We start from the raw sequence: 144,179 nt of genomic DNA, 5'->3' as shown, positions 1-144,179 counted from the left end.
TCTTGTGTAAAGTTTGCTGCTTACGTTAGACTTGGTGTCCCCAGGGGGTTTTCGTGTTACTGGTGGGTCAGAACATTAGCCGGCTCCTTCCTGTGAGACAAACTCATGACTTTCAGATTCTGTGGCTTTGTACTGAAACGGATCATCATCTGCCTCGCTTTGGGCTGTGGCTTTCTCAAAGCCCAAGAGAATCTGGCAAGGGGGAAAAAATCAATGGCTGTATTATTAAATTATAATTGTATTTATTTTCAAAGCTCAGTGTTTCTTTCAAACATCAGTCAGGTACGAAGAAGTTGAGGTATACTGCAGGCATTCAAAATAAAATGTAAAGTATCCACTATGAGATTAAGGCAAATAAAACTAAACAGCATGCAAAGCTCTCAAGACGGTCCATAATGCTAATCCACGTGGCTTTGAGGAGAATTGATTAAACATTTATGACAGAGATCTTCTGTTTTACTACTGCGCATTTGAAATGTCCTCCAATAGGCTTCGATCCAGTGAAGTGTTTACTTCAAATGTAAGAAAACTTGTACTAAGAATATTCATATGATAATGAATCTTTTGTTTCTTTGTTGACAATAAGTGCATTAAACTGCCCTCATTTTGTAACTGCCAACTAAATCCGCGCCATATGCAGTGATCCAGATAAACACTACAGGCCACTGGGGTTAAGCCATTTCAGGGAGTCCTGTAATCTTATTATCGAGAGTTTAAGTCATTAGACTGCATTCATTTGTATTGAATGACTACGCAGAGGGGTAAACGGTATAGACTAAATTGGTGCAGATTCTCATAATTTTCTTTCTCTCATTTAAGTTGCACTAAAAGAGATAGCTCTGTAATTAACAAAAGGGAATTAAACTATAGCACCTGATCTGACTAATTCCACAGTGGTCAAAGGAGAATAAATTGACTGGCACAAAGTAGGGTAGTTGGTTAAAATTCTATACACATTATGGAGGCTACATGGTTAGTTTCTCAGCCCTCCTCCTCAAAGCGGTGGCCAATGCCTGGTCTAATGCAACGCTGCCTGTGGGTTTTGGAAAGAGAACTTCCATCTAATTAGTCAAACAAAGCCATTAGATATTTTAACTAAGTGAGGTCGCATTGGAATACTGAGCCAACGAGGCACCTGGATAACACTAGATTGCTTGAAGACACATGGGTAGATCAGATGGAGGAAGCCTGTCTGGGTACCTTGGATTGAGTGAGGATGTTTGGGTAGATCATACCAAGTGAGGTTAACCTGGTAGATCAACTCAAGTGAATCTAAGTGGGTGGATCAGATTAAGTGAGAATACCCAAGTGGATTGGATAGATTGAGGCTGCCCAGATATATCAGATGGGTGTTATGGATGCCGCTCGTGTTGTTGGATCAACTTTGTTGCCCAGTGTAATTGGAGCAATTGTGCTGGGGTGTGTGAGATGGAGCAACACCACAGGGCTGTGGCTGATCAGACATTTCCCCATCAGCTACACCCGCCCATCAATGCCACACAGGTGTATTTTACTGCATACGGATGCTGGGGTACTGATGATAGACCAGTACTGCTTGGTTATAGCAGATAAAGCAATGCTGCCCAGTATCATATCATATCATATACATACAGCCGGAAACAGGCCTTTTCGGCCCTCCAAGTCCGTGCCGCCCAGTGATCCCCATACATTAACATTATCCTACACCCACTAGGGACAATTTTTACATTTACCCAGCCAATTAACCTACATACCTGTACGTCTTTGGAGTGTGGGAGGAAACCGAAGATCTCGGAGTAAACCCACGCAGGTCACGGGGAGAACGTACAACTCCTTACAGTACAGCACCCGTAGTCAGGATCGAACCTGAGTCTCCGGCGCTGCATTCGCTGTAAAGCAGCAACTCTACCGCTGTGCTACCGTGCTGGGGTGTGTGAGATGGAGCAACACCAAAGGCAGTGAATTTGACGATTGGGAAATTTTCAGCAGAGAAGCAAGGTCTTGATAAGGCAACGGAAAGTGGATACGATAGTGGCAAAGTAAGGGAACCTTGAATGACCAAAATAGTTGTAAATTTGGTCAAAAAGAAAAAGGAAATGCACGCAAGGTTTAAGAAGTTGAAATCAGAGAGGGGCTTTGAGGAATATAAAGGAAGGAGGAAAGAAGGTGATTCGAAGAGCCAAAAGAAGTCACAAAATGGCTTTGAGTGTCAGATTAAAGAAGATTTGAAGATTAAAGATTAAAGGCGAGGTATTAAACAAGTACTTTGTATTTGTTTTCGCCAAGGAGAAAGACATGGCGGACAGTGAGGCAGTATAGAGAATACTAATGTGCAAGCACAATTGAGATTAAGAAGGAGGAGGCGTTGAGGCTCTTGAAGAGAATTAAGGCGGATAAATCCCCAGGATTTGATGGGGTTTATCTCAGGTTATTGAGCGAGACAAGAGAGGAGATTGCGGGAAGCTTGATGAAGATCTTTGCCACTTCGCTAGCCAAAGGCGAAGTAACGAAGGACTGGAGAATAGCTGATGTTGTTCCTCTTTTTAACACGGGAAGTAGAGAGAATCCAGGAAATTATAGGCTGGTGAGTCTCACGTCAGTGGTATGGAAACTATCGGAAAGGATTCTTTGGGATTAACTCCCATTTTGAAGTGAATGGGCTAATTAGGGACAGTCAGCATGGTTTTGTACATGGCATGTCATGTCTTACTAACTTAATCGAGTTTTTTGACAAAGGTGATTGATGAGGGTAGGGTGGTGGATGTTGTCTATGTGGATTTTAGCAAGGCATTTGATAAAGTTCCCCATAGTGGGCTGATCCAGAAGATTAAAAATTATGGGATTAATAGTGACTTGGTTGCATGGATTCGGAACTGGCTTACTCATAGAAGACAGAAGGTTGTGGTGGAAGGACAATACTCAGGCTGGAGGTCCCTGACCAGTGGAGTTCTGCAGGGATTTGTGCTGGGACCCATGGTCTTTGTGTGATATATAAATAACTTGGATGTAAACGTAGATGGGTTAGTTAGTAAGTTTGCAGATGACACAAAGAGAGCTAGGGGTCGCAGACCGTGAAGTAGGCTTTCAAAGTATATAGTGGGATATAGATCAGCTTCAGAAATAGTATGGTATGGTACTTTATTTGTCACATGTACTGAAATACAGTGAAATTCATTTTTGTATAGGTTCTCCCCGGCTTACGATGTTTCGACTTGCGATAGTTTGACTTTGCGATGGTGCAAACGGCAGCGACCCGTAGCGAGCCGCAGCTCGCTTCCGGCCTCGTGATCGCGCGTATTAAATGCATTTCGACTTACAATATTTTTGGTTTCCAATGGGTTTCTCGGAACGGAACCCCATCGTAAGCTGAGGAGCACCTGTATACAGTTCAGAACAAGTATCAACATCTCAGATAAACATCTCAGATACAGTACAAGTGTATTAGTACTACAAGTGATACAGTACTACAGTACAGTAGTACACTGAGACAGTATACAGAGTTGCCAGTTTGGCACCATTTTTACGTCCCAGTTGTTGCAAGTGCAGGGTTCTTGATCTGACCATGAAGCACAGTTGTCCTGCCGACGATGCAGGATCGGCTTGGCCAAACGTAGCCTTGGTGTTCTCCGCCGCTGCTCCACCGCTGTAGGTCGTGTACGGTCCACGTGCTCGGCCTCTTGGAGTGGCACCTGGTCCAGCCGTGCCCCAGGCTGTTTAGTCAGGTGGAGAAGTGGCAGATGGAGTTTATTCCAAGCAAGTGTGAGGAGTTGTACTTAGGGCAGTCAAATGTAAGGGGAAAATAGACAATTAATGGAATGACCCTTAACAGCATTGATGTGCAGAGTGATCTTGGGGTCCAAGTCCATAACTGCCTGAAAGTGGCAAAACAAGTAGATAGAGTGGTAAAGGAGGCTCATGGCATGCTTGCTTTCAGTGGTCAGGGCATTGATTAGGCTGCATTTGGAGTATTGCATGCAGTTCTGGTCGCCCCATTTCAGGAAGGATGTGGAGGCTTTGGAAAGTATGCAGAGGAGGTTTACCAGAATGATGCCTGGATTAGGGGGTATTAGCTACAGGAAGAGGTTGGACAGACGTGGATTGTTTCTCTGAAATTCGGACGTTGCGGGAAATTACGCAATTATTGTATGTAATTGTATGGAAATTACGCAATTATTGCATGTAAAATTACGAGAGGCATAGACCTGGAAGACGGTCAAAATCAGTAATATTGGATAGAACAATGCCACCTGGATGCAGGTGAGTGAGCATTGTTGCTTAGGAATAAAATGCAGAGCAATGTCACCAAGAGGGTATTGAGCGTGCAATGTCACAAGACGAATCTTAATTGCCACTTAGGACCCTGTTTATCACTGGGTCTATGTCAGCTCTTAACTGACTAGTCCCATTAGATATATTCCCACCTCTGTAGTTTCCTGTAGCCCCACAACCTATTCTTTCTCAAATACCCATTCAGTCTCCCTCGATTTAGTTGTCACATATCCACACTAGGAGGCAACTTACAGAAGTCATTTAACCTACTAGTTCCTCTTTGAAATGTATTGGGAACTGGAGCACCCTAAGGCGGTGCATGCAGTCATAGGATGGCTTGCAAACTATTTGCTCACACCCCTTACAGTGAAGATTGAACAAAGGATCCTGGAGCTAACTGCTGTGCCACGGTGTTGCTATACTGGCTGTGGCATTAGTGCTTGTGTGTTCTTGGTTGATCACAGTTGCCTGGCCCTAGCTGGTTGAGCAATACCAGCTGAATGAATTGGGTAGAGCACTTCCCTCTGGCTGAGCAGATGGAGTCATTTGGTCTGAAACAGGTCCTTTGGCCTAACTTGCCCATGCTGACCAAGATGCCCCATCTACACTACATCCCCACACCATCTACCTGTATTTGGCCCATATCCCTCTAAACCTTTCCTATCCAAGTACCTGTCTGAATGTCTTTTGAATGTTCTTATAGTACTTGCCTCAACTACTTCCTCTGGTAGCTCGTTCCATACACCCACAACCCTCTGCATGAAAATAGATGCAACTCAGATTCCTATTAAATCTTTTCCCTTTGCCCTTAAATCTACGCCCTCTGATTTTTGTTCCCCTACACTGGGTAAAAGACTGTGCATCTACCCTATTTATCCCATCTGATCTTGTGCACCTCAAAAAGATCACCCCTTATCCTCCTACACTCACAGTCTTTGCCTGCCCAACCTCTACCTGTAGTTCAGGCCCTCAAGTCCAGGCAACATCCTCATAAATCTTCTCTGTACTCTTTCCAGCTTAACAAGATCTTTCCTATAACAGAGTGACCAAAACTGAACATGAAACTCCAAAAGTGTCCTCACTAATGTCTAGTATAAGTGTAACATAACATCCCAACTTCTATAATTAATACCCTGATTAAAGAAGGCCAATGTGCCAAACGCTTTCTTGACCACCATATCTACATGTGACGCCACTTTCAAGGAATTATGTACCTACACTCCTCGATCTCTCTGGTCTACAACACCTCCCAGAACCCTGCCATTCACTGTGAAGGTCCTGCCCTGGCTTGACCATTAACCGTTCCTCATCCCACCTGCCCAACTGATCAAGATACTGCTGTAATGTCTGATAACCATTGTGACCATCTACAATACCACCTGCTTTAGTGTCATCTGTAAACTTACAAATCATGCCTTGTACATTTTCATCCAAATTGTTGATATTAACCACAAACAGCAAAGGACCCAGCACCGTGTGCCACTACTGCCTGGGAATGTCACCCGTCTTCTGCTCTCGTCTTTCCCAATAGATTCAGCAAGGGTTCCGGATTACAAAAGCAAGGCCGTGAGAATGGGCATCCCTGTATGATTCCTGACCTGAAGGGGAAGTTATCCATTTTCCATCCATTGATTTGGACTGCACTACAGATATTGGTGTTGAGCAGTTGGGTCCATTTACTGATTCCCTTCCCAAAACCCATTTTGGAGACCTCATCTATGAAGTACTTGTGTGATATACTGTGAAAGGCCTTTCCCTGGCCCAATTTGACCAGGCAGGTGTCCACCCCTCTGTCCTGCATTTAAGTGATGGTATCCCTGAGCAGCGCCAGGCTGCATGTACTTCTTCTGCCAGGTACAGCACAGATTTTGTTCAGATGGATCACCTGTCCCAGAGTAGACTTGACCTGGTTGGCGATGGACGTGGATGGGATCTTATAGAACACATTTAGCAGTGAGGTGGGTTTGCAATTCCTGATGTTATCCTTCTCGCCCTTCTGCTTGTAAATGAGGGCTTTGATGCTCCCTCATGGAGTCTGGCATGCTGCCAGCCAGAAGCATTGCATTGTACACTTCCAGCAGAGCCGAGTACAACTCAGCCAGCAAGCCATCGCGTCCGGGAGTTTTATTTAAGTCAAAGGATGAATGAAGCCTGTCGTTCCTTCAGGGTAAGTGGTTGATCTAGATTCTCCCGCTTAGTGTCCTATAAGACCTCCATGCGGTCAGAAAACGCTGGGAGGCTGTGCTATATATGGCCTTTCTGTCATTCAGACTGGCCTAGAAGGATCTGCAGATCCTCACTGTGTCCATCTGCAAGGATGTCACCAAACCATTCTCTTCCTTAAGGCTGTGGATCACAGAGCTCCCCCGTGAAGATTTTGGAGGAAGAAGCGTGAGCTCATCTCATCCTGCTTCAGAGTGAATTCTGGATCAGAAGATGATCTTGGAAAATTCTGTGGCAAAAAGTGTGGCTTTCCAGTTCTTTACCTCTTGGAGTTCCTCCTTCACAGTCCACCCCCTTTGACTGCAGAGGGATGTTGCTGCAAGTCTGTCTGGAGTTGGCACAATTCCTCCTGACCCCGTCTTGTTTTCTGAACCTCTTTGAGAATGCAGAACCTCATGATGTTCTCCTTGGTTGCTTCCTACCAGTGTATCGGAGAGTGAAAGAGGGGCTTCATGGTTGCTCCTCTTTAGTTCCTCAATGTTCGCTAGAATTGCCTCATTGATGGCCTAACGTTTAGGTGAATTATGCAAAATGGAAATGGGGCAGGGTTAGCCCTGACATCTAAAGAATGGGAAAATAAAGGAAAAATATTATTGAAAATCACGAAAGAGATCCAGTTTAGATGAAGCTAAAAGCGAGTGGCAGTAAACATTGGTAGGAGTTGCAAACAATAATTCAAATAATAATGGTAATTCAAGGTGTGTGCAACAAAGGCAATAAAATATTCATGGGGTCTTTAATCTATATTTGGAAGGGCAAAACCAATTGGCAGTAATAGTGTGGAAGCCTAGAGATCAGTCTATGGATAAGTTTGTTCAGGAACAATGATGGAACTGGCTATGTTATTCAGGGGTGGGTTAATTGATGATGTGGCAGGTAAGGGGGCTCTGGGGAGCTGTTATCATGCAATGACAGATTTTTATATAATAATAGAAAGTGATTTAATTACATCTGAAAACAGGATTAAATCTAAACAAAGTAAATTGGGCCAGAAAGTAATAGATAGTAGATTGGGAAATGCATAGCTGGTCTAAAGAATTAATTTATGGTTTGCAATTCACTTGTGTCCCTCCAAGGCAAAAAAAGGGAAAAAATATCTGACCACAGCTATAATTTTTTCTCAGTCCTCATTACTGTGTATTTTCCTCTGAACAAAGGCAGTGAATTTGACGATTGGGAAATTTTCAGCAGAGAAGCAAGGTCTTGATAAGGCAACGGAAAGTGGATACGATAGTGGCAAAGTAAGGGAACCTTGAATGACCAAAATAGTTGTAAATTTGGTCAAAAAGAAAAAGGAAATGCACGCAAGGTTTAAGAAGTTGAAATCAGAGAGGGGCTTTGAGGAATATAAAGGAAGGAGGAAAGAAGGTGATTCGAAGAGCCAAAAGAAGTCACAAAATGGCTTTGAGTGTCAGATTAAAGAAGATTTGAAGATTAAAGATTAAAGGCGAGGTATTAAACAAGTACTTTGTATTTGTTTTCGCCAAGGAGAAAGACATGGCGGACAGTGAGGCAGTATAGAGAATACTAATGTGCAAGCACAATTGAGATTAAGAAGGAGGAGGCGTTGAGGCTCTTGAAGAGAATTAAGGCGGATAAATCCCCAGGATTTGATGGGGTTTATCTCAGGTTATTGAGCGAGACAAGAGAGGAGATTGCGGGAAGCTTGATGAAGATCTTTGCCACTTCGCTAGCCAAAGGCGAAGTAACGAAGGACTGGAGAATAGCTGATGTTGTTCCTCTTTTTAACACGGGAAGTAGAGAGAATCCAGGAAATTATAGGCTGGTGAGTCTCACGTCAGTGGTATGGAAACTATCGGAAAGGATTCTTTGGGATTAACTCCCATTTTGAAGTGAATGGGCTAATTAGGGACAGTCAGCATGGTTTTGTACATGGCATGTCATGTCTTACTAACTTAATCGAGTTTTTTGACAAAGGTGATTGATGAGGGTAGGGTGGTGGATGTTGTCTATGTGGATTTTAGCAAGGCATTTGATAAAGTTCCCCATAGTGGGCTGATCCAGAAGATTAAAAATTATGGGATTAATAGTGACTTGGTTGCATGGATTCGGAACTGGCTTACTCATAGAAGACAGAAGGTTGTGGTGGAAGGACAATACTCAGGCTGGAGGTCCCTGACCAGTGGAGTTCTGCAGGGATTTGTGCTGGGACCCATGGTCTTTGTGTGATATATAAATAACTTGGATGTAAACGTAGATGGGTTAGTTAGTAAGTTTGCAGATGACACAAAGAGAGCTAGGGGTCGCAGACCGTGAAGTAGGCTTTCAAAGTATATAGTGGGATATAGATCAGCTTCAGAAATAGTATGGTATGGTACTTTATTTGTCACATGTACTGAAATACAGTGAAATTCATTTTTGTATAGGTTCTCCCCGGCTTACGATGTTTCGACTTGCGATAGTTTGACTTTGCGATGGTGCAAACGGCAGCGACCCGTAGCGAGCCGCAGCTCGCTTCCGGCCTCGTGATCGCGCGTATTAAATGCATTTCGACTTACAATATTTTTGGTTTCCAATGGGTTTCTCGGAACGGAACCCCATCGTAAGCTGAGGAGCACCTGTATACAGTTCAGAACAAGTATCAACATCTCAGATAAACATCTCAGATACAGTACAAGTGTATTAGTACTACAAGTGATACAGTACTACAGTACAGTAGTACACTGAGACAGTATACAGAGTTGCCAGTTTGGCACCATTTTTACGTCCCAGTTGTTGCAAGTGCAGGGTTCTTGATCTGACCATGAAGCACAGTTGTCCTGCCGACGATGCAGGATCGGCTTGGCCAAACGTAGCCTTGGTGTTCTCCGCCGCTGCTCCACCGCTGTAGGTCGTGTACGGTCCACGTGCTCGGCCTCTTGGAGTGGCACCTGGTCCAGCCGTGCCCCAGGCTGTTTAGTCAGGTGGAGAAGTGGCAGATGGAGTTTATTCCAAGCAAGTGTGAGGAGTTGTACTTAGGGCAGTCAAATGTAAGGGGAAAATAGACAATTAATGGAATGACCCTTAACAGCATTGATGTGCAGAGTGATCTTGGGGTCCAAGTCCATAACTGCCTGAAAGTGGCAAAACAAGTAGATAGAGTGGTAAAGGAGGCTCATGGCATGCTTGCTTTCAGTGGTCAGGGCATTGATTAGGCTGCATTTGGAGTATTGCATGCAGTTCTGGTCGCCCCATTTCAGGAAGGATGTGGAGGCTTTGGAAAGTATGCAGAGGAGGTTTACCAGAATGATGCCTGGATTAGGGGGTATTAGCTACAGGAAGAGGTTGGACAGACGTGGATTGTTTCTCTGAAATTCGGACGTTGCGGGAAATTACGCAATTATTGTATGTAATTGTATGGAAATTACGCAATTATTGCATGTAAAATTACGAGAGGCATAGACCTGGAAGACGGTCAAAATCATTTTCCCAGAAAGGAAAGATCAAATACTAGATGGCATTGCATTAAGGTGAGAGGGGCAAAGTTTAAAGGAGATGTCCAGGGCAGGTTTTGGCATACAGAGGATGGTAAGTGCCTGGAATGTGCTGCTGGGGGTTGTGATTGAAGAAGATACGTGAGTGGCATTTAAAAGAGTTTTGGATAGGCATGTGGATAAGCAGGGAATAGAGGAATATGGGTTTTGTGCACGTAGATAAGTGATACTCATGGCATCATTTTTGACACAGACATTGTGAGCAAAGGGGTCTTTTCTTATGCTGTACAGTGCTATGTTCTGTAAAAGAATGACCATGAATATTCTGGGTGGAGTCCTGATCTTGGCCATTCTGCTCCTCGTTACAATCTGTAAAAAATCACCACATTACTAGCAAACAGTAAAACTCTGTTAATCCAGCAGACTGGACTATTGGATATGTGTAGGAAGGAATTGCAGATGCTGGTTTAAACCGAAGATAGACACAAAAAGCTGGAGTAACTCAGCGGGTGGCATGAAGGGCCTCGACCCAAAATGTCACCCATTCCTTCTCTCCAGAGATGCTGCCTGTCCCGCTGAGCTACTCCAGCTTTTTGTGTCTATCTTCGGACTATTGGATATTATATCTATTAAAATCTCAACACTTTAAATTCATTTTTTCTTTACATGTTAGATAGTTTGATAATAAATTTGATGTTAAAAAGAATTGTGGGGACCCAATCCCCCTTGAAGGGAGGCACAGAAATCAGTGTCTTAGTGAGTGTTACGCGAGTACAGGAAGTGGGGCCTCACCGATGGGCCAGCAACTGCAGTTCCTTGTTTTCTCAATGCAAAGGCTTCATGGAAAGGACTGCAGTCTAAGGTGCTACTGCCTGTGGACATTGATGGGCTGGGTCCTGCGAAACAGCTTCTCAAACACTCGACGGGTGTACTGTCCTAAGAGCATCATGACTGGCGTTGGTGCTTTGTACTAGAATGTAGCTATAAGTTTAGTTTTATTATTGTCACATATACCGAGGTACAGTGTAAATTGTTTTACATGCTATCCAGACAGGTCAAATATACCATACCTTGGAACAATTAGTTCAAACTCAAGTACAATAGAGCAAAGGGGAAGATGCAAAGTTCAGAATGTAGTTCTCAGCATTGCTCTGCACCAGTCCCTTAGACTAAATCCGATGGGATAGAGATAAATCAAACAGTATCCTAGCTTACGGAAGGACCATTCAGAAGCTTGATAACAGAGGGGGAGGAAACTGTTCCCGAATCTCGTAATGTGCACTTTCAAGCTTCCATACCTTCTGCGGGCGGGAGCAGGGAGAAAGAATGACCCGGGCGGGACAAGTCTTTGATTATGTTGGCTGCTTTTTCGAGGCAGCATGAACTGTAGATGGAGTCAGTGGTGGAAAGTCTGGTCTGCGTAATGGGTATTATACTGGACTGGACATTGTGAGGTCTGTGTATTAGCCTGATAAAAATACAAATGTATAGATTAAAACCAGATGACAATATTAATATTTAAAAAGCCATACAATGCTCTTGTATTTCATGTATATAATTGTTTGAATAAAGGAGAAGTGATCTTCTTGAAATGTATACATTTCTTTTAATGGATTGACAGGGCAGTTGATGTCTGTCCAGGATGAAATGTCCAGAACTGGGTATCAGGACAGTGTGAGTCTTTGGAATTTGTTCCATAAGAGGGATGTGGAGTCTCCTTCACCGGGGAGCAATGGCATCAGGTGCAATGGATAGAGCAATGGCACCAGGTGTAATGGATAGAGTAATGGCATCAGGTGTAATGGGTGAAGTAATGGCACCAGATGTAATGGGTGAAGTAATGGCACCAGGTGTATCCCACCGAGTAATGGCACCAGGTGTAATGGAGAGAGTAATGGCACCAGGTGTAAGGATAAAGTAATGGCACCAGGTGTAATGGATAGAGTAATGGCACCAGGTGTAATGGATAGAGTAATGGCACCAGGTGTAATGGATAGAGTAATGGCACCAGGTGTAATGGATAGAGTAATGGCACCAGGTGTAATGGATAAAGTAATGGCACCAGGTGTAATGGATAGAGTAATGGCACCAGGTTTAATGGGTGAAGTAATGGTGCCAAGTGTAATGGGTGGAGTAATGGCTCCAGGTGTATCCCATCGAGTAATGGAGCCAGCTGTAACTGTTTGAGTGCTGGCACCAGGTGTAATGGATTGAGCAATGACACCAGGTGTATCAGAGGAGACAATGTCAGCTGGTTTACGGCATTGAATAATTCCTCCTGGTAGCAGGTGGAGCAATGCTGACGGGGTGCACAGGATGGAGCTGCAGCACCTGTTTGCAGCTGAACGAGGAGCGCCACCCCGTTGTGGCTGATCAAGTGGTGTAATAGGGAATTACCCTGGTTTAATAAACCATACCTCAACAAAACATGGTCAGTTGATAACTTTACTATTTTCTATTTGGACATTGTTATTTGTGGATATTGCAGCAGGAACTGTGCTAATTTATGTGAATACAGTATCTTTGAAGGTAATTGAGATGGGTCAATGCGAAATATGTTTGTTTCAGCAGATCAACCAGCGCTATGAGGAGAATGAACTTGTTACATATATGGCAAATTCTCCTTATGTGAACCATTCACACTGTACATTCAAAATCATGTTACTTATGAAATTATTTTGGCAAAGTTGCTGACGAGACTGCAGATGCTAGAATCTGGAGAGAAAAAAAGATAGCCTCTGGAGAAACTCGTGGGTCGGGCAGCATCTCTGGAGGAAAACAGGAAGTCAATATTTTGGGTAAAGACCCTTCATCTGAACTGAAATCTACCCTGGTCTTCTCACATGCTTCCCTATTCCCTAAATACACCCCCCAGCTACCTATTACCCTTTTCCTTCCAGCTACCCCATCCCTATCACCCACACACTCCTCCCACTGGATCTCCTCCCCTCTCTTCCATGATTCCCATCTGCCACCACATTTCCTTATTTGGATCCACTCTTCACCTTCCTCTCCCGTCAGATTCAAAAATCTGTAGCCTTCTGTTCTCCACTTATTATCTCCTGGCCTTGTTCTCCCAGTTGAGTCTCAATCAACCCTCCTCACCTGTATCCACGTATCACTTGCCAGCTCTTGCTCCAGCCCTCTCCTCCGCCTTGTGACATTGAATATCTGCCTTCACTCTTTCAGCGAATTGATGTGCCTTGGACTGTCCATTTCCATCCACATATGCTGCCTGGCTCACTGAGTTCCTCCAGCAGTTCTCCTTGAATTATCCTGGTAATTTAGTCAATCTAAATAAATCAGGCAATGAAAATCTACATTGTATTATACTGAACATTTAATTAATAGGCCATTAGTTTAAACATCAAAATACACAGCTTTAAGTAGGGTTGGGCTAAATAATTCCAGATATGGGAAAAATAGACTTTTGTAGTGATTTGGATTTCAAAATAATACCAATGATAGTAATATTTTCCTGAACGGTAACCTGCTGAATTACTCCAGCACTTTGTAACTATCCCTTCTTTTACCTGAAGATAGACACAAAATGCTGGAGTAACTCAGCAGGACAGGCAGCATCTCTGGAGAGAAGGAATGGGTGACGTTTTGGATCGAGACCCTTCTTCAGCTACTTAACAGCCACATTTGGGTCATCTGGTTTCAAAGATATTCCCTTTGTTCTATCCATTTCGCTCTCACTCTCTTTGCTTCCTAAAATGAACTGGTTCTCTCTTTCCCAGTTCTAGTGAACTGTCCTGAACCTCAAACATTAATTAACAGGTTCCTTTTCCAAAATACTGTTGAGTATTTTTTGCATTTTCTGTTCTTAATTTGGATTTCGAGCACCTGGCAGCTTTTATTTGATTCCCCACAATTCTTTCTTGCTATTTTTAAGAGTAAGCTTGAGACACCAGTGCCTCTTCCTGCCCACAGACAATAAAGGACTGTGCCCACACACAGAGGCAAAGACAGCCACCAGGATAATCAAAAGACCGCCAGCGCCACATCTTTATACTCAAAGCTGAGCCATGAAGATAAACCTTAAACTGCCTGCGCCTCCACTCGAGGCAAAGGTGAACTGAAGGCAGAAACCTGAGATCGCCACGCTTCTTCGTTCGAAGACTAGGCCAAAGCTGCTGGGACAAGTCCGAGATCGCCAATGCCACCGCATGTGTACCCTGACGGTGAGGGACAGTGCCCCCATGTGGCCCTGGACTTTCTTACCATTGTAAACGTGAGTTCACTCTACTGCGAGTGGCAGTGTGGTCTTTCCTGGACCTGCCGTCATTCCCGACATCACAAGGGTAACGGTGGGAAAATAATTTCATTGGAGTCACACATTTATAATAAAATTACATGTCAGGTGGAGAATATAACTTTTAAAACTTTCTAGGACCTGCTCTCTATTCAAACTGAGCTAATCATATTTTGACATGAGAGAACCATATGTAAACAAAAATATTTTCCAAACCTCCTAAGGGCTCAATAATATTTTTGAAGAATAGCATTTCTAAAGGTCTATGTCTCCAAAGACGTACAGGTTTGTAGGTTAATTGACTGGGTAAATGTAAAAATTGTCCCTAGTGGGTGTAGGATAGTGTTAATGTACGGGGATCGCTGGGCGGCGCGGACTTGGTGGGCCGAAAAGGCCTGTTTCCGCGCTGTATATATATGATATGATATGATAGATCCTCTATTTTGTAACAATATTATGAATATTGTAGTTCTGCAGACAATCAAAAACCACAAGTTCCGAGAGATGAAAATAATAGTTAGACGAGCAAATCACCACCCATTCTCCTCTCCTTGTTCTCCAGCTTCCACAGTCACTGATGCTGGGACTTCTCACGTCAAGCTGGAAAAACAATTTTGATCAATTTCTGGGTTTGTAAGTCAACTAGCCAAATTCCTATAGGTGATTGCTTCAAAATTACCGGTTGTCTTCATATACAATATTTTTGTTAGTGTCCTACAAGGAAGAAACTGGAACTCCTACCCAGCCTGACTGACTCGTGTTCCAGTCTACATCTTGTGTCTTAATACTCTGAGGACAATTGTGGATGGACAATGAATGGCGCCTTGCAGCAGTTCTCTACATCCGAAGAATAAAAATGAAAACTAATGAGTGTGCTGACCGAATTTGGTATGGCCAATTATATGCAAATAATAGTACAAACAATCAAAACAAAATTAAATGATTTCAGATGATCTTGAAGATGTGCTTTTATTAATGGTTAAGTTGAAGTCTGCTAGAAACCTGGGCCAGAAACAAGGACTTTGAGGAAACCGTTTTACGTGAAATGGATGGCTAGGATCTGGAATAATATGTCAGGGGTAGTAATGGAGGCAGAATAACTCGAGGCATTCAAAAGGGATTTGGATAAGTATCTCAAAGGAAAGAATTTTGGGGGCAAGGGGAAGATGGCAGCAGAGTGGGAATAGCTAGATAACTCTTAGATTCAACTGACACAGACACTAGAGCAACAAATTCAGTTCTGCTACATATGGCTGGATGATCATGTGATCACTAATAAGGATTATGTTTCTAACTCCAGGCTTTAGCTCATCAGATTGTCCTTTCTTTTTGGCTCAGTTCACATGGAGTTCAGAATAACATTCTAATAAAAAAATTATATTCCTACTCCAAAGTATTATTATGCCTAAAAAATACACTTTGTTGAAAGCATAAGTGCGATAATCCAGTGACAAATGGAAAATAAACCGGAGAAGATATCCAATTATAACTAAGAAGAAGAGTGGAGGCCATGGAATGTAAATTAGAACAGTCACTCTTGTAGTACAGGAGAGAAGCTGGCTATTTGGTCCATTGAACCTGTGCTGGCTCATTGCCAGAATATTGCAAAATTAATGTTGCTGATCACACTGTCCACACATAGGCCTAAACCTTGCCCTGCTTCTAATATCTATTTCTCCCGAAAATATATATTTATCTTTGGCTCACCCATTCCCTGGATGGAACTTTCTGTGCTCCAGAAATCTTGGTGTAATTCGTCCTACTCTGTCCTTGCACTCAAAGTAATGATTTTAAGTTAATGACCACTGTGTTGTCCCCCTTACTGACTCCCAGCCAAATGAAATATATTTTCCTTGTTCAGCTTAGCAAAACCTCTTTAGATCTCTTTCCCCTCTCCAATGCTGAAGGGTCTAGCCTGAGCAGAGGTCTGTACCCCTATGCCCCACATCTCAATGTGTTCTAAGCCAGCCATGATGTTGCGATCTTCTTCCATCTCCTCCATCTCCAGGCCTATTTATCTGGCAAGGACTCCTCACCTCCCAGTGATGACCTCTTTGCCCGTCGCTAACATTCTTCCTCCTCCTGCAGTGTATACTGAATGGCACTGAATACCAGCCTCTGACTTGCTCTTGAACACACATATTGTGCAAAGCTGGCCCAGATAAGTTTGGTGGGCACCAGAACGTTGATAGTGAAGGACTTTATTATAATGTAGTTGAATGTCAAGGGAGGTGGTTGGGCTCCCTTTTGGTTAGGGATGGTGACATTCTAACATGGCACATTCTAACTATTAGTAGTCCCAGTGCCGACAAACGCTCATCATAGGTTAACCTACTCATTCCTGGGATTATTCTTGTAAACATCCTCTGGACCCTCTCCAGAGCCAACACATCCTTCCTTGCTATTGTTAGTATAGTAAAACCTGAGTAATCTCCTGGACAAGTTTCGATCGCCTAGCTTGGGGTCGGAGAGGAATTTCCCGGATTTTTTCCCCAAATTGGCCTGGGTTTTTATCCGGTTTTTCGCCTCTCCCAGGAGATCACACGGTTCTTTTGGGTGGGAAGAAGGGCGATAGTGGGAAGGGGGTTGGGGTGGGATCAGCCATGATCGTATTGAATGGCGGAGCGGGCTCGAGGGGCCAGTTGGCCTACTCCTGCTCCTATTTTCTTGTGTTCTTGTGTTCTCAGATATGGTGCCCAAAATTGCTCACAATATTCCAAATGCGGCCTTACCAATGCCTTATGGAGCCTGAGCTCTATAAATCTTTTATAAATAAGATCATCTCTTATTTTCCTAATCTCCAAAAAGGTACAGCACACTCAATCTTTCTTTATCCATCAATCCCCTCTTTGCAGATGGCGAGTCTCCACTTCACTGCTCCAATGCAAGTATATCATACCCCAACTGTGGAGATGAAAACTGTTGAGAATACTGCAGGTGCAGTTTCACCAGTGCTGTAAAGTAGCATCAAAACCTCTCCACTTTTATACTCCACTGCATTTGCAATAAAGACCTTCCTGATTGCTTGTAACTGCATATAAGCCCTTTGTGCTTTATGAACCTTTACCTGCAGAACACCTCGTACTGCACATTTTGTTGTCACACGCTCTTTCGATAATAATATGCTTTGGTTCCTCCTTCCAAAGTGGATAATCCCACATTTTCTCACATCATTTGCCAACGTCCTGCTTATGTATTTAACCCATCCATATCCTTTTGTGAGTTCTGAGTGTCCTCTTTATAACTTGCTAACACCTATCATTTGTATCATCAGCAAATTTGACTACAGTGTAGTTGGTCCTTTAGCTGTCGTTAATATTAATTATAAATAGTGGAAACCCCAGCTCTGATCCCTGTGGCCTCACAGGTTACTGACTGCCAATCCAAAAATGCCATTTACTCCCCCTCTGTTTTGTGCTAGTCAGCCACCATCCTATCCATGCCATGTACTACCAAGTGTGTTGTGGTCTTATCTTGTGCAGTAACTTTTAAAGTTAGAATTTATCAAATGACTTCTCGAAATCGGTGGTGAACCTGTGGAATTCATTGCCGCAGATGTCTGTGGAGGCCAAGTCTGTGGGTATATTAAAAGCAGAGTTTGACAGGTTTTTGATTATTAATGGTGTCAAACGTTACGGGAGAAGGCAGGCAAATGGAGTTGAGAGGGAAAGAGAGATCAGCCACGATTGAATGGTGGAGTAGTCTCGATGGGGTGAATGGGCAAATTCTACTTCAATGACTTATGAACTTATAAAATCTTATGAACATATGAAATCCAAATAAAATGCATTTACTTGTTCCCTTTTATTTATTCAATTTTTTATATACTCTAAGAACAATGGCAAATTTGTCAAACATATTTTTTCTTTCATCAAACCATGTTGACTCTGTTTGTTTATATTAGAATTTTCTAAATATTGTGCCATTTTATCCAGAATAATGGATTCCCAGTGACAGATGTTAACCAGGTAACTGGCTTACAGTTTCTGTCTTGCGGTATACAATAGATTGAGAGAAATAGTTTAGGTAGATAGATGGAAATCTTTTTATCCATAGCAGAAGGCATAGGTTTAGATTATGAGGTAAGAGATTTATAAATGATTTGGAAGAGGAATCTTTGCACTGAGGAGTGGTTGGATGATAAAGTATAGAACCAAGGCTTACAAGAAGGATGATCCTGCCCTGTACAAGAAGGCCAAGTAGGAGATGCTGCCTGCCCTGCGGAGTTACTCCAGCATTTTGTGTCTATCTCCACGTAATTTGCATGAAGTCAAAGTAGATCTACATAGCGTGCTGTCTCCCTTGCACTCATTTCAGTTCTGGATCACGTCGACAATAAGAACACCTATGGTAAAATGCTTATTCACAAAATGCTGGAGTAACTCAGCAGGTCAGGCAGCATCTCAGGAGAGAAGGTTTCGGGTCGAGACCCTTCTTCGGACTGAATGTTAAAATGTTATTCATTGACTACAGCTCAGCTTTCAACACCATAATACTCAATAAAGCTCACCCCTAAACTCATGGACCGTGTCCTTGTGGCCTCTAATTGCAACTGGCTTCTGGACTTCCTGACTAGCAGACCTCAGTTGGTTAGAATTGGTCACAACATTTCTTCCACCCTGACCCTCAGCTCCGGTGCTCCTCAGGAATATGTGCTCAGTCCCTTGCTCTACTCCCTGTACAACCAATGCTGTGTGGCCATGCACAATGTAAATTCAATCTTTAAATTCACAACATTATCGCTGTTGTCATCCAGATCTACAACAACGAAGGGACGGAGAACAGGAAAGAGATCGAGATCCTTGCATCATGGTGTCATGACAACAACCTAGTCCTTAATGTCAGCAAGATGAAATTGTTGGTTGTTGATCTAAACTGCTGGTGAGATGGTTGACAGTTCCTCAGCATTCATATCACTGGCAGTCGAACATGGTCCCTTCACACTGATGTGGTGATCAAATAAGAGTATCAACATTTACTATCTGAGGCTCTTGAGAATTCTCTCGGACCTCTAGAAATGTGCTATAGAAAGCATCCAGTGGGTGGATAATATTCTTTGACAATGAATAGTTACAATGTCACAGTTTATCAGTTGAGGCCTGTAGCCCACTCCAAGTTAGATTTTGGGCATGCTTATCGTTAAATTTTAACATAAGATTAAAAATGGGTCTGTTCACTAACAAATGCGATATTCAGCTCCTTTTATTCTTTTCTCAGTCTCATAATGGCTTCTTTGACTTTCATTGGCACAACTTTGGTCCTCATGTTGATAAACAGCAATAACAGTTTCCAAAGGTGATGGAAAGACTGGAGGAAAGACTGGGTTCTGAGAGCTCTCTAATACCTGCATTAAGGAGGCAATTAAACACACCTGAGTAAGCTCGATGGGCTGAATGGCCTAATTCTACTAAAATTTGTGAACTTGTGAACATGAGAACTACTTGAGGTTTGATTTATTCAGTTAACATTACCTTTACCTAAAGAGAGCTGCACCTTCCCATGACTCAGCATCCTAGGAATACACTAATTGTGCACATTAGAACAGATTATTCGATTTCATGTCAAATTCCTTCCAGTTTCCAACTTCAGGCAGTCAATTTTTAAAGGAAACAAAACCCGGCTATATCTAGAGGAAGGGGCCATATTTTATACAAAGTGATGGTGTGTCTTTCTTCTGTGGCAGTCAATAATAGATCGTTGCGAGTAAGATCCAGTGGCTGGAAATTAAATTACCAAATGATGCAAGTCTTTCACGAGAATTCAACTTTCATGAACAAAGCAAGTACTCTTTATTAAACTACAATGGAAAACCAATTAAAACTGCTTTTCAACATATGCAAATGTGTTCACAGTGAGGAAGATCAATTAAATGCAAGATTTGATTAAGACTGGGCTATTGTGACATCAATTCTCCCAGTAACGATTCAAGCTGATTAATTAGTCTGTAGGTATAATACTTGGCCTTTCAAAGATAATTCGTGCAAAAACTGGAGAAATGCAAATTGTCAACCCCTCCTCCCATCCCTCTCCCAACCCTCTTGCATCCCCATCCCCATCCCCAACCCTCTCCCATCCCTCTTGCATCCATTGAAAAATTGTCTTAAAATGTATTGAGAAGGTAGGGACAGTTTGGGACAAAGACTACTTTCATTTACATGACATTGCTGTGTCCCAAACATTATTCTGCCCTGAAATGGGGGGACTATGTATAAACACATCTGTAATTTCTACATGGGGAAACCAAAATGTATAAAAATGGCCTTTATTAAAATCTGACAATGTGCACTTTAACCACTATTACAAATCTCAAATTGTGGAGTAGAGAGGCAAATAAATAAATGATGGGTCTTTGTCCCAAACATTATGGAGGGCAGTGTAGCATCATCTGCAAACTTAGCCACAAAGCCTTCAATCCCCTTATCCAAGTTCTGTGCTGAGGGAGTATAGAGGCGGAGATAAAAGAGGAGGTGCTGTTTTGTTTCAGATTTCTAGCATTGTAAGTGCTAGGGGTGGGGGTGGTGGGGGTGGTGGTAGGGGTGGGGGTGGTGGGGGTGGGGGTGGGGGGTGGGGGGTGGGGGGTGGGGGGTGGGGGTGGGGAAGCACGGGGAAGGCTAGTTTGTGTGCTGGACTGGGCTACATCAGCAACATTTTGCAATTTCTCACCATTTTGTGCAAAGCTATTGCCATACAAAATTGTGATGAATCCTCATAGGAAGCTTTCTATGGTACATCCGTAATAGTTGGTAAGAGTAATTGGAATTATGCTGAACTTCCTTACTCTTTTGTGGAGTAGAGGCATTAGTGTGCTTTCTTGGCCATGGATTCAATGATATTTACACCCGGGAACTTGAAGCTCTCGATCATTTCCACTTCAGCACCATTGATGCTGATCGTGGTGTGTACAGCACCTCTTTTTCTTGGTCAATAACTAGCCCTTTTGTCTTACTGATATTGAGGGAGAGATGGTTGTCTTGACACCATGTTATTAAGCTCTCTATCTACTTCTTGTAGTCCATCCTGACAGTCTTGGAGATCCAGCCCACTGCGGTGTTGCCATCTGCAAACGTAAAAGGAGTTAGAGGTGAATTTGGTCAGCCGGTTGCTAGTGTATAGGGAGCATACGAAGGGACTGAGAATGAATCCTTGCAGAGCACCAGTTGTTGAAAATCCCTGGTAGTCCTTCGAAGATCATACTTGGCCTTCTTCTGCGTTATAAGGTTATCCTTCTTGAAATCCTTGGTTCTGGATATTAGCAGAGAGTGAATCTCCCTGTTAATCCAAGGTTTCTGGTGAGGATAGATTTTAATTGTCTTTGTTGTAATGAAGTTGTCAATGCATTTCTTTGGTGTTGTCTGAGGTATACTCATTCAGGCTGGATGAAGTGATCTTGAACATGTTCCAGTCGATCGACTCAAGGCTGTCCTGAAGTCAACCCATGGCTTCCTCAGATTACTGCTGCATTACTCTCTTCGGCTTGCACTTCAGTCTCTGTCGGTGAGTCGGTAGGAGCAACACTTAGGGATGGTCGACTCTCTTAGTCTATCTCTGAAGACCCAGATCTCCCTTTGAAACAGCGGTCTTGCTCTGAGCTCTGCTAGCTTGTTCTTGAGTGGTTAAATGTTCGCTAGCAGCACCCAGGGGAGGAGATCGGGATCACAGACTTTTCAGCTGCTACCTGCGGACCCCCTCCCTCCAAACACCACGCTTCCTCATTTAGTTCTCACAGCTGTGTCGCTAATGTGGGACTAAAAAAGATTGGTAGTTCCGAGAGTTTCTTTGGAATGTGATAATTACCAAAGCTGGAATTCTTTTTTTTAGCATTGGAATGGATGCATAGTCAGATGAAACATTCATAAAAAGGTTGTTTTAACTGTTTTAAGAGGAGCTCCATATATTAAAATGTCACCACTGTTCGACATATCTTTTGTTTCGCAGACGAAGTAGTAAACTCTGATATTTAATGCTTCACAAGTGCTTCATGAATTGTAAGAAACAACCATAGAAGCCACTGCTGCAACTCCATCGGTTTTAATTAAATGCTCCAGTTGGTGGACATTATATAGGAACTATCAACATAACAACGAGGTATTCAGATGTTCACAATCCATGAAACAAAAAAACACTTCCTAATTTGACTTCCTAAAGAGTGAAGGGAATTGACAAGGTGATGCTGAGAGGATGTTTGCTCGTGGTCGCATCTAGAACGAGAAGGCAGAGTTTCAAAAGAAAGGGAGGTCATTTCAAAGATGGACTCATTGAATAGATTGGGGGCAGAGTTGAACAAACACCTGAATTACAAGGGAGCCAGGAAACTTGAGGAAAGAGCAAGAAACTGGAGTTGAGGCCAAGATTGGATCAGCCATGTACTTACAGAAGGGAGAGCAAGCTCAAGGAGCAGATTGGCCTTTTTCTGTTCCTCTTCTTTATCTTTTTATGTTAAGTTTCTGTTTAGATTGGATATTTCCTTTCACTTTTGAAATGCTAATGAATCTCACTTTAATGCTATGCTCAGAATATAGGTTTGAAGCTCAGAAATTGGTGAACATGTGATGGAAACATTGGGAGTGATTTTTAAAATGTATCCATTCTTGTGGTGTAGACATTGCCTGCCTTTATTGTCTATCCACAATTGCCCCTGAACTGAGAAGTCAGTTGAGAGTTAATCATAAGTCAAATATAAACCTGAACAAGGAAGAGTATTTACAATTCAGAAGTTTTATGTTTATCATTATGGAGACTATCTGCTTTAAAAAAAAAATGGCAAGCATATTTAATTACTTTTATTTACTTGTATTTAATTTCCCAGTGGCCACAGTGGATTTGAACTCTTGGTTCTGGATCAATGGTCTAGAACTCTCGTCTATTGCTGGTCCTGTAACTTAACCATCATGGTACCATTCCTGTCAACGTTAATCTTAGAGGGTGAGACCTATCAATGACTCAATTTCTCACTTTCTGCCCTCTTGAGCCGAGCTTAACAATGCAAAATACCTGAGGTATGACCTTGCTTTGTCCCAAATACCTACATTTCTTAGGATGGCATTACTGATAAAAATTGGAAACATTCAAACTAATTTCTAGTTCTTAATGGAAACATCCTTGGCTCCAAACTGATTCCCAGTACAGAAGGCTGCTACTGCTCTCTTATTTATACCTCATTTAGTCCTTAAAACATCCACTTCATGCCAAGCACGAGGACTTAATTCTGAAGAATTGGAAGGCTGCCATCATGTGTTGAAAATAACGTGGCAAACTAGGATCCATTTGGCGTGAAATCCAACCCAAAAATCCAACACTATAGATAGTATTTTATGTATATCTGGTTATCTCTAATTAGTTCTGAATTGGGGGAATATAAATGTTGTTGGATGTCAATATTGGCGATGGTAAGAGTGGGAAAAAGAAAAATAATCTCACTGGGGTAGTTCTCCCCGAGAACCAAGTAATTGTGTTCAACAAGTAAAACATAGCATTTGCAGTAGAGGACACAAAGTGCTGGAGCAACTCAACAGGTCAGGCAGGCAGCATCTTCAGAGAACATGGATAGGTGACCTTTCGAGTCAGGGCCTTTCTTCAGTCAGAAAGAAAGCTGGCAGGACAAAGCCTGGCAGGTTGATATGGGAGACAGTTTTTTTTTGATAGTCAGATAGTTGGTCAAAGGCAGAGGAAAAGACAGAAGATGTGAATCAAAAGGATTGAAGAGTTGGAATTATAAAGGTAGAGGAAGGTATGTAGGTGGAAGGGAAAGGGGAGGGGAGAAATAGATGTGAATCCCTTTGGGGCACAGAAGAGGGGGGGAGAAAACAGGGGGGTTATTTGGGGGAAGAAAGGAGGATGGTTACGTAATCACCACAAATTGGAGAATTCAATGTTCATTTTGCTGAGTTGTAAGCTATCCAAGCAGAATATGAAGTGTTGTTCCTCCAGTTTGCGTGTGGCCTCACTTTGGCAATGGAGGAGGCCCAGGACAGAATGGTCAGTATGGGAATGGAAAGAGTTAAAATTGTTTAATTCAGAGATCCAGCAGGCCTTGGCCGATTAGGCGCAAATGGTTTAGGAAAATAACTGCAGATGCTGGTACAAATCGAAGGTATCACAAAATGCTGGAGTAACTCAGCAGGTCAGGCAGCATCTAGGAGAGAGGGAATGGGTGATGTTTCGGGTCGAGACCCTTCTTCAGGCTGATGTCAGGGGGGAGCGGGACAAAGAAAGGATATAGGTGGAGGCAGGAAGACAGTGGCAGAACTGGGAAGGGGGAGGGGGGAAAAAGAGAGAGACAGAGAAACTATCTAAAGTTGGAGAAGTCAATGTTCATATCATTGGGCTGCAAGCTGCCCAAGCGAAATATGAGGTGCTGTTCCTCCAATTTCCGGTGGGCCTCACTATGGCACTGGAGGAGGCCCATGACAGAAAGGTCAGACTGGGAGTGGGAGGGGAAGTTGAAGTGCTCAGCCACCGAGAGATCAGGTTGGTTAAGGCGGACTGAGCAAAGGTGTTGAGCGAAATAAGGCGGACTGAGCGAAATGGTTGGTGAAATGTTTGCTGAGTCTACGTTTGGTCTAACCGATGTACAGGAGGTCACATCGGGAATACCGGATGCAATAGAGGTTAGAGGAGGTGTATGGGGACCTCTGCCACACCTGGAAGGATTGCTGGGGTCTCTGAATGGAGGTGAGAGAGGATGTATAAGGACGGGTGTTACATCTCCTGAGGTGAAAGCACCTGGAGAGGGGGTAATTTGGTGAAAAGGGATGAGTGAACCAATGAGTTGTGGAGGGTGCAGTCTCTGCGAAAGATGGAAAGGGCTGTCGATGTCTCTCATTTTGGGATCACGTTGGAGGTGATGGAAATGTTGGAGGATGATATGTTGGATGTGGAAAGAGCCTATTGATGTTTTCCAGTGATGCTGTCTGACCCATTAAGTTATTCCAGCACTTGGTGTCTTCTTTTTTAAACCAGCATCTGTAGTTCCTTGTTTTTACAAAGCACTTGCTATGCTGGTTCTGCCCTGTTTATAATGAATGCAGATACTAAGATGATTATAAATAGTGGATTAAGACCGATATCATTCTTCTGCAGCTAAATGGAAGACCCAGAGGACAACATGGTTCAAGTTCGCAAATCCCATAAAGTGGAACAAATGGTATTAAAGTGGCTTCGCCGCACACGAGATAGTTCACAGAGGTGAGAGATTTGTTTTGTTAAAATCTGGCTGCTTGCTTGTTGGTCTATTTCTAGAATGGATGTAAATCTGCAGCCACATTTTATGCTTTAACTCATTATCCATTAAGTTAACATGTATGAACGTTGTTATTAGTGTGTTCTACATATGTGATGCAGTTTACTAAGTGGGTACCTTAATTATTCTTTGAAGGAATCTTTTTTTTTTGTTGCTTGTTCCCACTTATGGATGCATTCATTTACAGGGCCTGTCGATAAAGCTGTGTGATTGGTGGAACCTCATCTGAAGTTCATAAAACTCAAAAGATTTCTCGGTGTGCATTAATGTCCTTCCTCAATAGGATACCAGATGTTATTTTACCTCTGGGTTTAGGATCTCCAATGTATATTGGAGGCAAAATGGGCACCTACCTACCATCTGCATGAAATCAGATTCAGGTTCAGATGATTTAGTTTATTGTTATCCACACCTCGGCGCAATGAAATTCCAAGTTTACATGAAGCTCACAGAATACACAGTAGACATGCAGTAATGATAACTACAACAATAAATACAATGACACATGCAAAACAGTGGGTTGGTGCAAGATTGTAGTGTGGATCTGAGTAGTGCAAAAAAATACGAACAAACAATAGCGGAATAATCGAATGAGATTGGTTAAGAGTAAGAGTATGTGGAAGCACCACCGGCAATTGGGTGTGAAAGAGGTGATTGGCGCAGGCATCTGCTAGCAGTGGAGAAGCAGCTGCTCTTAAGTCTGGAAGTCTGGGCTTTCAAGCTCCTAAATCTTCTCCCAGAAGGAAGAAGAGAGAAAAGGGATTGGCCAAAGTGTCAGGCATCCATGAAGATACTTCCAGCCTTCCTGATGCAATGCACAATGAAGATGGATAGGATGGAAGGAAGTGATGAGCCTGTGATGAGTTGGCTGTGTTCACCATTCTCTATAGATTCACCTCCTCTCAGGAAGTCAAGAGCAGAGCGGTTGCCCTACTAGGCTGAGAGGTATGCTATCTGAATACTTTCTTTTGTACATCTGTGGAAGTTTGAAAGAATTGTTGTGGACTAGCTGAATCTTTTCTGATGCCTTAGAAAGTAAATATGCTGAAGGGCTTTCTTGATCATCGCATCAGTGTGAGGGCATCACGTTAGATTCTATTACTTATCCACTGTGCCACACTTCATTTCAACCAATCAATATTGCTCATATCTAATGTCACTCAAATAAACTGCTGGATTCTTGACCAAGTAGCTTTATGGGAATATCTCATGAGGCAGAATGTGGCTATTAAAAAACAAGATTCTGTCAGTTGTGACCAAGATTAGTAAGTTAAACAAAAGGATATGAACAAAGCATGATTGCGAATGTGACTGAAAAAGGAAACAGAAAATCAAAATGTATGACAAACACACAATGTTACTCTCAAGATTTCACATTTGTCTCATGGCTATAAAATGTAGCTGATAACTGGAAATTATTAGCCTCATTTGGGAAAGAAAGATCACTTTGAAAGGATTTAAGCAGTGGAATATTAGAAAAGATTATGCGAGTAGAACACAACTTTGGGAAAACAACAGTAACTGTGATTGGAAACAGCTGAGAATGCCTGAGAAGAGGCTTTAGAGATAAAGGTGGCTGACGCACTGATGTGATCAAATTCAAAACCTGAGTATTGTGTTGATGACATTAAGTAAGGGGGGGTGTGTGCAGGAATGTACACATTTTAAAGTCCATTTACTTTTTTTATTGATATACATGTTCCTTGATGTGATATCTATGGGGAGAAAGCAGGAACGGGGTACTGACTTTGGGTGATCAGTCATGATCATATTGAATAGCGGCGCTGGCTTGAAGGGCCGAATAGCCTACTCCTGCACCTATTTTCTATGTTTCTATATTGCTATCTTTCTTGCTACTAATGAAGATGGGAACATAGTGAATCAGATACACTTATTCTGAGTCCTGATGGTTCACACTGTCCAGAACCTGCTCAGCAACTTTGTTTTTTAAACACTGCATCTCATTACAACATGTTTTTAAAATTCTACTGCCCATTGTAGCTGTTACTGGCAAGGCAGGCATTGAAGAAAGCCAATGGAATGTTGGCCTTCATAACAAGAGGAGTTGAGTATAGGAGCAAAGAGGTCCTTCTACAGTTGTACCGGGCCCTGGTGAGACCGCACCTGGAGTACTGTGTGCAGTTTTGGTCTCCAAATTTGAGGAAGGATATTCTTGCTATTGAGGGCGTGCAGCGTAGGTTCACTAAGTTAATTCCCGGAATGGCGGGACTGTCGTATGTTGAAAGGCTGGAGCAATTAGGCTTGTATACACTGGAATTTAGAAGGATGAGGGGGGATCTTATTGAAACATATAAGATAATTAGGGGATTGGACACATTAGAGGTAGGAAACATGTTCCCAATGTTGGGGGAGTCCAGAACAAGGGGCCACAGTTTAAGAATAAGGGGTAGGCCATTTAGAACGGAGATGAGGAAGAACTTTTTCAGTCAGAGAGTTGTGAAGGTGTGGAATTCTCTGCCTCAGAAGGCAGTGGAGGCCAGTTTGTTGGATGCTTTCAAGAGAGAGCTGGATAGAGCTCTTAAGGATAGCGGAGTGAGGGGGTATGGGGAGAAGGCAGGAACGGGGTACTGATTGAGAGTGATCAGCCATGATCGCATTGAATGGCGGTGCTGGCTCGAAGGGCTGAATGGCCTACTCCTGCACCTATTGTCTATTGTCTATTGTCTATTGTCTATTGATTGCTCATCTCTAAGTGCTCACGAGAAGGTGGTGGTGAGGAACCACAACACAATTTATAAATGGTATATACTGGGGCAACTGTGTGCTAATGGTGAAGGGAATGAATGTTTTGAGTGGGTGATGGTATTCTAATCAAGTAACTGCTTTGACCTCGATGGTCTTGCCCCTTGATTACTCGACACTTTCTGTAATATTGTTCATGAAGACCACTGCCACTTTTTGTAACATAAGAAATAAAACCTTTTGTAAAGCACTGAGCACTTTCAGCTATTGCAGGTTTGATTCCCTCCTGTCTATAATAAAACAATAATGATGGTCCTTTGTGAAATCTGTAAAAGCATCTATGAATTATTTATCTGCAGAACGAGCCAATTTAGAACTCCTTGTCAAGACACAAAGCTCTCCTGACAGACTGATGTCAGATTAAATTTAACCTAACAAAACAATGACTCCTCCATTCGGATTCTTTGCTGCAATCCAGGCTCTTCTGTGGTAAATATTTGTGGAATTTCTGTAGCTTGATTGAAAATCTGCAGACACAGCAGGATCAGTGAACAGGGTCAGAAGATAAGCCTGCGAAACACCTCTGAGCAAGATTTGTTAGCCAGAAACATTAGTAGTGGTGAGGATATGTGTGGGGTCTCTATTAAGGTATATAAACCAAACATAGAAACATAGAAAATAGGTGCAGGAGTAGGCCATTCAGCCCTTCGAGCCAGCATCACCATTCAATATGATCATGGCTGATCGTCCAGAATCAGTAACCCGTTCCGGCTTTTTCCCCATATCCCCTGATTCCTTAAGCCCTCAGAGCTAAATCTAACTCGCTCTTGAAAACATCCAGTGAATTGGCCTCCATTGCCTTCTGTGGTACAGAATTCCGTAGATTCACAACTCTGTGCTGTGGGTAAAAAAGGTTTTCCTCATCTCAGTCCTAAATGGCCTACCCCTTATTCTTAAACTGTAACCCCTTGTTCTGGACTCCCCCAACATCGGGAACATTCTTCCTGCATCTAGCCTGTCCAATCCCTTAAGATTTTTATGTTTCTATGAGATCCCCTCTCATCCTTTCAAAATTCCAGTGAATATAAGCCCAGTCGATCCATTCTTTCATCATATGTCAGTACCACCATCCCAGGAATTAACCTGATCAACCTACTCCCTCAATAACAAGAATATCCTTCCTCAAATTCGGAGATCAAAACTGCACACAATACTCCAGGCGTGGTCTCACCAGGACCCTGTACAACTGCAGTAGGACCTCCGTGTTTCTATACACAAATCCTCTCGCAATGAAGGCCAACATGCCATTTGGTTTCTTCACTGCCTGCTGTACCTGCCTGCTTACTTTCAGTGACTGATGTACAAGCACACCCAGGTCTCGTTGCACCACCCCTTTTCCTAATCTGACACCATTCAGATAATAATCTGCCGTCTTGTTCTTACTACCAAAATGGATTTATCCACATTATACTGAATCGGCCATGCTTCTGCCCACTCACCCAACCTATCCAAGTCACCCTGCAGCCTCATAGCATCCTCCTCGCAGCTCACACTGCCACCCAGCTTTGTGGTCATCTACAAACTTCGAGATGTTACATTTAATTCCTTTGTCTAAATCATAAATACATATTGTAAATAACTGGGGTCCCAGCACTGAGCCTTGCGGCACTCCACTAGTCACTGCCTGCCATTCTGAAAAGGACCCGTTAATTCATACTCTTTGCTTCCTGTCTGCCAACCAGTTCTCTATCCATGTCAATACCCTACCCCCAATACCATGTGCTCTAATTTTGCACACTAATCTCTTGTGTAGTATTTTGTCAAAGGGCTTTATGATAGTCCAGATATACCACATCCACTAGCTCTCCCTTATCCACACTATGGAAGTGGCGGCGCCTAACGGCTGCGACTCGCTAGCAGTCTGTTCGTCTTTTTTCCTTTTTTTTTTTGTTGTGTGTCGGTGTTGGGATGGTTTTTGTATTTTTTTGGTTGTGTATGTGTGGGGGGTGGTGGTGTGGGTGGGGGGGGGTGGGGGAAACTTTTCTCTTCCTCACGGCGCGGGGTGCGGCTCGGCCGCGGGGTCTAACATCGCCCGGTGCGGCTCGGCCGCTGGACTTTACATCGCCCGGTGCGGCTTGGCCACTGGACTTAACAGTGCCCGGTGCGGCTCGGCCGCGGGATTTTTCATCGCCCGGTGCGGCTTGGCCGCGGGACTTTACAGCGCTGGTGCGGCTCGGCCGCTGGACTTAACAGTGCCCGGTGCAGCTCGGCTGCGGGGCCTAACATCGCCCGGTGCGGCTCGGCCGCGCGACTTTACATCGCCCGGTGCAGCTCGGCCGCGGGACTTTTCATCGCTGGTGCGGCTCGGCCACGGGACTTAACATCGCCCGGTGCGGCTCGGCCGCGGGGCTTTACATCGCTGGTGCGGCTCGGCCGCGGGACTTTTCATCGCTGGTGCGGCTTGGCCGCGGGACTTAACATCGCCCGGTGCGGCTCGGCCACGGGACTTAGCTGCGCAAGGCTCGGTCGCGGGGCCTTCCATCGCCCGGCTCGGCCGCGAGATGTTTCAACGCCCGGTGCGACTCGGCTGCGGGGACTTCCATCCCCTTGTGGGGACTGTGCGGGTCGGTCGGGGACGAGCTGTCTGTCCGTGGGCGTGGGGAAGAGAGTGGAAGTTTTGTTGCCTCCATCACAGTGAGGGGGTGTTTGGAGTCACTGTGATGGACGTTTGTGTTGGGGTTATGTGTCTTGTGTTCTTTTTTGTATGACTGCTATGTAGTTTCGTTCGGTACCTTGGTACCGAATGACAAATAAAGCTCTGTTATCTGTTATGCTGTTATCCTCAAAAGATTCCAGATCAGTCAAGCATTATTTTCCCCTCATAAATCCATGCTGACTTTGACCGATCCTGTCACTGCTTTCCAAATGCGCTGCTATAACATCTTTAATAATCAACTCAAGCATCTTCCCCACTACTGATGTCTGGCTAACTGGTCTATAATTCCCTGTTTTCTCTCTCCCTCCTTTCTTTAAAAAGTGGGGTTACATTAGCTAACCTCCAGTCCTCAGGAACTGATCCAGAGTCTATAGAACATTGCAAACTGATCACCAATGCATCCACAATTTCTAGGGCCACCTCCTTGATTACTCTGGGATGCAGACCATCAGGCCCTGGGGATTGATCTGCCTTCGGTCCCGACAGTTTACCCAACATCTTTTCCAGACTAATGTGGATTTCCGTCAGTTCCTCCCTCCCACTCGATCCTCGACCCCCTAGTATTTCTGGAAGATTGTTTGTGTCTTCCTTAGTGAAGACAGAACCAAAGTACTTGTTTAACTGGTTTGGCGTTTCCTTGTTTCCCATTCTAAATTCACCTGTTTCTAACTGTAAGGAACCTACATTTGTCTTCACCAATCTTTTCCTCTTCACATATCTATAGAATCTATAGTATATTAAATATAGAAACAAGGAACTACAGTTGCTGGTTTACAAAAAAGACACAAGTGCTTAAGTTGGTCCTGATGCATCTCTGGAGAACATGGGTAGGTGACGTTTCGGATCGGGGCCCTTCTTACGTTACGATACGATACAATACGATAGAAGTTTATTTATCCCAAGAAGGAAATTGGTCTGCCAACAGTCAAGAAACACGACAAGATACATGAAACATGAAATTAAAGTGATGAGTGGAAAGTCCAGGATTGAGGATGTGCAAAGATTAGGGGGTGGGGGGGGGGGGGGGGGGGGAGGGGGAGGGGGAAGGGGAAGGGGAAGGGGAGTCCACGACAAAAGGTGGGGGAGTTGTACAGTTTGATAGCCACAGGGAAAAAGGAAGAAAGGTGGAAGAGGGGGCAGGACAATGCCTGGCAGGTAATAGGTGAATACAGGTGAGGGGGTGGGGCATTTAAAGACAGGTGATTGGACAAAGGCCAGAGATTAAAAAACAGGAGGTGTGAGGGTGTGAATGTTACTATATTTGACTACATGCGCATTCCTCATGGTCATGCTTTCCAGCTCCTTTTTAAATGCAACATAGCAGTCTGATCCTACCTGAAGCAATTTCAGGTCCTTTATCTCTGATTCAAATTGCCAAGAGAAAACTGACAACAAGATTTCAGAGTGCTCACCATTATCCTAAAATCCCTCCATAATCAATTCCCTATTCCAATTCGCATTGGAGCGTGTCCATTTGCACTTACGGTTTTCATTAATAATTAACCCATCACTGTCCATCACTGAAATGAAAGGGAGTGTCAGGGCATCTTTCTGAATGGGAAGGCAGAGCAGAGCTGGCTATGGAAGCATTTAGTAAAAGCACTGTGAAAGTGCATAAACAAGAATCGCTGAGGTAACAGATTCCCTCTGTACTTTTATAAAATTCAAATGGAATTAAAGCGATTTTCAATTTTATTCAGTTTCTTTATTAAAAGATATTACTGGGTTAAGCCTGTCAACATGGAAGTACTTGCTATTTGTGGTAACAACCATACAGTGAAACAAGAAATATAATGTTAAAATTAGGGACAGGATTTTTGGAGGGAAACACATTTTTCATAAAGGGAAGAGGAAATCTGGAACTCATCCTCTCAAAAGAGTGTGGCAGCTCTGACAATTGAAACTATCAAGAGTGAAGTGCAGAGATTTATTTTGATTATGAATATCTAAAGGGGTAAATGGTAGAATGAAAAGGCAGGCGAAAGCCAAAGAGTTGAGTAGCCTCCTCCTCACCTTCCCATTCATTCCTGTTTCTGGAGATATTTTGAGGGGGATCTGGAAAATGGTGTGATGGCTGAAATGCAGTATTGTGGATGCAGCCTTATATTCTGCTAGTCTCACAAAACAGGCAGAGATTATTCTGGAGCCATTAGCATCTATTCTACTAACTCTCTGAGAGGTTCCTGTGTCTTTGACATTTCTCAGCAGTCCTTTTAGGAATTCTGCATCCACCAGCGGGTTCCCTCTCCCTCAGGTATAAAGGACCCATGCTAGACCTCCACTGAGGAATTTATTAATCCTACGGAAGAAAAAAATTGGGTATTTGTTTAAAATGTTATTCAAAATACTTGCTAAATGAGATCATGGTTTGTTTCTGATTTAAGGAATCGAGCTGCTGCTGATGAAGTGTCTGCTAATATAAATCAGCTAGATGCCTCGTTAACAGTGACAGTAAAGATTAACAAAGATCCACTGCTGGATTACGGATTTCTTCTATCAAAAGATACGCCAACATATGTGAAGTCTGTCAGTGCAGGTAATTATCTCGAAGAGCAGGAAAGAAGAGGATGGATCAAGAAAACAACTGCAGAAAGATTGGGATGAGGATTTACTTAGTTAATGTCTGATATGTCTCCAATGATCCCTATAATTTCCCATAGCCCTACATCGCTATTCCTCCAGTACCTACACAGATGTCCAACAACACTTTTCAATCTTTGCTGTTATGGCATCATTTTGTCTTGGTTAATAAAAACAAAATGGGCAATAAAAAAAACAACCTTTTTCATCCTATGCCTGATTTTTCTTTCTACTAGAGTCAAAGCAAAGACTCCAAGCAATGTTGCCCATTTTGTATTGAATTTCAAATTTATAACAATATCGAAGGGTACAATCACTCCCTTGTTTATGCTGGCTCACTGAACAACTCCAACAATCCCATTGTCCCACTTATTATCCTCCCAAATATCATCATGAACACCCTCCTGATTCTCAAACCACCCTCTTCCATTGGAGGCAATCTACAGCAGCCAATAATGGTACTAAATATGGCACCATTGGGATATGGGAAGAAACTGTAGCATTCAGGGGAAACTTGAAAGGAATGTGCAAACTCCAAATAGGCAGCACCGGCAAACAGAATCCAACCAGGGCTGGTGGAGCTGTGGCACAGCTGTGGCACAGCTGCACTACCTCCTGCTTCACAGAGCGTATTGAGCAGGGAGGAACGTAAATTGGTGTCCACTGTGCCCATTGAAGCAGTGTAAGCCCAAATCCTAGATAGACTTTTCAGGAGAGAGGTTAGGAAACACAGCTGCACTCAGGACAAAGAAACTTGGAACTCACCTGCAAATGGCAAGTGATGCTTGGTCAATTGCTGATTTGAAATCTGAAAACAATAGATTATTTTTAGACAAAGGCATTAGGGATATGGTGCAAAGACTGATATGAGGACAAACACATCAAACACATCAAACCTCTCCTTCGACAAACACATCAAACACATCACAAAAACAGCCTTCTTCCACCTCAAAAACATTGCCCGTCTCCGTCCATCCCTCTCCTCCACAGCTGCAGAAACCCTCATCCACGCCTTCATCACCTCCCGTCTGGACTACTGCAACAGCCTCCTCTATGGCGCACCCTCAAAAATCATCAATAAACTTCAATACATTCAAAACTCCGCTGCCCGTCTACTCACACACACCTCGATCCGTGACCATATCACCCCCGTCCTTTATAAACTCCACTGGCTCCCCATCCCCCAGAGAATCCAGTACAAAATCCTCCTCATAACCTACAAAGCCCTCCATAACCTGGCCCCATCCTACCTGACCGACCTCCTCCACAGGCACACTCCCACCTGCACCCTCCGCTCTGCCGCTGCCAATCTCCTATCCCCCCACATCCGGACTAAACTCAGATCCTGGGGGGACAGGGCTTTCTCCATCGCTGCTCCCACCCTATGGAACTCACTACCCCAAACCGTTAGAGACTCCCCCACACTCACCACATTCAAAACATCGCTGAAGTCTCACCTGTTCAGTACTGCCTTCAACCACTGAAGGTCACCTCACCTACTGTCTCCTTTCTCTGTTCATTTATTTATTTACTTATTTATCTATTTATTAATTTCCCTATGTTCTCAAAATCTCTGTAAAGCGTCTTTGAGTATATGAAAAGCGCTATATAAATAAAATGTATTATTATTATTATTATTATTAATTCCAAAATAGTCTAAATCAAGGTGAAGATGGAACAGCCTCAAGTGGCTTTGTGGCCTTCTCTTATTCTTCTATCCCATGCGGGGCAAAACTGCTGCAACACTCGCCCCTGCTGGTCTGACGCTTTCCCGGAGCGTATGGTCATGGGAATTGGATCGGTTTAAATGCAATAAGATGGGTTCCAAAGTAGCTGCTGAACCCATGAAAAATGGAGCACCTTGCAGACCATAGCTTGGGGAATCTTGCACACATCGGAAGATGTGATAGGGAGAATACTTTGTTATACACCCACTGTTAGGAGTAGGATCACATTTGCAGATCACTGCCACCTCCAGTCTGGGCTCCTCCAGCTCCCCAATCAGTTTTAACAAGGGTCAGTGCCAGAGACTAGTATCCTTGACTTCAATTGTCTGCAAACTCCTTGAACATATTATTCATGGCCGTGTTATGAGGCATTTTGAAATACACAATATACTAGCTGACCAGCAGCATGGATTCTGCAAAGGCAGGTCATGCGAGACCCAGCTCTCTGTCCCGGTTAATGATCTGCAAACAATCCTGGATAACAGGGCAGGCTGATCTTATTATAATGGACTTTAGCAAGGCCTTCGACACTGTTCCCCACCGTAGGTTTATGGCTAAGCTACGCCACGTTGGCATCCGAAACAACATCTACTCCTGGATTGATTCATTCCTCATCAAACGACATCAAAAGGTTGTAGTAGATGGTGAGTCATCACAACAATCTCCAGTTGAGTCCGGCGTGCCACAGGGAATGATGTTGGGGCCCTTGCTGTTCTTGATCTACATCAACGATCTGCCTGACAACCTGTCTTCGAGAGTGAGACTCTTCGCAGAGGACTGTATTGTGTATCGAGAGATCAAAGCTGCTGAAGGTTCTTCAAAATGACATAAACAATCTTTGTAATTGAGAAACCATTTGGCAAATGGGTTTCAATTACACCAAATGCTTTTCCATGAGAGTTACTCATAGTCAAGCCGATCATAAACCGGTACAAGATGGGAGACAAGCTGCTTAAAGAAGTTGATCACCATCCATACCTGGGAGTTGAGCTCACATCTGGCCTAGCCTGGAACAGACACATAAACCAGATTGCCACAAAAGCAAACAGAACTTTGGGCCTTCTCCAGAGAAATTTATCTGGTTGTGAAAAACCAACAAAGGAGCTAGCGTACAAAACACTTGTCTGCCCACTGATGGAATATTGCCAGACAATATGGGACCCTCACCAGAAAAATAACATTGACACCCTTGACAAGGTTCAGAGGCGTGCAGCATGGTTTGTTTGTGACGACTACTCAAGACAGTCAAGCATCTCCGATATGTTAAATCGCCTTGGCTGGGAGTCTCTGGAGTCAAGGTGCACCAAAGCCCGCTTATGTACTGTCTACAAAGAGGCTCATGGCATCATCCCCAGTAACATATCTCACTTTATTCAATCCAATACCCAGAAATTTACAAGACCGTCCTCAGGTCAATTCATTTATACTAGAATTAGAGCAAACAAAAATAGCTACCTACAGTCACTATATCCATGGATTATCCCAGAATGGAACATCCTTTCCGACATCACCAGATGTGCATCAACCTTGTCACTCTTCAAGTCACAGCTCGACAACTTGGACATGGATCATCTCACCAAACTTACCCACATAAAAAATCTAAATAACATTTTTGCAACCAGTACCCTCGCGAGCGAAACCTGCATGAGGTAGCCCAGCTGTTAGCAGTTGTGCAATAGAAAACAGAAACAGAAACAGTGAAGTACGTGGCCAAGATTCAGGTGCCAGTGCTGGATGAGCTGCCTCTGGGGTCATCATGTCATGTCTACCCTGGTCCCAAGACAGCGCTTATTGCACCAGAGACCCGGTTTTGATCCCGACTACGGGTGCTGTCTGTACGGAGTTTGTATGTTCTCCCTGTGACCTGTATGGGTTTCTCAGAGATCTTCGGTTTCCTCCCACACTCCAAGGACGTACAAGATTGTAGATTAATTGGCTTGGTATAAATGTTTTAAAAAATTGTCGCTCGTGTGTGTAGGATAGTGTTAATGTGCAAGGATCACTGGTCGGTGCAGACTTCAGTGGACCGAAGGGCCTGTTTCCATGCTGTATCTCTAAACTAAACTAGTGTGAACCTTTGTTTCCTTCTGCCTTTGGCTCTGACTGCACTTCTCCTCTCACACTCGGTGTCAGGAGTTAGTGTGCGGAGGGTTCCTTGGAACAACACTCCCTCATTACTTCAGCCAAATCCAAAAACAAAAGCTATTTGCGATTCACCAGCAGAAATGCGCAGTGTTTTACTGCTGCCTCTGTCTCAGGGCTCATATTAAGTATCATCAAATGGAATATTCATCTGCCAAGAGTTAACCAAATCCTTTTAGGAGCTCTATCATTTGTGGCTAATTTATTTCTGTACAAAAGCTGTTATTGTGTCTGATTCCCATAACACAAGACCCTAAAACAAACAAGCTTAGAATTGACTGATTTGGATGGGATCTGAACCAGTGAAAGAACTTGCCGATCCTATATCTTGAGAGAAGTCAGGAGTGTTTAATTGTCACTTAGACTAACAATGGAGCAATGAAATTCTTACTTGCAGCAGCTTAACAGTTCCGTAAGTGCAATATGCAAAGATAATATAATCATTGAAAAATAAAAAAATAATAACCATAACACTAGTGTGAAAAACCAAAGTCCATAGTGCAACCAATGACACAGTCCATAGAAGTTAATATTTACTGAGGTTAGTGTGTAATGTTCAAGATGGCTGATGGCTGCAGGGGACAAACTAGTCTTCAACCTGGTGGTCATGGTTTTCAGGGTCCTGTTTCTTCTTCCTGATGATATGAGCGAGATGACAGCATGACCTTGGTGGTGTGGGTCCGATGATATTGGCTGTGTTTATGAGACAGTATCACCAATAGATCTCTTGAATGGTGTGGATGTCAATACTTGTGATGGACCAGGTAGTGTCTACCACTCGCCGTAATCTCCTTCTAATTACCTGACTGTGGCCTGTGGCAAGGAGAGTATTTAATGGAGTATTTAACAGAAATTCCCTGTAACTTTATGTCTGTCAAAAGATGCTGAATGAACAATTGGCTAAATTCTTGATGGATGCTCTGGGCTTCTGGCACCGTTCCAAAGCAGTGATGACCACCCTTCAGGTTTCCTTTTTGATTCTCTTGTGATTGTACCATGTATCGATATTTTTCCAGACAGAACAAACACTTCAACTCAAAGTGAAAATCAAAAATTCAAAAGCAAAGCTGCAGATGTTGGAAATCTAAAACAAAAACAGAAAATGCTGGAAACAATCAGCAAGTAGAGCAGCATCTGTGGCAAGAAAAAAGGGACCTTGTGTCTTTGACCTGAAACATTTATTCTGATGCTCGAGTGGGCTTGTTGGGTGTTTCCAGCATTTTCAGTTTCTGCTGAATCCCATTGTATTTTATTTACACACATGGTTGTAGACAACGTAATAAAGGCTCTCCCGGGATTACAAAAGACTTGTTTTATGGAAGTATGTATTTACGCAAATTCTCCCATACATTTTTAAAGCATGTTTCCATTTAGTAATAGTAATGAAATGTTTCATAATTTTCATTAACGACTGGATGCAGCATATATTCCACTAGTTTAATTATGGGCAGAATTAGGGTGATTATTCCATCAAATAAAACATTTGTAGCAAGTCCATGTAAAACATCTCATCCTACCTTGACCTGCTGTGCATTTCCAGCACTTCCTTTTTATTTTTCTTCCATCACGTATAACTAATGTTACATCCAGCAATTTGAATGTCTTTTTTTTCTCTTTAGGTGGACCAGGAGAGGGAAAACTGTTCCCAGGAGATCAGGTTATAAAGATTAACAATATGCCTCTGGACTCTATTTCCCAAGAAGATATAGACAATATTATCAGGTGATGAACCTTTTCATATATTCAGTAAGTAGAAAGATTCTTAATTTACCAACGACTGAATCATTGGCAACCCCACCAGAGAAACGTGAAAGACCTTTAGCTTGACTCTGTTTAATAACTGTTCTTGTTAAACACCTTAGGACATTTTACTTTGGTCTATGCATATTTTATAGATGCGTGTATTGTTTTTGTTTGCTTTGAGCTCATAAATGGAACCATTTTGATTAAGGAATGCAAAGAACTGCCTATTTAAAGACGTTGTAATAGGAATTGTACAACCTCACTTTCTAGCCCCGCTTCCTAACCACTCTGGAATGGCTTGGTCAGCCATTACTGGAGTTAGTTATGGGTCATCCCCATTGTTTTAGGTGAGGAGCAACAAATAGACCAGAACAGGAAAGGACACGTCTCTTTTTTTAAGGATATTAGTGAACCAGACAGGCTTTCATACTAAATTGGTTGTCTCAAGGTCATCTTTATTGATATTGGAATTATCTATTTGAATTTAAATACTGCAGCTGCTGTGATGAGATTTGAACTTGTGTCCCCAGATCAATAGCACAGGCCTCTGGATAGTATCTAAACCACTAACATAAAACACTGGAAGTTCTCAGCTAGTCAGGAAAGGTGTTAACACTTCAGGGCATCACACTGGGAATAGTTGGAGATTAAACAAGATGAATAGAAATATGAGAGGGAGGAGAGAACAAAAGGGAAGGTCTGTGAGTGGATGGAAAGAGGAGAGACAAAAACTCAAAAAGGTTGATGGTGCACATAACTGAAGCCAAGAGAAGGTGTAAATTCAGAACGATTATCTGAAATTCTCAAAGGAATTTGGAAGGAATGGATGTGATCTAGAATTAAAAATTCTCCTTATCTGAAATGTTCAACTTAATATTGAGTCTTCAAGGCTGGACTGTACATGGCTTGAAGGTAAGGTTTTGCAACAGAATATGCTGAAAATACTTAGCAAATTAGGCCATGATTTTGGAGCTAGACTCAGATCATTTAACTTCAAGAAATCATTTCAGTAATTTACTCAGTCCCTAACAACAGTCTCTAGTATCAGTGAATTATATTTACAAACCACATCACAGATACACTATTATATAGCCTGAATTGTCTAAATACATGATAAATTGCTGCATTATATACACAATTAATTTCTCCACTATGCACATAGCTGACTCACCCAGTACGAGCCCATTGCATTTGCCATTATATGCATTGTATAAATATTGTGTGCACATTAGTCTAGAACTTGTTGAGAATTGCTCCCAGTTCAGTACTGAACTGCTGAATTGCCACCAAACACTTGGTCCTGAACTTATTGGCTGCAATCTCCTGCCATTTTGCTGATTGCACTTTGACATTGGACAGTTTGTGGACTCCAATGGGAAATGTACGGTCTGCATTTTGCCAGCATTTACCCTGAGAAACCCACTTGTAAAATCTGGTTAGACCAGTATGTCCATTCCTTTCAATGGGAGATAGGCTGTGATGAACAAAGGCAAGTGCAAGATACAGGTAATTTAGTATTTTTAATTGTTTGTTGAAATAAATACTTCAAATAGTTAAATGTGTTTTAATACATTTAACGTTAAAATAAATTAAAAAGTTTAAATATTAAAATTAATTAATTGTTTAATTGATTTTTAAAAAAAAGCCTGGTAATGAATGCCAGAGGCATTCAGAATATCCATAGAGTTTCACAAGTTTAACTGGTCACCTGGGCTTCAGTAAATGAAAAATCAAAAAAAGCACATGTTGGAAATCTAAAATAATAACAGAAGACGATGGAACTACTTAGCCGGTCAGGCTGCATCGGTGGGACAAAAGAGTTGATGTTTTAGGTGAGTTCTGAGAAAGGATCTTTGTCCTGAAACGTCACCTCTGTTTCTCTTGCCACAGATGTGACCTGACCTACAGACTAGTTCCAGCATTTTCTATTTTTATTTTAGGACCTGAGGTTACTCTGCTCTGTCAGAAATGGAATAAGATTTTACAACAATTTTATGGGTGGGGTTTATCTTCTTGTCAGCTGGTATTGTTGAAAGTTCAAACAAACTTTTAAACTTTTCCATTAAACACACATCCCTGTGCTGCACTGAATACACACTTTCATTATTCCATTGCACACCCACATATCCTCTATCACAATTTAGTGTGAATACTACTACATTGCAATTTAATTTCTCCATTTAATATACACTTAAATAAAGCAATGTGTTCATAACTCAGGGCATGTACAAGAGGGTGGGTGCCCTTTTAGAAGGTGGCAAACGGAAATTCTTGTTCATTCTGCTCAGCAAATAAATTATGTGTACTATGCTTTTCATACACAATGTTGAATAGCCAAATACACACACACACACAATGGAATATTTTATGTGGAATCAAGTACTTCGCATCATAAAAAGTGAAATGGTGTAGCTTTTCAGAGTGGAGTTATCTATTATTATACACAGTCTAAATATCTACTACTTAAACAGTTCCCAGTTTCATGTGAGGTTTTGTGCTTTATTACAAGTGCAATGCCCCATTGCAGGTACATACTAGAAATCTATTCCAGGCATTCCATTCTAGTCAAGCCCAGTACTTCACAGATATAGTCTAATATTCCATGACACCCATAGCCCAGTACCTTATTACAGATACAAACCAGTTTTACATTACAGGCACAGTTTAGTACTTATTTGGACAAGCAACTGAAGACACTATTAAATCCATGGCTGAATATACCCAAATCTCCACAGCCAAGTTCTCTGCCCTTTGCAGAGTACCCCACTTGATTACACGTACCACCAAATACGGTTGATCCCTGTATTGCAGTTGTTCAGATTACAGAAATTCACCTTAACAGAATTCACAAATTGCTACCCAAAAGATTGAAACACAGAATTAATCTCCTCACTCTCACAAAATTTATGTGAAAAAAGTAAGTAAATAAACTACATCTACTATAAACCCACTGACTCGCACAGTTATCTGGACTACACTTCTTCCCACCCTGTCTCCTGCAAAAAGTCTATCCCCTACTCCCAATTCCTCCGTCCACGCCGCATCTGCGCCCGGGATGAGGTGTTTCACACTAGGCCATCAGAGATGTCCTCATTCTTCAGGAAACGGGGCTTCCCCTCTTCCATTATAGATGAGGCTCTCACTAGGGTCTCTTCTACATCCCGCAGCTCCGCTCTTGCTCCCCCTCCCCCCATTCGTTACAAGGACAGAATCCCCCTCATTCTCACCTTCCACCCCACCAGCCAGCGTATCCAACAAATCATCCGCCAACATTTCCGTCACCTACAACGGGACCCCACCACTAGCCACATCTTCCCATCCCCTCCCCTTTCTGCGTTCCGCAGAGATCGTTCCCTCCGTAACTCCATGGTCCACTCTTCCCTTCCTACCCAAACCACTCCATCCCCGGGCACTTTCCCCTGCAACCGCAGGAGATGCAGCACCTGTCCCTTTACCTCCCCCCTCAACTCCATCCAAGGACCCAAACAGTCTTTCCAGGTGAGACAGCGGTTCACCTGCACCTCCTCCAACCTCATCTATTGCATCCGCTGCTCTAGATGTCAACTTCTTTACATCGGCGAAACCAAACGCAGGCTCGGCGATCGTTTCGCTCAACACCTTCGCTCAGTCCGCCTTAACCAACCTGATCTCCCGGTGGCTGAGCAACTCCCCCTCCCACTCCTAGTCTGACCTTTCTGTCATGGGCCTCCTCCAGTGCCATAGTGAAGCCCACCGGAAATTGGAGGAACAGCACCTCATATTTCGCTTGGACAGCCTGCAGCCCAGTGGTATGAACATTGACTTCTCCAACTTTAGATAGTTCCTCTGTCTTTCTCTTCCCCTCCCCCTTCCCAGTTCTCCCTCTATCTTCCTGTCTCCACCTATATCCTTCCTTTGTCCCGCCCCCCTGACATCAGTCTGAAGAAGGATGTCAACCCGAAACATCACCCATTCCTTCTCTCCTGAGATGCTGTCTGACCTGCTGAGTTACTCCAGCATTTTGAGAATAAGTAAATAAACACCTTCTTTTTCAACTTGAATTTCTTCCCACATGTGCAGATGATGTGGCTTCGTGTTATGAAAATTGAGATATGGATAGTTTACTAGGAACATAAACTGCACCCTCCCCCGCCCTTTAGGTGAGGGTTGCGTGTACGTGCATAGACACTGTCAAGGGTACGATTGAAGCGCACAAAGTCATACAAGGCTGACTGGGTAGATTCAGGGATGGCTGTGTTGTCTAGAACTGGGGGTGACAGTCTCCCAATAAGTGGACCTCATTTACAATTGAGTTGAGGAGGAATTTCTTCATCCAGAGGGTGGTGAGCTTTTGAATTCTCTACTCAAGAGGCAGTGGAGGTTCAATTGCAGAAGATGATTAAGACAGGGATTGATACCATTTTGAATATTTACAAAATCAAGGCTAATAGAATTAGTGCAGATATGTGGTATTAAAATAAAAGATAACCTTACTGAATGGCTTGTGACTGCTTCTATTTCTACATTCTTAAGTTCATTGCACAAATATTTTAATTTCTCCATTACAAAGATAGAGTTGCTTTACAAATTACCCATTGTAATTTCTCCATTACACAAAAACACACACATTGCACATACAGTGAAGTTCCTAATTACAAAATCTTTTTAATTTTTCCATGCCACGTAACATTCGAGTTCTCCATGAAACACAATGACGAATTCTCAATGATATATGATTTTCCTTACATCTGTCTGTCTGTCTGTCTGTCTGTCTGTCTGTCTGTCTGTCTGTCTGTCTGTCTGTCTGTCTGTCTGTCTGTCTGTCTGTCTGTCTGTCTGTCTGTGTCTGTCTGTGTCTGTGTCTGTCTGTCTGTCTGTCTGTCTGTCTGTCTGTCTGTCTGTCTGTCTGTCTGTCTGTCTGTCTGTCTGTCTGTCTGTCTATCTATCTATCTATCTATCTATCTCTGGAGTAACTCAGCAGGTCAGGCAGCATCTCGGGAGAGAAGGAATGGGTGACGTTTCGGGTCGAGACCCTTCTTCAGACTGATGTCGGGGGTGGGACAAAGGAAGGATATAGGTGGAGACAGGAAGATAGAGGGAGATCTGGGAAGGAGGAGGGGAAGGGAGGGACAGAGGAGCTATCTGAAGTTGGAGAAGTCGACGTTCATACCACCGGGCTGCAAACTGCCCAGGTGCTGCTCCTCCAATTTCCGGCGGGCCTCACTATGGCACTGGAGGAGGCCCATGACAGAGAGGTCAGACTGGGAATGGGAGGGGGAGTTAAAGTGCTGGGCCACCAGGAGATCAGTTGCGTTAATGCGGACCGAGCGCAGGTGTTCAGCGAAGCGATCGCCGAGCCTGCGCTTGGTTTCGCCGATATAAATAAGTTGACATCTAGAGCAGCGGATGCAATAGATGAGGTTGGAGGAGGTGCAGGTGAACCTCTGTCTCACCTGGAAAGACTGATTGGGTCCTTTGATGGAGTTGAGGGGGGAGGTAAAGGGACAGGTGTTGCATCTCGTGCGGTTGCAAGGGAAAGTGCCCGGGGTTGGGGTGGTTTGGGTAGGAAGGGATGAGTGGACCAGGGAGTTATGGAGGGAACGGTCTCTGCGGAACGCAGAGAGGGGAGGGGATGGAAAGATATGGCCAGTGGTGGGGTCCCGTTGTAGGTGACGGAAATGTTGGTGGATGATATGTTGGATCCGCTGGCTGGTGGGGTGGAAGGTGAGAACGAGGGGGATCCTGTCCTTGTTGCGAGTGGGGGGAGGGGGAGCAAGAGCGGAGCTGCGGGATGTAGAAGAGACCCTAGTGAGAGCCTCATCTATAATGGAGGAGGGGAAGCTCCGTTTTCTGAAGAACGAGGACATCTCGGAAGCCCTAGTCTGAAACACCTCATCCCGGGCGCAGATGAGATGAACAATCCCTGTTCCAGACGTACACTGGCCCCATCCCCGAACTCTACCTCCGCTACATCGACGACTGCATTGGTGCTACCTCTTGCACCCATGCAGAACTCACTGACTTCATACACTTCACCTCCAATTTCCATCCTGCCCTTAAATATACCTAGACTATCTCTGACATCTCCCTCCCGTTTCTGGACCTCACCATCTCCATCACAGGAGACAGACTAGTGACGGACATTTACTACAAGCCCACCGACTTAGACGAAGGGATTAAAAGTACCATTAGCAAATTTGCAGATGATACTAAGTTGGGGGGTAGTGTGAATTGTGAGGAAGATGCAATAAGGCTGCAGGGTGACCTGGACAGGTTGTGTGAGTGGGCGGATACATGGCAGATGCAGTTTAATGTAGATAAGTGTGAGGTTATTCACTTTGGAAGTAAGAATAGAAAGGCAGATTATTATCTGAATGGTGTCAAGTTAGGAGGAGGGGGGGTTCAACGAGATCTGGGTGTCCTAGTGCATCAGTCAATGAAAGGAAGCATGCAGGTTCAGCAGGCAGTGAAGAAAGCCAATGGAATGTTGGCCTTCGTAACAAGAGGAGTTGAGTATAGGAGCAAAGAGGTCCTTCTACAGTTGTACCGGGCCCTGGTGAGACCGCACCTGGAGTACTGTGTGCAGTTTTGGTCTCCAAATTTGAGGAAGGATATTCTTGCTATGGAGGGCGTGCAGCGTAGGTTCACTAGATTAATTCCCGGAATGGCGGGACTGTCGTATGTTGAAAGGCTGGAGCGATTGGGCTTGTATACACTGGAATTTAGAAGGATGAGGGGGGATCTTATTGAAACATATAAGATAATTAGGGGATTGGACACATTAGAGGCAGATAACATGTTCCCAATGTTGGGGGAGTCCAGAACAAGGGGCCACAGTTTGAGAATAAGGGGTAGGCCATTTAGAACGGAGATGAGGAAGAACTTTTTCAGTCAGAGGGTGGTGAAGGTGTGGAATTCTCTGCCTCAGAAGGCAGTGGAGGCCAGTTCGTTGGATGCTTTCAAGAGAGAGCTGGATAGAGCTCTTAAGGATAGCGGAGTGAGGGGGTATGGGGAGAAGGCAGGAACGGGGTACTGATTGATAGTGATCAGCCATGATCGCATTGAATGGCGGTGCTGGCTCGAAGGGCTGAATGGCCTACTCCTGCACCTATTGTCTATTGTCTATTGTCTATTGACTCGCACAGCTATCTGGACTACACTTCTTCCCACCCGGTCCCCTGCAAAAAGTCTATCCCCTATTCCCAATTCCTCCGTCTACGCCGCATCTGCGCCCGGGATGAGGTGTTTCAGACTAGGGCTTCCGAGATGTCCTCGTTCTTCAACACGTCGCTGCTGCTGCTGCTTCCGCCGCTGCTGCTGCTGCCGCTGCTGCTGCTGCTGCGTCCCCAGTCCCTGCCACCCTCAAAACGCTCCCTTCTCCTCACACACAGGTGTTCTTCTCTTCATCCATTACTTGCCCTCAGGTAGGCGTCTCTCCACCGTCCACGCCGAGGGGGAGGAGCCTCATCCCTCCTTCAATCCACAAAATAACACTCCCACACTCCCTCACCTTTTCTGACACCGCCCCCTTTTTTTTGTTGCCCATTAAACATCATCACTGTCTTTTTACAGGGGGGAGGGGAGTAACCCGCCAGCAGCTGCGGCACCCATGGCAACGGCGCTGTAGGCCGCAGGCTCCGGGTTAACACTGACTCACCCGAGGAGCTTTCCTCTCATCTCCCTTTCCCATCGCATCCCCTGAGGCCGTTCCGCCCCTCCCTCCATCCATCCCCTCCATCCCCTCCCCTCCCCTACCTGCGGAAGCTGGTGTACTTGTTGTACACGGCCGTGCATCCATAGGCTGCACAACTGGTCGGCATTATCTTTAAAAATACCAAATCCCCCCCCCAAAACCTCCTACACAAAATAAAGCCAAGTTTCCATCACGCATTTGTAACGCCTCTGGTGCCTTTTTCCTTCTCCCATTCGTTTCTCAATCTCTCTCTCTCTTGCTTTCCTTCCCCCCACTGGACCTCCTTTACTGATGGCGGGTTGGTGAGTAGAGACCTTGCTGTGGATGGGTGGGGAAAGTGGGACATTCACGTTTAAGTGCGTGGCGTGAGCAGGGACATCTTTCCCCTCTCCTCTCCATGGGCAAACGCCATATTCCAGCTCAAGGTAGGGTGACGTTTGTTTTACCTTGAATACAACACAAAAGTGCTGGGGCAACTCAGTGGGAAGTTGGGAAGGAATTCCCTCCAAAGATGCTGCCTAAACCACATAGTTCGTCCAGCACTTTTAAGCTCAACTCAAAATTTCCAACATCTGCAGTTCCCTGTGTTTGTCTCTCTCTGTTTTTCTTTTAACCTTGGCTGTACTTAGGCAGGAGAGTGCGAAGGATGTAAGATAAATTGCATCTTGTTCTCATTGGAGGCCCGAACACTTGTTTGTACAGAACAATTAAAAAATAATAATTTGGTATCTCCTGCCTACTCTACAATTCAATGATAGATCAGCCATGATATTATCTCTTTACAACTCGCTCTCACTAACCCTATATCGTTTCATTTGCTCCAAGTTAAATTTTGCAAGTGCTGAATTCTGTTCACGAACTTAAAATGTAGTGGCCAGTTGGAGTCACAAGAGACTGTGGGTAGTGTAATAACACTATTGTAGGAATTCAGCATCCGTGGCACCTCATCAGGACTGATTGGCTAGCTTTTTTTGTGCTACATGTGTTCTTTGCAGAAATTATGTATTTGCATTCTTGGGCACCTGTTCATCTATACATTTGTAACATTGGGCAGTTTTTCAAAATTATTTTTGTTGGGATTGAGAATGTTCTGAGATTTGGTTTGTTTAAAAAAGTACTGATGCAAACTGATGAAAATGCTCCCTTGAGACACCACCTGATAATTGCCACACTTTGGGAGGGTTTGGTGGTATTAGATTAAACCTTTATTACAATATTAAAAGTATAAACAATAATAAGTGTAATCTTATAAGAGTGGTATTCTTTAAAAAACCTTTTCAGTTATTCAAAGTTCAATAGTTAGCAAAAAATATAATTTAAATATATTTTTAAAAATCAAAATTAAACGCAAACCAAATTTTAACTTTTAGTATAAATGTCTATTCAAATGTTTCTGGTTTTATTTATTTCCTTTTTTTCATTCTACTCCTTCCCTTGTTATCACCTATCCTTGTGCTTTAACTCTTTTCTATATTTCTTAAATTCATTACTTTTAACAAAAATCTTAATTTCACTGACTAAACAACTGACAAAACCTCCGTTGTTCTCAAGGCAGACAACTGCACATTTCCACTGTCATAAAGAGAAATAAGTGCTTACTGACATCATCCACAGAGATAAAATGCTATCAAAAGATACGTCCAATATTCTTTGCTCTTCCATGACAGAGTAGATAGCTTCTCTTTGTTAGTTCTTCAATCAGTTTTAATGCTGAATATAGATAATATCTAAAGTTTCAGGAATACACCGAAACAACTACCTACTATAGTCCCAAATCATCGTTAGCATTTTATGCCACTCCAAGGTCATATTTCCTTCCTGGTTTATTTACCGGCACTGAACAGAATAATCTAGAAGAGAGTGCACGCATTAACTTTAGAGTTGTATCCTTGATGTTATGGCAAAAATCCATTTGACCTTTTTATATATTTTGCCTTTCCACAAAGGGTTCTTCAGTTAGATTCTTGCTCGTCCATAGTTCTTGTCTTCTTGGAAAAAAAAATCTGTGGTGTTTAATTAGAATCCAAAATGGATGACTCCACATTCAATGCTGAACTCCATTGTCATCGTTTTCATCACTCCCAATTTGTTAATCCGTTTCTCAATTTTCTGTTTCTATCTAAACTATTTACTGCATGAGGGTGTTGATCTGAAAAGTCACCTATCCATATTCTCTTGAGATGCTTGACTCACTGGGTTACTTCAGCATTTTTAAAAAATCTTTCTTTGGTAAATCAGCATCTGCAGTTACTTGTTATTACACTATTTACTGTTAGCAATGTCATTAAAAGATTTTACTGGTTTGGGAACTATCCAAGTCTGCAAGAAATTGCAGTGAGGTGGGGATATAGCCCAGTCCGACACGCAAACCAGGCTTTCCGCCTCTGACTCCATGTGCACTTCACGCAACCTCTGAAAAGCAGCCAACGTAATCAGAGACTTGTCTCACCCTGCTCATTCCTTCTTCTCCCTGCTCTTTTTGGGCAGATCCCCATCTGTTATCAGGATTCTGAATAGTCCTTCCATAAGCTAGGGCACTGTCCGATTCACCTCTACTACTTGAGATGTGACCTCTACTACTTGAGACTGCTTCTCCATCACGTAAAAGGGCCAGTATCCTTCGATTCATCGAGACCACATGATGGACACATTCTTCCTTCCTTCAAAGACATATATAACATATAACAACTACAGCATGGAAACAGGCCTGTCCGGCCCTACCAGTCCACGCCGACCATTCTCCCTGACCTAGTCTCATCTACCTGCACTCAGACCATAACCCTCCAATCCCCTCCTATCCATATACCTATCCAATTTACTCTTAAATAATAAAATCGAGCCAGCCTCCACCACTTCCACCGGAAGTCCATTCCATACAGCCACAACCCTCTGAGTAAAGAAGTTCCCCCTCATGTTACCCCTAAACCTTTGTCCCTCAATTCTGAAGCTATGTCCCCTTGTTGGAATCTTCCCCACTCTCAAAGGGAAAAGCCTACCCACGTCAACTCTGTCCGTCCCTCTCAAAATTTTAAAAACCTCTATCAAGTCCCCCCTCAACCTTCTACGCTCCAAAGAATAAAGACCCAACCTGTTCAACCTCTCTCTATAGCCTAAGTGCTGAAACCCAGGCAACATTCTAGTAAATCTCCTCTGTACCCTCTCCATTTTGTCGACATCCTTCCTATAATTTGGCGACCAGAACTGCACACCATACTCCAGATTCGGCCTCACCAATGCCCTGTACAATTTCAACATTACATCCCAACTTCTATACTCGATGCTCTGATTTATAAAGGCAAGCATACCAAACGCCTTCTTCACCACCCTATCCACATGAGATTCCACCTTCAGGGAACAATGCACAGTTATTCCCAGATCCCTCTGTTCCACTGCATTCCTCAATTCCCTACCATTTACCCTGTACGTCCTATTTTGATTTGTCCTACCAAAATGCAGCACCTCACACTTATCAGCATTAAACTCCATCTGCCATCTTTCAGCCCACCCTTCCAAAAGGCCCAAGTCTCTCTGTAGACTTTGAAAATCTACCTCACTATCAACTACTCCACCTATCTTAGTATCATCTGCATATTTACTAATCCAATTTGCCACACCATCATCCAGATCATTAATGTAAATGACAAACAACAGTGGACCCAACACAGATCCTTGGGGCACTCCACTAGACACTGGCCTCCAACCTGACATACAATTGTCAACCGTTACCCTCTGGTATCTCCCATTCAGCCATTGTTGAATCCATCTTGCAACCTCACTATTAATACCCAACGATTTAACCTTCTTAATCAAGACGTCTGCATAGAAAGAGGTTTGTTGCAAACTAACGACCATTGGCAACAGACGATGGAAGATGCTGAACGGACAAGACTCCCCGAAGCAATGAGAGATTTGTTTGTTTTGCTGACGATTGCTGAGATCAACACTTCTCGACAATTATGGGATCGCTTCAAGAATTCAATGTCTGAAGATTACCTTCAAAGAGAACGGAGAACAATCGATGATCCAAATATCATGATTGATGAGAGACATCATGATCAGGCTCTGTTGTATATTCAAGATATGCTTGTGAATTACAACAAGACACTGGGATACTTTCGTGCCACTACCAAGACATGGAAGGATGAACCTTGATGGTGACAATCCAGAATTGCTGAGTGAACTGCAGTACAATAGACCTGAACAACAGTGATTTGTTGAAGAGAAGGAGCCTCTGCTGAATGCTGAGCAAAGAGCAGTGTATGACCATGTGTGCAGCTGCTTGGAAAGGAATGTTCCTTCAATGTTTTTCATTGATACAACAGCAGGAAAGGGCAAAACAATTCTCACCAATTTGATCCTCTCCATAGTTCGAGGTCAAGTTGATGTTGCTTTTGCTGTAGCATCCTCTGGTACAGCAGCTACATTGATGCCTGGTGGAAGAACTGCACATTCTCGATTCAAGATACCCATCGAAGTGACCGATAATACCATGTGCAACATTGAGAAGAACTCCAACATGGTTCATTTGTTCAGGAGTGTGAGACTGATAGTTCGGGATGAGTGCCCGATGATTAGGAGGGAGAGCTTTGAAGTGGTGGACAGAACTCTTCGACATCTATGCAAAAAGAACGATGAGCCTTTTGGCGGCATTCTTACCCTTTGTTATGGCGATTTTCACCAATTCCTTCCTGTTGTGAAAAGGGGAAATGATGCTGATGTTGAAAATTCCTGCATCAAGAAATCCTATTAACGTTCAAATTGTTATGTTTTGTTATTCACATTTTAAACTTTAATAAATCCCTTTTCCACTTGCTGTGCCCGTCAGCCGCCCATGCGCAGTAATAGAATAGTTCCTTTATTGTCATTGTAACATGAGCCATGTACAACCTCCATATTCGACGTCACAATGGAAACCCGACGGGCGGGAATGGCGGCGCCACCAGAGAGCCCCTAAGAATGGAGGGAGGAGATAAGGGGGGATAGAATGGGTGACTGGGGTGTGGGAGGGGAAGAAGTGGGGTTGAGGGGATGGAGTGAGGAAGGGGAAGGGAGGGTGCTAGACCAATGCAGAAAAAAAAACATTTTAAAGAAAAATCGCGATTTTCATTGAGATTTTTTTTTTTTAAAGGCATTTATTTTAAAGAAAAAAGTGCGATTTTTCCCAACATCACAATGGCAACCCAATGAGTTATGGGCCCAATGGGTCCACTTGGTCTAGTATATAATGATTTTCTTTACATGCACATACTGGAATTCAAATACATACTCATCCCTATAACTCTATTCACTGCTGAAGATGATGTCTGTGTAGAGAATTTTCAAACCTTTTGACTGCTACTTTAAGAATTTAATTTTCATGAACTTAACAACATTTGGTGCCCAAATTTCATTAAACTCATTAAACTCATCGTCATTTTTGTGGAGACATTTATGCAGCTTCTAGTGCCACTGCAAATCAGAAGCTTTGCAAGCAAGAAATGCAATGTAAGACAAATCTTTCATATGTTGCAAGTAGTTAAAGCTTGTTTTAAATAATGTGTTGCCCCAACAAGTGTGCCTTCATGCCATGAACATTAGTTCCCAAGATGTTACTTTTGTTCCATTTTCTGTGGCTTTAACTCATCCTGTTTTAATAGTTTTTCATTGGTTTGTTGCAGGGAATGTGGTAATTCAATTGCAGTCACCGTACTTCGAAATACCTCAGTAAGTAGAAACAATATTAGCAGCAGAGCTTTCTTGTTGAATTGTTGGGGTGTATTTTCCTAACCACTACGCATCAACTGAGATTGACCACAAATTAGAGTCAGAGAGTCAGAGAGTGATACACTGTGGGAACAGGCCCTTTGGCCCAACTTTCCCACACCGGCCAACATGTCCCAGCTACACTAGCCCAACCTGCCCGTGTTTGGTCCATATCCCTCCAAACCTGTCCTATCCATGTACCTAACTGTTTCTTAATTGTTGGGATAGTCCCTGCCTTAACTACCGCCTCTGGCGGCTTTTTCCATACACCCACCATCCTTTGCGTGAAAACGTTACCCCTCAGATTCCTATTAAATCTTTTCCCCTTCACCTTAAACCTATGTCCTCTGGTCCTCGATTCATCTACTCTGGGCAAGAGACCCTGTGCATCTACCTGATCTATTCCTCTCATGATTTTATATGCCTCAATAAGATCACCCCTCATCCTCCTGTGCTCCAAGGAATAGAGTTCCAGCCTACTCAACATCTCCCTGTAGCTTAGACCCTCTACCCCAGGCAACATCCTTGTAAATCTCTGTACCCTTTCCAGCTTGACAACATGTTTCTTATAACATGGTGCCCAGAACTGAACACAATACTCTAAATGCGGCCTCACCAATGTCTTACACAACTGCAACATGACCTCCCAACTTCTATACTCAATACTCTGACTCATGAAGGCCATTGTGCCAAAAGCGTTTTTGTCCACCCTATCGACCTGCGACTCCACCTTCAAGGAACCATGCACCTGCACTCCTAGATCCCTATGCTCTACCACACTCTCCAGTGGCCTACCATTCACTGTGTAGGTCCTGCCCATGTTAGACTTCCCAAAATGCAACACTTCACATTTCTCTGTATTAAATTCCATCAACCATTCCTCAGCCACCTGGCCAATCAATCAAGATCCTGCTGCAATTTTTCACAACCATCTTCACCATCTGCAAAACCACCCACTTTTGTATCATCTGCAAATTTGCTATTCTTGCTGTGTATGTTCACATCCAAATCATTGATATAGATGACAAACAGTAATGGGCCTAGCACCGAACCTTGAGGCACACCACTAGTCACAGGCCTCCAGTCCAAGACGCAACCTTCCACCATCATCCTCTGCTTCCTTCCGTAAAGTCAATTTTCTACCTATTCAGCTATATCTCCTTGGATCCCATGCGATCTAAACTTCCAGAGCAGCCTACCCTGCGGAACCTTGCCGAATGCTTTGCTGAAGTATTCTGAACTTCTGCCAGAGTTGCTCTGGTACACTGGAAAAGTCTCCAAAAATATTTCCGTTTGATTCTGAATCATGTCAGTATGTAAACTCTTTCGTCATATACCAACACAAACACTTTTTAATGACATGATGTTCTTCTCTTAGCATGGTCAAATATTTGTAATGCAATGTGTAAAATGTGAGGCATGGAAAAATTAGTGCTAAAATAACAATAAGTGTGTGTATACAGAAAAGGAGGTAGATTCATGAGTAAGGTGAATTATTCTGATCTTGACAGATCTAGTTGAGTCATTGAACTTTTGTAGCAGTGCAGTCTATTCAATGGGAGCTAAAGACCTAGAGTTGATTTCCCAAATTATTTTCTTGATCAGTTAGCATCAATTTAGCATGAGAGCTTTGGACAAGATGAATCATCTTCTATACACTAATGTTAAAAGTGCTGTTGGACTTCTAATTTTCAGACTCATCCAAGAACATCAGTGCAACAGGTTCCCCACAATGATGCAACCTCATTGCAGAGTGCCAATGCCATGATTTAATTACAGTGTCTTCTGTTTCTCTTCAGGGGCCCAAATCATCATTTATTACTGAAGAAAAACGAGCCAGGTTGAAAAGCAACCCAGTCAAAGTACGGTTTGCTGAAGAAGTGATCGTCAATGGCCTTACACAGGTTCGTGCCTCTTGCATTTCTTTGGCTGACTGCTGACTCCATCTTTATCATTACTATTAGAGTCAAGTGCTTCCAGTCTAAGAACTTAATAGTTTTTCCTTGATGTGCTGGTCTTTTGTTTGGATGTACCCCAGCTCCCTAAAGTTAAAATGGTTGATGGTAAGTATTAGGTAACTGTGAGTATTCCCTCCAACAGAAATACTTCTTTTAATATCAAACCAGAGTGAAACTGTTTAAAATAATTAAGGGTATGGTTGCGCAGAGCTCCAAAATTATACAAAATAATGTTTGACCATTAATATTCCACCATTAATGGAGCCATGCATGTTTTTTTACCAGTTGTGCTGCCTGTATCTCCTCCACTGAGGACTGATTTGTCCACATTGAGGTGGGTCAACTGCCCATTGCACCACTCCTTTTTGTTTAATGAACGCTGACCCAGCCATGTATCACATGTGAGCAATGAGAGGAATTGGCACCAGATAGACATGCAAAACTAAACAAGATCAAGACTTACTATCTGTCCGGAGATCCGGGCAATGGGTTGGGTGACAGGAATTCTGCCACTTAATGGGTGAAGACTGAGCTCATAACTACAGATATCTGGACAATCACATTTCCTTACTCCGTACTCTGCTGTGTATCTTCAAAGTGATTTAATCTTTGGATGGACCATATCAATTGGTCAAATGGACAGCTGCAGCATTTTCTGACCTTTTCTGGGACCCATGGATGCAGATGGAAACGTGACAACAGGATGGTGGGTATAGTCAGGAACCTGAAATTCCAGGAGACCTACCCTTTGGTACACCGGCCTCTTTTTAGCTGGTGGATATTCTTAGGTCTCGGGAAAGTTGGTGGATTTGCTGAAACTTTCATCCCCCCAAAAGTAGGATTTATGTGGTTTATTAATATCATTTGTCTTCAGCTCCCCTCTCTTTCCATTTCATTTTATCCTTAGAATTTCAGTAGTATTAGCTTCAGACCTATTTCATGCACGTTCTCCCCAATTTCCACCAATATAACAGTTGTATCAGAGCTATGAAAGATTATTGTATGACGTTGCTTTGTTCTTGTCATGAATATTTTTGGCAGTTATTATTTTCTCCTTTTCACAGGGTAACTCACTTCTGTTCATGCCTAATGTCCTCAAGGTGTATTTGGAAAATGGACAGACTAAAGCCTTTAGATATGAAAAAAATACAACAGTGAAGGTAGGAAAGATTCTTCTAGTTACCTTTCTCCTTGCTGTTTGCTTTCTTCATTAAAGGTTTTGCTCAGTAAAGTGCTCGATATTTATAATATAGGACAATCACACACACATAATAACACAACAAAACAGGAGCAGGGGTAGGCCACCAGACCCTTTAAGTCTACTCTGTTATCTATTCTGGCCTCAACTTCCCTTCTGTGCTATTTCTCCATACCCATCTATTTCCCAATCTACCAAACATTTATCAACCTCCACTTTAAGTACTTCTAATTATCTTACTTCCACCACCTGCCTGGGCAGAGAGTTCCAGAGAGTCACCACTCTCTGCAAGAATAAATATCAATGCACCTCAGTTTTAAATAAGTGCCCCTTCTCTTGTCATTATGCCGCTTTGTTCTGAAAACATCACAAATCTACTATGTCAGGCTCTCTTAGGATTGTGCATGTTTACCTAGTCCTTCCCGCTATCCAGGGACTCAAACAGTCCTTTTAGGTGAAGCAATTTCTTATGTTCAGTGCTTACAATGTGGTCTCCGCTACCCCGGTGATTGGATGACTGCTTTGCAGGACACTTCTGCTCAGTCCACAAGGGTTAATGCTCCATCCCACTTCCACTGGAATTTAAGACTCCTCACCTTTCTGTGGCCTCCTGCACTTGTCATTATGCCACGTTGTTGTGAAAACATCACAAATCTACTTTGTCAAGCTCTCTTAGGGGCGTGCATGTTTACCTGATCCAACATCACATCCTCTCTCTGGAACGTTGCAGCCTTCTGGACTCACTATCAAATTCAATCATTTCAGGTGACTTTGTGTCAGAATTGTCCGCTGTTGCTGAAAAATTATCTGTATGCAATAATGACTTTTTTTCTCTTTCCACGGACACTGCCTTATCGCTTGGCATTTCCAGCATACTTCTTTGGTTTTAGTCTTCAGCAGCATCTCTGACCTACATTTCAAACATTTAACATGTCCCTTGACCGTGTTCCCTCACTGTCCTCATTAACCTATTAACACAATGGCCCTGTAAACTTGGAAAACACACAGGAAATGCTGCTTGACCCTATCGCAGATTTCTCCTTTGACCTAGCCATCACCCCGCACCCTCTCTACAACTTGAAACTTGCTTGTTTTCTCTCTTTCCTTGTTCTGACCAAAATGTTAACTCTGTTTCACATTCCACATGTGCTGCCTGACTGCCGAGGTTTTCCAGCATTTTTCCGTTGTATTTCATATTTCCAGCAGCTTCAGGTTTTTTGCATTTCCGAGTCAGGATTGTGTCTTATTTGAAACTGACCCATGGGCAATAGTGTTTTTATACCCCTGTGCTTCTAGGGAGTTCAGAATTTAGAAGATTTATGAGTTGCCTCTGTTCATTTTGTAAATGATAAGCACTGCAGTCACTGTATTGTTGTGTTTGTACCACTGTACCTACTGATGTGTTTGTACCACTGTACTGGGTGATTGAATGTTCAAGGGTCAATAGAATAGACAATAGGCAATAGACAATAGGTGCAGGAGTAGGCCATTCGGCCCTTCGAGCCAGCACCACCATTCAATGTGATCATGGCTGATCATTCTCAATCAGTACACCGACCCTGCCTTCTCCCCATACCCCCTGACTCTGCTATCTTTAAGTGCTCTATCTAGCTCTCTCTTGAACGCATTCAGAGAATTGGCCTCCACTGCCTTCTGAGGCAGAGAATTCCACAGATTTACAACTCGACTGAAAAGGTTTTTCCTCATTTCCGTTCTAAATGGCCTACCCCTTATTCTTAAACTGTGCCCCCTGGTTCTGGACTCCCCCAACATTGGGAACATGTTTCCTGCCTCTAACGTATCCAACCCCTTAATAATCTTATATGTTTCGATAAGATCCCCTCTCATCCTTCTAAATTCCAGTGTATACAAGCCTAGTCGCTCCAGTCTTTCAACATATGACAGTCCCGCCATTCCGGGAATTAACCTAGTAAACCTACGCTGCACGCCCTCAATAGCAAGAATATGCTTCCTCAAATTTGGAGACCAGAACTGCACACAGTACTCCAGATGCGGTCTCACTAGGGCCCTATACAACTGCAGAAGGACCTCTTTGCTCCTATACTCAACTCCTCCTGTTATGAAGGCCAACATTCCATTGGCTTTCTTCACTGCATGCTTCTTTTCAGTGACTGATTGACTAGGACACCCAGATCTCATTGTACGTCCCCTTTTCCTAACTTGACACCATTCAGATAATAATCTGCCTTCCTATTCTTACTACCAAAGTGGATAACCTCACACTTATCCACATTAAACTGCATCAGCCATGCATACGCCCACTCACACAACCTGTCCAAGTCACCCTGCAACCTCATAGCATCTTCCTCATAGTTCACACTGCCACCCAGCTTTGTATCATCTGCAAATTTGCTAATGGTACTTTAAATCCATTCATCCAAGTCATTAATGTATATTGTAAATAGCTGCGGTCGCATCACCGAGCCATGCGGTACCCCACTAGTCAATGCCTGCCATTCTGAAAGAGACCCATTTATCCCCACTCTTTGCTTTCTGTCGGCCAACCAATTTTCTATCCATGTCAGTACCCTACCCCCAATGCTCTAATTTTGCCCACTAATCTCCTATTTGGGACCTTGTCGAAGGCTTTCTGAATGTCAAGGTACGCTACATCCACCGGCTCTCCCCTATCAATTTCTCTAGTTACATCCTCAAAAAATTCCAGAAGATTAGTCAAGCATGATTTCCCCTTCATAATTCCATGCTGACTCGGAACGATCCTGTTACTGCTATCCAAATGCCCCGCAATTTCGTCTTTTATAATTGACTCCAGCATCTTCCCCACCACTGATGTCAGACCAACTGGTCTATAATTTCCCGTTTTCTCTCTCTCTCCTTTTTAAAAAGTGGGATAACATTAGCTACCTTCCAATCCACAGGAACTGATCCTGAATCTATAGAACATTGGAAAATGATCACCAATGTGTCCACGATTTCTAGAGCCACCTCCTTAAGTACCCTGGGATGCAGACCATCAGGCCCTGGGGATTTATCAGCCTTCAGTCCCATCAGTCTACCCAACACCATTTCCTGCCTAATGTGAATTTCCTTCAGTTCCTCCGTCACCCTAGGATCTCTGGCCATTAGAACATCTGGGAGATTGTTTGTATCTTCCTTAGTGAAGACAGATTCAAAGTTAAGGTTCAACTCGTCTGCCATTTCCTTGTTCCCCTTAATAAATTCCCCTGCTTCTGTCTTCAAGGGACCCACATTTGCCTTGACTATTTTTTTCCTCTTCACATACCTAAAAAAGCTTTTACTATCCTCCTTTATATTATTGGCTAGCTTACCCTCGTACCTCATCTTTTCTCCCCGTATTGCCTTTTTAGTTATCTTCTGTTGCTCGTTAAAAGAGTCCCAATCCTCTGGCTTCCCACTCTACTTTGCTATGTTATACTTCTTCTCTTTTATTTTTATGCTGTCCTTGACTTCCCTTGTCAGCCACAGGTGCCTCTTACTCCCCTTAGAACCTTTCCTCCTCTTTGGGATAAATTGATCCTGCAACTTCTGCATTATTCCCAGGAATACCTGCCATTGCTGTTCCACCGTCTTCCCTGCTAGGGCCTCCTTCCAGTCAAATCTGGCCAGCTCCTGCCTCATGCCTCTGTAATCCCCTTTGCTATACTGTAATACTGACACTTCCGATTTCCCTTCTCTCTCTCAATTTGTAGAGTAAAACATCATATTATGATCACTGCCTCCTAATGGCTCTTTTACCTTGAGTTCCCTTATCAGATCAGGTTTACTTTCCTGGACTCCATCCTTTCTCCTGTGGTCCAGTCTTTACCCACTTCCATCTCTTGCACATTGGATGCCCTCCACAACTATGATGGTTTCCAGTTCCTTGCTCCCAAGCACATCATCTTCATCTGGATATACTATCCCTTTTTACATTTCTATTCCACATTAGGAAAAGCTAAGGGCCTTCCATTTCTTCCTTGAATAGATGCCCAACCAGATAATTCCTGTGGACAAGGGGGCAAGTTATATCAATTTTATACTTTTTTATAACATTGAAGGACTTTTTTTCAAGTTTATGCTAGATCATAAGATCATAAGTGATAGGAGCAGAATTAGGCCATGCGGCCCATCAAGTCTACTCCGCCATTCAATCATGGCTGACCTATCTCTCCCTCCTAACCACATTCTCCTGCTTTCTCTCCATAACCTCTGACACCTGTACTAATCAAGAATCTATCTGCCTTAAATATATCCACTGACGGCCGCCACAGCCTTCTGTGGCAAGGAATTCCACAGATCCCAAAGCAATCCATTGATCTTGTTTCCATACTATTTTCCTGTAATCCTTTGTCTCCCACGTGCCGATCAACTTCCCCTTATTTGCCTACAACCCACTACACTAGGGAGAATGAACGAATTAGCCTTTAAGATGAGGCAGGAAACAGGAAAGCCCAGGTAAAGCCGGACAGTTACAGTGAGAATAGGCCAAATGCACATCAGCAGCGCCAGTGATCACCATTGAACACACTCGCAATAACTGTGAAACGCCAGCACTGCCTGTAATTCCATCGTGCCACCACATCATGTGAAGTGCTGGAGAATTTAATACTTCTACAGCTCTGGGCCACAACAAACAAAGTGAAGACACTGACCAAGTTCTGGAACAAAGAATTTGATTCCTGGACTGCGGAACGGGCATCTTGCGACCTTGTAGGTCTCTCTTCAGAGTGGATCTCTGACTCATCCTTGCCTACTGTATCTGCATCATGCAATACTAATGTGGACGCAGCCCATCCTCACTGCCTCAAAGGGAAAAGAGAAAAGGATAAGTAAGAGGAAAAGGAAGAAGAATGCAAAGGTGGCATGGCCATGGCTTGATGCACTGGCAGGAACGCCTAAGTTCCTGCAGTTCAGATGACGATCCCAATCCACTGAATGAAAGCCCAGTCAAAGAGCCAAGGGTTGGACACCTGGATAAGACCATGGTGCAAATGTGGGGTAATAGGTCAAAGTGACAATGTCCAGCAAATCAAAATCTAACCATTTCCATTTGACATTCAATGGCCTCATTCTTGGCTATTCTCTCGCAACAACATCCAGGGAATTGTTATTGTCAAGAAACTAAGAGCATGCACATTGTCGCTAAGGCAATAAAAGCATGTTGGTGGTTCTATCAGTGCAAATGCAAAGGAACTGGAGGAACTTGAATTATTCAGGACAAAGCGTCATCCTTGGATGTAAATCTGTCATCAGCATAGATTGCAGCCTGCTAATGGCCACGGGATGGATGTGATGTCAGGCACGTGCCCTTCCCCTGCTGCACCGCAATAGATGCTGAGAGCTCAATCGTCAAATGCTGTCTTGTGGTTGATCTACGGGTGTTGACATTGGAGCTGGCCATCAATTCCATGCTCCATACTAGCCATGCTGGAAGTCGGAGTGGACTACCTCATACTCCTACACATCTCCTAAAGGTTTTCAGGCGACACAACAATCTCCAGGCAATCATGCAATCAGCCTTCACCAGTAACCACAGCCAGACTTTCCTCTCACTGCCTGGGAAGCTGAACACAAATGCGATCCTTTATCCCTTATGTGGATGAGCTTCACGGGCCCACTGTATGCTCATCTTACCTGTAAACTGCCCTGCAGTGTTGGCAGAAAACCAATGTTTCAGCTGTTGGCTGCAAGCATATATGGAGTGCTGCGGGGTGGGTGGGGAGGTGGGGAGAGGGGGTAGATGCAGACCTACATCGCTTACCCCTTATTTTGAGACTTCGACCCCTCATTATCCAGGGAAAAAATCCTTTCTTAATCTACTTTATCAAGGCTTCAAAGAATTTTACATGTTTCATGATAACATCTCACATTCATCTAAACTTAGATAATGTAAGGCTAGCCAGTTCAATCTCTCCTCCTACCTGGTGAATCCTTCAGGCAAGAGTCAAGGGTATTTAATTGTCATATGTACCGACAATGGAACAATGACTTTTACTTGCAGCAGCACAACAGGATTGTAACACAATACACATAGATAATATATAAAAATATAAAAGTCAAACATTAATAACTAGTTATTACAATACTAGAAACACAGAAACATAGAAAATAGGTGCAGGAGGAGGTCATTCGGCCCTTCGAGCCAGCGCCGCCATTCATTGTGATCATGGCTGATCATCCACAATCAGTAACCTGTGCCCAACTTCTCCCCATATCCCTTGATTCTGCTAGCCCCTAGAGCTCTATCTAACTCTCTCTTAAATTAATCCAGTGATTTGGCCTCCACTGCCCTCTGTGGCAGAGAATTCCACAAATTCACAACTCTCTGGGTGAAAAAGTTGCTTCTCACCTCAGTTTTAAATGGCCTCTCCTTTATTCTAAGACTGTGGCCCCTGGTTCTGGACTCGCCCAACATTGGGAACATTTTTCCTGCATTTAGCTTGTCCAGTCCTTTTATAATATTATATGATATAGTATTATAAGATCCCCTCTCATCCTTCTAAACTCCAGTGAATACAAGCCTAGTCTATTCAATCTATTGCAAAAAAATCCCCTAAGTCATTATTGCTACCCAGGAGAGTCCATAGTTTATTGGTGAGTGTTGTGTAGTGTTTAAGAGCCTGATGGTTGTTAGGAAGAAATTGTTTTGAATCTGGTGGTTACCGTTTTAAGATTCCTCTTCCTCTTCGTGATGGTAGGAGTGAAATGAGAACATGGACAGGGTGGTAGGGGTCTTTGATGATGCTGGCTATATATTTGAGGCAATGCCTCCTGTAGATCCCTTCCATGGTGACGTCTGTACCTCTGATGGACTTGGCACTGTCCACCACTCTTTGTACTCACTTTTGTTCCTGGGCACCCGAGTAGCCAAACCTGGCCGTGATGCAACCAGTTGCACTTGTAGCACTTACTCCGTCCGCAGCAAGCACCTCCTTTTTCCAGACAGGGAGATCAAAGTTGTACACAACTTTCCAGCTGTGGTCTCACTGAGTCCCTATATAATTGCCATGTGACTCCTTTACACTTTTATTCAATTCCTCCTGCAATAAAATATAACATAGTCTTTGGTTTCCCAATGCATGCTCACTTTAGCTAACTTGTTGTAGTGGTTAGTGAAGGTAGTCAAGAGAGTTTATAGAGTTTATAGGTTAAACTCCTATATCAACCACAATTAAAATAGCTAATTTCTGTACTATATCTATATTCAAGGATGTCCGTGTATGATAACTGAAGTAAAATACCTCTTGCAATTATCTGGCAGATCTATAAAATAATATATCTAAGTGATTCAGAGAAACTTGCTTGAGCTATGAGTCACTGGCAAAATATAGCATATGATAGATATCTGGAAGGAAAATATGGGATTGGTTATTAAACTGGACATCCCACTGGGCAGTGCAGTGAGTGGAGACAATGGTAATTATGGGAGGAGGAAGAGAGGACACTGATGTGAGTGGGGAAGGTCATTGAGTAGGGGTCTGCACGAGGCGAGGATGGTGGGTGCTGGAGAGGGTGAAGACTGGGAAGTGCAAGGGGCATGGACAGTGGCACTGGAGTGGGTGAGGAAACAGGTCACTGGAATGAGTGAAGATAGTAGGAAGTACAGGAGGCGAGGATAGTGGGCACTAGAAGACTTACAAGGGGTAAGGACAGTGGGTGCTGGAAAGGGTGAGGGACAGTGGGACATGCATGGGATGAGGACATAGGTCACTGGAGCAGACAAGGGCAATAGTTGATACAGGGCTGCGGACAGTAGATGGTGCATTGCTTACAGTTATTAGGATGTTCGCTAAATTAAGGATCATTTTTATACTTTTCTGAAATGCCTGAAGTCATTCAAAGAGGCACTTCTCCTGTATATATACTGTAGTTGCATTTGTCTGGTATTGTGTCTTGTGGAATTCAGAAAAAGAATGAATTTAAATGTATCCCCAATTTTTGTCTAATTCACAGGATATCATTCTAACCTTGAAATCAAAGTTGTCCATCCGCTGCATTGAATACTTTGCATTAGTTTTGAAGGAGCGGTACAGTGTTATTAAAGTCTATCTCTTACATGAGGATGAGATAATTGAACAGGTATGAGGAAAATCAAGGTGTTGGGTTCATGATGGAATGTGGAGGGGGGCAGGGGTCAGATCATCTTGTAAAGTGGGAATAGGATTTCCCACTTTATCTACCTGTATCTTTCAATCTAATCTCTTTGTAAAATGGTGCATCAATATTGAATGCCAGCAAGTCGAGGAAAATAATTCCATGTAAAAAGACATTTAAAAAATAAAAATCAGGAGTGCTATAGGAGATCAATAGGTGACAAAATCAGTTTTGATGCTTTCAATGACCATTAAACTACATGGAATTTAGTGTTTTTAATATGACCCACTTCAAAACAACTGTAAAGATATTTTCAAAGCTGAAAGCATTGCTTTAATCTGAACCATTGATCTGGTTAAAAATTACATGGTATCAAGGGAATATGGGCCTCCCTTCCAAAGTAGACTCTAATAAATTAATGTGAGTTATTTAGTCAGGGATAATACGCTAGTTCTGCCCACAGTTTCAATCAATGAGAGGATATTTTATATTACAAAGCTGAAGACAATGATTTCTTAATTATTTCACAGAGGTGATGGTGATAATTCATTTGCGAGTGTAAATGTTTTCTGCCCTTGTTACAGGTCGTACAGAAGCGAGAACCCCGTGACTATAAATGCATCTTCAGGGTGTGCTTCATGCCAAGAGATCCTCTGGTGGTTTTACAAGATGATCCAGTTACCTTTAATTACCTCTACGTACAGGTATGTGCTTGAGCAGAATATTCACAGTAAACCCTTTAGAAACAATATAACAGTGCAAGGAACAGATTCAAAATCAACCTGTGGAAATACTATTTCAGTGAGTGACTGGAAAATGGTGTCTATGGAAGTAAATGGTATTGATTTATTCAAATAAAAGTTTGATAGGTTTCTTTAAAAGTTAATATTTTAGGATAGAGTGCATGATTAATTTGAAACATGCAATCAGTAAGTGTGGCAAGATTGGGAGGAGAAGGTATATTTGCACCACCAGTTCCCTCAGGTGGAATCTTCCTTGCCTCATATTAGGGACTGTGGTAGACTAATTGCGGGAGATTGATGCCATAATTCAACGCCCATCATTGTATTATTTAGCTACATAAGAGATCGAAGCAGGGGTAGGCCACTTGAATCTCGAGCCTGCTCCTCCATTTAATAAGATCAAGGCCGATGCTTAACATAAGTGCCACTTCACCCCACTAACCCTATATTCCTTGATTCCTGAATTTCAAAATAACTATCTCTCTCTTGAGTACGCTCAATACATAAGGCTCCACCGCTCTCATGGGTACAGAATTCTAAATATTCATTGCCCTCTGAATTAAAGTTTTTTTCGCAGCTGTTCTGAATGAATGACCCTTTATTTTGACACTATAAATATGACCTTGTTATATTTACTTCAGATAAAGGAAATGGAATATCTGCTTTCATCTTGTTCAACCCTGTCAGAATTTTGCACATTTTAAGAGATCACCTTTCACTCTTCTACATTCAAGAGAATATAGTGCATTCAGCTTCTCTCACAAGTTAAACCACAACTTCACTCCCCAACCAGAAATAAATCAGGTGAAAGAAAGACACAAAGTGCTGGAGTAATTCAACGGGACAGGCAGCATTTCTGAAGAGCATGGATATAATTCAGCCATGCCAGGGCTTTATTTATTTTCATGCTATTAACCTTTTTTGTATTATTTTCCCCCAATGCAAATTCCTTCTTCCCCAGAAAAAGATAGAGTGGTGGAGTAACTCAGTGAGTCAGGTAGCATCTCCTGACCCGAAATGTCACCTATCCATGTTCTTGAGAGATGCTGCTTGACCCACTGAGTTACCCCAGCACTTTGTGTCTTTTGATGTAATCCAGCATCTGCAGTTCCTTGTGTCCTTATTCTCCAGTATAATTTATTTATTCAGAGTCTGTAAAGGACCATCATAAACTTTTCCTTATGTATTGCTTTTCACATATCTACAGAAACTCTTGCAGTCCATTTTCAGAAGATCATTCCAATGGTTCTGCCATTTTTCCCAATTCACAGCCTTAATGCTATTTCTGGCAACATTAAAGGCTTTTATTTTTAAACCTATTTCAGCTACTAGCAGTAATATTCTCCCTGCTTTATTTCTGTGTCTTAAAGTGTTATCTAATTTTTTGTACTAATTTTTTGTGTATTAAAAAGTGGAAGTTACTGGAAACCTAAGTATAAATGAAAAAAACAGAAATTGTAGGAAATACTCAACAGATCTGTGGGGAAAGGAAAAGAGTAAACATTTCAGATTGAGGACCCTTAGTCAGAACTGGGAAGTAGACAAAGAATGTATTTTAGGCTGCTAAAATGGTAGGGAAGGGGAAAATGTATTTAAAAGGGTAATATCAGAGTGATTTTAGGTTTAGGCTGTAAACTCCTGAGGGAAAAATGATGAAAAGGGGAGAAAAAGACAAGTATTGTCAATATCACAGATGAATGATACAGTCAGAAAAATCTCGTTACCATAATTTGCAGAATTAAATTTTGAGTCCAGAAGGTTGCATGCCAGACAAAGGATGAGGTACTGGTCATCAAGCTTGCAGCTTTAAGACAATAGCTAAAGAAACAAGGAGGAGACTAAGATTTATTTTACAGAGCAAAGTCTTGAATTCATTGTCTCAAATGGCGGGGGCAGCCAATTTGATCATCATTATGATAAGATACTTGAATATCTTTGGTGAAAGAAAATGTGTGATTTTACAGGAAAATCCAATGGAGTGGGGTTTGCATCGCTTTTTCAACAATGGCCCAGGCACAATGGGCTAATTACCTCTTTCTGTGTTGTTTGATTTTATGATATCATTTATGAATTATAGCAATTTTAATTTTGGTCCTTTATTGGGCAGCTAATGTCTAATGAATTTCTCATTTACAGAGTTGCAATGATGTGCTGCAGGAGAAATTTGCAATGGAGATGAAATTGAACACTGCAATCCGCCTCGCGGCATTGCAGATTCAGGAATGCATCCTCAGCTCCAAGCAGTCTCAGAAAATCTCCATGAAGTACATTGAGTGAGTCAACATGGCCACATGCTTTGCTTTAGATGTGCTTAAAAGCTGACCTCAAACTATGCTCAAATTATTCCTCATTAAAATTAGTGTATACCTATCGTTCTCGGTCTTTATAACACTATCAGTAGTAGCTATTCAGGGAATAAGCATTAATGACTTTTCTTTACATGCCTGCACCATTGCCTCTGGTGTCATTTAATAACTTGTTGTTAACTTCCCTAAAATTACCTACATGCTCCCACACGGTAACATCATCTGAAAACATAGCATCAGTTCTCACATGAATGCTGATGACTGAGGCCCTATTACACCATCATAATGTAATCATGTCAACCGATGATCTCCAGTCACCATTGCTTCTCCCAACACTACTCATTCTCTGAATTGTAGGACTGCTTGACATTTAATACTAGAAAAACAGAAATTTCCTTTTGAAGTATTGCGAAGAAAAAAATAGGCCTCTTTCTAGTGCCTATGAACTGTCCAATTCATCTACTACCATTCCCGGGGTCACACGATATAATAACAATGGAGTTGTGAGCATATTATAATTTTTCCAAATGTCTTCCTACGATGTTCTTCCCACACCCAAGAATCTGAACCAGTGGCTTGGAGAAGATCCATCATGTTCTCTCTGCCAAACCTCAGCAACATTAAGACACATCCTCACTGGTTGCAAAACCAGTCTTTCACAAGGCCGCTACACATGGAGGCACAATCAGGTCCTGTGACAACTGGCGATTACCTTGGAAGGTAGGAGAACTACCACCAATGCCCTCCCTCCCCCAACGCCTGGTTTCTTGAAAACCACCCATTTTGTAAGAGCAGGACAACTTCCAGAGAAGCCATTTGCAAGAAAAGAACCGACCCTCCTGGACACTGCCCGGGACTGGAAAATGCAGGCTAATCTAGATCAGAAGCTCATATTTCCACCAGAGATCATCACAACTAATCTCAGGCCGGACCTGATCTTGTGGTCAACCTCACAGAAGTCCCTGTACATTGTGGAGTTAACTGTGCCTTGGGAGGCTGCAGTTGGTGAAGCGCATGAACGAAAATGCCTGAAGTATTCAGACTTAGCAGCCGAGACAAAACAACGCGGCTGGCGTGCCCAGGTGCTCCCTGTAGAGGTTGGTTGTAGAGGGTTTGTAGCCATGTCAACAACCAGGCTCCTGAAGGGAATGGGAGTCTGAGGACAGGCCTTCCGGCAAGCCGTCAGGTCGCTGTCAGAGGCTGCCGAGCGAAGCAGCAACTGGCTGTGGCTGAAGAGGAAAGACTCCAACTGAGCTGCAAAATGACCAGCAACAGGGGTAAAAACGGTGGGGAGCGCACCTGGGACGCCAGGTATCACTGTTGAGCCCTCTGGAGGTGTCGTGGGCCTATCAACAAAACACCAAGGAAGGAGGGTGCCCACCTGATGACCCCAATAAAGTCTTTACCCCTACCAGCACTCAAGAGATTAAGAAGGTGCCGATTACAGTAGGGATTGTAATACCAAGTCCTATAAGCTCAACTAACATTTCCAAATGTCAGTTGAAGTAAGTCTTAGGACCAAATTATCAAAGAGTGTCACAATCGCACAGCTGATAAAGATGCTGCCTCACAGTGCCAGAGACCTGGGTTCGATCCTGACTGTGATGCTGTCTGTGTGGACTATGATTTTACCTGTATTTGTCTCAATCAGTAGAGGATGACTCATTGGCGATTTCATCAACACATAGGTGAACTGTTTATGATAAGGATCCATTTCCTTGATTCTGTGATGTGGTTTTTAAGCAAGTGGGCTGCATCGGGAGGGAGCCCAGGTCTGAAGTGGAACTGTAACCCTGATTCACCAGAGTTCTATCACATCACTGGTTGGGATAGCTGGTTCACAGAATCAACCATTTGTAACAGTTTAACTTGTTCTCAATAACCTGGAGATAAGTTTCAGAAGGAGCATTCTTTATAGTAATGGGCCACAAAAAATCTGTTGTCAATATGTTTGATCAACTTTTATACCAACATTTCCAATTGTCAACTGTTGCAGTGTAGGGCACTCTCAGGTTTCCAAATGGTTGTGGTGAACAAGCTTCTCTGCCCAGATCTGCCACATTGTGCTATTGAGGAAACTACCACTGATGCATTTACAACATCATGTTTACAGTGCTCTTTCTACAGCATTATTCTGAAGTAATATTATTACTTTTTACAGGAGGGATTGGGGAATTGAGAACTTTGTCTCACCATCTCTGCTTCATAACATGAAGGAAAAAGATGTTAGAAAAGCAATTAATTATCACCTGAAGAACAATCATAGCTTGATTCCACCAGGACAAAAGGTAATTCCTTGTAACTAAATCTTCCGAGGTAAAAATCTGGGTCAGAAGGCTGAGATCTCACTTAGAGACCTGAGCCCATGAATCCAGCCTGACATTCCAGTGTATTACTGGAGAAATAATGAGTACTCTGAGGTGTTTATTCTCTATGAGATGTGGGGTGGCAATGTATTTATTTGTGTATATAAATCATGATCAGAGATCAGTGATGCTACCACGAGCATGGATATTATATCTGGCATGTGTAGTGTAAGCTGCTTGCTGCTAGAGTTGGAGTAAATATCCTTGTTCAAAGCTCCTCTGTTCAGCAGTCATTTCAGCAATGTGAAGGATCAGACTCCAATAGATTTAGATTTAGATTTAGAGATACAGCGCGGAAACAGGCCCTTCGGCCCACCGGGTCCACACCACCCAGCGATCCCCTCACATTAACACTATCCTACACACACTAGGGACAATCTTTCTGCAAAGACCATTCTCTCCCCAACTCCTTGGTTCGATCACCCTTTCCCACCCAACCCATCCCCTCCCCAGGTACTTTTCCCTGCACCCCCAAGAGATGTAACACCTGTCCTTATACTTCCTCCATCACATCCATCCAGGGACCATAACAGTCCTTCCAGGTGAGCACCTCTTCTAACCTGGTGCTCCTGATCTGGCCTCCTTTACATCGATGAGATCAAGGTAGATTAGGCGACCATTTTGCTGAACACCTGTGCTCTGTCCACCAAAGCCTGATGGATTTCACAGCTTCCAACCATGTCAACCTCCGATTCCTTTCCCAAATTGACCTTTCTGTCTTTGGCCTCTTCCGTTGCCTAAATGAAGTCACATACAAACTGCAAGAACTGCACCTCATATTCCACTTTGGTAGCTTACAACCCAGTGGTATTAACAATGAATTCTCCAATTTCACGTAATACACCTGTTATCCCCTTTCCCTGCCCCCATTCCTCCCCAGTGCTCACACATTTCTCTGTCCCATTCCCCTCCTTTGTAGGCTCACCTCCCATCCCTGAATCCCATGTTTTCCTTTTATCTCCCTTCTTTCCTCTCCTTTACATTTCACATACCCTCTTCTTTCCTTATTTTGGTGCAGGAGGAGGCCATTCGGCCCTTCGAGCCAGCACCGCCATTCATTGTGATCATGGCTGATCGTCCACAATCAATAACCCATGCCTGCCTTCCCCCCATATCCCTTGATTCCACTTGCCCCTAGAGCTCTATCTAACTCTTAAATCCATCCAGTGATTTGGCTTCCACTGCCCTCTGTGGCAGAGAATTCCACAAATTCACAACTCTCTGGGTGAAAAAGTACCTTCTCACCTCAGTTTTAAATGGCCTCCCCTTTATTCTAAGACTGTGGCCCCTGGTTCTGGACTCCCCCAACATTGGGAACATTTGGGAACAAGACCTGGCTTGGCTGGCGGTGAGGGGAGCCCTCCCAGTCAGATCCTTCCTGCACTGTCGGAACCTCACTATCAGCGCACGCCACCCTTGGGATGGCTGCTATGGAGAGGAGACGGTTGCCCACCTCATTTGAGAGTGTGGATTTTCAAAGCGAGTCTGGAGAGGTTTCCCTGTCATGATTTATTCCGAACAGCTCCGTCACAGAGGACTCCGTGATTTACGGACTGTTCCCAGGGACGCATCGAGTACTGCTGGAAGATCATCATCTCGGTGAAAGGCACTCTTTGGTCTGCCCGAGCTTTGTTGACCTCCCAGCAGAGCGAGATGTCCGTCGGGGAATGTTGCCAACTGGCCCGCTGCAGACTGCAGGAGTACGTGCTGAGGGACGCACTGAAGCTTGGTGTAGCCAACACCAAGGCTCTGTGGGGAGGGCCACAGTCTAGAGTCCTTCCGCTGCTGGACATGGGGGGCAGGGTGTGGTGGAGATGCCCCTCAAAATAAGGAAAGGGATTCCACGCCAGTGGGCCACATGAGTGGCAAAGGTGGGGGGTAAAATTGTGATTTGGCGAAACTGTATTGTATGTTTGTTTAGCCTCCAAGAATATCAGATGGAGTTTTGTAAGGATCATGTATTGTATAGATTTATTTCTCGAATAAAGCCTATTTTGATTTTTTTTTAAATAAAAAATGTTTTGATGAATGCTCCCACATGTTCTCATTAAATTTTATCTGTTAATACAGATGTATTAAAATTTATTAAAATGTATTTCCCATTCTGCTTGAAGCAACTGATATCAGCAGCTCAGGCCCAGCTGAACTATCTAAACATACTGTGTGACCTTCGAACATATGGAGGGAAGACCTTTAATGCAACCCTGATGGTAGGTCCAACATAAGGATCAAGAGATTCTTTAAATTATTTTTAATATCTTTTATTTCTAATCGATATGGTTTCTTCAGTTACAGGATAGAGAATCATTTGTTACATTGTTGGTGGGAGCCAAATATGGTATCAGCCACGTAATTAACAGCAAGCTTAAGATTATGAACCAGTTAACAAACTTCAACAACATCAGAAAGCTGGAGTTGACCTTTGAATGTGACAAAGTCAGCATGGTGAACATCTACCTGCATAATATGAAGGTAAAGAATATAAGTATGCTACCTCCTTGCCTGATGTGGATGTCAAATGTCATACAGTGTACTTGTGCTTATGTCCCACTATATTTTGTACAACATTCCCTTGTGTCCTCAGATCTCCCAAGTGTTCAAAAGTCGCACTTGAACCATCTGAAAGCATCCTTATCCTTGCAGTTACATCTGCACATTGGCCATTGTATTGCAGCCAATTCATACCTCATAGAGTCCAAAGAAGAGATGTTATTAATCTGTGTGTTCAGTACTGTATCTTCAGTTCTCCTGGTAAATCACCTTCCTTTCCTCATGAGAATATATTTTGTCCACATTTATCCATTTCCTCTTTGAAAACCTCTACTTGTCATTCTTTGATTCAAATCCACTTGGGTCAAATTCAGATTATTAGCTCCCTTCCTTCCAGTCAATCACTTTCATTTTGTTTGTTTCTCATTCTATCTCACAGCGACCTAAAACCTGGCACCTATTCACGTGCCCCTCTATTCCACTGAAGCAAATCCTGCTTCTTCCCATTATGACTGGAAACACTCTGCCCAAAGTGTACACATCTGAGAAATTAGACCCCCCCCCCCCCCCCCCCCCCTGCTCTACTATTTATGATTTTCTTGTGAATGTTGAATAGTTGACGAATATGGGTCTGTGAGGGCCCAGTAGCTCTTTATATGGGCTCGGGGCCAATATGAGCAAAAGAAAGGAGAGCTGGCTGAGATAATGTGGAGAGCAAATGGCTGCAGATTCTGGAATCGGATAGAGAAGATAGGTGAAGAGTGGAACCAAATAGCAGATGGGAACAGCAGAGGGAAGAGAAGGGTGGGAAAGGGTGAGCATTGGTGAGGTGGGAAGTGGGTCCAGTGGAAGAAATGCGCAAGTGATGGGCAGATGAAGTAGGTGAGGGGATGAGAGAGAATCGGGTTGATAAGTAACTTTCGAGGCTGTATAATTTCCCACCATGAAAAGAGCTGTTCAAGTGGCACGCCACAATGAGAAATTCCTCTTTAAGCAGAAGAGTGCTTTGCATCAGATTTTGATTGGAAAGAAAGTTTGGAGATTGGGGTAAAGGCACTTTTACTGTGACATTGTGGCATCACCTGGCCCATTAAGTCTGCTCCACTGTCATTTACCACTTTAATGAGGAGTTTATGGTTTTCTGATGTTCAGATCAGCACAGCACTTGAGGTGCTCCTCTCTACTGTTAAGCCTTCTTTTCCTGCCAAGGCTGCTGAGGTTTCTGACACGTGCGCTAATGTTGCAGCAGTGCATTAAAAGTGTGGTGGCCATTGATTGGAAGCATTGCTGTGTACCAGCAGTCTTTGTGCACAAATATATTACTTGCCATGGGACTGAAATAATTTCACATTGTGTGCATTGAAGTGCTAATCCCATTTAGGCTTTCAATCTATCCCATTTATCTGCATTTAAAAAAGCGCAGTACAATAGAATTTGTCCTGAGTCTTTCTTTGAAAACTTGCAGCTTTTCCTGCCAATTAACTGTAAAATTCATATTTCAGAGTATATTTTGATTTTTGCATTATTGGGGGAAATATGAAATCTGTCTGATAAAAGAATATTAATAACGTATTTCACACCATCCCATGTCATCTCACAATAAGTGCATTTTTGAAGCATACAGTAAACCCTCCTTATAATGGACAATAGGGGGAGGAAATGGTGTCTGTTATTTGCTGTTTGTCCGCTATAACAGAGTAAGGGATTCTCATTGTATAAGTTGTAGAAACAAACAACTGCAGATTCCAGTTAAAACACAAAAGGTCACAAAGTGCTGGAGTAACTCAGCAGGTGAGGCAGCATCTCTGGAAAACATGGATAGGTGAAGTTGTGGATCGAGACTCTTCCTCGGACTCTTGGTCTGAAACTGGTCTGGAATCCAGGTGAGTTGACGGCCCTGGCCTGCTGACGGCTAGGGGAGAGATGAGGATCGGCAGAGGCATTGGCTGTGGCCCGCGGGCTGCCAGAGCACAGGCAAGGGTCAGCAATGGTGCTGGTGGCGGCATGCACAGCCTGGAAGTGGCCGAGGAAGGTGTGTGGGCCGGTGGTGGCGGTGTAGCCAGGGGTGACATCGGCAGCCTGCCCTGGCAGAGGTCAGGGAGGCAATGTGGGCCAGGGTTAGCGTCCCAGTCTGGCCTGGCAGTGAAGGTCTGCTATAACCAAAATCCATTATAAAGAGGTCCGTAAAAACGAGGGTTTACTGTAGTTGCTATTATAATCTCCAAAATTGCTGCAGTAAATTTGTGCACAGTGAGAGTCTGCAAACTGCAGGAATTTCTGACTATGAAGCAAAATGTTCATGCAGGTATGGCACATAGATTTAGCTTTAGGTTTATTATTGTCACATATACCGAGGTACAATGAAAAGTTTTGTTTTACATGCTATCCAATCAGATCAGATAATACTATAAATATAACCGTCAAACTAAAGTGCAATAGGTAGAGCGAAGGGGAAGATACAGAGTGCAGAATATAGTTCTCAGCATTGTAATGCGTCAGTTCTATAGACAAAGTCCAATATCCGCAAAGGAACAGAGGTCAATTGGACAGTACCCTAGCTTGTAGAAGGACCATTCAAAAGCCTGATAACAGAAGGGAAAGATCTGTTCCTGAATCCGGCGATGGGTACTTTCATGCTTCTGCACTCTCTTCTGGATGGGAGCAGGGAGAGGATAGAGTGATTGGGATGGGACAAGTCTTTGGTTATATTGGCTGCTTTTCTGTGGCATCATGAAGTGTAGATGGAGTCAATGGTGAGGAGTCTGGTCAGTGTGATGGACTGGGCTACATCTACAACTCTCTGCAATTTCTTGCGGTCTTGGGCGGAGCTATTCCTAAACCAAACTGTGATGCAACCTGGCAGTTTGCTATCTATGATGCATCTGCAGACATTTGTATGTGTCATTGGTGACATACCAGATTTCCTCAGTCTCCTATGGAAGTAGAGCCAAATGGTACCTTCTTGGCTGTCGTATCAATGTGGTTCATCCACGACAGATCATTTGTAGTGTGAACACCAAGGAACCTGATGCTTTCATCCACTGCAGCACCGTCGATGCTGATTGGGGCATGTTCATCACGCTTCCTGAAGTTGATAACTGGCTCCTTTGTTTTGCTGACATTGAAGGAGAGGTTGTTGTCCTGACATCATGTGACTTAGTTCTTTACTTCCTTCTTGTACAAAGTCTCATCATTGTTCATGATCCGGCTCACCACAGTGATGTTATCTGCAAAATTGTAGATGGAGTTTGGCTGTACGGTCACGAGTGAGTGTACAGAGAGCATAACAGGGGTCTACAAGTCAGAAAGTTGAAGATCCAGTGAGAGAGGGGAGAGCTGATTCCAAAATCCAGGAGTTTGGAGAGGGGTTTGGATTGGATTACAGTTTGAAGGCAGAGTCTAATATAGGAGTTCTTGTTATCTTGGTGTCCAGAGATGAGTTTAGGGCATTTGCCATGAACCTGTTGCAATGCTAAGCAAACTGCAGTAGATCAAGTGTGTAAGAAGAAACTGCAGATCCTGATTTACACTGAAGATAGACACAAAAATGCTGGAGTAACTCAGCAGGTTAGGCAGCATCTCTGAAGAAAAGGAATAGGTGTCGTTTTGGGTCGAGACCCTTCTTCAGACTGAGAGTCAGGGGAGTGGGAAACTAGAGGTATGAAAAGGTACAACTCAAAGTCAGCACCGATGATCAAGGAAAGGTGGAACCCACAATGGTCCATTGCTGGCTGTGGAAAAGGTGACAACGAGTGGATACGAACAGTGAAACTAAGCAGGATAATATTGATTTCTCTCATTTCAAGCGACCTTTGCCTTCCCTCTCTCTCCGTTCCTCCCCCACCCTAGTCACCCTATTAGTTCCACTGTCATCCTGCTTAGTTGTAATGGATCAAGGCTGGCTGGGAGGCTGCAGGTAATGTTCGCCATCACCAGTCTTTTGAAATACTGCATGATGGTGGCTGTTAGGGCCACTGGTCTGTCGTTGGTAAGCCACGCTCCCTTACTTTTCTTTGGCACTGGGATGATAGTGGTCTTCTTGAAGCAGTTGGGGACTTCAGAAAAGAATAGTGAGAGATTAAAGATGTCTGTGAATACCTCTGCCAGCTGACCTGCACAGGTCCTGAGGACCCTCAGAAACTCTATCCAGACCATTTGCTTTCCACAGATTCACTCTCAGGAAGGCCGATCTTATGTCTGCCACAATAACTGTTGGTGTAGGCGCACACAAGACTGGTGGGCCGGGTGACGTTCCTCCACCAACCTTCAGTTCAAAGTGGACATACAGTACATTGAACTCATCAGTGAGGGATTCATTGTTGCCAATTATACTGCCACCTTTGCTATGTGGCCCATAATAACATGCAAACAATCTAGGGGTATTGTGTCATTGCCTCGAGACTCCAACGGTCTGGAATTCCCTCTTGGCATCCTTGATAGTTCTGTGAAGCTCGAAAAATTGTTTTTTTGTAGTATTTGGATCATTTTTACTTCACCTGGGAGTGGACCTTGCAGTTCATCCATGCTTCCTGGTTGAGGAGCACACATATCGTCTTCTTTGGTACACAATCCTCTAAGCATTTGCTGTGGCCCATTCATCTAGGTTATCCGCAAAATCCTTGAACCTATATGCATTCTATATCTGCTTTGAACAGAAGATTGGTCGTTAATGATCAGCATAACACAACGTTCTGTACTGGATCCTCCCACTTCAATTTCTGCTTGGAAGCAGAAAGTAGAAACACAGCCAAATGATCAGATTTACCAAAGTGCAGCCGGGGAATGAAGCAATATGATTTTTTGTTGGTTGTGTAGTAGTGGTCGAGGGTGTTTGAGCAGGCGACGGGTAGATAGTATTTCGGCAGCAACTCGTGAAGTTAGCCTGATTGAAGTCTCCAGCTATGAAGAGCAAGGCCTCGGGGTACTTTGTTTCAAGGCTATTTGTGACAACGTGTAGTTCCTCAAGTGCAATCTTAGCATTGGTCGGGGCTGGAGTGTAGACTGCTGTCAGAATAGGCAAAGTGAATTCCCAGGGCAGGTAGTAGGGACGGCACTTCCCTGTAAGATACTTACAGTAAGACTGAATATTTCACTGACAAACTGCAATAACCTTTATCAAACTTTCCTGTGTATTTTCAACCCAGCTTTTTACAAACAGATGTGAAATTCTGATAAGTTGAATTAGAATTCAATCAACAGAATTTCTCATGAAAACATTGAGACTTCTCCACAGTTTAAACTACACAACCCATAAGAAAACAGTGGCCGAAAATATCATGGGAGAATTAGATGGCTTATAAACAAACAAAAAACAGGAAATAACAGCAGGATAGATTGACGAGTGCAAGAGACTGATCTAACAATCTAACAATTTGTTGAATAAAAAGCACAGTACTTCCTTATCTTTCTTTAGCAATCAGAATGCAGCAGAATGCTCTGGCAGCTTTCCTGAGGTTAACATGCCCCTGCTGTGGGGAAAATAGATTATTCATCTGGATTCAATAGCTCACAAATGTTAATGTTGCAATGGGTGAGGGAGTGAGAAATTTCAATTTTCCTACTTCTGCTAACTCCCAGAGTCAGCCAGTTCCAAATCGCAGTGACAGAGTAATTTAAAGAAATGGGACAGATTGCCCATGGCAAATCAAGACTGAAGAGCTCAATTGACCCTGCTATGGCATTTGCCTTTTGCTGACATGTTATCCATCGTGTAAGGACCCATATCCACTTCTACTTGTTTATCTGCCCAAAGCAGAGTATGATGCTGGGTATCAGCTGCTAGTCTTGTGTAGTACCAGATTTTATCATATTCCTTTCAGACCTGCCTTAATTTAAACTTATCTTCATTCATTAAAGGCATGTAAGCATCTCTAACTGCCCTTGAGAGGATGGTGATAAGCTGCCTTCTTGAATCATCACAGAGCCATTTAGGAGTGAGTTTCAAAGAGACTACTGTCCCTATTTTTCCACTCATGTGCATTTTTACATTCACCTCATCTCTTTCAACTATTTGTACTTTTTGGCTGCTTTTATTTTCTCTGCTGATCTTTATTCCAGTTACATAAGTCCCAATATAATTATTTATTAAACGTTACTGCTCTGGTTAAGAATAAAGGGGAAAACAGGAAGCGACCATCCTGTTAACTTGACATCATAGTTGCAAAAATGCTGTCATCTCAATAAAGGATGTGATATGAAAAAAACAGAAAATAATGACATGATTGAACAGTTAACATGAATTAATGAAAGGGAAATCATGTTTGGTTGATCCATTGAGATCTTTGCAGATTATTTCATAAAGAAGATGAGAGGAAAGCTGTGGGTGTGATGAATTTAGTTTTTCAGAAGTCTTTCAGTGAGGTTCCAGACAGGAGGTTGATAAACAATGTTTGAACACATGCAATTAAGGGTATGACATTAACATGTATTTGAATTCGTTAACTGCTAGAAAATAAAGAATAGAGAGAAACAGATCCTCCTCAGGTTGGCAGGCCACGATTAATGGGATACTGTGGGCTCCAGTTATTCATAATTTGTATTGATGGTTTGGTCAAAGGAATGTAAGGAAACATTTCTAGATTTGCTGATGACAGTGGTGAGGAACTTCAAGGAGGCATCCAATGTCTGTGCCAAACATAATCCCCAAATTAAAATAAGGGTTTTTTAAGGTTCCGCCATGATCTTGTTAAATGATAGAACAGGCTTGCAGGGATGCTTGGTTTACTCCCAGTCCTATTTCTATGATCCTGTTCTATCTGTTTTACACTATGTTCTCCATGACTAAGCCTAGAGAAAGAAAAATGGTCATGGAGGTATCATGGGAAAATGTTGTATGATTTCTCTCAATATCTCCAGTTAGATTTCTCACTGGCCGGATGATGAGCCAGAAACTCCTCTTATGTTTTCATCTTTAATCTTGAGATATTTGGACAACTCGGGCACACTGGCCAAGGCTTTTAAGACAGCAGATACTAAGGGTCGATAAAGGTAGCTATATGATTTGTGAGATATCAGAGTTGGAAATAAATATTCCAATAAAAATATAAATTGTCATAAATTGATTTTTTACATATGATTCAGAATCATGGATTCATACAGCATGGAAACAGACCATTTAGCTCATTGAGTCCGCACTGATCATTGAGCATTTATTTACACCACTCCCCTTCAAATCCCATTTTATTCCCTTCACATTCACATCAACTGTACCAGATTCCTACATTCACTTGCAGACACTAAGAGAAAATTACAGTGTTCAATTAATTTACTAACTTGCACTCTTTGGGCTGAGGCAGGAGACTGGGGCAACCAAGGGAATTCCAGGTGATAATAGGTAGAACTTACAAACGCCACACAGACAACACTGGGGGTCAGGATTGAACTCAGTTTGCCGGACTAGTGAGGCCACAGCTCTACAAATTGTGTCAGTGTGCCGCCCAAATAAGATTTCTATCTCCTTTTTTATTTACTCTTTTGATCCTGTCTTTTTTTATCCCTCTCTTCATTCTCCTAGTTAGATTTGTCTCTAGGACACCATAGCATTGTCACATTATTCAGACACTGTACTAGATGTCCTATGTGATATAAGAATATTGGGCTGCAAGTGAGAAGACAGATCTAACTAATGAGATAAGTTAGTGAATCATTAATATAATTATTATTTAAATCCTACTTAGAATGAGTTAGCCAGTGAAAGGTTTGGACTGTGCTAATATACTGACTGTATACTTGTGTTCACAGTCCCTGACATTGTTACTGGAATCTCACCATGCTAAAGACCTTGTGTGTTTCATCGCTGGCTATCATCGGCTATACGTGAACTCTGGAGACTCCATATTCACCTGGCCTGGCAATTATCAAAGTCAGCTGCTTACCACTGAGGAAGGTAATCATTTGGTTATTGCTTATTTTTAAATAGGAATTCCTGTTGTTTTCTGGCCATTCATTTTCCTAAATATTGTTACTGGCCCTAGATGGAATTATTTGATGCCGTATTTGCTAGCATTGTAAATCTGAGGATTCTCACAGTGGATGGAGAGGCTGATCCTATCCTTGAACTGCCTTGATTAATGTAAGGTTTTCTGAATGGTAGCTCCATGCCCTAATCAGAAAAATATGCATTAATGCCTAAACTGAGCATATACTGTACATACAGGCCTGTAGTTCAGTTCAGTTTAGTTTATTGTCACGTGTGCCGAGGTACAAGTGAAAAGCTTTTGTTATATGCCATCGAGTCAGCAGAAAAACAATATATGATTACAATTGAGCCATTTACAGTGTAGAGATATGTGATAAGGGAATGATATTTAGTGCAAGCTAAAGCCAGTAAAGTCCGATCAAAGATAGTCCGAGGGTCACCAATGTGGTAGATAAAGGTTCAGGACTGCTCTCTAGTTGTGGTAGCATGATTCAGTTGCCTGATAACAGCTGGGAAGAAACTGTCCCTGAATTTGGAGGTGACGTTTTCACACTCCGATACCTTTTGCCTCATGGGAGAGGGGAGAAGAGGGAATGACCAAGGTGTGACTCGTCCTTGATTATGCTGCTGGCCTTGCAAAGGCCAGGGGGGTACTAATAGAGAGCTGCATTCTGGGGAGCTTTCTCAAACAAAACATTCTGCTCTATTATGCTTAATATGCTTTTGAATAGATTCCGTAGACTATTTAAAGATGAGCAGAAATATTTTCCTGGCGATTTACAAATATTTACAAAGCAGATTCGCTGGCCACATATTTCATTAAGTCTTGTGGAAATCTCTTGGTCAATATCTATGATATCTATGGTTTTTTTCCGAAGCAGGGAAAAAAAGTTAAAAGAAAATTGCATTTAGAGTTCTTAGTTCCGATGGTGCCTTGGTGAAGGCACCTTTCTTTGGGACTCTTGTCCACAAGGCAGATCAGAATGATGATATGGCTGTGAAACGTTAAATACAAAGTCTCTCATTCCTTCAGTAGTGATGTGATACAGCTCACCATATCTAATGTTTCAAAGCAGGGAAAGAAAGTAAAAAGAAAACTACATTTAGAGTTTTTAGTTCTGATGATGCCTTGGTGAAGGCATCTTTCTTTGGGACAAGAGCCATCTTGTCCACAAGACCTGAGGTTCCCGGCTGGATCAATGCTCAGTTAGCTGATGTCTTCCAGGGCAGAGGTTTGGGTCTGCAGGCAGCTGGAAAGGCAGTTTTTAATCATGATTCTTGCTTTACATTGAAGTAGCACTGCTAGAAGATCATTAACTAGGTAATCTAGGATTGGGTTTGGTGGAACCATTCAAAATTGAAAACATTGTGTCCACTAATTGGTTTTACTGGAAGTCATCACTTTGTGTATCAGAGGCTCAGCTTGGTTGCAACCCCACTTTGAGCCTTATTGAAAATATTAGATAAGATTTCCCTATCCACTTCCATACAGAGCTTAGAAACATAGAAAACAGGAGGACCTACTCCACTGATGATTATGGCTTATCATCCACTTCAGTATTCTCTTCCTGCTGTCTCTCCATGTATTTTGATTCCTTGAGCATTAAGAAATACATCTATCATTCATTGAACATATTGAATGATTTAGCCTCCACTGCCAGCTGTGGCACAAAATTCCATGGGTTCATCTCTCTTTCGATGAGGAAATTTCTATTCACATAAGTCCCAAATTATCTACCCATATCCTTAGGGCGTGAGCCCTGGTTCTGGATGCTCCAACCATTATGAACATTCTCCTTGTATCTGTAGTGCTTTGTCCTGTATTGCTTTGTCCTGTTAGTCCAAGTTCCCTTTCATTCTTCTTTACTTCAATGAATATAGACCTAACCAACCTAACCTCTCCTCATTTGTCTGTCTTGCCATCCCAGGATTACATTTAGTACATTTTCATTACACTCCCTCCATGGCAAAAACATCCTTCCTCAAATAAGGAGTTCAAACTAGCACATAAAGCTCTTGTATTCAAATTCTCTTGCAATGAAAGCCACATGCCAAGTGCCTTTCTACTGCTTGATCCGCTTCATGCTTGCTTTTAGTGACATCTTCTTTTGCATCTTCCGTTTTATCAATTTATCACCATTCAGATAATAATATGTCTTCTTGATAATGTCTGTCCACATTAAACTGTATCTTATCATCCAATTGTTTACTCACCTAACTTGTCCAAAACACAGGAGCCTTTTAACATCCTCGTCACAGCCTACATTATTCCCAGCTCAATGTCGTCTGTAAAACTTGGAAATGTTACATTTTGTTCCATCATCCAAATCATTGATATGTATTGAATTTATGGGACCTAAGCATTTATCCCTGCGGCATTCTATTAGTCATTGACTGCCACCCAGAAAAATACTCATGTATTCCTATTCTCATATTTCCTGTTTAGTTTAGTTTAAGGATAAAGCATGGAAACAGGCCCTTCAGCCCAATAAGTCAATGCCGACCATCCATTCACCAGTTCTATCCTACACACTAGGTGCAATTTACAGAAGCCAATTAACCTACAAACCTGCACGTCTTTGGAGTGTGGGAGAAAAACAGAACACCCGAACGAATCCCATGTGGTCATGGAGAGAACGTGTAAACTCCATACAGACAGCACCCATGGTCAGATTCGAACCCAGGTCTCTTGCGCTTTAGGGAAGCAATTTTACCGTGCCACCCATTTTATTTATTTTATTTTATATATGAGGAAAGTGTTTACCAACGAATTCTCAGTTCACGATTATATATTACATCAATCCTGCAAACTCACCTTTTCTAACTTCAAATAATGAGACCTTATCGAAAGCCTTAAAAGAGTCCCTTCTCTGTCCACTGGATCTCCCTTTTATTCATTCTACTGCACATACTCAAAAAACTCCAGCAGATTTGTTAAGCAGGTTTACCCTTTCATAGTGCATTCTGACTTTGTCCAATCATATTAATGCTTTCCAAGCTACTGACAAGATTCCAAGATTTTCTTCATGGGTGATATTAGGATTACCAGTCTATGGTCTTATTTTATTTCTCTTCCTCTATTTTTAAATCATGAGGTTACATTAGGATGGGTTTTCTTCGAGTGTTCCAGTATTAAGTCCTGTAGATATTGCAATCAGTGTATAAGAGTGCATTATAGTCAGTGTATTGGAGATTAGATCTGCAGGGTGTGTGTCATAGAATTATGCACTATGGAAACATGCCTCCTGGCTCAACATGTCTATACCAAACAAGGTGCCTTCCTGAGCCAGTCCCATTCGTTTGCTATACCTCTGACCAATTCCCATCCACAAGCCTGTCTAAATGTCTTTTAAACATTATAATTGTATCTGCTTCTTCCATTTCCTCTGGCAGCTAATTCCATATATGTGACTCTATACTCCCTTGGTATTAGGCTCAGCAATTACCTCTTTACAGTGAATTTCAATGGAAAGTAAACTCATGCTATAATGAATATGTTGCAAGCTGAAGTAAAATTGAGTAACATGAGTCACTCTGACCTAACGAGCATTTTCTAATGGGCTTGTTCAGCCTGAATTCAGTGCCAATGATGTGAATGTCAATTGCTGATAAAACATTCTCAGTGCTCCAGAATGTAACATGGGTTTTGTGATGCACACTTAGGAAATATTGCTGCAGCTTCAGAGCTTGAAGATTGAATCTTGCAGAAACCTTTCAAATATTTGCCAATAATTGAATTACCTTCCACTTTGTGTGGAATTTTAATATTTTAATATTTTATTAAAAATGTGTTTAGTTTCTTTTACTAGCTCGTGATATATTTGCCTGGGACAAAAAAATGAATCAGAGTGGCGTGAAGTAGTTGATGTGGTGCACGAAGCGATCTAACAAAATCATTGACATGTTCTCAGCTATACCCGAGCCTTGAGTGATTCTTCAGACTAAATCCTACAAAACCATGACTTCTGTTCCTGAAATAATCATTATTCATTTTCAACCAATAATATAAAATTAAAAAAGGTGCAAACATTATTGTAATTGGAGTCACACAGCACTGAAACAAGACATTGGCCCATCTTGTCCATGCTAACCAAGATGCCCCATCTAAACCTATCCCATTTATCAACATTTGGACCATTTGCATCTAAACCTTTCATATCCATGCACCTGTTCAAATGTATTTTAAATGTTATTGTACCTGCCTCAATTACTTTCTCTAGCATATATCCACCAGCCTTTGTCTGGAGAAGGTTGTCCCTCAGGTTCTTATTAAATCCTTGCCCTCCAAACTTAAACCTATACCTCTAGATCTTGATTCCCCTACTTTGGGAAAAAAACTTTATTGAAATGACCCTATGTATTCCCCTCATGACCTTATACACCTCTATAAGATCACCTTTCACCCTCTAACACTCCAAGGGATAAAGTCCACCTTGCCCAACCTCTCCCTAAACCTTAGGCCCATGTCCTCATAAATCTTCTCTAAATTATTTCCAGATGAATGCCATCTTAATGCAGAGTGAACACAATTCTTCAAGTGCAGCCTCACCAATGTCTTATACAATTGTAATACAACATCCCAACTTCTGTACTCAATTTCCTGACTGCTGATGGGCAAGGTGCCAAAAGCCTTTTTCACTATCCTATCCACCTGTGATGCCACTTTAAGGGAACTATGAAATTGTACTCCTGGATCCCTCTGCTTTACGGCATAGTTACCTGAGGGGTCACAGGTGGAAAGGGTGGTGAAGAAGGCTAATAATGTCATCTTGGACAACTGCTGTGATATTCTCCTTAATCAGGAAAGCAACTCCCCCTCCTCTTTCTCCCCCACCTCTATCTCGCCTGTAACAACTGCACCATGAAATATTGATGACCTCCTGTCTCTCCCTTGGTTAGGTTTCCGTAACGTCTCTAACGTCCCAGTCGCAGGTACCCATCCACACCGTGGGTTCATCCGTCTTGCCCATCATGCCTCTCACATTGACAAAAATGCAATTTAATTCAACAGTTCTTATTCACTCCCTGCTGTGTGTCTGCCTATCCAATCTACTGAACTTGCTTTTATTGACTTCTGTACCAACTTCCAACCCCACATCTACATCACTACTCCACTGTATTCCTCCCCCCACCTGGACAATCTAATTTAAATCCTCCCCAGTAGCACTTACAAACCTAGTCTGCCTGGATATTGGACCCCCCTTCAGTTCAGGTGCAAACCCATCCCTCTTGTACAGGTCACCTCTACCCCAGAAGAGACTCCAAAAGTCCCAAAATCTGAATCTCTACCCCCTGCATCAACTCCTCAGCCAAGCATTGATCTGTTCTATCTTCCTACTCCCACCCTCACTAGCATGTGGCACTGGGAGTAATCTACAGATCACTACCACTGTGGTCCTGCCTTTTAACCTTCTTCCGACTCATTGTTCCTAGATTCATTAATATCTCATCCCTTTTCTTATCTATGTCATTTTTGTGCCAATGTGCACAATTCACATGTCACTTCCCTGTCATCCTTCCCTGCTGCTGTGCCTCAGGGTCACATCAAGAGCACAATTATTTCTGACTGCTCCCCCTCCTCCTTGAGAATGTTCTGCAGCTGCTCGGAGACATCCTGAACCGTGGCACCAGGGAGGCCACCCACCATCCTGCAGTCCATTTTGCCACCACAGAATCTCCTGTCTGTCCCCCTAATGACTGTCCTGTCACAACGGCTCTGATTGACTTCACCCTTCCCTGCTGTGCCTCAGGGCCAGACCAAGTGTCACTGCTGCTGCTGCTCTCTGCTGAATGGTTATCCCCTCTAATGATATCCAAAAGGGTATACCTGTTTTTGAAGGGAATAGCCACAGTGGATTCCTACACCATCTGCCTACTCACTTTCCTGATGATTCGTCTTCTTTCTGCATGTACCACATGGCCACCTTATTATAGCCTTTATCTATGACATACCCTTTGTACGTCCAGCTCCAACATGCGGTCAGTCAGGAAGTGCAGCAGAATGCACTTCCCACAGGTGTAGTCCACGGGGACACCTGATTTTCCACACCACTGCCCTAACTGCCATCCCTACTGCACTGACAATAGAGGTATTGGGGGAAAAAAACTTTACCTTATGTCACATGTAGGAAAAGAACTGCAGATGCTGGTTTAAATCAAAGAGAGACACAAAAAGCTGGAGTAACTCAATGAGACAGGCAGCATCTCTGGAGAGAAGGAATGGGTGACGTTTCAGGTCTGAAGAAGGGTCTTGACCTGAAACGTCACCCATTCCTCCTCTCCAGAGATGCTGCCTGTCCCGCTGTTTTGTCCAGCTTTTTGTGTTTACCTTATCTTACCTTTTACCTCTGCTCAGCTTTTTGAGATGAGGAGAAACTTCTTCACTCAGAGGGTGGTTAGTCTGTGGAATTCGCTGCCTCAGGGAGCTGTGGAAGCAGGAACGTTAAATAAATTTAAAACGGAAATAGATTGTTTTTTAATAGACAAGGAAATTAGGGGTTATGGGGAGCGGGCAGGGAAGTGGACATGAGCTATTGTTAGTATAGTAAGACCTGAGTAATCTCCTGGACAAGTTTCGATCGCCTAGCTTGGGGTCGGAGAGGAATTTCATGGATTTTTTTTCCCAAATTGGCCTGGGTTTTTATCCGGTTTTTCGTCTCTCCCAGGAGATCACACGGTTCTTTTGGGTGGGAAGAAGGGCGATAGTGGGAAGGGGGTTGGGGTAGGATCAGCCATGATCATATTGAGTGGTGGAGCGGGCTCGAGGGGCCGGTTGGCCTACTCCTGCTCCTATTTTCTTGTGTTCTTGTGTGTTCACTGAAGCTTCTCGATCCAATGCCTCAGCACTTACCCTCGATCACAGCAACTGCAAAACACAGCCTCTCCCAAAATGGCTGCTCTGCTAGATCCCACCTTCCTTTTGTAAACCACCAGGAGCAGACACTCTCGGACACTAATGGCTGTTTTTTAAAATTGTTGCACTTTTATTATCAATAGTATTTGCTGGTATCTTCTCTCTTTAATACAAGATGTAACTGTGTCACTTGCAGGTGATGAGACCCGAGGACTGAGCGATTCAGAGTCATCATCGGACATTGACACATCGGTGGACACATCTGTCCACAGTCTAAGAAATGGGTTCACACAGTCGCTGAATGGAGAAGAGGAAGATGCCAAGAACTCAGAAAGTGAGGCTACCGACAGTGACTACATGCGGGAGGATGTCCTGGAAGAGACCAGTTGCAGTATAGGATCAGACCTGAATGATGAAGCAAGTCAGGGAGGTGACACTTATGAAAGAAGCTGTTCTGCTGACTCACCGGAAGAATTGCAGATGGAGACTTCGACGAGCAGCATATCAGGTCTGCATTCGTATGATGACTTGTCCGAAGAGGATGATAAAGATTCTGCAACTGCCAAGAGTGAAAGTGAGCCAGTTACGAAGAAGCATTGTACATTGCAATCTAAAACCAGCTTTCCTCAGGTCTCAACTGAATCTCTGACCTCCACTCAGACCTCTGAGTGTGACAAAACTGATATGAAGGAATTGGTGACTTGTTACTCAACCGACTTCAGTCCAAGTAAGAATCATTGCACTGCAGAAAGCTGGGATCAGTGTGCCGAAGATGTGGATGGACGTGCCATACAAGAGAACATATTCTGGAATTTTACATACCACAATATGGCCACCGTGTTACCACCCATTCCTTCCCCAGTTGATGATGGGGATGTATCCGGTGAGTTTCTAAACATCCCTATTCTGGACCCTCCCCCTGGCTTTCGAGACAGCAGTTCTGAGGATGAATTTTTTGATGCACCTGAAAGATTTTCCTCAGTTGAATTCCCAGATGATGCAAAATTCACTAGAACTGGAGCAGGTGGGTCTACACGATGATGACAATTAGTTATGTATATTGTTCATCAGATCTCTTTCATCTCAGGGAAAGTTATTTTGAACAAGGAGCAGACACACTTTTATATACATTAGAGAAATTACTTGCAGCCTAATATGCCTATTATTTTTCACTTTAAATATCATAGAATTTTAATATGGGACTGGTGATGGTGATGATGAGGATTAGGGGTCAAATGATGGATCTAACTTGATTCACACCAATAAATAACCATTAAAGCCATCCCAATTACCATCAACAACTTTAGTGAAGGCAAATCTATTTGTTCTCACTTTTGGAAACTTATGGAAATAGGGTCACTTCATTCTTCTGGCTTCAATATACAGGTCCTCCTCAAGTTGCGACAAGGGTCCAATCCTGAGAACTGTTTGGAACCTGGCAATATATTGATCTCCAGTACTGTCTGCGTAGAGTTTACAAATTCTTGCTATGACTACATCAGTTTCTTCTGGGTGCTGTGGTTTCATTCCACATCCCTTGTGGGAGAATAAAGTGGTTTAGGATGGGATTAGTGTAAAAATGGGCACCAGATGGTTGGCACGGATCAGTGGGTCAAAGGGCCTGTCTCTGTGCTGTATCTCTCTATGATTCTTCAACTCTTAAACCATAAACAAGTCATGGAAAGCCTTGAAAGAGGATATGGATTGATTAGGCCTGAGATCTGAAACCCAAATACATATTTTTCAAACACTATATATTGAGGGGTGTAATCCACATCGCCCCCTATTTCAATAATAATAGGATTAAGATCTGATCATTTCTAGATCAGTGGTGTGCAATCTTTTGCAGAGGACCAGGTTTATAATCTGAAATGCTCTGAAATGCCACACGGAAGAAATACATTTTAATTTAGCCATTACTGTTTGCTTGGCTCACATGCCGACCAAAAGGAAATGTCTCAGTGTTCTTATAGAGATATCTCCATGAGCCAAAGAGAATGCAAGAAACCGAATAGGTAAGTGTGATGTAGAGGGGTTGATTCTGGGGAGAGGGACAAATTGAGACTTTGGCCCTTGAACTGCAGAGTAACCCAAGGCTACAAATGGTTCCTGAAGATTGGAAAAATGCGAATATCACCTTGCTGTACAAGAAGGGAACAAAGCAGAAGAGCAGGAACTATAGGCCGGTTAGCCTGACTCTGGTGGTTGGTAAGATTTTAGAAGGTAAGATTTTATCCAATTATAAAGGATGAGGTTACGCAGTACTTAGAAGTTCACAATAAAATCGTCCGAAGTCAGCATGGTTTTGTGAAGGGAAGATCTTGCCTGACGAATTTGCTGGAGTTCTTTGAGGAAGTTAATTGCAGGACAGATAGAGGGGAGGCTGTAGATGTTGTTTACCTAGATTTTCAGAAGGCCTTCGATAAGGTGTCAGGCGGCTAGGGAAGATATTAAAGGGCAGATACTAGCATGGATAGTGGGTTGGCTAGGTGGCAGAAGGCAAAGAGTTGCAATAAAAGGCGCTTTTTCAGGTTGACTGCCAGTGACTAGTGGAGTTCCGCAGGGCTCAGTGCTGGGGCTGCTTCTCTTCACGTTGTTCATTAATGATTTGGATAAGGGGATTGAAGGCTTTGTGACCAAGTTTGCAGATGATGCTAAGATAGGTGGAGGGGCAGGCAGTGTAGAGGAAGCAAGGACTCTGCAGAAGGACTTGGACAGGTTAGGAGAGTGGGCAGAGAAGTAGCAGATGAAATACAGTGTAGCAAAGTGCAGGACTCCCAAAATGTTAGTTTGCAAGTTGAATCGGTAGTAAAGAAGGGAAATTCTATGCTAGCATTTATATCAAAAGAACTGGAATACAAAAACAGAGATGTACTGCTGAGGATCTATAAGGCGCTGGTCAGGCTGCATTTGGAGTACTGTGAACAAATCTGGGCCCCATATCTGAGGAAGGATATGCTGGCTCTGGAGAGGATCCAGAGGAGGTTTACAAGAATGATTCCAGGAATGAGTGGGTTGGCATATGAAGAGCGCTTGACAGCACTGGGCCTCTACTCACTGGAGTTTAGAAGGTTGAAGGGGGACCTCATTGAAACTTACAGAATAATGAATGGCATAGATAGAGTGGATGTGGAAAGGATGTTTCCACTGGTGGGAGGGTCCAGGACCAGAGGTCATAGCCTCAGAATTAAAGGGCTCTCTTTTAGAAAGGAGGTAAGGAGGAATGTCTTTAGTCGGAGGGTAGTTAATCTGTGGAATTCATTGCCACAGAGGGCTGTGGAGGCCAAGTCAGTGGATATTTTTAAGGCAGAGAAATACAAGTTCTTGATTAGAACGGGTGTCAAGGGTTATGGGGCGAAAGCAGGAAAATGGGATTAGGAGACAGAGATCAGCCATGATTGAATGGCCGAGTAGAATTATCATATCATCATCATATATCTACAGCCGGAAACAGGCCTTTTCGGCCCTCCAAGTCCGTGCCGCCCAGTGATCCCCGTACATTAACACTATCCTACACCCATTAGGGACAATTTTTACATTTACCCAGCCAATTAACCTACATACCTGTACGTCTTTGGAGTGTGGGAGGAAACCGAAGATCTCGGAGAAAACCCACGCAGGTCACGGGGAGAACGTACAAACTCCTTACAGTGCAGCACCCGTAGTCAGGATCGAACCTGTGTCTCCGGCGCTGCATTCGCTGTAAAGCAGCAACTCTACCGCTGCGCTACCGTGCCGCCCATGATGGGTCGATTGGCCTAATTTTACTCTTATAACTTGTGAACTTGTGGAATGGTGTGATAGGCCATGACAGAACAGTGAATGCAGTAATGAGGCCAGGGATGGGTCAGGGGAATGGTAGATGCAGTAATGGGATGGGTTGGGGAGGGAAGTGCTGCAAAGACATTGAGGAAGAGAATGTTGTGATGGACTTAGATGGACAACAAACATGTTGGAGCTGGGGGTGTGGAAATGGGTCTGAGGGAGCAAGTACTCTGATGTTACAAGAGTATGGGGTTGGGCTCAAGTGCCAATGTTGGATCAGGGGATGAGTTGGGGCACAATCTCATAGTCAGAGAGGGCTATTTATAGCAGTGGGCTATTTATTGATAGTTCAACAATACTCCTGCAATGTCCATCTAATTCCATCCAGGGACCCAAGCAGTTCTTCCAGGTGAGACAGAGGGTCACATGCACCTAATCTGACCTAATCTACAGCATTTGGTGTTCATGGGCTCCTCCTGTACATTGATGAGACCAAGCATAGACTCAGCAGCTGTTTCGCCGAACATCTGTACTTTGTTTGTCAAGGTGTGCTGGATCTCCCAGTTGCTAACAATTTTAACTCCTCTTCCCCTTCCCATACTAACCTTTCTGTCCTGGGCTTCCTCTACTCTCAGAGTGGGGCCACATGCAAACAGGAGGAACAACACTTCATATTCCGCTTGGGTAGCTTACAACCCAATGATATGAATGCTGAATTCTCCAATTTTAGGTAACCACATAACCTTCCGCTTATCCCTTCCTCACCCATATAACCCCTCCCCTTGTTCTCTCCTCTCTTGTGTGCCACCTGGAATCGCTTCTATTTCTTTCCTCCCCCCCCCCCTCCACCTGCATTCCCTCCTCCTGCTTCACAATTCACAACCCTTTAATCCTTTTGTCTCACACTTTCTGCCTTTTCATCTCTGTCCTTTGTCCAACCATCTGCTATCAAAAAATCATCCTTTAAACCTTCGATTTTAACCAGCAGATGCAGTTTTTTTTCCTAGAGTTTGAAGGGAGGTGGGCAAAAACAGTTTCCCGTTGTAAATTTATAGCTGTGGCTGTCACACACATTCTGCATTCACTTATTCAGGTGATACGTGCTGCTCCCACAGCCCAAAATTGCACAAATTTGCCTGGCTTTGCCCAGTAACATATAAAACAAAAATAAATAACAAAGTCAATCATATGTTAATTCAAATAGTGTCCTGTAAGCATGTCCATTACATACCGGTACAAGTTACAATGCAAAAGAAAATGGTGCAAGTATATTGAACTAATTTATACAATCACAAGATTATAACAGATAATTAGAATGTCAAATACTGATTAAAATTATCCAATGTGATGGGAATCAGAAGAGACATGATTAGTCAGGAGACTCGTTTTGTACTACACAACTTTACTTACACATGTACATGCAGAACTCATTCAGAAGTCTATTGGTAGTTATAGAAATCATATATTTCATTTCATTCTCCCCCCCCTCCAAAACAAAAAACAATAAAAATATGCTTGTTATTCATCGTCACAATCTCGCTCACTCACCAAAGCATAAAGCAATAAAACCAACAAAATCATCGTAGTTTTATACAAATTATCCATAAATACACTTAGTTAATAGTTTTGAAAGCAGTATTTTCTTACCTCGAAGAAGCAAAACTGGAAAATACGGATGAAACACAGGTCTGTATACACACAGCAGCTCAACGGCGAGAATGTTTATCGCAAATGACCTATGACCTGTGCATGCGCAGTCGAGATACCGAACTCGCTTATACTCAAAATCCAGTCTGACCAATGCCTCAGCATTACATCCCTGTTTTTATATTCTAGTCCTCTCAAAATAAATGCTGGTATTGCATTTGCCTTCCTTACTACCAATTCGACTTGCAAATTAACTTTTTGGGAATACTGCCCCAGTACTCCTCCGATTTCTGAATTCTCTCCCCATTTAGAAAATAGTCTTTGCCTTTATTCCTACCAACATGATTCCACATTTTGCTACACCTTACTAATGGACCTAACAAACATTCGATGACCACAAAATAAGTTCAAATTATAAAATAAAAAAGTGCACTCTTCTGTCAAAGCTGTTGGGAATTTTTTTTTAAATGCTTGTATCAAGTTGTCTTTCATGATCTTGGATATTCCAAAACTCAGATGGTTCCTTGGTGTTGTGGGTGTCTATGGTTCTATGACTTCACAAAGAAATAAATATTTTTCAAGTTTGGTCTTTGTTTTATTATGAAGACAACTTGTTAACAGAAAATCTCACAAACAACAGTAAAATAAATGATTGGACTGTTTCGGTTATGCTGGATGAGAGATCAGTATTGACCAGAACAATGAGACATCTCCCAAACTCTGTACCGCAAAGAATGTTAGGATCTTTTTCAGCCATCTGAATAGGCAGAAGGGGCCATGGCTTTATGTCTTATCTCATACATTGGTCTCTAGAATGGGGTTACACCACAGAGCCAAAGCTGATATCAAAATCATGTTTATCAAAGCTGCAGTTTTACTAGTTTAATTAATGAAATGTTACACAATGGCATATGGAAAACTACGTACTGGTGGTGATGGTGTGAAGTTCCCTTATTGTGTTAGGAAATGTTCATTTGCCCAATACATTAGAGGTTAAAATCATAGCAACATATTACACTAGATTTATGTCCCTGCCATAATGTCCTGATGTACACAGGGGCGTGGGTTGAAGCAGTCAAGCCCAAAGTTTGAATGAAAATTAGATGGCACGGAAAAGCCTGGGAACTATAGATCATTGAGCTTAACATTTGTGATAGGTAAGTTACTGGACAGTATTCTGAGGGATAAGATATATATTCATTTGTGTAGACAGGGCCGATTAAGGATAGTCAGAATGGTTTTGTATGTGGGAGATCATGTATTTTGATTTGATTGAGTTTTTTGCTGAGTCAACCAAAATGGTTGATGAGGGCAAGGCCATGGACATTGTCTATATGTATTTCAGCAAGGCCTTTGATAAGGTTCCAAATGGTAGGTTACTCTGGAAAGTTGGTTCAAGAGTCAAGAGTTAAGTGTTTTACTATATATTCCTGAAAGAAACAATGGAATTGCACTTGCAGCAGCATAACAGATATGTAAACATAATACTCTGTAAATACCATAATAAACAATAAAAAAGTTCAGTATATATATTTTAAAAAAAACAATAATAGTGCAAAGTCAAAACAATGCCCCCAAGTCTATGTAGTTTGGAGATGTAGTATTTAATAGCCTGGTGGTTGCAGGGAAGAATCTGCTCCTGAACCAGGGCATTACAATTTCCAAGCTCCTATACGTGCCTACTGATGGCAGGAGTGAAATGAGAGTGTGGCCAGGGTGGTGTGGGTCTCTGATAATGCTGGCTGCTTTTTTGAGGAAGTGATTCCAGTCGATCCCTTTGATGGTGGGGAGGTCAGTACTCATGATGGACTGGGCACTGGTCACCACTTTTTGCTATCTTCTTTGTTCCTGAGCGTTTGAATTGCCGAAGCAGGCTGTGATGCAACCAGTCAAGATGCTCTCTACTCTACACGTGTAGAAGTTCAAGAGAGTATTTGTTGACATACCGAATCACCTCAATCTTCTAAGGAAGTAGGGGGTATAGATGGGCTTTCTTTACGATTGGTTCAATGTGCTGGGACCGGGACAGATTTTCAGATATATACACGTCCAGGAATTTGAGGTTTTTGACTCTTTGCACCACCACTGGATTCCATAGGATCCAGGGAGAGCTAGTAAACTGGATGCAGAATTGACTTCCTGAAAGGATGTAGAAAGTGGTGATGGAAGCGTGTTTTTGGACTGGAGGCCTGTGACAAGTGATGTGCCTCAGGGGTCGGTGCTGGATCCATTGCTGTTAGTGGTTTATATCAACAATTTGGATCAGAAAGTACGGCATGATTAGTTAGTTTGCAGATGACATTAAAGTGGGTAGTATCATAGATATCGAAGATGGTTATCAGAAAATTACAGCAGGCTCTTGATCAGCTGGGCAAATGGGCTGAGGAATGGCAAATGGGGTTTAATTCAGAGAAGTGTGAGGTGTTGCATTTTGGGAAATCAAACCAGGACAGGACCTTCACTGTGAATGTTAGGGCCCTGGGAGGTGTTGTAGAGCAGGGATCCAGGAGTGCAGCTATGTACTTTCGTGAAGGTAGTGTCACGGGCATATAGCATGGTAAAGAACGCTTTTGGTATATTGGCCTTCAAATGTCAGGAAATTGAGTATACAAGTTGGGATATTATGTTGCAGCTGTACAAGATGGGGAGGCCACATTTAGAGCACTGTGTTCAATTTCAGTCATCTGCTATAGGAAGGATGTTATTAAGCTGGAAAGAGTGCAGAGGAGATTTAAGATGATATTGCCAGGACTTGAGAGGCTGTGCTGTAGGGAGAGGCTGGGCAGGCGAGAACCTTATTCCTTTGAGTACAGGAGGCTGAGGAGTGATCTTACGGAGGTCTATAAAATTATGATGGGAATTATATAGAGTGAATGCACAGAGTTGTATTTACAACACTTGTTGGTGAATTCCAAATACACCATGAAATCAAGTAACTAAGAAGCCAATGATTGGAAATATCTAAGAGTATAATTAGGTGTGTGTAGAAGAAAATCCAATTGGAGGATGTTGGGCACAAAGATTATATAAGAAGCCAAGTGAGGTGGGTTCCCAGGAATGTCAACTTGCCACTAATCTCCATTGGAACAATGGGGAAACTCAAACAGCGTTAGCTACAAAACAATCAACATGTTTACTGGCGTTTGCAGGAATTGCTACTTATACAATTTTAACGTTTTTTTTTCTTTTTGGCAGATTTAGAGTCTGCGTGTATGAAGGGGATTGAAGAGAAATGGAATATGCAGACACCTCCAAGTTATTATGAGAGCAGAAAGGGCATTGAGTCTGCGGAGAGCATTAAAGATACAAATGAAGTTGCAGAACATGTAATGAATGCAAAAAAGGGACACTTTGCTCCCAAGGACATTTATGATGTACAACCTGAACTATCCCAGCTTTATTCAAACAAAATTGAAGATCACGTGTGTTGTCATGACAGAGATAATCTCGTATCAAGAAAGCAGCAATTGCCATTTCTCTCTTTGGTGGCAGGTAAGGAGATCAAAGCTGCCTTATTGAAACTTAAGCCGTTGAAGTCCACCTCTGTCTGCATCAATAAAAAGGCAGCACCTAACTTAATGGAAATGGAGCCTGATACCATGGAAATTAAATCAGTTACAGAAGCAATGACAGTCAACACTACAGTTTCAGCTACACGCTACCCATGTGATACATACTCTAAAATTGGCTACACTCCAAAAACAGATGGTTCTGAAATGGTTGAAAGTATAAGTAAACCTTTCACTGATGTGAAACCACCCAAAACAGCTTGTTCCAATATTGAGCAATGTCAAAGTCCTTCAGAAGTAATTGTTGAGCTTGGAGACTTATCCGTTGACAACTCGATAAAAGATAAGGCACGCTTTGTTACCACTGCAGCCTGTACTGATGAACAACGAACCCTGAACACAGTTAACATGATAAGCAAAGACCAAGATGTTGTTATTGTCAAAAGCAGTGTAGTCCTGGAACAGGGAGATTATACGTGCGGTCCACAGGCAGACTTAGATCAAAATGGAACTGCACTTATATATGCATCATGTGAAACAGACCTCAAACACAATACATGCACTTTCAAGGAAGAATCTGACAACTATGACAAAGGAGAATCATGTTATCAAAAAAGCAATTGCAATATAACTTCGCAAAAGCATTTGGTGATGTTTAACGGGGATCAAGAAGATTTCCCAGAAATGGCAGTATTGGAAGAGGAAGTATCTGACAAGAGAGACACCTCCATGGGAGACAAAAATGCGCATTCTCTCGACGTGAACAGATTGGTTTTGAATTTAAATTGCATGTCCTTTAAGACATTTGGCACAGTTAAACATTTGTCACCACCAACCTTGGAACCAAATATGGAAATTTTCTCAGTGAGGCCCCCAAACAGTTCTAGCTTTCACGGGGAACATGAGAAAAAGAACCAATCAAAATCAGAATGGGATTCCAACCAGCTTGAGTCACTTGTACCTCCCACACAAACAAACATAGATAACCTCAATGCAACACTGCTTTCCCCAGGGGATGAAAATGGTTCCTATAAAGGAATTTCACAAATACCTAAATCGAAGCTACTTTATGAAGTAGTCTACTCAGCAACTCAGAAATCTCCAGCACTACTAAGTGAATGTCCACCTGCCAAATCCAACAGCCGCAAAGAACCAGAAGAGGAGCTAGGTCTGAGCTGTGGAGAACTGGTTTTGCCTACGACGGATACAATGAATAAACAGCTCTCAACAGGTGGAACGGAAGCATGTAGCTGCCGGGTGGCATATGGGAATTGTTTCAGAGCATTAGGCATTGATGCTAATAATGAAAACAATGAAGTAGAAAGTCTCAAACAGCAACCTTCTCCAAGGACCACCCCACCTGATTCAGGAAATCCCTTGCCTCAAATCTTCACTACATCTATTGAACAAGAAAGCATGGCAGCCTACTGTTACTTTGGTGTTCCCGAAGGTGACACTGCTGTGAAGAATGCAAGTCTGGCCCTGTCACTACTAAAAGATAAAAGATACAACATGCCCAATGGATTCAGGCTGGTGCAGAATGATATTGTGGAGTTACTCAATATATTGAAGGAATGTCCCAGAGAAAGACATGCAGAGGAAGTTTGTTTAGCGCTTCCCTCATTTACCAAACAGAAACTCTATAGCGAGTGCAGAAAGTTAATGTCTGCCTGTCAAAAGTGTGTGAAAGTGAACCAGACTCCTGATGAGATGATCCTTGGGGTTTCAGAAAGTTTCCGGGCCCTCTCACAGCTAGCCGGGACATGCTTCCAGCTTACAACCTGCCTGCATTGTGCAAAGGCCTATGCAGAAGTGAACAGTAACTTGAGAAAAGTTGTCATGATTTATAAAATCTTTGCGCAAGCCTCTGAGGATGCATGTGGCAAAATGTCAGATGATTTAAGCATGAAACGTCTGGCTAAGCAATGTGCTGCTATATCTGCAAGGGTTTTTGGTCTGAATCAGTTGTTCACAACTAATTAATTGTTGCAATAGAAGGTATTGTTTACAATGTCTGTCGGCATGAGAGAATACAATTGCAATTCCTAAAAGATAACAGAGTAGTGCACAACCCATCCTTGCAAGCAACATGTGTGTCATACAATGTGACACTGTGCTAAAAGTCATATGGTCTGTGCCAGACAATAAGGACATTGTTAAAGATGGAATACAATGTTATATTTTGATATTAACATAGTTTTATCAGTAACTGCTTGCTCATGCAGAATTTTGATGTACCTCATGGAAAAAGTGGTTAATTATTAAGATGCTGACCTTTCATCCATATACCTGAGTTCTGAGTTCAGTCTATTGAATTCAGGTGAACATTTCTTCCCAACGCTGATTGTAAGCGTTCTAGAGTTAATATGTTTTATGGGATATAATTCTTGTTCCTAAAGGAAAATAGGTCATGCCATAAAATTCCTTAACATTTGGAATAAATCAGCATGCAATATTTGTCTGCTGCTTGCGTGTGGCTGTGCATAAGCATCCACCTGTGTGCATGAGTCTAAGCATTTGTGTGTGCATGTGTGTAAGTGCATATGTGTGGTTATGAGTACAATGATGTCTGTATGGATGTGGGTGTATGAGTTGCATTGTCTGACAATAAGGGTGGTGAGTTATTATGAAAGTAGGCAAAATAGAGGGAATACTGCTTTATTGGTCAGCAACTACCTTAGATACTGTGTGTTTGGTAATAGAACTAGGTGTAATAACATGGAGAAAGAATGTTTCACATTTTGATGCTGACATGTTTTGTTTTACTGGAGATAAATATGACAATTACAAAGTACTGCTCCTATTTCTATTTAATTTCATTGAGTGGCAGAGAATAGATTTCCATCTGAGGTATGGAACAAGCTCTGCTTCCCATCACTTGGTAAGACTCACCTGAAAGCTTTATCTAAAGAGTTGATATAATAGTCATGTGATTTTGTGTACAGCTTCATGAAAATGGGCAAAGGCCTTGTTCATTTTAGGTTGTGGTTAAATAGAACAATTTGGAAAGTGAAGTGGATTTTCATCTTTGTGGATGAAAATTGTTGTTCCATGAATAGTTTGGTCTGGAAACCACTTCATTGCATAACCTCAAGCCGATGCTTAGATCTTGACAGAAGCTTCTACTTATCAAGAAACATTGTGAAAATGTTAGAGATTCTTCTGTAGTTTCCCTTAAAGTTTGTGAGTCTGGGGGTGACTTTGTGATATATGTGATTCAGATGTGATTTAATCATATAATTTATGGTCATGTTGTTAAATACAGTATGAAGGCTAGGATGTTCTAACCATGAATGTAGCAACTAGAACATCGACTGCAATCTCTCAACCTGTTCTGCCTTCAAATACCAGCCACTAAATGGGATGGCGAGTGGTGAATTCTTTGTGGTGCTCTATGGAATATTCTACTAAAGAATGCCAGCAATTCTACTAATCATTACTAAAAGCATAAAAGCATAAAGTATATTCCTTGCTTTTCATTCATTTACTCAAAGTTCCTACAATCTCCCCAATACATTAAAAAATTAAATGAAAATAATTCCATCATTGTATACAGTAAATATTGTTGTTGTTCAAAACTCACTGTTGCAGTAATACATTGTCGTACATCTATAAATAGAGAATTACTTTCTCTTTCAACACTAATTCAAACAAATAAACTTTTGGCCCTATAATTTAAATGCTGATTCTTTATGGGGATGTGCTGTTGCAGTTATTTTCAGTAAATTTCCTGAGTAGAATTTCCCACTCTCTCTCAATTCCCTGGAAGTCACTGTGAACCCTGCTTGCACAACTTGTTCCAGGATTTTCCTATTCTTTCACTACATTTACAACAGACAAGGGTTTTGATCTCTTGCAGAAAGTTGTTCCATTGAGTCGAGGTTGGACAAACTTAGATTCTCTCAGGTATGCAGGAGATTGAGGAGAGACCTGATAAAATATATGAAATTATGAGAAGGATAGATAGGGTAGACGATCAGAACCTTTCCCCCCGGGTATAAATGTCAAAGATAGAGGGCATAGCTTTACGGTCAGAGGGGTAAAGTTTCAAGGAAACGTGTGGGGCAAGTTTTTTACACAGTGGGTGGTGGTGCTTGAAACGCGCTGCCAGGTGGTGGAGGTGCTCTTATTATGTGAAGACAATTCCTAGATGAGAGGAGTGATTGTGATCACATCTTACCTTCATTGCTTAGAAAGATTCTCCTTCTGGAGATCAAATTACTTTGAATACCCTGCTCATTTCCCATATGGATATGTGGTCTGAAGGCAGGTTAAACCTCATGCTGTATCTCATTCCACTTGCTTCAGGTACTGATTTCTATCACCTTGTCTGAAGAAGGGTCTCGACCCGAAACGTCACCCATTTCTTCTTTCCAGAGATGCTGCCTGTCCCGCTGATTTACTCCAGCATTTTGTGTTTACCTTGTCTAGTAATATCCTGAATCTATTGAATCAATGGCTGAGAGAATGGAAGTAGTCCTTAATTCTGGTGAAATTTCTCTTGTCCAAAAATCACAGCAGAATTGCTTCTCAAATTGCCTGTGCAATACATTGGTCTGTGGCATGGCCATTAGGAGCACCAGAAACTATAGAAATCCTCTCCTGCCTGAAACTTTGGCTACAAAATAGGTTTCTCATTCATTCAACATTCCCATTCAAGCAAAATCTGCTCAGGCTTAAAATTCTTCACTGCATACTTAACTTACAACTGGCATGAAATTTATCAAGTTTTTCAACGGAGGATAATAACCACTAGCAGCAAATCCAAATGGATTTTCCAAACAAGTAATAAAGAACTAAAATCCAAATTGATTGCAGTTGGAAAGTATTTAGCATCTATAAGAGGCAAAGGTGCAAAATCTATGCAAGAGTGTGAAATGTAAAATCAGATCCTATTTAAGTGCATGTGATTTTACTGTTCCCTAACTGAAGCTTGATTCTTCTCCCTCGACTTTGCTCCTGCAGTCTATTATATGATAACCTGACATACTGCCATGGAATTTGCACCAATGAAGTCTTTCATTACAACATTTAAATGAGAATGAAAGAATGCTTGCATTGGACTGAAAAAAATCATGGTGAAATATTTTTAGACTCTTTAATTTGCCTATGTATATACAATGCACTGTGCACCTTCTCCTATTGAACCGATCCAAGAGACAGCATTGTCACACCTGTATGGCACACTGTAAAGCTTGAGAGGTCATCTTGATAATAAAATATGTATTTAGTGTGACTTTGTATTTGTAATTTGATGATAAAATTCTTCGTTGATTATAAGCTGTGAAGAAAAAAATGAACACTAAAATATTCTTAGATCTAATTAAATATTTTAGTTATGCTCATTTTTGAATGTCTTCCTTATGGTATTATATATTTTGCTGCAAAACATATATTTGCTAAGCAATTGTTTGAAACACATCACTCTATCGATAAGGTACTGCTGTTAGTTGTCCTGAACTTTCTTCTTTAATAAGACTTTTTATTGAATTTATCAAGGAGCCTTCCATTGAAAATAAAATTAAAATGGGTGTAAACAGATATCCCTGCGACTTGTATATGGGTCTGACATATGTTTCCATCTGACATTGGCTATCGGGTGTTACTGGGATTTTTCCATTGTTGAAATATGAGACACCAACCCTTGAAAGCAGGGAAGGAGTATCTCGATCGAACACGCAATCCTCTGGCCCTCTCTTTTTGCACAAGTTGTTGAAAAACACAGAAATTAAACAAACATTTCCATCCAACATCAATATACCACGGGCACGGTGGCGCAGCGGTAGAGTTGCTGCCTTACAGCGAATGCAGCGCCGGAGACTCAGGTTCGATCCTGACTACGGGCGCCGTCTGTATGGAGTTTGTACGTTCTCCCCGTGACCTGCGTGGGTTTTCTCCAAGATCTTCGGTTTCCTCCCACACTCCAAAGACGTGCAGGTTTGTAGGTTAATTGACTGGGTAAATGTAAAAATTGTCCCTGGTGTGTGTAGGATAGTGTTAATGTGCGGGGATCACTGGGCGGCGCGGACTTGGTGGGCCGAAAGGGCGTGTTTCCGCGCTGTAGAATCTAAATCTAAAAAATAAAAAATAAAAATCTAATTATTCCAATGTATCACAATGTTAATACTAGAGCAAAATGGCAATACTTACGTAGCCATTGCTCTTTGAAAAGGCTTGCCTTTTTGCTTTTGTGTCATCTGTTTGCAATGCTTCTTGTGGCTTGTATTTTAAAAGGTCAATTTGTCTTTCAAAATTTTATCATAAAGGGGTATACAGCCAAGTTCAAAATTTACCTGCAAGAAAATATTCCTCATTGATATGTAACTTTTCAGGTGTCCGTACTATGTTCATTATTGAAATGACTCACAATGGCAGTATGTTGCCAGGTAGACACAATATGGGCAGAGGATTGCGTGGTTGGTCCTAGATTTCAAGGGTTGGTGTCTCATATTTCAATTGCCTTTGCCTGATCTGAGTATTTCATTGCATTTCTATCCATTTCTTCAAAAAAACAACGTTCCAGCCTTCAGTGGGGGGATGGGCAGGGGTGGCAAAATAGGGGCAATAAAAGGGAAATATAGGACGGGGATGGGAAATGATTTATGGAGGAGGGGAATGAAGCAGGATGACTAGGGAGGTAGGCGGTGCTGGGAGAAATATGTAGACACCAGGGTGGGAAATGGCAGGAAAAAGAGAGGGGATATTACTGGAAATTGGAACATTCAATGTTCATATCATTGGGTTATCGGTTACCCAAATGAAAATGAAGGTGCTGTTCCGGTTTGTGTGTGGTCTTTCTCTGGCAATGGAGGAAACCAAGATGAGGAAGGTCGGCATGGGATCAGGAAGGAGACTTAAAATGGTTAACAACCTGGAGATCCACTAGGCCTTACTCCTTCCCACTCCCCCCTTCTCTGTCAGTCTGAAGAAGAGTCCTGACCTGAAACTTCATCGTTCCATTTTCTCTGCAGATGCTGCCCGATTCACTGTGTTCCTTCAAAACTTTGGGTTTTTTTTGCTCAAGATTCCAGCATCTGCAGTTTCTTGTGTCAACAAAATTAAGAAACGTTGGTAATAAAAACAGAAGATACTGGAAATACTTAGCAGGTTGGGTGTATCTGTGGAAAAAAATAAAGATATATCTCAGATTGATGAAAGATTTGCTGAGACAAATCATGAAGAATTTATCGACCTGAAGTTTTGCTCTCTACAGATCCTGCCTGCTATGCTGAACATTTCCCCCATGTTCTGATCCTATTTCAGTTTTTCGAGAAATATCAGTATATATGACTGTATCCTGTAGTTTTCAATTTAAATAGTTAATGGACAATGCTGTGTAATTTATAATTCATGCCGTTGCTCATTTCTGTTGCTCTCAGATTTTTATTTCTCCAGAGATCTCTTTAGTAATTATTTCAAAGCTTTTGCTTCACCCCTTTCTCTGCTGTCATTGTTACGGCTGAGAGGTTGCATAGTGAGCAAGCACGGCCTTTTATCATCCCAGCCATAGGTCTAAACGATAATTGAAAGTTGAGAGAGTAAGTAAATGGTTTGTTTTCAAAATATTATTTTTTTGTGTTGAGTTTTGTTCACTTTTCGGAGTTGAGATAAACCTTGAGATAACAACCATTATTCAACCTATACAAACATTCACGGGAAAATATATTTTTATCGGAATTTTATCAGTCTTGTTTGTCAGAATCACTGATTTTTACATAGAATTAGAAATGAGGTTCATGATTAGAAATTAACAAATACTGATATGACAATAATGGATATTAAAGAGAGCCATAAAGAGACACAGCGCAGAAACAGGTCCAACCCACAGAGTCTGCAATGACCATGAATCATTCATTAACACTAATCCAACATTAAAGCAATTTTTCACTCTCCCCACATTTTCAGCAACTTCCCCCAGATTCTTCCACTCACCTACACGCTAGGGGCAATTTATGGTGATCGATTAACCTACCAACCCATATGTCTTTGCGATGTATGATGATGTGATAGCACTGAAGAGGCTACAGAAAATTTCATCAGGATGTTGCATGGGATTGAGCATTTCAGTTATGAGGAGAGACTGGATGAGCTAGCTCTGTTTTTTTCTGGAGAGGAGGAGGTTAAGAGAGGACGTGACTGAGGTGTATAAAATTATGAGGGGTATAGATAAAGACAGACTCTAGGAAACCTTTCCCGTTATGAGAGCTAGATAAACAGGAAGACATATATTCAAGTAAGGGAAAAGAGAATTAAAGGGGATCTGAGGGGGGACTCAGAAAATGGTGAGTACTTGGAATATACTGCCTGAGAGCATGGTAGACAAGCACTTGAATTGCCTAGGCATAGGAGGCTATGGACCATGCTGAAAGATGGGATTAATATGTATGGGTGCCCACTAGTTGGTGCAGACATGGTGGGCTGAATAGCCCTCGTGAGAGCCTCATCTATAATGGAAGAGGGGAACCCCTGTTTCCTACAGAATGAGGACATCTCTGATGCCCTAGTGTAAAACACCTCATCCTGGGCGCAGATGTGGCGTAGACGGAGGAATTGGGAGTAGGGGATAGTTTTTACAGGAGACAGGGTGGGAAGAGGCGTAGTCAAGGTATGAAACACCTCATCCTGGGCGCGGATGTGGCGTATTCGGAGGAATTGGGAGTCGGGGATAGAGTAGGGGATACATCGGCAATTCCAGATATCAACTCTACATCGGCAATTCCAGATGTCAACTTCCCTACATCGGCAATTCCAGACGTCAACTTCACTACATCGGCAATTCCAGATGTCAACTTCGCTACATCGGCAATTCCAGATGTCAACTTCTCTACATCAGCGAGACCAAACGCAGGCTCGGCGATCTTTTCGCTCAACACCTTCGCTCAGTCCGCCTTAACCAACCTGATCTCCCGGTGGCGCAGCACTTTCTCCCAGTCTGACCTTTCCTTCATGGGCCTCCTCCATTGTCATAATGAGGCTCAGCGCAAATTGGAGGAACAGCATCTCATATTTCGCTTGGGCAGTTTACACCCGAGTGGTATGAACATTGACTTCTCCAACTTCAGATAGTTCCTCTCCCCTCCCCTTCCCAGTTCTTCCACTGTCTTCCTGCCTCCTACTACACCCTATTTTTGTCCCGCCCCCTCCCCTGACATCAGTCTGAAGAAGGGTCTCGACCCGAAACATCACCCATTCCTTCTCGCCGGAGATGCTGCCTGACCCGCTGAGTTACTCCAGCATTTTGTGATACCTTCGATTTGAACCAGCATCTGCAGTTATTTTCCTACACATATAAATGAATACGTGTGTGTGTGTGTGTGTGTGTGTGTGTGTGTGTGTGTGAGGCAAGATAGAGATAAATAGATCTCAAAGTTCCTTCTCATGGATCAGAAGCATATTTGATTTAAAGTAACTCGCTATTTCGCACTTCATCTTATTTTTCACATGATGTACATAAACCATAAAGGTGAATCGACCTTTATGGTTTATGTATATGCCATAATATACATGTGCCATGTATGTGGCACACACACACATATATATATATCTCAGTGACACCAACCTTATTTCCAGAAATCCTAATATTGTGAATAAAATAACTATGAACACATGTCAAGATATTTTTTCATTCTTTTCATTCTATATTAGTGTAATAAAATGTAATGCATACATACCTACACTGATACAGAAGTGCTAGCTTTAGACATGAATAAGGTACATTACTACCATATTTTGTTTTGAATTTAACATATAATTGAGGGGGTCGGTGCAATATACAGTGCAACTGTCAGTAACAGTTAAGGAATACACAGTAAACTGATGACAATTTATCCTTGTCTTTACTTTTATTTATAATGATCTCTTGCTATCCACTTTGCTGCTGTAACACTGTAAATTTCCCCGGTGTTGGACGAATAAAGGAATATATTATTATTATATATTAATATAGTGCTAACCCTCACTTTTGTGAAAAATGAGTTACATGCATTAACATGATCCTTACCCACGACCCTACAACCTGTAAAAATTTCATATTTAAATTTAACCGATAAGTTATATAACACTTTTTATTTCTGTCATTCATGGTAAGATTTACATCATTTTGTGTGTGAGATATACAGGGTTGCTCTGTTTCGCATATCAGCTAACCAATGAAAAGATCAGGTCCTGATTTATACCAGTTCTTCACCTTCCCCCCTCCCCCCCCCCCCCCTTCCCTGAAGAAAGGTCCCAAACTGAAACATCACCCATCCTTTTTCTCCAGAGATGCTGCCCAAAGATAATAGAGCAGAGCAAGATAGACCGCTCGACCCTAAAATCCGTAGTTTGTCATGGGGCAATTTTAGTACGCAGAAACTTGCAGATTCATTTAAAAAGAAAAATAACAAAAATCTGTGAATTAATAGATGAGGTATATTCTGGATTTTAATGGTATCATCACACATACCGTTTCCCCCAAAACATTGATTACACTGCGAGAGGCATAACGGATGGCGGGTTTTGCCCACTAAAATGGCGGACGTTACGCTCCTTTGCGTACTACACTTCAGTATAGGCGATTTCAAATGAGTGGTCTGTCTTGTTCCTCTAATACCTTTGATGCTGCCTGACCCAGTGATTTACTCCAACACTGTGTCTATTTGAATTGGATTCATGCTTCTGTACCACGTCAGGCAGTATTGGGGTTTTTTAGTGGCTGTCAAGGGTTTTTAACTAAACAATTCACCAATTCAAATTTTCTTGGCTCTAAGTATTAAGTTAAATGTCTTTTCAATTATATTGTGGATACAGTAGAGTTCCATTGTTTGCAAATGCCTAATCTCTGCTTCCATGATTTTTTAAAATAAAACAAAAAGAGATGCAGTTCGGGGAGGTGAAATTAACAGAGAAAGCAAAGAAAAACAGTTAATTAAATATGATCAATTGGCCCGATACAGAGTGGGTCTCTAGTGCAAATATTCAATCAGTAACATCCAAAGCTTAATGATCACGAAGCAGCAACTCTTCAAGAAATAGTTATAAATGTCAACTGTCAACTTATCCAAGAAGTTGAACAAAAATAATTGTTTGCATTTTATATACGAAAAAATCGCAGAGTTGTGAACACTGTTCAGTCTAGCACACAGAATCTGCCGACTAAAATAACGCTGAAATTTTACCCATTACCTACTACGGTTTTTAGTCGAGTGGTCTATCTTGCTCCTCTAGTATCTTTGATTTCAACAGACATCAGCGCGCACGAAGCCGCCACGTAACTACCCGCGGAGCTGGATGTGGCGCGACGTGTTGACGTCACGCCGCACGTCCAGGTGACGGGGCTACGCGGCATGGGGGCGGTGCTGCGCTACGCTGTGTGCGTGGGGGCGGGGCTGCGCTGTGCGTGTGTGTGTGTTTATGTGTGTTCGTGGGGACGGGGCTGCGCTGTGGTGTATGTATGGGGGCGGGGCTGCGCTGCGCTACGCTGTGTGCGTGGGGGGCGGGGCTGCGCTACGCTGTGTGCGTGGGAGACGGGGCTGCGCTACGCTGTGTGCGTGGGGGCGGGGCTGCGCTACGCTGTGTGCGTGGGGGCGGGGCTGCGCTACGCTGTGTGCGTGGGGGGCGGGGCTGCGCTACGCTGTGTGCGTGGGGGCGGGGCTGCGCTACGCTGTGTGCGTGGGGGCGGGGCTGCGCTACGCTGTGTGCGTGGGGGCGGGGCTGAGCTACGCTGTGTGCGTGGAGGCGGGGCTGCGCGGGGGGCGGGGAGGCGCAGTGCGATCCCAGGGTGAGGAGAGGGAGGGGAGACGGTTGGCCGCGGCTCGGCGGCGGCACCATCATCGCGGAGAGGTGTGGCTCTGTCGCAGTGTTCGCGTCAGCCTTGAGGTGGGGCAGAGTGGTTCAAGCGGCGGGCGTCTGAGAGGCGGATGCAAGGGCAAGGCCTGCCTGCGCGGCCTGAGAGCAGGTAACCAGCAGCCGGCAGTCACCGCAGCCATTGGTCGTGGATCGCAGCCCGGGTCGCTGTAGAGTGGGGCGCAAGGCAAGTGAGCGAGCAGGCACCGGGCAGAGGAGCCTGGGGTTTGCGCCGCACTGTTGACAAGGTGTCACTGAATTAGCAGAATGTATTCGAATTCCTCTCCAGAGATTTGAACACGTCGGTGAGGCTGTGCAGGGGGATTGCTGTGCTTTCGGAGTTGTGTAAACGCAGCCACCCTGTCAGATGGAAGTGGAAAAAATCCATCGTATCATTTCAATGACCGGTGACTTCGCTCTGGTGTTCAGGCCACTATTTATTCCACAAGAAATATCACATAATCCATTCATTTGTGCGATTTTGCAAATTGCAGAGTGGCTACTCTGTTTTCTGATTAACACAGTTCATTTGTAGCATTCATTAACCACCCTTTATTGCCCTTGACAAGTTGACAACAAATTGTTGTAAAATGTTGGATTCATCCTGATGAAGGTAGTGATCCTGGAGTTACAGAATTTAGACATGATGAAAGAACTGATGTTTGCAGGTCAGGATGGAGTAAGGCTTGGAGGGAAAATTGGAGGTGGTGGTCCTGTGTGTTGTCAGAAAAGGGGACAGTGCTGGAATTACTCAGCAGGTCAGGCAGCATCCCTGGAGAACATGGATAGGTAATGTTCCTTAAGACTGGGGAGGAGAAGAAAGCGAGGAGGGGAGAAACAGGACAACATGTGGGAAGTGGACACGAGTTAGGGTGGTTGATGGGCCGATGGTTGGAAGGTGTGAAGAGGGGGGAGAAAGAGGGTGTGTGGGAGAGAAAGAGGGGATGTGTGGGTGGGTGGGTTTGTTAGAGGTTACCTAAAATTGGAGAATTCATTGTTCATACCATTGGGTTGTAAGCTACCCAAGTGGAATATGAGGTGCTTTTAGATTTAGAGATACAGCGCAGAAACAGGCCCTTCGGCCCACCGAGTCCACACCGCCCAGCGATCCCCACACATTAACATCCCCACTATCCTACACCCACTAGGGATAATTTTTACATTTGCCCAGCCAATTAACCTACATACCTGTACGTCTTTGGAGTGTGGGAGGAAACCGAAGATCTCGGAGAAAACCCATGCAGGTCACGGGGAGAACGTACAAACTCCGTACAGATCGGCGCCCGTAGTCAGGATCGAACCTGAGTCTCCGGCGCTGCATTCGCTGTAAGGCAGCAACTCTACCACTGTGCCACCGTGCTGCCCTGCTCCTCCAGTTTGTGTGTGTCCTTGCTCTGGCAATGGAAGAGGTCCAAGACAAATGGGAAGAGGTGTTAGAATGGTTAGCAACCAGGAGATCCAATAAGCCTTGGCAGACCGAGTGTAAATGTTCAGCAGAACAGTCGCTGAGTCTATGTTTATGTCATCAGCTTTTGCCTGAAGAAGTTGCAGTTGAAATCAAAGTTCTAATGTGTATAGGACGTGCAGAGGTTTTGAAAGACAACAAACATGCACCTGTAGTCAAGATTGAACCCATGTCCTTGACGCTGTAAGGCAGCAACTCTCCCACAGCTCCATCTCTGCTGCCGATGGAAGTGCTCTGTCCATGGTCTATTTTCAATTCTGTTTGAGGGCAGCTCCTGCTATGTTGCATCCTCCCTTTGTTCACCCCTTTGTTGACTTTTCTGTTACTATAGTTTTGCCTCCTAACTTCACTATCCATAAACTGGAGTTTATAACTGTAAGCTTGCATCCAATGTAGCAGCATATTACATTTGACCATCCCTCCTATGCTTTTTGCCTTGCATTATCGTGTAGTCTGGTAATACACAATGCTCCAAGATCTATTCTATTGATGCTGATCATTGACACATCTCCAATTATAATTGCTGCTCCATTGGCAGCCATATTTTCAGTAGCCTAGATCCTAAGTTCTCAAGTTCCCTCCCGAAAGCTCTGCTTCATTACTCTTTCCTCTTTAAAGATGTTGTTCAAACCCTATTTCTTTGATTATTCATGTTTTTATACCTACCCTAATATCTAGATGTTTTTACCAAATTGTTTCCTGAAATTCTTTGGGACATTTCGTGACAAGGTGCGGTGTAATTGCCTTTGGTTGTTGACATTTTTTTGTTTTGCCTGATCTGCAACAGTTGCTTGCTGCGGGTTCTCTATTAGAAAGGCCAATCTGACTGCTGCTGTGACCATGCGTATAGCTGCACCTGAGACTTATGGGATGGGTGATGCAATTCGAAAGACCTTTTGTCATTGATCCTGGTGGGGAGGGATAGTTATTTTTACTAGCGATTTACATTGTTACTAGCGATTTTGCCCAACTTCACTTTGTACCTCTTTTCACATGCAAGCCTTGCTACAATTGATGGGTGTCTGTGTGGTTAGTCTGGGACTCTAGCTTAGTCTGGAACAGTCTCTTGGTATCCTTAATTGCTTTGTGAGGATGGTACCTAGATTTCCTGCACAGGTTGGGGTCAGCCAATATGAATACCTCATACTTGGACTTCAATAAGGAATGAATCACATGGTTTCCAGTTGGGGAACACAGATGGACTTATTTGGCATGCAGTCCTCCACACACTTGTTAATAAAGTCTGTGACAGGTATAGCAGGTATAGACAGGTATTGGCTGCTGAGTTCTTGAATATGGACCAGTTCACCAACTCAAAGCAATTATGTACGAGATCATCTGTTTCTCCATATGACTTTCTGTACCAGTTCCTCACACTTTATTTTCTGTTTGTGAGCAGGGAAAAGGAGCACAGAAAAAAGTTTGACTTTCCAAAATGCAGATGGGAGAATGGAGCAGGTAGACATCTTCATATTGCTGTGGTTGGGGGTCTTTGGACCTCTTGTGATACAAGAAACATGTGGATAGAATTTTGGTTGCACACTCTTGTGGCTGGCCTTGTTGAAGGTCCTGACTATGAGGTAAGATATTCTATTTCAAGGCTATTTGTTGCAGTGTACAGTTCATTCAGTACAAGCTTCCTCTTGCAATGCATGTGATGTAAATTACTATAAGGATAGCCGAAGTGAATTCCTGCAGCACATAGTAGGGACAGCACTTTATCGTAGATATTCCAGGTAATGGGGCATAGGACTGGCACGTGTGTACAACGGGGTTCGATCCTGACTACGGGTGTTGTCTATGCTGGTTTGCACGTTCTCTCTGTAACCACATGGATTTCCTCCTATGTTCCAAAAAGCTCCAGGTGTGTAGATTAATTGGCTTCTGTAAATTGCCCCTAATGTGTAGAATGTGAAAGTGGGGTAACAGAACTAGTGTACGGGTGATTGATGGTTGTCATGGACTCTGTGGGCTGAAGGGCCTGTTTCCACACTGTATCTATAAACCAAACTAAACTTGGGTTGTATGACACAGTCAGGTGAAGCAGGGTTGAGCCATATCTCTGTCCTCAGTTTTCTAAGGTAGGTGAGTGTAGCTTTAGGTTCATCCAGCTTGTTTTTAATTGATTGAATGTTTTCCTGGAGTGTGCTGGTTACGGACACTTGAAACCACGTTGTTTCAGTCTCGCCTGCAGACCAGCGCGTCTTTCACACTTCCTGGTTAAGTATCTGCTTCTGGCCGGGTCCAGGAGTTAGCGGTTCCAGAAGCAATTCATTGTATGACATTCTATGTGGCAAACAGTGCAGGAACTGGAAATCAGAAAAGCTGCAGATGCTAGAAATTTGGAATAAACAGTTAACATTTCAGGTCCACAGCCCGTAATCAGAATACAGATTTTGATGATGGGTCCTAGATTTAAAATGTTGACTGTTTATCTTTCAACAGATGCTGTCTGGCCTAATGAGTGTTTCCAGCACTTTTGCTCTTGTAATATTAATGGACAGGATTTGAGTATTTCACAGGACCCAGTTTGAAAATCTGTGGGATGAGCTTGTAAACTAGTATACTTGTGTCTGAGGTAAAGGTTCTGGCTTTGAACCACAATCTCTTAGACACTACTAAGGCACTCAAATTATTATTATTGGTATTGTTTAGTGTTATTAGTTTTGCTGAGTGTGATCCATTACCAATGCTCAATGAACCACAGTTCTTGCAAGCTAATGTGGTTATGACCAGCTCTCAATCATCAGCGTAGGAATTAACTGCAGATTCTGGTTTACACTGAAGATAGACAAAATGTTAGAGTAACTCAGCGGGACAGGCAGTATCTCTGGATAAAAGGAATGGGTGATGTTTAGGGTTGAGACCCTTCTTCAGACTAAGAGTCAGGGGAGAGGGAAATGAGAGATATGAAAACGAGAGATCAAAGTGTTTTCAGACATCCTTCCATATCTCGTTTCCCTCTCCCCTGACTCAATGTGAAGAAGGGTCTCGACCCGAAACATCACCCATTCCTTCTCTCCTGAGATGCTGCCTGACCTGCTGAGTTACTCCAGCTTTTTGTGATACCTTCAATCATCAGTATTGGTCATTCATATGCTACCCCGTGAGGAATACTAAAATTGCACTTTTATTAGAACTTGATTTTCTTTTGCTCATTTATAAAGGTTGTTGAAATATTGAGGACGATAATGAATTTCATCATCAATGCATTTGCTAAGAGCAGCCTCGCATGATATGGAAAGTTGTTCATGTTTTTCAAGATCTCATCATGGACTTTTATTGTTGGTGGGTAATGTGCTGAAGCGAGAGCAGGTTGGTAGAGAACCTAATGATGTTTTGGACGACGTGCGTTGCAAACCGCTTGATATCTCTCTTGCAATCCTTTCTCCTTGTCGCCCGACTCCACATGATTTGTTCATATTATTCTATTATGTTTGCAAAACTCTTGAAAATTGCAGGACATTATGTGTATTGTAATACTCTAGTGTTTTTGTTATTTTTAATATTTCATATAAATGGGTTAAACCTTTCCTTTTGAAATCCATGTGACGATTCTCTGGTTGTGCTTTCCATATTATTGATAAGGAATCCTTTACATTTCATATTGCCAGCATTGAGCTAATTTTCCTTTAGGTTTCTGCTCTTATTCTTGTATTTTAAAAAAAGATGGAACAACTTTTGCTGGCCTTTATTTCTTCAGTACTATATGTTTTTCCTCATGATTCTGATTAGGTATTGTCTCCTTTACCTGGAACAATGCTGCAAGCAGACAAATAGCAGTACTTGCTATTTGACAAATGCCCCAAGAGGTAAGGCCATTTGCTTTTTTCTCCAAGTAGTTTTAAAAACCGCATCAAGGAATTTTCTTAACACATTGGAATCATCTGACAAGGCTGCTATATTCATGTAGTCCTTGAGTATATTGTTAAGGAGAAAACTAAACTTGGCTAACAGCTCAATCTGCATTCACAACTCAACTCAGATGACCATGTACAAATTGAAGTAAGCTGTTATAAAAATCTAGCTTCCCTATTCCTTTGTTATCTTTCCATTCCTTTCATTCTTCCCTGTAATTTTGCAATTCTTTTACCCTCATTTATGAGTATTTGGACCCAAAGCACTAATTCTTTCCAAAGCCCTTGATTCCTTCACCTTGCCTTCTACTGAAGGCTTGCCTAAAATTCACCTTAACATGATTTTTGATGAATCCTACTATCATGTTTTCATGATGCAGTGTCCGTTTACCTTTGTGTCCATGAAGTACCTACGAATGTTTTCAAACATTTAAAGCCATTATAAATTGAAGGTTATGCACCTGAGCAAATTTTAGCAAAGGTAGAACAAATCATCATGCTTTTTGGTCCAAATTAGTGTAAGAAATGATCAACACAGTCTTGGCAAAAGTACACGTTCATATTTAATTTACACCGCATCTTCATCTGCAGTTTCTGCATACCCATTGATATCTCATCCAGCAAAATTATGGTGATTTCAGTTTGTAATATTTTATTAACAATTGTTCTAAAGCTTCCATTTCTGATCCTGGTAATAGAGTATGCTTGTTGGATGTGAATGTTTTCAGTATTCAGATTTTATGGCAGGTGAACATCCCCCTTTTAACACAGTGCCTATATTTTTTGTGCCTACCCCCAGAGAACAGCAAGTGTCTTTTTAATGTCCTCTATAAAAATCAGCATGTACGAATACAATGTTGCTTTAAAGTGTCTTTGTCGATTATGTGTTGTAGCCTCGGTACCGGAACTCGAACCTATGACCTTCAAACTGAGACAATGACAGTATCTTGTATTCTACCTATAAACTCGGAGACCGCTCAATGTAAATGATGTTTTAAAGAGAGGGCAGAAAATTTTGTCTTTATTACACAGATATGAATGCAGGTTTTCACTGTCCAATTTTTCTTCTCACAGGACCATGTGGCTGATTGATAATAGTATACTTTACCCTGAAGGATAAGAACTTGCAACACATGGATACTGAAGCACAAAACAGATCAAAGGACCTTGTCTTACCCGGATCTAAGCAGGATTTGGCACAACAGATTTCTTATCTGGGCCCTACTAAGTACTATATCTGTGGCTATTTTGCAGCCTTCACTAATATTACTACCACTTTCCCCATACAGAAAGTGTTGTTTCGGCAACAGCTATATGGACTAACGACATTGGATGCTGTTCGTCAGTTAAAGCAGGATGGCTTTCGCCTTCTGTACCGGGGTATTCTGCCTCCACTCCTTCAAAAGACAACAACTGTGGCATTGATGTTTGGCTTGTATGAGGACTTCTCGTGCCTCTTGAAGAGAACAACTGATGGTCCAGAGCTTCTGACTCGTAGTGTTTCTGCAGTATTGGCAGGGACAGCAGAGGCAATGCTGACACCATTTGAGAGAGTGCAGACTTTGCTGCAAGATCACAAACATCATAGGCGATTCACAAATACATTTGGTGCCTTCAAAGCTTTGAAAGCCTATGGTTTTAGGGAATATTACAGAGGACTTGTACCAATTCTCCTCCGAAATGGACCTAGTAATGCATTGTTCTTTGCTTTGCGAGGGCCTATCAAAAAATCCTTACCGGAAGCCACTACGTACAGTACGAATGTGCTCAATGACTTCATCTGTGGAGGATTTTTGGGTTCAATGCTTGGAATAATGTTTTATCCAATCAATGTAGTGAAAGCACGTATGCAATCACAAGTTGGAGGAGAATTTCAATCATTTACAAAAGTCTTCATGAAAATTTGGAGGGAAAGGGATGGCAAACTATCCAATGTAATGCGAGGAGTGCACCTCAATTATCACCGGTCAATTTTATCATGGGGCATAATCAATGCAACCTATGAAATTTTGCTTAAATTGATCTGACAATATTTTAAAATATTTGATCCTTAGCTGGAGCTGCATATTTTGTTTCTGGTATGTGATGTCATCCCCTGCGCCAACAATTGTGCAGAATTTCCCTTCAGTTCCATGGATCAGATGCACTTTGCCCATCTTATTTAATGCATGGGGCAGGAAGAGTACAGCTTGAAGTCTAAAGAGATCTGGTATCTACTTATGACCAAATCTGAGTATATTCAGGAGTTACCTGGTTTTCAATTACTCCCCAAGGTTCAGAGATGTTATATTGATTGCTAACTGGTCGCCTTTTTAGTTTGTTGTCACATCAATTTTTGCTTACCCTTGTGATAATTGGAACAGTTCCCTGTCTGTATGCTCTATTGCATTTGTGCTGTTGTTGCCGCTATTATTTATCACGTGCCAATACAGACTGACCATTTTCCTTGCCAAACTACTGTTTCCAAGTGACCATAAATTTTCATTTTTTAGATTAGGCAGTACCGCATTCAAGTACAAAGTTAATGGTCCTGTGAGTACTTATTCATGTGAAGCAGTCCACCATAATGCTGATTGCTTGAGCAATCTGCCCCATAAAGGCTTAATTTGTTCGATGTATATAAGAATTACATTTTTATCTTGTTGAGTAATCAATTTTTGCACCTTTTTGCTGAAAATTATATTAAAGGATATGGATACTGAGTGCTTATTTCAATTTTGTGTATTTTTTCTGTTGCTTTAAAGTAATTAATGATTTAAACAAATATTTTTACTTTGGTAAAACATGATTATTGAGGCAAACTCAATAGGGATGCATTATATCATAACCAATGTTCTGCCCTTCCTCCCCCCCCCCCCCCAAAAAAAAGCATGTCCAGAATTTTTAGTCCCTTTGCATCTCCGATTTCTGAATTCTCTCCCCATTTAGAATACAGTCTGCACCTTTATTCCTACTACCAAAGTGCATGACCATGCACTTTGCTTTGCTGTATTCCAACTGCCACTTCTTTGCCCACTCTCCCAATGTGTACGTCCTTCTGCAGAGTCCCTCCTTTCTCTACACTACCTGGCCCCTTCACTTATCTCGTATCATCTGCAAACTTAACCAAAAAGCCCTTAATTCCATCATTAAAATCATTAATATATAACGTGAAAAGTAGCGGACCCAACACCAACTCCTCCGGAACACCAATAGTCACTGGCAGCCAACCAGAGAAAGCCCCCTTTATTCCCACTCTTCTGCCATCTGCTATTCAGCCAATGTAATATTGTATTTACTAGTTCCTCTCTTCCAGATGAAGTTCTCTTCTGGTCTTCAGCGGGATTTGTATCCATCTCTTTTGCTATTCGTTCTCAGTGGTTTCTTTCACTTCTGGTCTTGGATACAGAGCTACATGTCTTGAGAGGGGTTACCTGAAGTTAGAGAGATCAATATTCACACTGCTGGTTTGTAAGCTGCCCAAGTGAAAAATGGGATGCTGTTCCTCCAATTTGGCCTCTCTCCCTGCTTAACTTATTCCTTCCCACCCAAACCACTTCCTCCCCAAGAAGAGAACAGAAAGAAGACAAAAGTTATTTTAGATACCTTTGAAAGACATCTTGAACCAAAGACCAACCATCACATACATCGCTACACTTTTCAAGGGCTCATGCAAACTGGTGATGAATCTGTGGATGACTCTCACAAAGCTGAAAAACATTGCAGCGAAATGTAAGTTCAGAGATAGGCAAGAAATAAATGACAGAGTGCTTGACCAAATCATATGGGGAACTTTCCACAGAGGTCCAGAAGTCTCATTGGAAGGGATGAGCAATTGACACTCCAATATGCCATTGCCATTGCTTGACATAGCACGAGGACATGAAGCTACAAACAGGCAAATGCCTCTAATGTGTCTTACAAGCAGGAAAGTGAATGTAGTGAAGGCCTTTTCACAGTATAGATCCAAACATCTAAGGTCTGGGAAGATGTCCTAATCCCCAGCCATAGCTAAATATGCAGGAATTGTGGCAGATCACATGTGTCCAGTGATAAAGCCAACTGTCCAGCCTTTGGAACCACTTGAAGAAAGTGTGGGAAACAGAACCACTAGCAGTTAGTCTGCAGAGCTGGATACAAATCACAGCAAATGAAGAAGGGAAAAAATGTGCACTCACAAGAGCTAACAAAATGGACTGCTAAGGAGAGTGTGTAGTGTTCATGGATTTTGTAAGGCCATTGGGAAAGTCCCACATGGGAATCTGGTAAAAGGTTGGTGCCGATGGGAACCAAGGCAAGAAGGCAAACTAGATCCAAACTGGCTTGTTCAAGGAGGCAGGAGCGGATAGTGGAGGGTTGTTTGTGATTGGAACCCGATGACAAGTGGCATGACACAAGGATCATTGCCGGAATACTTTTAATGTACATTAACAATTTTGATCTAAATATAGGAGAAATTAATATTAAGTTTGCAGGTGGCATAAAGCAGGTAGTGTTGGCAGTGAGGAGAGTAGTTGTAGGTGGCAGGATGATACTAGTTGTAAGATGGGCAGGTCAATGATCAATATAATTTAATCCTGATATGCATGAGGTGAAGTGTAGGGTAGAACATACCCAAGAAATGGTGGGGCTCTAGGCAGTGTTGAACAGTGAGACCTCAATGCCCAAGGACCCTTGAACAATATGGGTAGAAAAGGTGGTGAAAACAGCACATTATATATTTGCCTTCAGTAGATGTGGCATTGAATTTAAGAGCAGGAATGTTATGGTTCAGCTTAAAAAAATAATGGATAGGCCAATGTACAGATTTTACTGCCACACTATAGAAAAGATGCAATTGTACTGGCGATGGCAAAGAAGAGGTTTTCCAGGATGCTGCCTGGGATAAAGCATTTTCAGTTATGAGGAGAGACTGGATAGGCTGTTTCTCTTTCCTAAGACCAGAGAAGCTGAGGAGGATTTGACGAGAGTTGTTCAAATTTACAGAGAGTAGAACATTTTCCCCATAGCAGAGGTGTTGAAAAATAGTCGGTGTGGTTTCTGGGTAAGCGATAAGAAGTTTATAGGGGATTTGAGAAATAACATTTTCATCCACAGGATGATTGGAATCTGGACCGCTCTGCCTGCAAGAGGACAGGTACACTCTACATTTAAATAGTGTTGAGATGAGCATGTAAATTGCCACAGCATAGACTGGTATGAAACAAGTGCTGGCATATGAGACTAATACAGATAGGTACTTAATAGTCCATTTGAATATGATGGGCAGAAGGGTCTGTTTCTGTGCTATAATGCTCCAGCTCTAATAACACCAACTCTTTATCAAAATGGGTTGTCCACTTTATTATCTGCTGTATTGTGCTGCAACAGATAACATTTATTTTTCTTCCATTTGGACATCAAAGATGGCAAACTTCAATAGCTCATACATTCCAATGTCCATCCTTAGCTTTCTAGTCCTTCACTTTCCTCTGTCCCCATCTTTCCCTCTAGCTTTACCGCTCTTCCAATCTTCTCCTTTCTGATCCCTAACCATCCATCGTTAGCAAATGTTTCCACTTTAGCCTCCAGGTTCTCATCTGAATGAATTCACCACCTGCTCTGTGCCCATTTCTTTGGCCAGGAATCTTCATCTCAGACTGCAAACCTTTTCTCACACCTGCAGAATTCTTAGTTCTCTGGACCTCTTCCTCTGGCCTCTTAATCTTTCTAGATCTGTTGCATGCAAATTGCCTATATGACATTACCCATCACAATTTTGTTTCTATTCCCACCACTCCTTTTCTGAATGTCGCACCCTGCTCGCTTAGAACTTCCCCTGATTTCGGGAAAAAAGGTTATTTTGAAGAGTGACCAACCTAAAACATTAACTCTGTTTTGCTTTCCACAGATGCTGCCTGACCAGCTGACTGCAGCTCTTTGTTTTTATTTTGGATTTCCATCAGAGTCACCGAGTCACACAGCATGGAAATGGGTGCCCACTATCAAGCATTCATTTACCACCATGCTATTCAATTCCCCACTGATTCTACTACTTTTCTACTTACTAGGGATATTTTAGAATGACCATTTAACCTACCAACATGCCCCCATCTTTTGGATATTCCAAGATGCAGTACAGAACACCACAGGAGATCCTTCCCTGTGGCTATCAAACTTTACAACTCCTCCCCCTTCTGTCGTTGGGTACACTGAGACTGACTCCCCTTCTCCTCTTCCTAATCTTTGCACATCCCCCAAGCTTTCCACTCGTCACTTTAAGTTCATGTATTTTGTGTTTTTATGACTGCTGGCAGATCAATTTTCCTCCTGGGATAAATAAAGCTCTGTCGTATTGTATCATATATAGGAGGAAACGGGGAGAACATGTAAACTAGACAGAGTCAACACCTGATGTCAGAATTGAACATGGCACCACTGTGCCACTGTACTGCCCATCATTTGGTTTCAGCGCACAAGTCATTTGTGAAATTCCAACAACTTTTTTTCTCTTTCCATAGATGCCTGACCAACAGTGTTTCCAGCATTTTATGTGTATTTTTCAATGGAATAGCTTGTAACTGTTCTGCTTCCATCCTTCTTTGCTGAATTCTTAAATTTTCCAAATCTGCCTTTTTGGCAGCATCGTGCATCGTTTCCTTTGATCTAATACTTGTCAATAGCCACAGCTGGCTTTGCTGTTGGATTTTTTTTTAACTTAAGAGTATATATTACGTAAATTATCTATTAATTATTTAAAAGTTAGCCACTGCATGTTTACATTTGAATGTACTTTCCCAATATTTCATAGCCTTCGTACTTTGCTTTGTTTCAGATTCAAGATCCTATTTTCACACTTTCAATTTTTATACAAAGCTTTATTTATCACCAGCGTTCCTTGAAGGATCTTTAACCAGCAGATTATTAATTAACCTTTACTTGTTGAACAATACGATCTACAATAATCCATTCCCTCACCAGATCCTCAATTTACTGATTTAGGAAATCCTATACTTTTCAATGAATTCATCCCCCATACCATTAATACTCATGTTTGGTTTGTTTTTTGAAAGATTCTTCTGGTTGTTGTATTACCCTTATTGCATGCAAATCTTATCTCCTAATTTATAACATACTAAATATCACTGTTCAGGGAACTATAAATAATTTCCACCAATATTTTCTATTCCTTGCCTTTTCACAGCTCAACCCAAACTGATTCTATTACTTGATTTTCTGAGCAAAGATACTTTTTACTGCCTTTTAAAGTTAGGGCTACACAGCTCCTTTTATATTTTGCCTATTCCAGAAATTACTAAACAAAAAATGCTGGACACGCCCCTCTGATCAGGCAGCACCTGTGGAAAGAGAAACAAAATTAATTTATACAGTGAAAGGAAACGGTTTCTCTTTCCATGGGTGTTCTCCGACCTAAATGTTTCCAGCAGTCTTTCTTTTTATTTCAGATTTTCAGCATCTGCAGTAGTTTATATACTTGACAGTTAAGTGTCCCACAATATTTTAACCCCGACCATAGTAATTTTGCAACCATGTCTCTGTAATGCTTACTATACTGTATCTATATATCTCAAATAAATTAGATGAGGTTATTTTCTTTTATGCTTCTCTCTGTCAGACAATTGTGACTCTTTGAAGCTCTCCCTCAAAGAGCAATGGATGCAGGGATTTTGAATATTTTTAAGGCAAAATAAATAGATTCTTGTTAACAGGAGGGTGAAAAGTTACCACAGATGATCGGAAATGTAGAGTTCCCATTACAGTCAGATTAGCCATGATTTTATTGAATGGTGGAGCCAGCTTAAGGAACCTTGTAGTCCACTCCACGCCTAATCCTAAATTTGAAGGTTTAATACTAAAGCTGGGTGAGGGGCGGCACGGTAGCGCAGCGGTAGAGTTGCTGCTTTACAGCGAATGCAGCGCCGGAGACTTAGGTTCGATCCTGACTACGGGTGCTGCACTGTAAGGAGTTTGTACGTTCTCCCCGTGACCTGCGTGGGTTTTCTCCGAGATCTTCGGTTTCCTCCCACACTCCAAAGACGTACAGGTATGTAGGTTAATTGGCTGGGTAAATGTAAAAAATGTCCCTAGTGGGTGTAGGATAGTGTTAATGTACGGGGATCGCTGGGCGGCACGGACTTGGTGGGCCGAAAAGGCCTGTTTCCGGCTGTATATATATGATATGATATGATATTTCACTGCAGGGCTAAGGTACAGGAGACAGCCGGGCAGATTATATCCTTTTTAAAGAAGTCCATAAGGTGTTGGTGTTTGCTGGGAGAAGATCCCAGGTGTAGGATCTCCTCGCATCTATTCCATCCTTCTGTTCAATCATCACAGATCTGTATTTGAACTCCATACACTTGGTTTTCCCCCTAACACCCAAAGCTTTTACCTAATGCAAATGTATCAAACTGAGCTTTGAAAGTTCTATTTTATCCATCCTTGTCAAATAATTCTAGATTCCTGCTACTCTTTGGTTTTATTTCAAGAGTTAGCTGTTTTTGTGGATACTGTCACCAGAGGATATTGTCTCCCTGCATCTTCCATTTAGAATCTTTTATGACTTTAGAAGATTGATCGAGTAATCTAATTAGTGTTTAAAGTCAAGGGAATACAAATCAACTTTACAAGATGGAAAGTAAGGAAGGAATAATGCCAAACTTTGACAACATTTATACAGGGGGAAAAGCTTCAATAATCTGGACAAGGTCAGAAACATGGAAGAGGACCAGGCCATTTTGGTTGTTGTCAAGGATTACCATGTGGACATTAGTCCAGATAATCAGATGACACATTATCAATTCTGGCTACACCCAGATTGTTCATCAATAATGATGTAATGTGGTATAACTATTTGTGTTTCAGTGGCTCACAGCTGGGGTCAAAGGTTTTTCTTTGCATATCCTTTGTCCATTCTGCTTTTCCATGTCTGTATATTGCTTCAGCATCTACTTATAAGGAGTACACTCTGGGTTCTTTGTCTGCTGCCAAAGCAAACAACAAGTAAAAAATAATCCATTACAAAGAAGACTGCCTATATAAGGCAAACTGATATTTTCACACATTAAATGGTTAGACCAGTGCAAGTTTGGGAAATTAGTTTATGCTAATTGGCATGGGATTTTGCCACAGTGCCAATTAACTAAGTAGTGTTTTGGCAAACACAATTTGTGAGTGGTGATTAAAAAAAATTGGTGTGTTGTTGAGAATTCCATATAATTATACATCTATATACATTGTATAATCACATAATTCTGAATTTTACAACATTCTTCAGCTGCTTTTGATTCGGTGAATAAAAACTGATTACTGTAGGATTAGTGTGAATGGGTATTTGATGGTTGGCCTGGACTCAGTGGACTAAGCAAGACCTTGAGGACTGAGATGAGGCCTTTACTCAGAGGTTGACGAACCTGTGGAATTCTCTACTGCAGAAGGCGATGGAGGCCATATTATTGCAAGTATTGAAGATGTGCAGATTGCAGTGGTTTGAAGCGTGCTTCCCAGCTATCTGAATCTGACCCTGACTCAAGGAGTTAACCATTTAGCCCGTCACTCTCTCCATTCAATCTGATCATTGCATTCAATACATTTCAATCTGATCATTGCATATCCTCTACCCCCTACCATATCTTTACTCTCTCTCCATATCGCTTGGTGTCTTTAGTATCGAGAAATCTACACATCTTCAATACTTACAATTGGGGCCAATCGCCTTTTACAGTAGAGAATTCCAGTCTCTGAGTAAAGACCTCATCTTAGTCCTCAAGTTCTTGCTCCATATCCTGAAACCATGACCCTGGTTTTACAATCACCCCCACCCCACTAATATGTGGCCTACATGGACTCTGCCTATTCCTTTAATTCATTTGTATATTTTAATGAAATCCCTTCCCATTCTTCATTACAAAAATCAATATTGTGCGGTTGACTCAATCTTTCCTCATTTGTAGTCCTGTCATTCCAGGAATCAATCAGGTGAATCTTGTATTTCCTTTGGCATGTACATCCTTTCTTAAGTAGGAAATTTAAAATGCACCCAGTACTCTAGGTGTGGTCTCAGCAAGCCCCTGTGTAATTGCAACCAGACATCCTTGTTTTTGTTCTCCAAATTTCTTGCAACGAAAGCCAACATAGCGTTCCCTCTTTAGCAGTTGTCTACACCTGCATGCTTGCCTTCGATGATTGGTCCTTTTGCATGTCAACAGATTTTAATCACTCTCCATTTCAGTGATACTCTGCCTCATGTGTGACTTTCTGGAGAGCCACTACTTGGATGAGCAAATCAAGTGTCTCAATCTGCTGTTCAGAGAACCTACTGTTCAGTTTCCAAAGGCCATTTAGTGTCTTTCAATGCCATAAATTTAAATGATGTTATGAATTCCTGATGTCTCAAATCACTATATAATAAACAAAAATACATCTAAAATACAATTGACTGCAATGCAGAAAACCAGGCAGTGAAATTCCACAAATAGTAATAGTTGAGCGATGAATGTTGTCCAGCAGGCTTGGAAACACCCCTGATCTTCAATGCATTTATGCTATTGACATTTTCTCCATTCACCTCAGAAAGCATTTGACTTTGAGCCCTCACCTCATTCCACAAATTTAAGACCATAATCTAACATGGCATTTCAGGGCAGGTGACAGGATTTTAGACCATAAGATGCAGGAGCAGAATTATGCCATTCGGCCCATCAAGTCTACTCTGCTTTTCAATCATGGCTGATCTATTTTTTCCTTCTCCCAGTAACGTTTGACATCCTTCCTACTCGAGAATCTTTCAATCGCCACCTTAAAAATACCCAATGTCTTGGCCTCCACAGGCGTCAGTGGCAAAGAATTCCACAGATTCACTACCCTTTGGCTAAAAGAATCCTCATCTCCATTGTAAAGATACGTCCTTTTATTGGGGTTGTGCCCTTTAGTTCTAGACTCTCCCATTACTAGAAGCATCCTTTCCACGTCCCCTGTATCTAGGCCTTTCATTATCCGACAGGTTTCAATAAGACCCCCCCCCCCCCTCCAATCCTTTGCCCTCCAATCCTTTGTGACCTTATGTGAGTAGTCAGCATCAAGGGAGTCTCCCAGCACAGTGAAAGGTGTAAATAATCACTGTTCAATCTGATAATCTTGTTTTGTTTTTTATCATTTAATCTTTATTAACATTGTTCCCTTACAAAACAATTACTTTATTTCATGATACCAGACAACTCAGTGTCTCTTTTATGATAAAGAGTTAACTATGCATAGTGTACTTTATTTATTTCAAGGTACTTGAACTACAGGGCAGCACGGTGGCACAGCAGTAGAATTGCTGCCTTACAGTACTTATGGCACCAGAGACCAGGGTTCAATCCTGGCTACGGGTGCTGTCTGTACGGAGTTTATACATTCTCCCTGTGACCGTGTGGGTTTTCTCTGAGATCTTCGGTTTCCTCCCACACTCCAAAGACATACAGGTTTGTAGGTTAATTGGCTTGGTATAAATGTAAAAAATGGCCCCAGTGTGTGCAGGATAGTGTTAATGTGTGGGGATCGCTGCTTGGTGCGGACTCGGTGGGCTGAAGGGCCTGTTTCTGAGCTGTATCTCTAAACTAAACAAAAACTAATGGATATAGGAAGAAAATACTGAGTGTGAAGTGCAGATTAAGCAATGCTTTAAATGATTAAATTATAAGAAACCCTGCAGTAGTCTAGTCATTTTTGCCCTTGAATGTAGGTAAATACGTTACAATTCTCCTGCAATATCGTTTTTGTGCAGACTTGGAGGCCAAGCTCCATCTCATAGTCTATTCTTTTGCTGAAACATAGAAACTAGGTGCAGGAGTAGGCCATTCGGCCCTTCGAGCCTGCACCGCCATTCAATATGATCATGGCTGATCATCCAGCTCAGTAGCCTGTACCTGCCTTCTCTCCATACCCCCTGATCCCTTTAGCAAAAAGGGCCACATTTAACTCCCTCTTAAATATAGCCAATGAACTGGCCTCAACTACCTTCTGTGGCAGAGAATTCCACAGACTCACCACTCTCTGTGTGAAGAAATGTTTTCTCATCTCGGTCCTAAAAGACTTCCCCCTTATCCTTAAGCTGTGACCCCTGGTTCTGGACTCCCCCAACATCGGGAACAATCTTCCCGCATCTAGCCTCTCCAACCCCTTAAGAATTTTATATGTTTCTATAAGATCCCCCCTCAGTCTTCTAAATTCCAGCGAGTACAAGCCCAGTCTATCCAGTCTTTCCTCATATGAAAGTCCCGCCATCCCAGGGATCAATCTGGTGAACCTTCTCTGTACTCCCTCTAAGGCAAGAACGTCTTTCCTCAGGTTAGGAGACCAAAACTGCACACAATACTCCAGGTGCGGTCTCACCAAGGCCCTGTACAACTGCAGCAGAACCTCCCTGCTCCTAAACTCAAATCCTCTTGCTATGAATGTCAACATACCATTCGCTTTCTTCACTGCCTGCTGCACCTGCATGCTTGCTTTCAATGACTGGTGCACCATGACACCCAGGTCACGTTGCATCTCCCTTTCTCCCAATCGGTCACCATTCAGGTAATACTCTGCTTTCCTGTTCTTGCCGCCAAAGTGGATAACCTCACATTTATCCACATTATATTGCATCTGCCATGCATTTGCCCACTCGCCTAATCTATCCAAGTCACTCTGCAGCCTCCTAGCATCCTCCTCGCAGCTAACACTGCCACCCAGCTTCGTGTCATCCGCAAACTTAGAGATGTTACATTCAATTCCCTCATCCAAATCATTAATATACACTGTAAATAACTGGGGTCCCAGCACTGAGCCTTGCAGTACCAAACTAGTCACTGCCTGCCATTCCGAAAAGGACCCGTTTATTCCTACTCTTTGCTTCCTGTCCGCCAACCAATTTTCTATCCACCTCAACACTGAACCCTCAATACCGTGTGCTTTAAGTTTGTACACCAATCTCCTATGTGGGACCTTGTCGAAGGCCTTCTGAAAGTCCAGATATAACACATCGACTGGTTCTCCCTGTACATGGGGATGGACCTTGACGTAACGTCAAATAGGCCAATGGTCCTCTGTCAGTTTCTCCCATCACACCACCAATCCCTGACCAGCAATATCCAAGATATTTCCAATTATTTTCCTGATGTCCCTTTCTCATCCTGTTTCTTTAAAAAGCATCAATAACTGTCAGTACTCGTGCTTCTTATCACCAGATCAGTGTTAACCTATCCCCATATAATATGTGGTTTTACACCTCACTCCATGTCCCAGCTCTGCTTTAAAAAAGGACACCCCTCAAAAAATTTTTTTTTGAAAAGTCCGGGAGCAGAGCAAGGACGCCCGTTGGCTGAGCAGTAAAGTAAGTGCTAATCACAGTTGAACAGGCAGTTTAAAAAGAGCGCCAAAAGGAAGTAGTAGTCAATTTGAAAAGTCCGGGAGCAGAGCAAGGACGCCCGTTGGCTGAGCAGTAAAGTAAGTGCTAATCACAGTTGAACAGGCAGTTTAAAAAGAGCGCCAAAAGGAAGTAGTAGTCAATTTGAAAAGTCCGGGAGCAGAGCAAGGACGCCCGTTGGCTGAGCAGTAAAGTAAGTGCTAATCACAGTTCAACAGGCAGTTTAAAAAGAGCGCCAAAAGGAAGTAGTAGTCAATTTGAAAAGTCCGGGAGCAGAGCAAGGACGCCCGTTGGCTGAGCAGTAAAGTAAGTGCTAATCACAGTTCAACAGGCAGTTTAAGTGAGAAGTCAGGTAAATTGGACAATCAGGCAATTTAAATTGGTGATATAAGCAAGGCTCACAAAAGGGTGCAGCCCTGTTCAGGTGCAGACCAGTGAGGGAAGTGCCCAGTGAGAAAAGTGCGAGTCTTTGGCTGCGAGTCTTCGGCGAGGAGGCTGAGGTGAGGAGGATACCATTATTTTAAGCCAGAGCTGGTTATAGGCACAAGGTGATGGCGGAAAAGTTGGTGCGGTGTGTTTCCTGCAGGATGTGGGAAGACAGGGACGTCGCTGGAGCTTCTGGGAGCTACACCTGCAAGAACTGTGTCCAGGTGCAGCTCCTGAAGGGACGTGTGGTGGAGTTGGAGAGGCAGTTGGATGACCTCAGGGCCATCCGGGAATGCGAGAGTTTCCTCGACAGGACCTATTGTGAGGCTGTCACGCCAACGGTCCAGGTCGAGCGAAGGTGGGAGACTGTTTCCGGGGGGAGTGGACGTGGACTACAGGAGACCCCAGTGGCTGTGCCTATTGCAAATAGGTATACCCTCTTGGGAACTGTCGGGGCAGAAGACGTTTCCAGTCCGAGTGGCGGACCTGTTGGCAAGGATACACGACAGGGGAGACCGAAGTCTGGAAGAGCCGTAGTGGTCGGTGACTCCATAGTCCGAGGGACGGATAGAAGATTCTGTGGCAGCAGGAGGGACTTGAGGATGGTCTGTTGCCTCCCTGGTGCCAGGGTTCAACACATCACAGACCGGCTTCAGAAAATCCTAGCGAGGGAAGGCGATCAACCTGAAGTCGTTGTGCACGTGGGCACGAATGACGTCGGGCGGAAGAGGAAGGAGGTGCTACAGCGGGAGTTTAGAGAGTTGGGAAAAACGCTGAGAAGTAGGACGTCGAAGGTAGTTATCTCTGGACTGCTACCGGTACCTCGTGCTGGTGAGGCCAGGAACAGAGAGATAGAGGGTATGAATTTATGGCTGAGGGACTGGTGCAGAGAGCAGGGATTTAGATTTCTGGACCACTGGGATCTCTTCTGGGCTAGGGGTGACTTGTACAAAAGGGACGGGTTGCATCTTAACAGCAGGGGGACAAACATTCTGGCAGGCAGGTTTGCTAGTGTGACACCTGTGGCTTTAAACTAAGTAGTGGGGGGGAGGGGTTAACAAATTGTGAATATGAAGATGAGGTAAAAGGGAATACAGGAGATATTGCAAAAGACTCTCGGAAGAATGGGAACAGAAGTTCTAGAGCGGAAAAGAAATTAAGGGCAGGGCCAATTGTGAACGATGTGAGAGGGGAGGTAAATACAGAAGTTAAAGTGTTGTACTTAAATGCGCGTAGTATAAAAAATAAAGTGGATGAGCTTGAGGCTCAGTTAGTCATGGGCAAGTATGATGTTGTAGGGATCACTGAGACATGGCTACAAGAGGACCAGGGCTGGGAACTGAATATTCAGGGGTACACAACGTATAGAAAAGACAGACAGGTGGGCAGAGGGGGTGGGGTTGCTCTGATGGTAAGGAATGATATTCATTCCCTTGCAAGGGGTGACATAGAATCAGGAGATGTTGAATCAGTATGGATAGAAATGAGAAATTGTAAGGGTAAAAAGACCCTAATGGGAGTTATCTATAGGCCCCCAAACAGTAGCCTCGACTTAGGGTGCAAGTTAAATCAGGAGATAAAATTGGCGTGTCAAAAATGTAATGCTACGGTGGTTATGGGAGATTTCAACATGCAGGTAGACTGGGAAAATCAGGTAGGAAATGGACCCCAGGAAAGAGAGTTTGTAGAGTGCCTTCGAGATGGATTCTTAGAACAGCTTGTACTGGAGCCTACCAGGGAGAAGGCAATTCTGGATTTAGTGTTGTGTAATGATCCTGATCTGATAAGGGGACTAGAGGTAAAAGAGCCATTAGGAGGCAGTGATCACAACATGATAAGTTTTACTCTGCAAATGGAAAGGCAGAAGGGAAAATCGGAAGAGTCGGTATTGCAGTATAGCAAAGGGGATTACAGAGGCATGAGGCGGGAGCTGGCCAAAATTGATTGGAAGGAGGCCCTAGCAGGGAAGACGGTAGAACAGCAATGGCAGGTATTCCTGGGGATAATGCAGAGGTTGCAGGATCAATTTATTCCAAAGAGGTGGAAAGACTCTAAGGGGAGTAAGAGACACCTGTGGCTGACAAGGGAAGTCAGGGACAGCATAAAAATTAAGGAGAGGAAGTATAACATAGCAAAGAAGAGTGGGAAGACAGAGGATTGGGACTCTTTTAAAGAGCAACAAAAGTTAACTAAAAAGGCAATACGAGGAGAAAAGATGAGGTACGAGGGTAAACTAGCCAATAATATAAAGGAGGATAGCAAAAGTTTTTTTAGGTACGTGAAGAGGAAAAAAATAGTCAAGGCAAATGTGGGTCCCTTGAAGACAGAAGCAGGGGAATTTATTATGGGGAACAAAGAAATGGCAGACGAGTTAAACCGTTACTTTGGATCTGTCTTCACTGAGGAAGATACACACAATCTCCCAAATGTTCTAGGGGCTGGAGAACCTAGGGTGATGGAGGAACTGAAGGAAATCCACATTAGGCAGGAAATGGTTTTGGGTAGACTGATGGGACTGAAGGCTGATAAATCCCCAGGGCCTGATGGTCTGCATCCCAGAGTACTTAAGGAGGTGGCTCTAGAAATAGTGGAAGCATTGGAGATCATTTTTCAATGTTCTATAGATTCAGGATCAGTTCCTGTGGATTGGAGAATAGCAAATGTTATCCCACTTTTTAAGAAAGGAGGGAGAGAGAAAACGGGTAATTATAGACCAGTTAGTCTGACATCAGTGGTGGGGAAAATGCTGGAGTCAATTATAAAAGACGAAATTGCTGAGCATTTGGATAGCAGTAACGGGATCGTTCCGAGTCAGCATGGATTTACGAAGGGGAAATCATGCTTGACAAATCTACTGGAATTTTTTGAGGATGTAACTAGGAAAATTGACAAGGGAGAGTCAGTGGATGTGGTGTACCTCGACTTTCAGAAAGCCTTCGACAAGGTCCCACATAGGAGATTAGTGGGCAAAATTAGGGCACATGGTATTGGGGGTAGGGTACTGACATGGATAGAAAATTGGTTAACAGACAGAAAGCAAAGAGTGGGGATAAATGGGTCCCTTTCGGAATGGCAGGCAGTGACCAGTGGGGTACCGCAAGGTTCGGTGCTGGGACCCCAGCTATTTACGATATACATTAATGACTTAGACGAAGGGATTAAAAGTACCATTAGCAAATTTGCAGATGATACTAAGTTGGGGGGTAGTGTGAATTGTGAGGAAGATGCAATAAGGCTGCAGGGTGACCTGGACAGGTTGTGTGAGTGGGCGGATACATGGCAGATGCAGTTTAATGTAGATAAGTGTGAGGTTATTCACTTTGGAAGTAAGAATAGAAAGGCAGATTATTATCTGAATGGTGTCAAGTTAGGAGGAGGGGGGGTTCAACGAGATCTGGGTGTCCTAGTGCATCAGTCAATGAAAGGAAGCATGCAGGTTCAGCAGGCAGTGAAGAAAGCCAATGGAATGTTGGCCTTCGTAACAAGAGGAGTTGAGTATAGGAGCAAAGAGGTCCTTCTACAGTTGTACCGGGCCCTGGTGAGACCGCACCTGGAGTACTGTGTGCAGTTTTGGTCTCCAAATTTGAGGAAGGATATTCTTGCTATGGAGGGCGTGCAGCGTAGGTTCACTAGATTAATTCCCGGAATGGCGGGACTGTCGTATGTTGAAAGGCTGGAGCGATTGGGCTTGTATACACTGGAATTTAGAAGGATGAGGGGGGATCTTATTGAAACATATAAGATAATTAGGGGATTGGACACATTAGAGGCAGATAACATGTTCCCAATGTTGGGGGAGTCCAGAACAAGGGGCCACAGTTTGAGAATAAGGGGTAGGCCATTTAGAACGGAGATGAGGAAGAACTTTTTCAGTCAGAGGGTGGTGAAGGTGTGGAATTCTCTGCCTCAGAAGGCAGTGGAGGCCAGTTCGTTGGATGCTTTCAAGAGAGAGCTGGATAGAGCTCTTAAGGATAGCGGAGTGAGGGGGTATGGGGAGAAGGCAGGAACGGGGTACTGATTGATAGTGATCAGCCATGATCGCATTGAATGGCGGTGCTGGCTCGAAGGGCTGAATGGCCTACTCCTGCACCTATTGTCTATTGTCTATAATTGTTAGTGAAGGGCAAGGGAGATGGGCATAAGGAAGCTTGGATGATGAGAAATTGATGCCTTGGTCAAGAATAAGAAGGAAGCATGGGACAGGTATAGGCAGCTGGGATGAAATGTATCCCTGGAGGAGTTTCGGGAATTGAGGAGTACGTTAAAGAAGGAAATTATTAGAAAGGTTACTAGAGTGTATTCTGAGGAATAAGCTATACATGCATTTAATTATACAGGCCTGATTAAGTATAGTCAGCATGGTTTTGTACGTGGGAGATCATGTCTTAAGAATCTGAATTTTTTGAAGATGTAACCAAAAATGTTGATGAGGTCAGGGCTATAGACATTGTATACATGGATTTCAGCAAGGCATTTGCAAGATTCTTTATGATGGGCTGCTATGGAAGGTTACATCACATGGGATCCAAGCATACCTAACCGACTGGATAGTAAATTGGCTTTGTGGTAGGAAGCAGAGGGTGAAGGTTGATTTTTGGACTGGAGGCCTGTGACTAATGGTGTACTTCAGGGTTCGGTGCTGGGCCCATTGCTGTTGTGGTTGGATGAGAACATACGGCATGATTAGTAAGTTTGCAGATGACATTAAGTATTGTAAATAGCGAAGATAGTTATCAAAGATTACAGCATGATCTTGATAAGTGGGCAAATGGGCAGAGGAATGTTTAATGCAGGTAAATGTGAGGTGTTGCACTTTTGGAAGTTTAATCAAGGCGGGACCAACACTCTATATGGCAGGGTTCTGGGTAGTGTTGCAGAGCAAACGGATCTAGGAATGTAGTACATAATTCCTTGGAAGTGGTAGATTCCATCGTGGCGGTGAGTACAGACCCAACGGCAGCGGCAGGTCCAAATCCAACGGCAGCGGCGGCAGGTCCCACGGCGGCGGCAGGTCCAGGTCCAACAGCAGCAGCAGGTCCAACGGCAGCGGCAGGTCCAACGGCAGCAGCAGCAGGTCCAGGTCCAAAGGCAGCAGCAGCAGGTCCAGGTCCAACGGCAGCAGCAGCGTGTCCCCCAAGGCACGGCAGCTCCCGGAAGGCGGATCGCACATGGAGCCGCATGGAGCTGCTCAACATCGGACACGGCTGCGGGAGACTGGCTGGTGAGTACCACAAAACCCTCACCAAAGTCCCGACGGAGCTTGGTAGAACAGGCCCCTGGACCACCACACCGGGGGGGATGGAGACGGAGCCAGCGCAGGGAGAGGAAGCAAAAACGTGGTCGTAGAGCGGGGGTGCAGGCCAGGCTAAGGAGGGCCCCACAAAGACCATCCTTACCAAGCATCTTTCTCGCCAATGTCCGGTCACTCTCCAACAAGCTGGATGAGGTAAGGCTGTGGATCAACACCCAGCGATCCCTGAAAGACTGCTGCGCGCTGATCTTCACGGAGACGTGGCTCAACGCGCTGGTCCCCGACGGGGCTGTGGAGCTAACAAACCGCTCACTACATCGTGCTGATAGAACAAAGGACTCCGGTAAGAGCAAGGGCGGTGGGCTCTGCATCTACATTAACAATGACTGGTGCACCAACCACTCCGCAATAGAGAGCTACTGCTCCCCAGACCTGGAGTACTTACTGCTCAAATGTAGGCCATTCTATCTGCCGCGGGAGTTTACGGTGGTCATCATCATGGCCGTATACATTCCCCCGCAGGCTAATGCTAACCTAGCACTAGCACAGCTACACTCGGCCATCAGTAAGCAGCAGGATGCCCACCCCAACGGTGCCTTCATTGTTGCAGGGGACTTCAATCAGGTCGACCTACGAGCTTCGCTCCACAAATTCCATCAGCATGTGCAGTGCCCTACCAGGGGCTCAAACACACTGGACAAGGTGTACACCAATGTAAAGGACGCCTACAGAGCTCTCCTCTGCCCACCCCTGGGACAATCTGATCACCTCTCACTGTTTCTACTGCCCGCATACAAACCCCTCATCCGCAAGACCAAATCCACAATAAAGACGGTCAAAATTTGGCCCGAGGATGCCACCCTACAACTCCAGGACTGCTTTGATCGTACCGACTGGGACCTGTTTGCACAACAGGCCACCTACGGTTCAGAGGTAGACTTGGAGGAATACGCATCCACTGTGCTCTCCTGCATCAACTGCTGTGTGGAGAATGTCACGGAGGACAAGGAGATAAAGATGTTCCCAAACCGGAAACCCTGGATGAACAAGGAGGTACAGAACCTGCTGAGGGCACGCAACAATGCCTTTAAATCTGGTGACACTTCAGCATACAGTGTTGCCAGGTCAAACCTGAACAAAGGTATTAAAAGGGCCAAAGACACCCACCACTTCAACACCACGGACACCAGAAGCATGTGGCAGGGTGTCAGGGACATCACTGGCTACAAGAGCAGCCCTGCCTGCCCCCACAGCGATATAGCACTGACCAACGAGCTTAACACCTTCTTTGCCCGCTTTGAAACTGGCAAAACCACCTTGAGTGAAAGAACCCCAGCCGAGGCGGTGGGACAGGTCTTGCAACTGAACACACAGGCGGTACAACGCGCTCTGCAAAGGGTCAACCCACGCAAGGCTGCAGGACCGGATGGAGTTCAAGGAAGGGTACTGAAGGACTGTGCTGAACAGCTGGCTGAGGTATTCACCAGGATCTTTAACCTGTCATTATCTCTAGCTACGGTCCCCAAGTGCCTGAAGTCGGCTATCATAGTTCCGGTGCCGAAAAAAGCAAAGATCTCCAACCTGAACGACTACCGCCCGGTTGCCCTAACGCCAATAGTCATGAAGTGCTTTGAGAGGCTGGTCCTCTCACACATCAAATCCAGCCTCCCTGACTCACTGGACCCACATCAATTTGCATACAGGGCAAATAGATCCACAGAGGACGCCATCTCTCTGGCTCTTCACACTGTCCTGACTCACCTAGAGAGACAGGGCACGTACGTGAGGATGCTATTCATAGACTATAGCTCCGCCTTCAACACGGTCATCCCCACCAAGCTCATCACCAAACTCCATCAGCTAGGCCTCAGCTCGTCATTATGTGACTGGATCCTGGACTTCCTGCTGGAACGACCGCAGGCAGTGAGAATGGGCCCGCACCTGTCCTCCACTATCACCCTGAGTACCGGCACACCACAGGGCTGTGTTCTGAGCCCCATGCTCTACTCCCTCTTCACACACGACTGTGTTCCTGCATTCGACACCAACACCATTGTCAAGTTTGCAGACGACACAACGGTGATCGGGCTTATCACCAACGGGGATGAAACAAACTATAGAGCGGAGGTGCAGAACCTGGCGGACTGGTGCTCGGATAACAACCTGTCCCTAAATACCACCAAGACCAAGGAGCTGATCATCAACTTCCGTAGGTCACATAACGGGGAATATGCCCCGATCTCTATCAACGGGGACAGTGTGGAGAGAGTGTCCAGCTTCAAGTTTCTGGGCACTCACATTTCGGAGGACCTAACATTGTCCAATAACACTGCTGCGCTGGTCAAGAAGGCACAACAAAGACTGTTCTACTTAAGAACACTGAAAAAGTCTGGTCTACCCCAACAGCTGTTGACGACCTTCTACCGCTGCACCATAGAGAGCATCCTAACGCATGGCATCCCTGTGTGGTACCTCAGCTGCACGGAGGCAGAAAGGAAAGCTCTACAGCGGGTAGTCCATAGAGCTCAGAGGGCCATCGGAACACAGCTACCAGACTTGGAGGGCATCTACAACACACGATGCCTCAGAAAAGCCACCAGCATCCACAAAGACTCTTCACACCCCTGCAACAGTCTGTTCGAACTCCTTCCATCGGGCAGACGATACAAGGCCTTCTACGCCCGCACCTCCAGACTCAGGAACAGCTTCATCCCCAGGGCCATAGCTGCTATGAACCGGTCCTGCTGAGCCGGATGGCCACAACGCATAGATCAACTTGCACTTTACCCTGTCTAAAAAACTGTTACAATTGTTTCGTTTCGTTGGGTTGCTGTTAATTACTTAAATTATTGCATCGTATGGGAGGCGCATTCCCAATCTCGTTGTACCCCTGGGTACAATGACAATAAAGATATATTGTATTGTATTGTATTGTATAAGATGGTCAATAAAGTTTTCAGTATATTGGCCTTCATCAGTCAGAATTTTGAGTATAAAAGTTGGAATATAATGCTACAGCTACACAAGACACTGGTTAGGCCACAGTTAGAGTATTGTGTTCAATTTTGGTCACCCTGTTTTTAGGAAAGATTGTGTTAAATGGGCAAGAGGGCACAGATGATTTATGAGGATTTGCCAAGACTTGAGAGCCTGAACTATAGGGAGAGATTGGGCAGGCTAGGACTGCAGTACTTGGAGTACAGGAGGTGAACTTATAGAGATGTACAAGGTCATGAGAGGAATAGATAGGGTGAATACATAGTCATTTACCGAGAGTAGGGGAATCAGGAACCAGAGGACATAGGTTAAAGTGAGAGAGGAAAGATTAAATAGGAATCTGAGGGGCAACCGGCAACCTTTTCACACACTGGGTCATATCTACTCTGCCATTCAATCATGGCTGATCTATCTCTCCGAACCCCATTCTCCTGCCTTCCCCGCATAACCTCTGACACCTGATGGTTGGTGAGCTGCCAGAGCTACTGAATGAGCTGCCGGAAGAAGTATGTGTAGGAAGGAACTGCAGGTGCTAGATCGAAGATACAGACAAAATGCTAGAGTAATTTGGCAGGACAGGCAGCATCTCTAGAGAGAAGGAATGGGTGACGTTAAGGGTCTAGACCCAAAACGTTACTCATTCCATCTCTCCAGAGATGCTGCCTGTCCCGCTGAGTTAATCCAGCATTTTGTCCCTATTTTGCCAGAAGAGGTAGTTGAGGCAGAAACTATCACAACATTTAAAAGATGTTAGAACAGGTGCATGGGTAGGAAAGGTTGGACTGGGATATAGGCCAAACATGGGCAGATGCAGATAGGGCACCTTGGTTGGCATAGGCAAGATGGGCTGAATGGCCTGTTTCCATACTTTATGGCTGGCTCTACCCCCAGTTCGGAGGAATGGTCCCTGACTTGAAACATTTACTAGTTTCTCTTTCTACACCCTATTTGATCGGCTGATACTTCCAGCATTTCTGTTTCTGTTCCATGAAGCACCCTGAAACACATGAACCACTCTTCATATCTTGGGTGCCACATTTCAGCCAAGACAGATCTCGATGATACAACTCACCATGACTTCCAGAGCAGCAGTACAATGGCTAACCGAGGAAAGGAAATTTCCTCTGGCTAACGAGGAAAGGAAATTTCGAACACAAACATGAAAGCACAGTCTATTAAGCAACAATGATCCCTGACCTCCTTAATGCTTCAGAAATATGGACAATCTACAGGAGGCATTTCAAAACACTAAAGTACCATTAACGTTGTGCAAATTATTTGGTCATCTGCATTCTCTCCCAGCATTACAGCACCAGCCGTGACTGTAGTGGCTCTGGTCACATTTAACTTGATGCACAAGTTTTGAAACAGCTATTAAACTTTGAGCTGCATTAGGGTGAAGATTTCCTGGGCAAAAACGGTCAGAAATTATCCTGACCCGTTACATCATAGCCTGGTATGGCAATTCTGATGTTCAGGAATGCAAGAGGTTGTAGAGAGTGGTGGACTCAGCTCCTGTCCATCATGGCCCCAGCCCTCCACGCCATCAAAGGCACCTATATGAGGCACTGTCTGAAGGTGACAACTATCATCAAGGATCCCCACCATTCTCGCTGCTACTATTGAGCAGGAGCTACAGAAGCCCGACGGTCCACAGCACCAGGTTCAGGACAGCTACTTTCTGAAAACTATCAGGTTCTTAATCCGACCTGCAAAACCCTAATTCCACCTCAACAAGAGAACACTACAGCATCACCTCTTGCATGACCATGGATGCATTCTCTAATTGTGTATTTTGCAGTGTTATTCTTTACATTCTCTTGTAGAATTTATGTCTGTGTGTTGTCTGAGTCTATGTGGTAGACAGTCAGGACTGTCCCTTTCCCAGGGTGGCAATATCAAGGATGAAAAAGCATAGCTTTAAGGTGAGAGGGGCAAGGTTTTTTACACAGAGTGGTGAGTACCTGGAACGAGCTGCCAGGATGGTGGTGGGAGCAGATACGATAGTAGCATTTAAGAGGCTTTTAGATAGGCACATGGATATGCTGGGAATGGAGGGATATGGATCACTTGGTGGCAGAGATTAGTTTAACTTGGCATTATGTTCGGCGTGGACATTGTAGGTCAAAGGGCTTGTTCTTGTGCTGTTCTATGGTCTAATACGACCATTTTGCAGTTTTTCTTTCTATCATTTTGCAGTTTTTCTTTCTATTGTCTTATACAATTCATTTAATGCAACATTTAAGAAACATTTAGACAGGTACATTGATAGGATAGGTACTAGTGTAGATAGGACAAGTTGGGCCAAATGGCTTGTTTCCACACTATGACTAATTTATGTCTGTGTCTATATGGCTGCAATGCTACTGCAAGCAAAATGTTCATTGTATCTGTACCTCACAATCCTTGTGCATATGACAATACACACTCTTGACATGACAATATCCTCAAAACCTGCTTGAAAAATATCAGAATCCTCCTAATAGTGGAGCATCTTGAAAGCCTCTGAACACTTCGTGCACATGTGAGAATACACCACTACCAAGTGCAATCAGTGGAAAGTGCACAGAGCCTCCCAAATGTTCCACCTGTCACTGTCTTATCGAGCATCACCAAGCCACCTCTGGTAGGGACTGAAAATCTGTTCAGAACCCACAAAGTGGATGCAAACTATCTTTGATTCCAAAGATCGACTAAACAGATGGAAAATCAAGAACGAATCCAATTGAGACTTGGGGCATTTCAATTAAGAGTCCTTTCCCTCTGCTGCAGAATGCAACGTAGAGCAGTTGATAGCACACAAAGGTCAACCCGGCTTTATATCTTACCTGGTTTCATTAAATAAATAACTTATTTTAAGGATCTACTAATTTACACGATCGAGTTAATCTAAAAGATAACAAAACCCAAAATATCAAGACCTTCCACGAACAAAAGAAACCTTCGTGGGAAGATCATATAGTCTGTCAGGCTCGTCCCATCCTGCTGTCCCCGCCATTCCCTCACGGCACCCGCCCAACCGAGAGTCTCCTGAGCAAGACCACAAAAGAAAGACGGCGCTCAAGGGTGCGGCTCTCTTGCTGGTCATCCTGGAACCGCAGCCACCGGCAGAAGCCCAGCACCAACCTCGCCGCCGCTCCCTCCCTCTTTGTCTCGACCATCGTGAACAAATCAGCTCGACCTTCTCAACTTGGGGCCCAATCGAGCCGATGGAGGGGAGGGGGCCTGCGGCGGGGAGGCGGGACTGGGCGGTGGCCGCTATAAAGACGCCGAGGCGGCGGCACCAGCTATTGTTCGGTAAGGCAGTGCCTGGGAGGGAGGTGGACACGGCCAGAGGTACGGCGTGGGCAGGACGGGACGGGGCAGGGCAGGACAGGACGGGACAGGGCAGCCGCTGCTGCTTGCAGTTGTTACCGCGCAGAGACTGCAGGATGAGGGAGGGAGGGAAAACGTAAAACGGGACAACCTGTCGCAGTCATGTCCGCTATTCGTGCTCTCTGGGATTCGGGGCGATGGAGATCGGGTGGGGATTCGGGGCGATGGAGGAGGAGGGGAGAGTTTGTGGGGCGGTGGGCGAGAGGTTAGAGATGAAAAGGATGGTAGAATGGATGGAATGAGATCTTAGCTCGTGTTGTAGGAAGTAGCTTTTAGTGCAGTGAAAACTTGGGAATGACTGCACATGGTTTGGGGAGGGCTGCTGTGTGATAGAAAGGGGAATTAAGTGTGCATGTGCGGCTAACGGGATTTTTCAATTTGCTCATTTTTTCTCATTCCACGTTAAACGTGCTATTTTTTCAGTGATTGGCACTGCACATGTTCTATCCCCATGTCTGAGTTTCTTCATTGTAGTCGAACTGACTGCTAGTTTTTTCTTAAATAGATTGAACTGAAATGGCAGACAAACCAGACTTCAGGGAGGTGGCTTCCTTTGACAAGAGCAAGTTGAAGAAAACGGACACAGAAGTGAAGAACACACTCCCCACAAAAGAAAGTAAGGGTCTTTAGTCTCCCAATTTATATTCGTTGCCTCTACTCAATTGGTTTCGAGTTTTGACCTGAATTTATTTTGATTTCTTTTCCAGCTATTGATCAGGAGAAGAAAGCAGAGAGCAGCTAGTTGCTGGAATTGTACTGTATCCATGGCGGAGGGAGTCGCTCGGCTTTATTTCGAGAAATTAATCCCAATTCTTACTGTGAACTGAACTACTGAAGGGGCAGAGCGTTGCTAAATGGCTGCTGGTTCTGAGACCTATTGGACCATGGCTGTGATTTATCCAGTGTTGTAAAGGAAATGAATAAAAATTCAATTTGCACAATATTGCCTTGTCTTTGCTTAAACTATTAAGATAATTTTACACACTAAAAATTGAAAGTAGGCAGAAAAAACAATAACACTAAAACTGCAAGTTGCCTCTCTTCTGCACTTGACTAAAGTCCCCTTAGATACTTTCTTTGGGTCTTTTGTGGTTTACAGGCTGCTTGTGTTGTAGAAAGTGATTTGTTTGCTTTGAGTGCTACTCGTGCCTGTGATAGTTTCTGTCCCATTCCAGGAGCTGTCTGTATCAGTGTGCAGAATCAGTGGTGGTTGTTTTGGGTCAAGGATCTGTCATCAGAAAGGTGGCATCAAGTTTGACAACCTGCCCTGAGGGCTACATTGCACCCAGTCAGATGCAGTACCTTGTTTGTATTGCTCAGCATTAGGGTGGTCAAAGAATGAGGTTGGAATAGGATGGGGAGTTGGTGACCAGAGACGAAACTTGGTAGCCCCTAAGGACTGAACAGATACTGCACAAAATAGTCACCCCAGCTGTGCTTATTATCTTTGCCCACCGCCCCCACCCAAACATAGACGAGACAATGTGAGCAGCAAATGCATTTGGAAGTAAGACGTGAATTACTGCAAACAGATAACCATGTAGATTGTTAGATAATAGGAAAGATTGCATTGGAAGTTGTGATTTATTTATTTTTAGATAAATTGTGGAGGGTTGGGAAGGCGTGTGCAAGGAGCCCCTGTGTAATGCTGAAGTGTGGGAAATGGTGATTTTTGTTTAACCTTTCTAAAATTAACACATAGTTTGGCTGTGGAACCAGGGGTTATGAACAAGGTCCTAAATAGATATTTATCTATTCACCGTTGTGGACAATAGTTCAGGGAGGAATATGGCGTATTTATGGGTTCAAGGAGGTGGACGAGTCCGATGTTTGGAATGCATGAGGATGGATCAAATGTTGGTTGGATCTATTCCAGAGGGCTGTGGGAAATGAGGAAGGAGATGGCTGGGGCCCCTTGCTGAGACTTTTACATCTTCATTAGATAGTCAATATACCAGAGGACTGGAGGGTAGCTAATGTTCATTTATTTAAGAAAGGCAACAAGTACAAGTCAGCCAACTGCAGACCAATGAGCCTTGCATCAGTATTAGAGACGTTATTGGAGAAAATACTAAGGGATGGGATTTGTGTGTGTTTGATCAGACAGATTGGTGAGGGATGTTCCGTATAGCTTTGTGCAGGAGGAGTTGCTTCTCACTCATCTGTTTTTAGCTAACAATGAGGTTTGATGAAGATAGATAGTGGATGTTGTCCATTTGGACTTTAGTGTATTTGCCAGGCTCTTGCATGGTAGGCTGGTTCAGAAGGTTAATGCAGATAGGATCCATGGCGAGCTGATGAATTTGATCCAAAATTTGTTTAGTGGCATGAGGCTGAGGGTACTGATGAAATCTTTTTTTTTTTTCCACTGGCGGTCCGTGACTCGTGATGTACTGCAGGGATCAGTGTTGGGACCGTTAAAGTTTGTGATATGAATGACTTGGATGTGAAAGTAGGAGGTATAATAATAATAATGCATTACATTTATATAGCGCTTTTCAAACACTCAAAGACGCTTTACAGGGATTACTAGAACATAGAGAAGAAAATAAATAGATAAATAAGTAAACGAACAGAAAAAGGAGACAGAAGGTGAGGTGACGGTCAGTGGTTGAAGGCAGTGCTGAACAGGTGAGACTTCAGTGATGTTTTGAATGTGGTGAGTGAGGAGGAGTCTCTGACGGTTTGGGGTAGTGAGTTCCAGAGGGTGGGAGCAGCAATGGAGAAAGCCCTGTCCCCCCCAGGATCTGAGTTTGGTCCGGATGGGGGGGGACAGGAGGTTGGCAGCAGCAGAGCGGAGGGTGCAGGTGGGAGTGTGTCTGTGGAGGTCAGTCAGGTAGGATGGGGCCAGGTTATGGAGGGCTTTGTATGTCATGAGGAGGATTTTGTACTGGATTCTCTGGGGGATGGGGAGCCAGTGGAGCTTGTAAAGGACGGGGGTGATATGGTCACAGATCGGGGAGTGGGTGAGTAGACGGGCAGCGGAGTTTTTAATGTATTGAAGTTTACTGATGATTTTTGAGGGTGAGCCATAGAGGAGGCTGTTGCAGTAGTCCAGACGGGAGGTGATGAAGGCGTGGATGAGGGTTTCTGCAGCTGTGGAGGAGAGGGATGGACGGAGACGGGCGATGTTTTTGAGGTGGAAGAAGGCTGTCTTGGTGATGTGTTTGATGTGTTTGTCGAAGGAGAGGGTTTGATCAAAGATGATTCCAAGATTCCGGATGTGAGGGGAGGTGGATACTGGGAGACCATCAATATTGAGGATGAAGTTTTGGGTGGATTTGGCGAGCGTTTTTGGACCAATGATGATGATTTAGTATAATTAGTAAGTTTACAGATGACATGAAAATTGGTGGTGGGGTAGAAATGAGGATGATCGCCTGAAGCTAGAGCAGGATACAGATATATAGATAATGAAAGTTGAATGGAGCATTGGCTAATGGAATTTAATCTGAACAAGTATATAATGGTGCATTTTGAGAAGTCAAACAGGGTTGGAATTATTCAATAAATGGCAGGGTACTAAGAAATGTTGAACCGGGATGCCATGGGATTTATAATTTCCTGAAAGTGGCATCACAGATCCATTATATTGTATGCTCTAACCAGTGGAGACAAGCACATATCAGGTGCTTGTCTTCACTGGTTAGAGCATAAAATAGAGTGGCTATGTTATGCTGCAATTTTACAAAACACTGCTTAGGGCTGCACTTGGAATATTGTGTGCAGTTGTGGTTGCCACAATATAAGGGATATAATTGCGCTAGAGTGCAGGGAGTTATGCCAGGATATTATCTTGATTGGTTATAGGAATAGTTTAAATAGACTGGAGCAAAGTAAGCTGAGGGGTAACTTGATAGAAGTATTTAAGATTATGAGATGCATAGACAATAGAGTCAAAATGTTTTTTTCCAAGGTTGGGCATCCAAAACGAAGGTGCATAGTTTCAAGGGGGAGGAAGAAGTTTTAAAGGAAATCTGAGGGGTAAGTTTTTTTTAACAGAGAGTAGTTTAGTTTAGAGATACAGCGCGGAAACAGGCCCTTCGGCCCACCGGGTCCATGCCAACCAGTGATCCCCGCACATTAACACTATTCTACACACACTAGGGACAATTTCTACATTCACCAAGTCAATGAACCTACAAACCTGTACGACTTTTGAGTGTGGGAGGAAACTGAAGATCTCGGAGAAAACCCAGGCAGGTACAAACTCCATACAGACAACACCCGTTGTCAGGATCAAACCCGGGTCTCCGGCGTTGCATTTGCTGTAAGACAGCAACTCTTCCGCTGCGCCACCGTAGTTGATGTATGGATCATGTTGCTATAGGAGGTAGTGGAATTAGATACAATTGCTACATTTGAGAAGCACTTAGACTGACATTTAAATCGGCAAGGCACAGAATGATTGGAATAGAAGATAGCTGCTTTGGTGGAATACGTTCAATGAATGAAGTCAGGTCCCTTGAGATTTCCAAATGCCATTCTCTTCACTGTTAATATCTTCCAGATTGTACTCTGGTTACATCAGAGTAAGTGAAAACTCATTTACAGGGTTGGGAAATGAGCTCATGTCATGATTTTACAGGTGATTGATTTAAAAGTTACAAAATATGTTGTGTGATTTCCAATTTGTCTTCAGTGTACTTGTGGGCATGGACACAGGGAAGAAATCAAAATTAGAATGTTTTAGATTCGATCAAAACAGAAAATTCTTATTTCATGCTGATATTCAATGAGGTGAGGTGGGAAGAACTGAAGAGAGAATGTGATTTATATTGGATTGTAAAATCAAAGGCACGACTGCCAAAACCTGGGGGACCTTCATGAATACAAGAGGCCATCTATGAAATCAAGCCCCTAGAATCTTATAGACTGCATAAGGCAAAGATATTGGGTGTGGCTATTTCATTGTTGTGATATTGACGACATAAAAGGCCAGAAACAACTGCCCAGTTCATCACAGTTATGGAAAATAATATTCAAACTCTCCTAGATCTCCTGTACATCTGTATACAAACTGATTTCTTGGTTTAGAGATTTGTTCAGAATTGGTGGAAAGGAAATAATCGATATCATTGCATCAGATAATAGTGAATCATGAAAGGTATTACTAAACTAGAAATTCCCGCCGTCTATCCGAAGTATTGAAGTTAATTTATGACAGATCCAAGGAAACACCTTACTGTTGGACAGCTTTGAAACTAGACAGCTTTGAAACTAGCTTTTGAAACTAGAGCTGAGTACCGGCACACCACAGGCTGTGTTCTGAGCCCCATGCTCTACTCCCTATTCACACACGATTGTGTTCCTGCATTCGACACCAACACCATTGTCAAGTTTGCGGACGACATAACGGTGATCGGGCTGATCACCAACGGTGATGAAACAAACTACAGAGCGGAGGTGCAGAATCTGGCGGACTGGTGCTCAGTTAACAACCTGTCCCTAAATACCACCAAGACCAAGGAGCTGATCATCAACTTCCGTAGATCACACAACGGGGAATATGCTCTGATCTTTATCAATGGGGACAGTGTGGAGAGAGTGTCCAGCTTCAGGTTTCTGGGCACTCACATTTCAGAGGATCTCACATGGTCCAATAACACCACTGCGCTGGTCAAGAAGGCGCAGCAACGACTGTTCTACCTGAGAACACTGAAAAAGTCTGGTCTACCCATAACAGCTGCTGATGACCTTCTACCGCTGCACCATAGAGAGCATCCTAATAACGCTTGGCATCCCTGTGTGGTACCTCAGCTGCACGGAGGCAGAGAGGAGAGCTCTTCAGCGGGTAGTCCATAGAGCTCAGAAGACTATCAGAACACAGCTACCAGCCTTGGAGAGCATCTACGACACACGATGCCTCAGAAAAGCCACCAGCATTCACAAAGACTCCTCACACCCCTGCAATAGTCTGTTCGAAATTCTACCATCGGGCAGATGCTACAAGGCCTTCTACGCCCGCACCTCCAGACTCAGGAACAGCTTCAACCCCAGTGCCATACCTGCTATGAACCGGTCCTGCTGAGCCGGATGGTCGCATTCACAGTGAACCGGCACAGATCTACTTGAACTTTATACTGTTTTAAAACTGTTTCTAATTTTATTTCACTGGGTTGTATAAATTTATACTGATTAGCTAATTAATTTATTGCATCGTATGGAAGGCGCATTCCCAATCTCGTTGTACAATGACAATAAAGATGTATTGTATTATAGTTCAATTTAGTTTATTATCATTGTGTGTACCAAGATACAGTGAAAAGCTTTGGTTTGCATGCTATCCAGTCAAAGGAAAGATTATACATGATTGCAATTAAGCCACCCACAGTGCACAGATAAAGGATACAACATTGA

At 43.0% G+C, this 144,179-nt stretch overlaps 3 protein-coding genes across 16 annotated transcripts; all 3 read left to right on the top strand.

Annotated features, from left to right (window-relative positions):
- The first annotated feature begins 24,686 nt into the window (after nt 1-24,686).
- Nucleotides 24,687-97,551, top strand: frmpd1a (FERM and PDZ domain containing 1a). Its single transcript, XM_078396774.1, has 16 exons — nt 24,687-24,834; nt 25,243-25,306; nt 33,206-33,357; nt 38,890-38,992; nt 52,343-52,388; nt 54,227-54,331; nt 55,450-55,545; nt 63,519-63,644; nt 64,244-64,363; nt 66,539-66,675; nt 68,870-68,996; nt 71,189-71,284; nt 71,364-71,546; nt 79,305-79,449; nt 86,532-87,218; nt 94,943-97,551. Exons 1-16 carry the CDS (start codon nt 24,687-24,689, stop codon nt 97,237-97,239), a joined length of 4,632 nt encoding a protein of 1,543 aa, XP_078252900.1. The 3' UTR covers nt 97,240-97,551.
- A 9,473-nt stretch (nt 97,552-107,024) lies between these two features.
- LOC144591942 (mitochondrial nicotinamide adenine dinucleotide transporter SLC25A51-like) lies at nt 107,025-115,099 on the top strand. Of its 12 annotated transcripts, none has more exons than XM_078395982.1 (4): nt 107,088-107,266; nt 109,944-110,002; nt 113,295-113,383; nt 113,476-115,099. In XM_078395982.1, the coding sequence occupies exon 4, from the start codon at nt 113,535-113,537 to the stop codon at nt 114,426-114,428; it is 894 nt and encodes a 297-aa protein (XP_078252108.1). In that variant the 5' UTR covers nt 107,088-107,266; nt 109,944-110,002; nt 113,295-113,383; nt 113,476-113,534; the 3' UTR covers nt 114,429-115,099. The 12 variants fall into 12 exon arrangements, with proteins under 12 accessions (XP_078252118.1, XP_078252113.1, XP_078252108.1 ...); XM_078395989.1 differs by lacking the exons at nt 107,088-107,266; nt 109,944-110,002 and adding exons at nt 110,017-110,124; nt 112,280-112,356; XM_078395985.1 differs by lacking the exons at nt 107,088-107,266; nt 109,944-110,002 and adding exons at nt 110,139-111,859; nt 112,280-112,356.
- Nucleotides 115,100-137,480: 22,381 nt separating this feature from the next.
- LOC144592371 (thymosin beta-10) lies at nt 137,481-138,762 on the top strand. Of its 3 annotated transcripts, none has more exons than XM_078396929.1 (3): nt 137,481-137,741; nt 138,325-138,435; nt 138,527-138,762. In XM_078396929.1, the coding sequence occupies exons 2-3, from the start codon at nt 138,336-138,338 to the stop codon at nt 138,559-138,561; spliced, it is 135 nt and encodes a 44-aa protein (XP_078253055.1). In that variant the 5' UTR covers nt 137,481-137,741; nt 138,325-138,335; the 3' UTR covers nt 138,562-138,762. The 3 variants fall into 3 exon arrangements, with proteins under 3 accessions (XP_078253055.1, XP_078253053.1, XP_078253056.1); XM_078396927.1 differs by having other exon boundaries at nt 137,486-137,780; XM_078396930.1 differs by lacking the exon at nt 137,481-137,741 and adding an exon at nt 137,910-137,967.
- The last annotated feature ends 5,417 nt before the right edge of the window (nt 138,763-144,179 follow it).

Source organism: Rhinoraja longicauda, chromosome 3, assembly GCF_053455715.1.
Source record: "Rhinoraja longicauda isolate Sanriku21f chromosome 3, sRhiLon1.1, whole genome shotgun sequence".
Classification (NCBI taxonomy): Eukaryota; Metazoa; Chordata; class Chondrichthyes; order Rajiformes; family Arhynchobatidae; genus Rhinoraja; species Rhinoraja longicauda.
Note: the sequence above shows the minus strand (reverse complement) of the source record. Positions and strands in the feature narration are given on the sequence as shown.

Excerpts from the sequence above, each read along its gene's own strand:
- frmpd1a (XM_078396774.1), top strand. The coding sequence starts at position 24,687 with ATGGTTGGTGAAATGTTTGCTGAGTCTACGTTTGGTCTAACCGATGTA. Across the intron at positions 25,307-33,205 it reads CCCATAAAGTGGAACAAATG|GAATCGAGCTGCTGCTGATG; the intron begins GTATTAAAGTGG and ends TTCTGATTTAAG. Across the intron at positions 55,546-63,518 it reads AAAAAAATACAACAGTGAAG|GATATCATTCTAACCTTGAA; the intron begins GTAGGAAAGATT and ends TCTAATTCACAG.
- LOC144591942 (XM_078395992.1), top strand. The coding sequence starts at position 113,535 with ATGGATACTGAAGCACAAAACAGATCAAAGGACCTTGTCTTACCCGGA.
- LOC144592371 (XM_078396929.1), top strand. The coding sequence starts at position 138,336 with ATGGCAGACAAACCAGACTTCAGGGAGGTGGCTTCCTTTGACAAGAGC. Across the intron at positions 138,436-138,526 it reads CACACTCCCCACAAAAGAAA|CTATTGATCAGGAGAAGAAA; the intron begins GTAAGGGTCTTT and ends TTTCTTTTCCAG.